Below are 144179 nucleotides of genomic sequence, written 5' to 3'. Positions count from 1 at the left end.
TGCTCCTTGCCCCAAACTGAAAGGAATTTTTCATATATTAGCTAATGTGAATGCTCCCTGAGTGAAGCAGAGGTATCAGTTTATTAACTCAAGTATTTAAACAGATTTGTGCCCAGCCAAGTACAACTGTCTAATGCTTTGTCCAGTTAAGGAACTGCCTATAGCAAGGCATTGCTGACAGACCATACATCTAACTATAATCCATTTCATCCAATGACAAAATTATCACAAATACAGAAAAGCACTTTCTTCTCTTTCCTCACCCAGATATTCTTTATAACTTTATATAAAGCACTATACCCAAATACTTGCCTCAAAATCCCAAAAGTGAAGTGAAATTCCCACAGCTACAAAACCGATTATTTATTTGTAAAAGACACTATAAACATCAGGGACCTCAGGCATGTATAGATTTCTTCTAAAACTAAGAATAATTTGAAGGGGTGCCTACACAGCCAAATGAACAAAATATGCAGGAATTAAGAGACAACTTCATCCTCTATAATGTATTATGTGAATAAGCACTGGCTAAACAAGAAGTAAAATGATAAGCCAAATTCAAAGGCTTACTTATCCTACAGTATTTGTGTTGCTTTATTTCTTTGTATTTTCTTTGTGAATTAATGTCTAGGTTGTTTGTATATTTACAATTGATTCATGTCAAGAATTTCAATGCTTCCTTCTGATATTCTTTCCAAGTAGGAAGAAAACCACTTGGGGGAACATTTTGCCACCTTAACTATCATTGAGTGCTATTTTAATCCACAAAATACTGCTAGAAGTGAGGCTTGGATACCTTGGCTATAGAGTGAGTGTCAGAAACCAATCATAAATAATGGAGAGAAACCCTTTACATTTTAATTAACAGGTTGAAAATTTTAACAATAAGACAAAGACCTAGGCATCTAAAATTAGACCTATGAAATGTAAACAGAGTTTTAAAATGAGTTGGAGTAACTGTATGCCTAATCCACTTTGGCCCCTTACATCCTAACCATGAAACTCCAACTAATACTAGAAAGTACTTATATTTGCAAAGGGAATAGTCCATTTGAACATTAATTTTTTAAATAAACACAACAGAAAATCAGAAACCCAAACAAATAGTTAAGCTTCTACTCATGAAATATGTTATTCATTTCTGGGTTAAAGACTGAGAGTGTAAGCATATTCTTCTGTTAGATTGAGGAAAAATAGCTGAAAAAACCCTTCAGTTGGAAGGGTTTTAAGAGGCTACACATTACAAATTGTACATTTTCTTTTTAGCCTATCATACTGCTAATCTGGACCTTTTGCCACACTTTGAATGGATTCAGTTGTATTACCTTTATTCTCAAAAAAGTCTAATCTGCTCTTTTTGAAACTGATTGATTATGTATTGTTTTTCAGCTGGAACTCATAGAAGTGGAACTTATTTTTATTTTCCTAGATAACTCAAAACCATTAGGGGGCTCTTTCTTCCTATGATATCACACAGCAAACTGTATTAAACAGATATACCTGGTTGCTACTCTCCTTACCGAAAAAAGCATGCTGCTTGAATGAATTTATTCTGGATGCAGACCATTTTAGTAATACAGGGCCACTACAAATCTTTTTTTCTTTGGTTATTTTGGGTTGGTATTTTTTAATGTATTACTGGGGTTTGGTTTGTTGTTTTTTTTTTTTGTTTGTTTGTTTTTGGGTGTTTTTAGAGGTGGGGAGGTGTTCAATGCAGATAATTATAAGAGGATATTTCTTCCACTGTCAGTTATACAGTTATGTTATGAAATCATCTTATGCCTCATAAAGGAGAGTCAAGAAACAATGTTCAGCAAGAACACATAATTTGAAGTAATCTCTGGGGTTGCTACATCAAATTAACAGTCTGATCAAATGGAATATGAAGCACCATTGATGCCCAAAAAGCTTAAGTTTACTTATTCCAGAACTGGAAAGAAAAAGTTATCCTGTTCAGTACTGTTTTATTGTATTAATAGGAACAGACATACTCTTTACTCACACAGATTTTTTTCAGAAGACAGAGTATGTCATCAGGATTTTTGGATGACTTTTCTTTGCACAAAGCAAGCCACAAGTTAGTTTCAATTCTGCAAAAATTTACTGATGTGAGTAGTTTCACTGAAGTTACCATGGATCAAACTGTAACATACTTTGTTCCGTCTGTAATGCCTTTACTAGTTCCTGTACATTCATTTCACCACCACCCCTGAAATTAGTGGTGAAGTTTATGTTGTTCCTTGTGGGAGTTAGAAATAACTACTGACTAGCCAAATACACATTGAGAAAAATTAGCAGAGTCATTGCTAAACATAGCAAGGTGGTTACAAGCACTGCAGCAACATGCTGAGGTGAGGCCAGGAGAAACATCAGTGTCAAAAGACATGCGAAATAGTTGCAGTGTTGAAAAATTTTCTTATTCCTGCAAACCCTGAAAGAGTAAATACCATGTTGGTGGATGACTTCACCCACCCTGATCAACTTGCTACTTCTTTAGATTGGAGAAAGTCCAACACTAGCTCCAGTCAAGAAAAAAAAGCAAGCAAACCCCTTGTAGTGCTCTACTTTCATGACACAGGAGAATATCAGGACAAGTTGGATTTTATTTTTGTTGTAAAGCTAAAAATTATTTGTTTTACTATAGACCTTAATACTCTCTCAATTAATGCACATATTTATAGCAAATACCTCATGACATGCAAGGAAGAGCTTTGTTCCGTCAAACAACACCTAGAAATTCTAACCAGGATCTGAAGACATTGTTTTTACTGCTTCATAGACAGAGAAACAGCCTTAATTTGAAGCTCATGCAATATGATAAAAATTATCAAACCCAGAAATAAATTATTATTTCTGAGATACATAACTGATGGTTCAGACTCATGACAGGTAATCTTCAGTAACTACATTGTCAGCACACAGCAAATGCCGCATCATACAAATTAGCTGACCATCAGTGGAAGAGGGCTTTTTCATTGATAAAAGATGGCTGGAGTTAACTATGATTCACTTATATTTCAAATAACTTACCATGAGCAGGTATAAATTATTAGTTATCTTGACTTTATTTAAGGTCCAAAACAGACTAAGTAAATGCATGAAGATGACATGAGGTCTGTGGAAGAAACACATAACAGATACCACTTCTTTGATGGAGCCAAGTGCCTTAGCTGTAAGACTCTTTTCTCCTCTATTAAAGAGTTTAATTTAATTGTATGCTCTGCTTCCTTGAAATCAATGGAATTTCATTAAAAAAAAAAACAAACCAAAAAACAAAAAACAAAACCCAAACTCATACAAGATTCTTGCCACAAAGTTTCTGCAGAGCTTCACATCAGAGGTAACTCTAATTTACTGGTTGGTTAATTTATCCCTTATATAAACTCACTATGCAAAGCACTTGGAAATACTTTTAAATGAAAATTGTTGTAGAAGTGTAAAGTATTATTATGGCAAACAGAAGTTGCTAAAACTCTAGATAATGAAAAATGCTACAGTCTGCTAGGCTCTATCAAGCATGAATAAATCATTTGTCTCTGATGAATGTTTAAAGATTGATAAAAAGCAATTCTTCAGACATGTACTGTAATAAGAAATACTTAAGATTTTTTCTTGTTTCCTGCTTTTCTATAATATATACAGGGAATCATTGATATGCCTAGATATAAGTAGAGAAGTTTATAACAGTGATGAATGCATGTATTGTCAAAACATTTTCAACATAAATAGTAACCGCACAGACTAAAATACACTATATAATGTAACATAAAGCAAGAGCTCTTGCTGTTAATTGTTTTACCTGAAAAAAATATAAATTAGAAAAAGAAGGTCTTCTGCAACTCCTGTTTATGTTGGATTTAGCCATTTATCTTGCATTGAAAGAGCATCCTGCAGCTTCCCCATATTTGCATACATTCCCTGGGTCAAACTTACATAAACATATATATGCATATGCATCCCTATATCTACTTATACTTAAGCTTATACTTTACTGTTTATATTCCACAAAGATGTATACACCCACTAGATTAGATATGGAATTTTAAAAAATATAACCATGTAGAATCCAACCATCTTTGTAATCTTGGGTGTTTGTGATTGACATATGCACTGCTATACATCAAGCACTCCCTTGATTTTCAAACAGCTTCTTGTTGTAGTGCATTATAGAATTTAACTAGCAAAATTACAGCAGTGCAATCAGCATGTACTTTATTACCTTATGCCAGTATAACAGGCACCAGTGGCCAGAATTATAGTTGTTATGAGGCTGATTATTACTAGCAAAGCTGGAGCAAAGCGTGAACGCTTTACGGTGTCCATTAAAAAAGGAAATTGTTTCTGGACTGCAGCCTCTCCAGGTAGATGTTTCATGCAGACATTACTTTGAAGATCAGAAAGAACTCTCTGGGTATATATTTGTTCCTTTTACGTTACGTATCCATGTATTGTTTGACTATTACAACATATCTAAGATCTTGAATAACTGCTTACAAGTTACCTGACCTGACTAACATGGAACCAGGAAGATGACATCAGTGAAATGGTGCAGAGATACAATTAGTATCTTGTTACAAGTTGTTTTCATACTATTGAGGAAAATAGTTCCAACTGAAGTTGCACCTTATTCTAAGATGGCACAATAAAGCTACACATCTCGTTTCCCTCACCCCCCAACATAAGGTACAACTTTCTCCCCACTCTAGCTCATTTTCTCTGTGTCTTGCCCAAATGCAGCAGACACAACATGTCTGGGACATACCAAACTCCTTAATAACTTAGAGAATTTGATCAAACTGTATCAGGCAGAGAGAAAAGAGTATGCAAAAATCTTATCTAATTGTATTACTTATCAATCTAAAATAAAACAACACCCCCCTCCAGAAGTTGTTAAAGTCTTAGGCTGGTGGTTATATAATTCTCTTAGGCATTTAAATTTCTACTAATTTATTTAATTCCTAAATATTAATGTAAGTGTATGCATTTTATATATATATTTGAAAACACACCATGAATATCTTCATGTGTTTTCTCAACTGAGTGTTCCTTTTTAAACTCTGGAGAAGTCCCACTGCAAGAACTTCTGTCACTTTGTGTCATTGATACACACTGGTATGCGTGAGACGTGAATGTTAGGAATTACAGTATGTCAGGATTAACTCACTGACAAGCTTTTATCATACAAAATAGTTTTAATACCTTCCATCGAGGAAAGGTATTCTTCATTATTTCATATAAGGCTTGGAATAATTGTATGCATATAGACAGTTACCAAGAAATTACATACTGTAATTCTCCATTCTGGTTTTCCTTCTTGTATTTCCTTTAACGTTGTCTTTGTTTAACATTCTCAAGAGGAACCACTGAGTACTTCATCCACAAAATTTTTTCAAACAGTAGTTTAAAGTTCAGTCTTACTGGTTATGCAAGTTTGAAGCATATCACTACAGTGTTTCCTGATTCTCTAACCATTCATCGTCTTTAATTACATAACATATTTGGAAAAGTTTTAGGTCAACACTAAAAAGCCAGAGAGAAATGCTGTACAATATGCAAAAGGATCACAAGTAACAAATATGTTTGCATCTGAAAGGAGAAAAGGAGTAAAAATCATACTGAAGAAGTAAAAGTGAGTTTGCCATTAATTACCAGGCACAGACAGCACCAGATATTTTAGCCTGCATGGTATTTAAAACTTTTATGAGTCAGTGATAGCTCATTTCTACTGTGTAACATGGCTGCACTTAGATATTAAGAAACCAGCCACTGATCATAATGTAGTGTTGTAAGACTCAAACTTCCGCTGAAAAGCAACTAGCCTTTCCTTGGAAAAATGCAAAACCAGCCAGAAGGGTTCTCTGCTGAAGACACCTATTAAAAAATAAGTTTCTTTGCAAGTCTTATGTACACAGGACCAGAAAGATGCAGTGTCCTGATATAACTTTGGTTTCCTTTTTCCGTTTTTTTGGTAGTTTCTCAAAGTCTGTATTTGAAGGGGGGAGGAAGGAGAGAGGATTGCAGCAAAGTAGGTAGGGCAGGAAAAAATGCTATGTTTTATTAAGAAATAAGAACATAAGGTCAGTCACTGTAGTCTGTAGCAATATGGAATTCCTTAATTTTGGGGTTAAGAATTGTGGAATGCTTTATGCTTTTGGTTTTTTTGTTTGCTTGTTTGTTTTGGGGTTTTTTTTGTATTTAAGGGGGACAGTGTTTTGTTTGGTGGTTTTTCCTTTGCTCGATAGCCATTAAGTGATAGACACTCTATACATCAATGGAATAAATATTTCATGTGGGCAGAAAATTCCATGACGTGTTTCTCTTCCTGAGTCTTTCGCTTTTTGTAAGAGATTACTTTAGTTGTAAATACATTTAATTTCAGTACCCTTCCATAAATCTTGAACTTGAATATTAAATTAAATCTAATTAGTTAACTTCATAACATGTTTTTATTGTAGAAAATGTGTTAACCATTCTAGATTTAGCAGACTTTCTGTACTTTCTCAATATGTGTCAACTAGGAAAATTCAACACTAACATAAGGTGCTGTTCTCCCAGTAAGGTTAATGTGTGTGTGGAAATACAGTATAAGAAACCTTACAGAATTTAAAAGAGGATAGTTCAGAAAAATACTGTTCAAAACAAGAACTAGTGGTTGAACTGGGAAACTTTATCATTCCTAGTTAAAGCCTAAAATTTTAATTACTTTATTTTTATAATTTTTTCAGTAAATGACTCGGGTTTTGTCAGTTACCAAAGTAAAAATGATGTAGAAGTGTAGCATAGTCTTAGTGTTACTCGGAGTCAGCTCTAACTTTAGGAACACTAGAGAGGATCTCCACCACAACTTTGTAAAACTCGCAAATCTTTTGTTGTCCTATTTTCTAAATACTGACATGATGTCATGCCGTGTTATGGAGGTTTAAAGACCAATAGTGTACAAAACAAGGAAGTATTTGACGGATCATTGTCTCTTGGTAGTATTGTCTTGATTGTAAATAATAATAGAATCATAGAATTACTAGGTTTGAAAAGACCTTTAAGATCATTAAACCCAACTGTACAAGTCCACTACCGAATCATCCCCCTAAGCACTTCATCTACTCATCTTTAAAATACCTCCAAGGATGGTAACCCAACCACCTCCCTGGGCAGCTTGTTCCAGTGCTTGATAACCCTTTCTGTGAAGATGGTTTTCCTTATGTCCAATCTGAACCTCCCTTGGGGCAACTTGATGCCGTTCCCTCTCATCCTATCACTTATCACTTGGTCTGAGACCAACACCCACCTCTCTACAGCCTCCTTTCCAGCAGTTGTAGACAGTGATAAGGTCTCCCACCATCCTCCCCTTCTCCAGGCTAAACAACCTCAGCTCCCTCTACCGTTCCTTCTAAGACTTGTTCTCCAGCCCTTTCACCAGCTTCGTTGCCCTTCTGTGGACACGCTCCAGGATCTCAGGTCTTTCTTGTCATGAGGGACTCAAAACTGAATACAATATTCAAGGTGCAGCCTCGCCAGTACTGAGTATAGGGGCAAAAAATCACTTCCCTGGACCTGATACAAGCCAAGGTGCCATTGTCCTTTTTGGCCACCTGAGCACACTGCTGGCTTAGGTTCAGTCGGCTGTCAACTAACACCCCCAGGTCCTTCTCTGCCAGGCAGCTTTCCAGCCACTCTTCCCCAAGCCTGTAGTGCTACACAGCATTTCTGTGTCCCAAGTGTCCCACAGCAGTTGTTTTATATTACATTCTTTTAAATCTCTACTCCATTATAGATGCATATTTATGCACAACTGAGTCTACTACAGAATTTTCTTTCAAGATCTCAATCAGTCAAAAAACCTTAGACTCACCACTGTTATTTCTGTTCCAGGTAAAATGTAGTATGCTGGAGATTTCAATTTTTTTTTCCCAAATTATTGTGGATAATCATAGTCACTGATTAAATGACTTGAGTAAGTCATGTTTCTAATGTACAGCCTAAGTTTTTTGAAATCAGACCCTAAATGTCATTTGCCTCCAATACTCTTAAAGCCAGGATGATTATTTCCTCTGAGCAAGCAAAACTGTTCTGGTGTAAAGCAGCATATACATTTTGGCTAATGTACCATATGCCAGAAGATACGTTGTCATTGTAATTTCCATGACTTTTAATTATACTTATTCCATCACATTTTAAAACAATGAAGCCCCCAGTAACTTCATTATGTGTTTTTTGTACTGTACTGAAGTATCTTTAGTTTCTTTTTTTTTATTATGAACATAGGTGCTGCTCCTTGTGCCTGTCACTACGCACTATTGTTCAGAATATTAGAAGCTAGAAATATTTTAATACAGATTGTGAATAATTTTTTGATGAATAAAAAAACATCTCTAGCTGAAGTGAGAATGCATTTCTTGTTTAGGAAATGGAAAGAAAGATGTAATGAAGGCCCTAATTTTTACTGCTGTTTGATCTTACAATTATTTCTCAAATATTAAGTAAGTTCTTTCTCATGAACCAGACACATAGGAATGTTCATCTTGACAAGGACTAAAGTGATACAAAAGCACTTTTCTAATCATGTTACTTTTCCTGATAAATTTATTTGTTAGTGTTTTGTATGAATGGATATTTCTGCCCTTTCTCTCTTCTTCCCTTGTCAGATAGATGATAGTTGTAGATGTATATGCTTTTGGAGAATAACTGTAAGCCTGATTCTTGTGGATGTAATTCCTAAAATTCAGAAGGTCCAGAAACAGTGTAAAAAATGTTCTACAATGGCTTAAAATGGTCAAGATGCAAAACAATCTTTAACGTACACACTCCATCAGGGATGGCAGATTTATATCATACAACTAAGTATACATGAATTCAACCAACAAAACTCTCAAAATGTAAATTTGATACTTTGTAACCATGTAGACATAGATGTGGTCCTCTTTCATTATGAAGTATTTGCTTCTCAAGCTAGTGACATAAATTAAAAATTACTGAGAGTAAAACTGGAAGATCCTTCTTTTGGCTTTCAATACCGGTGGTTTTGTCAATTACAGAGTGAATGATTCAAGGACAAAACTAGAGTTATCTAGAAAATATTCACTTTTGAGTACTGTGAGAAAAAAATATTTAATAGAATTCAAATCTCTTCTCTAGGTACTTTAATTTAAATTCTGCACTAAAAGCATTCATTTGAAACAAAAAGCAAATCTATTTCTACTCTTCTGATGTTAATGAAACAAAAATATTTAATGTGAAATTTGCCTCTACAACACTAAGTGCTCGTCCAATACTTTATTTCATCAAACTGCACGTAGGCTCAGTGACTCACACTGAATTACACTGGATGATTTATATTCAGTCATAAGTAGAGTAAATAACTTATTTTATGATGTAATATCTAGACTGAGAATTGTATTTGATATACTAGGGCGTAAACTCCATGGGAATTTCAGCCATTGGTATTTGTAACCATACAACCTGTGCTCATATAATCACAATCCAGAGGTTTCTGTTTCAAAGCTGAAAAGTCACAATGGACCAGGACTTTCAAAATTAAAATTTATCCACTAGAAAAACTGGATTGGAAACAAACTGTGCATCATGATAGAACAGTATGCTTGTTTAGCAGTAATATTTTACTGTGAAAGGCCCCCTTACCTGCGTTTAGCATGTGTTGATTGCATGGTTCACTGAAACGAAGGATGCTGAGCAGAGCCATAGGTCAATAATTTATAATTTATAACAATCAACCTTCTGGGAAAAATATGGGATGATCTAGTGTTTATTGTTTTCATCTAGCTGAGGAAAGCTGTTCTGCTTATTATAAATATTCACTAAACCACCAGAAAATCTGCCAGCCTCTGTAACTAATTTTTACATCTTACAAAGGAGAAAGTGTATTCAAAACTGATACATTACACTTGAATGCACCGTAACAACAAGAAGTATCAATTTTTAATCTACAGGACTCTGATAGATATGCTCATCAATAACATGATTGGTTTAGAGATAACAGAAGTTGATATCAGTGCAACTTGAAATCAGCGAATATGATGTCCCTTAAATGTGGCAAAAGTGATGTGCAAACTGATTATCACCATCTAGATTAAGCAAAGAGCAAAATACCAGCATGACATTTCACACATTTCCATCAGGCATACTGAACATATCTTGCAGATGAGGTAAGGGCTGGATACTTTTGTAAGGACCCTGACAAATCTTTTCTTGCTGGGCTGGTAACAACTGCATTTTAGACCCCACAAAAGCTTCCTTTGTGGGACAAGAAATGTCTTGCCTGGGTGGGGTCAGGTGGGGCAAGGCAGGGACACCCACAGAACCACCTGTGGGAGGCAGGGAGTGCACCTGTGCAGGAGTGGGGTGTTGGCAGATAGTCTTGTGTTGGTGGTGGAGTTGCAAAAGCAGTTGATGGAGTTGGTTAGGGAGAGAATGAAGAGGTGAGGAGCTATTCTGTGAGGAGCTGGATAGGTCCTGTAGGTTGTTGGTTTTTCTTTCTATGCTTTCTTCTTAGTCTGTTTAAATTAGCAGGTGTAGATGGGCCTTTTTAGAGTACTGTGTTGTTGCAGTCTACCTATACGTTTGTGTCGTCTTTCCTAGGTTCAGGGGCTAGGGGGAGCTTGGTTTTCTGTTGTGTTTGCTGTAGCAGGGCATTGGCAGTCCTGGGTGTGTCTTGTGAAAGGTCATTAAGGCTTGGAAGGGCCAAGAGTGAGGTCTTTGCACATAGAGGGTGTAAAATCCTGGTGAAAGTCACCTTGGACACTGTAGACAAAACCTGTTTGCTGCAAGGTGTTGGTTTTAGGTGAGATACAAGTTGTTAAGGCTGAATTTCTGTTAGAAAAGAACTGGTGTAGGAGAAAGGAAGGGGGATAAGGCAGAGGCAGGGGCAGATCCTTGAGGTGGTGAGGGGCAACGTGGAAACATGAGTACTAGAGAACCAGACATTGTAGTTGATGGTACTGTTTACAAAATAGGGCAATGTTGTCAATCCTTAGCTCTGGGGCTGCATTAAATTGTAGACACTCCTATGTGAAGGTAAGATAAGGAAGTAAAAAGTATCCAGCTCTGAACACTAGGGTTGTGTAGTTTTGTATTTACTTTCATTTTCCTCTTTTTACCTTAATCCTAAATCTTCTTGATTGATGCTCTGTTATGTTGCTGGTGATCAGGAGAAGGGTGAAAGTTTTTTAAACTTCAGGTGCTTAGTTCAGCATGCAAATTTTAATGAAACAAAATGAACAAAGCCTCAGAGACATGCAGCTGCTACATGTTTTAGGGACTCATGCTGGGAATTATTTCAGCTAGGCTGCTGGCAGATGGAGAGTCTCTGGCCTTTACCTTACTTAATCTTGCCATCTCATTGACAGTGGCCAGAGCAACCCTTGAATAAGCTGTCATTATTCTTTGCTGCCAGACCTGTTGCAGATGATTCCCATGGCACTTTGTTAACTATCTGTGACCTCTTTATTGCAGAAGTACTTATTTTTTCAAAATTGTTTTTTATTCACACTGTCAGTCTGTTGCAAAAAAAAGTAGAAAATTTATGGGCAGGTCATGAAATGACAATGACTTCATGGCATGGGGTCACTTTCAGAGATTAATTTTACCCCATTGTTTGAACACAATATGTCATACTGATCTCAAAATGGGTTATCTATGAAATGGAGGCAGGTATTTCCTGCAGTTCACAGTTTTTCCAGGAAAGATGTTTCTGAATTAATATACTCATAAGTGATGTCATTTGGACTGATATTGTGAAACTACGGTTTGCAAAAAAGTATAACCAGAATGAAAACAACCTTCTTTCTGCCCTCCCTCCCCAAGTGTGGTGCCAAAACTTCAAATTTCATTGATTAATTAACTTCAAAGTTTTATTAAAATGTTTACTTAATATTACTAAGTGATATGAGCTTAATTCTATAGCTTCTTCATATGCGATAACTGGAAAAAAAAGAAACTTTTTTTATATCTAAGCTTTCACTCGTTATAGCAAATCATGTACTCTTCTTTCTCAAATGTCAAAATAAAAAATAACAACAGGATATGGTTCTCTGGAATTTAGCATTATTTCATTTGGGAAACAAAGTTTTGCTGTTCTCTAAAAACATTATTTCCTTCTATCTGAACTAGCCCTCTGAAGGCTGTGATTACATTTTTGCCTTCATATCGGTCTTGCCATCTCATCTCATCCTGTTGTACCACAAAGCAACAATGCAAGAGATGCTAAGCCTAGCAGAGTTAATAAATGACCACTGAATGCTCTGCAGCAGAGTAGTAAAAAAAAAAGGTAATATATATATATACTGTGAAGGGCAGCTCTTAGTACTTTGTAGCAGAGCTCAAACATAACGTGTCCCTGTCTTAGACAAAATTCCCAGATGATTGCAGGAACCTTATGCTACAGATGGTAACGAAAAGTGTTTAAGACACACTGCTTGTCAGATTTGGGGAGAGCATTCCTTCTTAATGACAAATCTAGTAACAAGTCTAATCATAAATGTTTATCTAAAATTTATGCATACACCTAAGTAACTGTTGAATTTTTCTATTGCAGCAGCATGTGCTTTCATTCTCCTCATCTAGTCTCTAGCTACTGTGATCTTGAAAGCATTGGGAAAAGTGCAGGAGTGAAGAACATTGAGCTCAAATTATTGATGGACTGTGTGATGGGAACCTCTGTCCCACCTATTCGGTTTTCCAGACTATGCCATGTTTTTAGAATAATTTTAAAGTAAAAGAAAGCCTGTTCCATTGTAAACCCTTTGGAGAGAACAGAGTAGATGATCAAGATATTTTCATACCTGTTACTTGAGCCTTGTCTTGCAAACCTAAACTTTTTTTCTGGAATGTCCAGATTTTGTCATGTGTGGTTGGTTACTGGAAGGTAGTTAGAAACCAATGATAGAATTTTTTTCCTTGCAGGCTGTGTGATGTTTTTATGTCTGAGATGACACTATAAGTTTTTGTTTTGTTTTTGTTTTTTTTTAAAACAGTGACCAAAAAAAACACCACAGAACCACTTTGTTAAGCTCATTTGCCTGTTGCTCAATGAATCTATTCACAGCATAAACATTTCCATGCTGAGTATGTAAAGGTATATTCTTAAATACTATCAAATTTCCTCTTTCCATGAAACTCCCTTGGAATTTCTGAAAACAGATATCATTAGCATCTCCTCCTGCCTTCGTTTAATCTGCTTTTGCAGTAATTAGACTGTAAAACTAGATTTCAGTAATGTAGCAGGAATTCTGAAATTTTCTGAATTTTTCTGAAAAATTCTGAATTTTTCATTTGTTTTTATTTTCCTCGTTATGGAACTTTCTTTCCTCCATCCTCCACCTGTGACTGAAATAACACCAAACTGGAGCAATAAATGTTAGTGTTGAGGAAGAGAAGTTAAATCTTTTTTAGAAGATCAGAGGGGAAAAAAAGAAATTGTGGGAACTAGAGTAATGATGAGGGATTTGAGGAATCTGTAAGAAGTCAACTGCTTTTATTTTAAGTTGTTAAAGACATATTAGACATTAATGCAATAGGCTTGCAAGATTCATCTCTTCAGACCTCGTAGAAGCACTGCGAAAAACTGAATATGTTTAATTAATTAATAACATCATAATTAATGCATCACTGTGGTGTAAATCTTTACTGATTTTCATGGTGGCTTAAATTCCATAGAAAATATATATCCAAAAAGTATTTTGTCCTTTCTCTGTTTATAGTTTTCCTTTAGAAAATTCTAACAGAGAAGAAGACTGGAAGGTATTCAGACAATTCATGAACAACTGTTTCACAGGAGAAAAAGAAGTGTCGTCCAGTGCTAAAAGGCTTCTAAAGCATTTTTACATCAGAAGCAGTGATGAATATCTGCTGCCAGAATTCAGAGTATTCTGCTGTTATAAAAAAGCAAAATCTTTAGGTCCTCCTTTGCACAACTAAACACTGGAGTTTTTTCTTCCTAGCTAGTTGTCCGTAGAAGTACTAATGCTTAACTTAATCTTTCAAACTTAATCTTTGAAGAATATTTTGAATCCTCCTTTGGCTGTTGTCTCAGGACAATGCTTAGTAAGAAAAAGTAATAGTCCTACCAAGTTGATCTACAAAGCAAGTATGCTGTAACTTCAGGAACACTAAGGCAGAAGCCACTGTCAAGGCAAGTAAAATTTTGGAGCAAAATGCTTGTGAGCTTTTGAGACGAAAAAAAGTTGACTAACTGGGATTTCAGCAGCTCATTCTTCACTTATAAATAGCAAAGTTACTGATTCCTAGGCCTGACATCAATTTGATCAGTTTATCTGGAACATAGGCACACTTGTGGAGTGAAGACACGCTTCTAGGCAAATGCATTATTCAAAAGTATTTTCCTACCTTATGAAATGCATCTGGCTTGTTATTTAGTTGTTTAGGTCTGTGCACTGGTTGAAAAAAAACCCAAACAAACAACAAATAATTTTTTTTCCCTAGTGTTTACAGCAAGATTATCATGAATTAATTATTATTTATTAATTCATGGTAATCTTGGTACACTTAAAAAAAAATCTCCCCTCCTCCTTTTTTATGTTTCACTGCACACTGCATAAACAAAAACCTTTTGAAGGCTAAAATGAAAAGAAAATATATTTTTAAAACGATGACAATGTTACATTGTTAAATTATATATTTTTTTTAATTTAATAATACAATGACAAAACTTCTTACCATTCAGAATTTAGTAAATTCTTTTTAGTAAATTCATGTTCTTGACCTTAAATTGCTGGAATGAAGGTGATGGCAGGGACAAGAATTTCAAGTTTTGAGGTTTTTGTTGCCATGAGAAGATAACATGCAGGTTATTCTTTTTGTCATTCACAAAACAGGAAAGCAAAGCTGACAATTTAGTGTCTCTGTACTGACAGTTCACCCCTGTCAAGGAGAATGTGTTCATTTCTAGTTTTATTCTTCCTTCTCCTGTGCTACATACCATAAGAATATCTAGGAAGTTAAAGTATATGTTTGTCAACTAGGTCATCTTTTAGTTATGACCTGGATATTCATCACCAGTCTTGCTTTAGAAGTACTGAACAATGATAAATTTGAGTGCCAGCTGGTCTAATCTGGCTGTGAACCAGCAACCTTGAGTTGAGAAATGCTTTTATCTTGTGAATCATCCAGGTTCACTAGACATTCAGTCTTTAAGTGGGGAAGGAAGGCTTATTTTAAAACTTTAACTTTTCTTTCCAGATCACTAGCAAGACATGATGGTGTTTTGAACTTAATTTATACAGTAAACAAAAAATGAAGCCTGTTTTTGTCAGCACTTCCATATTGGAAAAAACAAACGAAACCAAAACAAGAAGTTGTGCAGTGATTAATGATTGTGATTAACTCTCTGCAGGTTGTGGCTTCATGCCCCAGTGATTCTTCTGCCATTATTCTGGATAAGATGCCGCATTAAACATATATGCCTTCATCTATACGGTCTGATAAAAACCTAAAGGTTAACCTTTAGCTTTGTATTTTTCACTAATGCAGTTTTAATGCTGAATGTGTAACTTAAGGTTTATTCTGTTGAATAAAGATGCTAACATGTAAAAGCTGAATTAGCTTTATTTAAAAATATTAATTCAATATGAAAGGGGGAATAAAGTGATAATAAAAAAGAAATAACTATACAATTACATGCATCTACTTAAAATTATATGCAGATTACTTTTTGAGATGCTGCCTTCTCACTTCTAAGTAATTTAAATGTAAGCCTTGTTTAGCAACTGTTACACAAAGAAGTGCTAAAATGGAGTGATGCAATACCAATTGAAACCTGTGAGCTGTTAATGTTATATATTGGCATTTGTTATCAAGTGCAAAGAATTTTCACAATGATATTGGACAAATTATGAAGATCACCTTATTATTGTATCCAAAATACAATGACTTCTAATTCCAGACTGTATAAATTACATATTTAGTGTATATTAGATAAAAAACAGAGCATGTGCTTGCTACCCTGTTACTAACTGGATGTTGCTGAGACGATTCGGACTTCTTCCTATTATAGTGTGAGGAAAAATCTGATCAAGTCCTCACTGTAACCAAGAAAATTAGGGCTTGTTTACATGTTAGGGTGTTCAAGGGCAGGTTTGTGAGGCTTTGAGCAACCTTATCTAGTGGGAGATATCCCTGCCTATAGCAAGAGGGCTGGAATTAGGCTGTCTTTAATGTCCCTTACACCTCAAAGCATACTATGTTTCTGTGATTACATTATTGAAAAATTTATATTGACAATATATGTGGTATGTAAATTGTCAATCTTTATGTTATCCATCAGGGAGAGGAAAAGGAGGCAAGTGAATTAATTCATCTTAACTAGGATGACTTAGTTATCTGGTTAGTTAGTTTATAGTAGGAGGGGAAAGATGATTTTCTTTTATCAAGGCTCCGGAGACTTGTGTTTTGTTGTTGTTGTATTTCAATAGCAGAAGAGCTTAGGTAGACTACACAGCTGGAGAAGGATTATAAAATATTAGTTTACATTCTTTCTCCTAGGTTTCCTCACAAGCAAATCTATGACCATTTCAATGAGCATCTTAACTTGCCTGATGCAGGTAAAATTCTTGTTATGGAATACTTGAAATTGTGTGACACATATTTTAGTACTTCATGTATGTTTTGGTGAATGATGAAGGAAAATGTTTAGCAGTTTTTTCTATTTATTTTTAAACAAATTTTTATGAACAAAACAAAGTATTGAAGAAAAGCTTCTATTAGAAATATACATTTACTTCAAAATTGGAGGAAGATTTTCTGTACAAAAGTAACTGTAAGTGTACATTCTGTACACTTAATTTGAACCTAAAATTGCAACCTCACATACTGTAGTAATAATTCTGCTCACTTTTGTCAAATAAGTAAATTTCTAGAAATACGTAAAATAAAATGTAGACAATAACATTGTGTGTGGTGCCCAAATGCTAAGATTCTGTAAAGCAAGTGCCGAGTCCTGCATCTGGAGATGAACAACCCCACACATCAGTATTTTCTGGGGGACACCCTTTACTGTGATTTTAATTGGTGTTTTCCCTGTCTTTATTGTGAACTGTGAGCTTTTTAGTCTTATTTTGTCCCCCTCTCCTCTTGAGGGAGAGGAATCAGAGAGTGATTGGATGGGGTTCCAGTGGTCTGTCAAAGTTAACACACCATAGACATAAAGAGAAGTAAAAGCTTTTAGCTTCATTAAAGTTTATTACAGCTGTAATTCTTAAAAAATGACTAGTGTATTAACAAGAAAAACAGAGAACTGCAGTTCACACAACAAATAACTTAGAATGTAATGAGAAAATCATTATGATTTTTTTATATATTAATAATGTTTTAGGACTAAATAAGATGAATACTAGAATCTGTGGAATCCCGTATATATTACAAATTCCCTAGATGTCCCCTTCACAGGAATGTCATAAATGTATTCTTCTATTAAAAGCTACTTTGTTTAAAGAAAATAATTTTTTATATTATTTTATGGCTATTATGATGAACAAATTGGTTGCAAATTTACTAGAAGAAATCATAGAATGGTTGAATTGTTTGGATGGGAAGAGGCCTTTAAAGATCATATAATCCAACCTCCATGCCAAGGGCGCGTAATCTTTCACTAGATCATACCGCTCAGTGTCCCATCCAACATGACCTTGAATGCTGCTTTTATCCTGTGCCTACACGCCTTGGTAAAACGCCTCTCTGTCTTGAAAGCCAAACCCCTCTATGCATATTGAAAGGTTGCAATAAGGTCTCCCTGAAGAATTCTCTTCTCCAGGTTGAACGTTTCCAGCTCTCCCAGCCTTTCTTCATAGGAGAGGTGTTCCAGCCCACAAAAAAAACCTTAGTCTATTTGGTACAGAGTTGTTCTGCAGTTCACTCTCTGTTTTTTTTAATTTGTTTTCCAAAACACAAAAACATTTTATATACTAATTTAAGTTACTGTCAACATCAAACTATGGGCAACATTATAGCAATTATTACATTAATTTATTTTATCAGTATCTTCTTTTTCTTGTAGCTTTTATTACAAAACCTAGAGAATTTTTAACCCTAAAGAAAACAACTGTTTAGAACCCTAGACAAATTTTGAGAAAGAAACCAGTTATAGTTTCATAACAAAAGGGTTGTCTATTCTAGCTGTTGCTACACAAATGTGTTTACAGCAAAGGAAACCCTTCCTGGAAAAGTAAATATTGTTTGCTGAATGTTTGCTAAATGCATAGCAAAAAAAGATGGTTTATGATGTGCTGTTAATCAGATTATCAGAATTTCCCAGGATATGCCAAACTATCCTTATTTCCAACATACTGTAGCTGTCTCTTGGTGTTCTTAGGTTTTTTTGGGGGTAGAGTCATATCTTTTAAACTGAAGATGACAACGCTTTTGAAATTATATTGCTCTCCATATCGTATAAATCAATGTTTTTAATATTGGAACAAAGGAGACAAATGTATTTTCTAACTGTAGAAATATTATGATAATTGTCTTTTTAATGCACTCGCAGTTTTAAAAGACATTTTTTAAAGAACATTGTAACAGTGAATCCATTTTCAATCTTCTTGTAGAATTCTGTTATTGAAAAATGTAGCTTTGTAGCTTTTGTCAGTCAGCATTACTGTATGTAAAACACTCCAAATGAACTTAGATGATTTTTTATAAGAAGGTGAAACTTTTTTGTATTGTTTTGGCTTAACTTATTGATTCATTTCTCTGCAGTATAGCAGATTTTTTTTTCCTAACTCACTCCACCTGATCTCAACTATTTGCTGTTAGTAAATACTACCATGACTTGCTACGATTTTGCAAGTACTTTTTGAACATTTTTGGCTCCCCTAATTTCTGCTTGGCAGTTAAAAAAACATTCAGTGCATAGTCTTACATGGCAGAATACTATTTAGGTTTTGTTATACAGTTCTTATATTCAAATTAAAATTGCTCATTGCTAATACTCATGTTGTCAGAAAAAGTTTCAAGAGTACTGGTAAACTTCTAAATACATAATTTCTATTTCTAAAATTCTGAAAGTTAGCATTCAGGCTCAAGTTTAATTGTTTAAAGAAGCAGTCGAATTTCAGAATTCATTGTCTACCAGAGACTCTCAATAAAAACTAGACCACCTGGTTTCCTATTAGAGGAGCTTGTAAATATATATCATCCAAGTGAATTTGGTTAAGCAGCTCCACTTACAGGAAAAATAACCTAATTTGCTATACAAGATTGACCTTTTAAAAAATAATTTGTTAACATAAATTTGACACATTTTTACAATGCTAAGTGATTATACAATCAACACAACCTGCCATGTGCTGTAATTAATGTGTGTTTCACACTGTTGTGAAGATGAGAATAAACTATGAACTGTGTTGAACTCTGGTTGCTTCTGTTTAATACACTGGTAGGTCATAATATAGCTTGCAGTACCCCTGGAGTTCATGTGAACTATCTGTTAGTAGAATGCAATTTGCTCAATATTAGATTCTTACTTCATTTTAGCAGTTTCATGTTACTGTTGTATTTAAATTAAGTAAAAAAAAAAATAAAATCTGTGGAATGCATTCCTTACAGTTCCCCCAAAAATACCTTGTGTAAAGGAACTTTAATTATAGGACGATCTGGATAACAATCCCTTTTTTGGGTGGAATTTTTGTTTTCTTTCTTTCTTTTATTTTTTTTAAGTAGTCTTGAACCACTAACTTCATGTTAGGAAGTTCTTTTACTCGATAGAACTTATCACATAATCGTAACCTAGAGAAGGTGTTAGAATGGACTTGATAAGGTCAATGAAATCTGCTCTGTATGTCTTACATACATTAAGATTGTGAGGAAAGAAGTCTCCAAGTGAGAGTTTTAGGATGCTTATTGCTTCTGGTCAGATACCCTGTGGATGGTCATTAGTGATCCTGTAGAGGGGACAAACACAGAAGCTCATATTGTCGAGATAAAGGTGTGAGATCTCAGTGGGAAGCTTGTGTATGAATCTTAAGAAAGAACATTATCTCTGGAAGACAAGTTTTCAAAATTAATGTAGAGTGTGCTTCTGTATTTTAGCAGTTGTAGGATTTAAGATTTCCTCCTCTGTTGCTATTAAGCAGAATTTTATATCTTTGATTCTGTTGAGTATTATGACTAACACAGGTATATGTCACTATTTCATCCTCCTGTCCTTTTGCAAGACAAAAATTATGTAAACAGTGTATTTACTAGCCTTGAGGAATTCTTCTAAAATCTTGGACTTTCCAGGTCCAAGATCTTTCCTGTTGCTTTGATGAAGACAAACTTAATCTTGAAAAACAGACTGCAGGAATATTATTGACAAATAAGATAGTACCAAACAGTACTAAGTAGTAAGCATACATAAAATTTGAATTGCTTTAGAGAAATAGGGTGGATTTTTTTTCTGTGAAACATGGATATGTTTCTTATTAAAAAAATGTATTAAAATTTTTCTAAGGGAGCTTGTTGCATGGATCTGGAATTGCATGGTGTAGAAAGAAAATTTTTTGCCGTTAGTTGCTTTCTCATAGTATTTTGAAATGTTCTTTCAAACATATATGTATCTGGCAGTTAGAGGAAACAAAATAAAATTCCCCTGAATTCTCTTTATATCATGACAGGTAATAAAGGAATACTTGTGCAATAACTGTGTGCTGGTTTGCTCTGAAAGTGTCTATAGTATGATCGAACTTAGCTTTTACAACTGATGATACAAGATTTCCATTTGCTGCTGGAATTTGCTGAGCTTCTTAGCTCTAAGGCAGGCTTTGCTAGAAATAATTGAGGGAACAATCCATTCATATCTGGGGCTAATTTTAAATTGCAATAGGTATGGCATATCCTGATGGACTTTAAGTTTGAATTTCATCCAGGGGTTGGTAGTACCAGAACACCTCAAAGACCAATAAAATATTTCAGCATTATACAATGATATTATTGCTATTGTAAAGTACGAAACAGAGCTATCAAGAATAGATTTTGGTTTTCTTTCTTTTTTTTTTTATTTTATAATTCATTGATCTGCCTTTAGCAGAAAGGACATGCTTGCCATTCTGTAATTGTAGAACTTTCTCCTCTTTACATGATGTCTGCATTTAAAAGAAAAGTTCCAAAGTGACTGGGCACTGATGTGAATCTTCGAACTATGGGTAAATTTCAGAAACCTTCCTTCTTTAACAGTTCCCAGAGTACACAATTAGGTATGGTTGGGTTTTGGTTTTTTGGGTTTTTTTTCTGAATTGCTACAAGGAAAACCATAAACATCTATTAGAAAGTATAGCCTATTTTGAAACATTCTTTCCTTCTGGTGGCTGCTGAATCAAGAAGAAAAATTTGAATAGAACACAGCTGATTCAAAACCTGAATATCAGAACTAAGTGATTTTGTTGTCAAATAATTAAACAGCAGTTCTAAGTAAATGGAGGGAGGAAGTGAATTGTGTGCCCAGATCCTCTGCTGAAATGGTAGGACAATATTAGTGGTTAATTCTAAACATAGACTTGAAATTATTGACTTAACAGGGAGCTCTTTGTGGCTTTTTACTAGCAATTATTTTAAAAAAGCATAGGTACTTCAACTTTCTGAACCACATGGTAGTTAGATTAATACCTTCTTTGCATCAGATTACGGCCACTGGTATGTAGAGGCAACCAGATGAGCGTTAATTTAGTTTTCTATGAACCATGCAAAGCAAGTAGAGAAAATATAATAATTTATTATTATAATAGCTACGAGTTATAACCACTTGCATGATTTATGCTTCAATTAAACTATGCAGGTTGTAGAAAGTCTTCTTCCTGTATTAATCATGCAAACTGACTCATTATTTATGATTAAAAAAGCAGATGAGCAAGGGTTTCTATTGATGATTGGGATGAGGTTTCATATTCACAACACCCCACAGATTAGACATGGCAGGGAAGATGAAGTATTTAATATAAAATAAAAATTTGATATTGTAGAATTTTCAGGTTTGCATTACAATAATCTCAACGTGCTCTCATTTTGTAAAATGAAGTTAAATGCTGATATATATCTTTTTATAAATTGATGAGATGCGTCCCAGAGTCCTGATGGAATTGGCCGATGTGGTTGCCAAGCCATTCTCCATGATATTTGAAAAGTTATGGCAATCAGGAGAAGTCCCAGGTCACAGTAAGAAGGGTAGTGCTATGTTCATTTTTAAAAAAGCGTAGGAAAGACGACCCTCAGAACTACCAATCTATCAGCCTCACCTCTGTGCCTGGGAAGACCATGGAACAGATCTTCCCAGAAGTTATGCTAAAGCACATGCAGGATATGGAGGTGATTAATGGCAGCCAGCACAGCTTCACTATGGGTAAATCCTGTATGACCAACTTACTAGCTTCCTATGATGGGGTAATCGCAGCAATGCATACGGGTGAACCAGTGAATATGATCTATCTAGATATCTGTAAAGCCTTTGACACGGTCCCCCACAATATCCTCATCTCTAAATTCTAGAGATATGAATTTGATTTGTGGGCAGTATGGTGGATAAGAAACTGGTTGGGGGGTCGTATTCAGAGAGTAGTGGTCAAAGGCTCAATGTCCAGATTAAGATCCATGACTAGTGGTGTCCCTCAGGGGTCTGTACTGGGACCAGTGCTGTTTAACATCTTCATCAATGATATTGACAATGAGATTAAGTGCAGCATCACCAAGTTTGCAGATGACACCAAGCTAAGTGGTGTAGTTGTCACACCAGAAGGACGGGATGTCTTCCAGAGGGACCTAGACAGGCTGGAGAAGTGAGCCCGTGAGAATCTCATGAGGTTCAACAAGGCCAAGTGCAAGGTCCTACACCTAGGTCAGGGCAATCCCTGTTTTCAATACATGATAGGGGATGACGTGATTGAGAGCTGCCCTGCAGAGAAGGACTTGGGGGTGTTGGTTGATGAGAAGCTTGACATGAGCCGACAATGTGCATTCGCAGCCCAGAAGGCCAACTGTATCTTGGGCTGCATCAAAAGAAGCGTGGCCAGCAGGTCAAGGGAAGTGATTCTGCCCCTCTGTTCCTCTCTTGTGAGACCTCATCTGGAGTGCTGTGTCCAGTTCTGGAATCCTCAACATAAGAAGGACATGAAACTGTTGGAATGGGTCCAGAGGAGGGCTACAAAGATGATCAGAGGGCTGGAGCACCTTCCACACAAGGACAGGCTGAGAGAGTTGGGCTTGTTCAGCCTGGAGAAGAGAAGGCTCAGAGATCTTATAGCAACCTTCCAGTACCTGAATGGAGCCTACAAGAATGCTGGAGAGGGACTATTCATAAAGGTTTGTGGTGATAGGATGAGTGGTTATGGGTGTAAACTGGAGAAGGGCAGATTTGGGCTTGATATAAGGAAGAATTTCTTCACCATGAGAGTGGTAAGACACTGGAACAGGTTGCCAAAGAGGCTGTGGATGTGCCATTCCTGGAGGTGTTCAAGGCCAGTTTGGATGGGGTCTTGGGCAGCCTGACCTAGTGAGATGTCCCTGTCCATGGCAGGGAGATTGGAACTGGATGATCTTTAAGGTCCCTTCCAACCCTAACTGTTCTATGATTCTATGATTATAAGCTAAAGTGTAAGAATGAAGGTCACAAATGAGGTCGCATATTTTAACTTACTCTTCCTCATACTTTTTCACATTTCTTTCCCCATCTCCTACATCCATTTAGCAAGGTCTTTTTTCTGTCTATGGGGTGTCTTAAGGCTCGTCTTGCAATTTCTATGATGGAAAGAATAAGCCATTGAATTAATTAAAAAATAATGAATTATATATGGTATTTTTATCGATCTGCAATAGTGTATTATTGAATAAATGTGACACATACTCAGAGTCGTGATACTGTGAAATGTCTAATCAATTGGTCCAAGTCTTTGTTATACTGATGCAGTTCAGTACATCAACTCTATACTTAAAGTTCTGAAGATTTTTTGTTATTATTATTGGTTAAAATATAGGTAATTTTTTCCCCCTATTACAAGTCCTTTAAAAGAAGTAACTAAGGAAGGAAAAAGTCTTTGAGGAAAAAAAACACTTGTCTTTTCTTTGGCTTTCCAACCCCTAAATAACAATTAGTACAAATAACATTTAATACAAATAACAATTAGTACAAATAACAATAAGTACAAATAAAAATAAGTGACAAATATTTTAGGAGCTGATGAGAAAGCAAAATTTAAGTTTAACTTTATTATACTACAAGATACCTTTCAAGAGGAGTCATAAAAAAGAATAGTGTCCAATACTAGCTTACTTCTACAGGTGATTATGTATTTACACTATAGAATTTTGTTTTGTAAATCTGAGTGTATTTATTCTTTACCTTACACAAAAAGTGTAGTGAAGAAATATCAAAACTCAGAGACCACCTATATTGCTGCAAAAGGCAATAGATATGCATGGCAGCAGATTTTTCTGTTTTCTATCTGAGAAGACAAACACTGAACTCAGAAATGACAGTTGACTCTTACACAAGGATATTTTGAAAACAAATCAGGAACCAAAGGAAATGGTATTTTGTGCTTGAACGTGTAGTTGTGGGGTACAATGTCCTATACTCGGAAGACTATTTGACACTAGCGAAGGTTACACATATATATTTCAGTGATTTTTTCAAACCTGTTGTGAGATGTAGGTGTGAAAGTTATAAAGTCTCAAGGATTGTATATTAGTGTTGGTGAACATCAGCTGACTTAGTCAATGTGAATAGAATGATGAACTCACACTAACATGTGTTTTTAAGAAAGTTTCTTAGGTATGTTTCTGAGTAAGAAGCTATTCTTAACATTAGTACTTTTCATGTGCCAAGAGGATCTGAGATTTGTAATTTTTCCCACTACACTTGAGTCTTACGCTCTCCCCCATCAAGACATTCCTTGAACTGATTTCTTAAGGTGATTTATCTTCAGTGTTGCTCTACCGAACCTTTGCTATTGAAATTGTTTATGCAAAAGATGACTTTTTGTCTCTTCTTTGGCCTCATAGTTCTAGCAGTTCTTGGCTGGTGGTGTGTTGAACATGAAAAATAATGTTCTTTAGGGGCAAGTGAAAAAGAGAGTGAATTCTAATCTCTCTACTGAAACCTCTGTATAACTTTACTGTATTAAAAATTTCCATTCAGCAATTCAGACAAGCATGAAGATATCTGGCTTATTTAAGAGATGTAATTTGCAAGTTATATCATAAATACAAAGGTATATGCAGGGTGTGATTTCTGATCTTCTCTTTGGAAGTTGGATTTCAAACCATTATTAGTTTAAATACTCTGAGCAGAACATTTTCAGCCTTTCTATGACTTGTTCAATTTCATTAAGGTATTGGGTAGGTGTCTCTTCTTTTGGCATTGTTTTATGCCAATATGTTTAATATGCCCTTTTTCTCATTCATAGCATTTTTAAGATGACAGATTGTGCAACTCTCTCTTTTGTGGTTTTAGTTGGATTGTTTATGAGAGGAAACTAGTGTATCATCAGTGTTACACGCTTGCCTGATAGACAATTGTGATTATTGCATAGCCAGATCACATGCAGCATAAATGCAGTGGGTTTTGGTGAAGTTAGGAGGTAAATAATGTTAAAGAATGCTTCTTCCCCGTGGGAGAATTGTGATACATTATTTATCTTTACCAACCATTACTACATTTGAAATATTCCAATGGAAAATTTTGTGCTCATTCTGTTACTTGGGGAGGGGGTTGTGAGGTTTTTTTCTGTTTTTGATATATTTAATACTACGCTGATTTTTGAATTAGCATTTTAACTTATTCCTTTCGACATATTCCCTTTTGGACTTCTATCTATCATGTCCAGGTGATCTGTCTTTTTTAATTTACTTTTACAAGTATCCCCGAGTCCTTTAACTGCCAAAGACTGCAACATAACTGCAATACCATTTTGAAATTAAGTCAAGAAAAAACGGAAGTCATGTGCTCCTAGTTAGTCCTCTTAAGACTTAGAGTGGTCTTGTGTGTATTTGTGCTTCTTTGTCAGTGTGAGCTTCGCCACACAGCACAGCCGTGTTATTGTATTGGCATAATAGGTAAATGACTATAAATTGAGAATGTGTTGAATTTTTCAGTTAAACACCTTGAGGGGCAACCCACTTCCTCCTCCATCTTTTGTTTTGATGTGAAAGGCACATGCATACATCTAATAATATAGAAACAGGTAGATCCAAACATAGAATCATAGAACCATAGAATAACTAGGTTGGAAAAGACCCACCGGATCATCGAGTCCAACCATACTATACCTGTGTATGTGTACAAGAATATAAAGTTAGGCATCTGTTTACTATGTATATGAATGTATGTGTGATATATTTACAGCCAGTATGAACATAGCAACTGCACGTATATTGTAAGTTGTCAGGGTATTTTAAGTGACTTCTTTAATACAGTGGAATTCATCTTTCTGTGGAAAGCTATTTTGGTATTTGTGGATTGCTGAAGGTCTTTTAGCCCACAGAACACCATGCTATATGGAATTTAAATGATGGATAAGCTTTGTGCAATCTGTGCTTCTATTATGCAGTTAGACATTTAGCATGTCAGGATAGTAAAAAGAAGAATAGTAAGTGATGTATAGGCTTCTGATAGTTGGAAAGCCTTAAAAAAATTAGTTTCAAAAGAGAAACTAAAAATTAGTTTCAATAGAGAAGAAAATTTGAGACTGATTTTTATCTCTTGACATTTATATCATGTCATAGGATGTTTCTGGCTAGGAATATGTCTCAGGAGGGCTCTGGTTCTTGAAGGATAGTGACTTCATGGCCTGTTTGGACAACCTGGTCCACTGCTTCACTGTCCTCAGACCAGAAATATTTTTCTTCCTTCTATGCAGTCTCTACCGCCTCTATTTCAGTTTACTGTTGTTGCATCCTGTACTTTCGAAGTGTGTCACCATGAAAAAACAGTTCTTTGTCATCTTAATGACCTTGTCAAAGGTACTGGCAGGCTGCTGTTTGATCCCCCTGAAGCCACCACTTCTCTAGGCTGAGAAAAGCTCCTTTCTCTCAGTCTTTATTCACAGGTCTAGTGCTGTGATCACTGACCACATTAGTGTCTGTCTACTAAATTTACTTTAGTTTGTAGATGTAGTGAAGAACACAAAACTGGAGTTGTGTGCTTAGGAGTGGAAGGAGACTATACCCTGCTTTCACCTCCTGGCCACGCTGCTGCTTTATGGTCAAGAAAAGCTCAGCTTCTGTTTGCCAGAAGTGCAACTTCCTAATGTTGGTATAGAAATATTGTTCGTGACTGTGATGAAATCCTTTGTAAAACTGAGATTAATGATATCAACAATCTCCTCTCTTCAACAAATTTAGTCACTAGATCATTGAGCACTATTATGATGTTCAGCCATGATACATCATTTACTTAGTATTTTCTGACTGTTCTCAGTCAGAGAATACATGAGGCATTTCTCCCAGCACCTTTGGATGCAGCTCATTGGATGCCACAAACTTGTATGGCACGTAATCCCTGACTTGGCCCTCTTGTGCTGCTGGCAATTCCTCTGTTCCTTGAACCCTTTCACTAAACACGGATTATTTGTTAGTGAAGACTGTGGAAAAGCTTACATAGGTCTGTCATCCCTATTTGTTGCCTTCTATAACTAAGTCAAGTAAATCTTGGAATCCACCCGAGAGTGCTGAGGGAACTGGCAGAGGAGCTTGCTAAGCCACTCTCTATAATTTATCAGCAGTCCTAGTCAACAAGGGAGGTCCAAGGCAACTGGAGGCTTGCCACTGTGATGCCCATCTACAAGAAGGGCTGGAAATGTAATTCAGGGAACTGCGGGTCTGACAGCCTAACTCTGCAAGTACTAATTTGTGTGTGGGAAATACCAGAATGGATATAGCAGCTAAAACACGGCTGCTACAACTGCTATATATTGTCTCCTAGAAACAAATAGTAATCTCTTCAGAAAACAGAAAAATATCACACAAAGTAATTACTATTTTTCACAAGATTGTGTGCATTCTGTAAAGTTTTGAAAAATATTTAGACCATGAAGTGCGATCTGTTTCTGAGATCACTCATAAATGGGAAGCTGAGAAAGAAAAAGCTCAGAAGTCACTCAGACAAATAGAGGCAAAAGTAGGGTTCTTGCAATCTTGGCTTTGAAAAGCAGAAAGTATCTATCTTTTTTGTTTTGTTTGGCTTTCCATTTGAAGTAGATAACAGAAAACTTATAAGGAAGAAGAACCTTTCTATGAAAAGAGGTCTTAATTACTGATTTAGTGTAGTGTTAATTCTTGTTCCTTCATGTGTGGCAATATATTTTATTCATTGAATTGAACTATTGACAGAAAAATGTGAATTGAAATACACTTAGAGGATAAAAGTACAAAATCACAGTCTAAATTAAAACAAACAAACCAAATTCCAGACCAAACAAACAGAAAACCTTCCTGAAACCAACCAACAAACATAGGCTCATTTTTATCTTTTCAAACTTTTATAATTTTGTTTGTTAGAATTCTTTCTGATTTGTTGCTGTTAACTTTATGAATGTATTTCATTAAACAGTCATCGTTTGACTAATGAAGTTAGTTAAATAAATTTGGAGTTAGTAATTCCTTTTTCTAGGCACTTATCTTCTAATTCTGAAGTCTATCATAATGATCAAAGAGCTAGAGGAAACAGCACACTGGTGGGTTTTGATGCCTTTTTTTTTTTGTACAGAGTGTATTTTCTATCATCCTGTGATCAAAGACTACACAGTGAATGCCACAGTTATATGATTGCCTCACGAGGGAAGAAATAAACAAAGAGTGCTTCTAAGTTCTGATTTTCACGACAGCTTTGGGCTATTGAAATGTGTGGTGTTTGGACAGAGTAGAATTCACTCAAGTACATCCTGAATTGTGAAGCAGTCTGTTTTGGAAAGAAGGGCTGTACAGGAAGATTCTGTGACTTCATTTAACAAGATAACTGCAGGAACTTGATAGTTCTATTAAGAACATGTCAAATAAATTATATGTCATTTACATATGTTCAACTGTTTCTCTCCTATCAAATCTTAAAGGAAATGGGTGAAAAGTGAAAATAATGAATTTAGAGGATGGTTTATGAGGCACTAGGAGAGCCTTTTGTCTACTGTGGTGATGAAGCTTTTGGCTTGTTATTGGTAAGAAAAAGATAGCATCTTTTTTCATTGTTAAGGACTATAACAGAATACATCCTCGAAATCAGAGAATCATAGAATAGTTAGGGTTGGAAGGGACCTTAAAGATCATCTAGTTTCAATGCCCCTGTCATGAGCAGGGACATCCCACTAGATCAGGTTACCCAAGACCCCATCCAACCTGGCCTTAAACACCTGCAGGGATGGGGCAGCCACAACTTCCCTTCACAACCTGTTCCAGTATCAACCCTATTGGTCAATTCCCTCAGGACTCTGGGATGCATTTCATCAGGTCTCAAAGACTTACAAATGTTCAAGTTCCTCAGGTAGTCACAAACCTGATCCTCCTCTACAATGGGAGGGGGTTTATCCTGCTGGTCACCATATTGCTCTCCCACGACCCAGCAGGGCTGAGGAAAGCTGTTATCAGTGAAGACTGAAGCAAAAGAGTTGTTGAGTACATCAGCCTTCTCCTCGTCTGTTGATACGAGGTCGCCATTCCCAACCATCATTGGGGGTAGGTTCTCTTTGACCTTCCTCTTCTGACCCTTCTTGTTAGTCTTTACCTCCCTTGCCAAGTTTAGCTCCAACTGCGCCTTGGCCTTCCTGACTTCCTCCCTGCACAACCGGGCAGCATCTCTATACACGTCCCAGGTTACCCTTTCCCACTTGCATTGCCTGTGTAGTTCCCTCTTCTTCTTTAATTTAACCAGCAGGTCTCGACAGAGCCATGCAGGTCTCTTCCCTTCCCTGCCTGGTTTTCTACAGACATACGAGGACTGAGTGATCTTGTGCTTTATAGAAAGTATCCCTAAATCTCTTGGTCTTTGATTTGCTTAAGCCGTAACTAGTTATGAGAAACATAGGGTGGAATTAATTGGTACAGTTTTGTGGGGTTTTTTTCCTTCTCTTGATGAGGTAACAGACATGATTATACCATCTACCACACTCTTTATTAATCCACTACATCCAGCTGGTGAAAAAGAGAAAGAAGGCAGTACATTTTGTAAGAAACCTGACTGGTTTGAAACTGAGCAAACGTGCTTGTAAAAAGTATTTTATTAGACCCTGCAAAATTATTTTATTACAAGGTGAAGGAGGTGGAAAGAAACTTAATCACTGAGATTAAATTGTTCATTTAGTCTTCAGTTCTATTATTAAAGTCAGCCAGAGCTCCTAGCTAAACCTAGAAAAGTAAATAAGGTCTATGTAACTACTATGTATTTTAGAATGCATAAATAGTAATGGGATAAAAATGTACCTATTGAGACATAAATTGTTGGAATTTTTTACTAATCTGAAAGCTCTCGTCCCTTTGGGGAACTTCAACCACCCTGATATCTACTGGAAAAATATAATGGCAAGCTGTAGGCAATACAGGAGACTCTCAGAGTGCATCAAAGAAAATTTCTTAACCCTGGTAATGGATACCTTTACCAGAAGGGATGCAATACTGGACCTGATGATCACCAGTGCAAATGAGCTCATCAGTGATGTCAAGATCAGAGACAGCCTGGGCTGCAGTGATCATGCATTGGTGGACCTCAGAATCCTGAGGGATATGGGACAGATGAGGAGTATAGTCCATACCCTACATTTTAGGAAAGCAAACTTGCAGCTATTCAAGAAGTTAGTCAGTAGAACCCCTTGGGATATGGTCCTGAGGGGCAGGGATAAGAACAGAGCTGGCAAATATTTAAGGATGCTTTCCATAAAGTGCAAGAGTGCTCTGTCCCCGTATGTAGGAAATCAGGCAGGGAAAGGAGGAGGCCAGCGTGGCTGAGTTGAGACCTGCTGGTCAAACTGAAGAGCAAGAGGGGACTGCAGAGGCAGTGCAAGCACAGATAGGGAACCTGGGAAGAGTATACGGACACTGCCTGGTTGTGTGGGGATGGGGTCAAGAAGGCCAAGGCCCAGCTGGAGCTGAACTTGGCAAGCGATGTGATGACTAACAAGAAAGACTTCTACTGCTACATCAATCAGAAGAGGAAGGTTAAAGAGAGCGTACCCCAACTGATGGATGAAAATGGCAACCTCGTATCAACTTGAGAGGAGAAGGCTGAGGTACTCAACAATTTTTTGCCTCAGTCTTCACTGATGACCACTCTCTTCAGCCCTCCTTTGTCATGGAACATCAAAATGGGGACCAAGGAGGTAAAGTTCCTCCCACTGTCAGGAAGGATCATGTTTGTGACCACCTGAGAAACCTGAAAATATGTAAGTCTATTGGACTGATGAGATGCATCCTAGTGTCCTGAGGGAATTAGCTGATGTGGTGGCTGTAAAGTCAGACGATGTTCATCTCTTTGCCTTATATATTTTGTCTGAGGACTGCCCATTTGTGTGCTTTGTGGAGTCAGCTTGTCTCTGGTGCTGTGTTCAGCAGAAGGGCAGTGCAGGAGTGGTGGCTGCTGTCCTTGCTTGGCTGAGCTCGGGACCCAGGGCTGGCTGTGGTGGTGGAAGGTGATGCAGAACGGTGGGAGAATAATTGATCCTCATTAAACTGTGTATCATTGTCTTTCTCAGAACTACGAGAGAAGCTGTCTTTTCACAGGAAGGCACAGATTAAACTTGCCAGTGTAGTGCAACATTTCTGTAAACTCTGCATAATGATTACTAAATGATGCTTCTTTTTCTCTTGCTTCAAATTATAAATCACTCAGGCAGAGAAAATACTGTGATTATGCTGCTCTTTCATGTACTAGTATTGTTGGATGGCATGCTGTTTAATCATTAGCTCCCTTATGCTTTCATGATACGATAGGCTGTTGTGTGGTGTTTCTTGGGCTGGGTGCACTCAGGGATGCACACTTCAGAGGATAATCCGTTGTGAAAGCATAAACAAAACCCATGAGTGGCTGTGACTGGTTGATTCAAGAAAATGCATTTGAAAGGGGAATATTGGGGAGATCTGTTTTAATACTTTGGGATTATGTTTATAAAGACTATTTCAGCTATTCCTTCAAGTGTAAATTCTGTTTTGCTTTGAGTCAGTTCTTCATTCCCAGGTAGGAGCTGAGTAACAGAAGGGGTGAAAGTCACTCCAAATGAGAGCTTCCTGAAAGACTCTTCTTCCTTTTTAAGACCTGCTTGATGTTAAATTTCAAAGCAGTTTGAATTTTAGTGAGCTGAGCAATAGTTTATGTCCCACTGGCCCAATTGCCAATGAAAGAGAAAAAAATCAAATTCAGAAGATGAAGTTAACATTCTCAACCAGACATATTAAAGGTAAAATGAATGTATAGTAACAGATTGCCCAGGGAAGTTGTGGATGCCCCAGCCCTGGAAAGCCAGGTTTCCTTTGCTTGTTTCCATCTACCTATTTAATATTATTTAACAAAATACTTAACTAAATGCCCTAATTAGCACATCCCAGGCATCTGGCTGCATTTCTGTTACAACCTTTTTGAGCTGCATGTTCACATTCTGTGTGCAGTTTTACCTTTGTTTTATGGTTCTTTAAGAAGATTTTTCCACACCCCCTCATTTGGCTTTTCATTAGGACATAGATACTTTCAGGCAGAATCTCAGAAAAATGACCAGTCCAAATTCACCTTAATGTGATTCTGCAACTATATGTGAGCTCAGCCTGTTTGGATAATTAAGATTCCATATACAGTAAATGCATCATTGTTTATGCATCATGTATCTATTCTTCTGTGACTTGACAGTGGCGGAAAATCTGCAAATGCTGCCTTTAAGTTTACCCTTCTAAGCTTCCCTGAAGCAAACAAACAAACAAAAATCAAATGGAATGGACAGGCTGGATGAAATACACAGAGATCTTCTTCTGAAAGTGTTTGGGTTTTGTTTGAATCCTTCCATTCCTTGGAAATAGGGAGTTGTATCAACTGCAGATTGCATTATCCTTTCCTTACCCATATAAATACATACATGGCTGGAAAAGAGAGAGATTGCTATGCCACTGGGTTAGATTAGTTGCTGTATCAAGTCATTCTGATGTTCTTATTTCACTGTCTGGTGTTGGAGAACTGTTATCCTCACTCTTGAATATTGCACCAGTTGATTCATCACAATTTTACAAACTTGCTTTCCATGTCCCTTTGGTTGGTTTTCCAACAGAGGAGTACTTATTTCAGTGGTAAATGTCATCTTAACAATATATGTATGCACCTTGGGAACACATTCCCATTAACACTGTATAATTTTTAGACTACAGCTTTTGAAGGCCAGAGAATTTAAAAGTGGAATAAAGTATTTTTATGTTAGTATGCATGCATGCCTCCAGAATGAATTAAAATCTGTCTGTCTGTGGACCAAGTTGCTTAAGATAAACCTAATAATAGAACTAATTAAAGCCAGACTTTTCATTTTTCTGGGCTACTCTGTAATTTGAGAGGGAATTACAGTATTTAGATTAAAAAAACCCATTGTGATATAGTGGTCATCTTGAATTACTTTATCTGACTATAAAGTACGTGTTATAATTTGAATATTTTTGTAGCAAATACTCCTTTAAATTACATTTCTCTCACTCTCTAAGCCAATGATACTGACTTAGTGGGGAGTATTTCCAAATATTAATATTTATAAGGAAAAAAAATCACATTTATGTTGATAATATTTTAAGCATAATTTAAATGAAACCAAATCTTTTTTTTTTTTTAAAAATACTTGGGTGTATATTGTTGCCATGGCCTTGGCAATGTTTCTATTTTTAGTATGCAGATTTACTTGCCACTGAAACTCCACTTCAAGCATATGTCAAAGCAGGTTTTGTATTAAATTTATGGTTTTATTTAATTCCAGCTCTTAAGTAATCAATGTGTTATATAATTTTGGTGTAAAGTTCACGGTTATGATATCTTCACATAATAACATCAAAAACATAGCTCAAAAAGTACAGGAAAAAGTATTTTCTAATTGTAACCAAACCTCAAATTAGTCATTCAGTCCTTGGAATTTGAAGTCATATTTAGCAAAAGCACAAGGTGCTGGCATGCATTCAAACTCTTTTTATGTTGATTTGTTTGTTCATAACAGAGTAAAGGGTTTCTGAATGAATGAAGTAAAACTAATTTCCTTGCTAATGCTGCCTTTCAAGGTTTGTCGATATCAAAATAAAATGACTGTACTAAAACTAAGGCTGTCATACCAGAGCCTGAGCCAGTCACCTTTTGTTCTTAACACTGGTGGGGAAGGCATTAAAGTGGTTTGGGACACCTTACTCTATGAAGACAGAGAAGTGTCTAGTATTTTGTCCTCTCTAAATTGTGCTTAAAAGATTGCTTTCTTGATACTTTTACTAGTAGTATATACAAGCTGCAGAGTCTAGCAACTGTGACTTCACCTTTCTTGCCCTAATATTTCCTGATTCTTTCTGCTCTGGGCATGCCAGAAACTTAGATATATTGGGGAAGACGTTAATTTGGCTACTAAATTGGCAAGAAATACAGAACTCAGCATGGAGAAGGCAGTATGCATAACTCCTTGCAACAGGGAGGTTGTTATTCAGATCAGGACTTTAATACTGCTTTGAGGCTGGAGGTAGGACAGGTAGCTTACTCTCTGGATGATGATCAGTTTAGCGCTAGAGTCACAGGATTCATTCAGTGATGTCTTGGAGTAAGTGTAAAGTACTTCTATAGGGAGTAGGAACTAGAAAGTGTTTCTCTGGCTTCTTGTTGGCATCTTCTAAGTCAGATTTGGATCCATCCAGGTCATGTTCCTACCACATCCTCTGGCTTTTGATCAAAATTGTTGCATGTCCAGTGATGGATCTCATGTGGTAGATTTTTTATGACTCCATCAGGGATTTCAGTTTCCTATCATGCTCCTGATACTAACTGCTGGTATTGGGCAGCAGGCTCTGGAAGCCATGCATGTCTGGTGCTACAACAAACTTATGCCAACATGTATGTTCTGCCCTCCTCCCTCCGACATATTTCTGCATTCTGCTGCTTCAGATGCATGTGATCTTGTGGTGAATTGAGTAACTGAACCTATCCAAAAGAAAACATTTTTATTCCAAAAGCAAGATAAATTATACTTTCACTAGGAGCTGTCTATGCATCGACTAAAGTGTAAAGAGCAAATCTGGAAAAGAAACGTCAGACTAACAGTGGAAGGATGTGAACAGTGAGGAATAGGAAAAATACTGTTTCATAAAGAAAATATGGATAGTGCACTATGCATTTTCTTGTGTAAGTACACATTATTTTGCAGGCAGTAGCCTTTTATTCATAGAGAACAGCCTTCTCCTGGGGTAATTACTTTCATAAGGACAAGGCTTGTATATAATATGAATTCTGTAAATAAGACGAAACTGCAGCACGCAGCAGTGAATGTTCTCATTTATTATTCCTATAAAGAATAGGATTCTTTCATCAATAATTCAGTTTTACAAATCATTATTATGCTGTAAATTATTTAATTGCATAAATTATTCTTTGCATGTAATGTGTAGGTTTGAAGGTATAATAGGATTTTATACTTTTCACTAGATGACTAGATGAAGCCATTCTGCTCTTGTTATTCATTCATTTGGAAATACTGCAGTTCTTAATTTTTTATTTTGTTTTATATAACTGTATCAAGCTTTGACCTAAGAGTTATTTTGCCATGTGGGACTTAGATCAGTGAATAGCAGAACTCCTGGAAGAAACAATTTTCTGTATATTGGAGAGGAAAAATTATAGGTCATTAAATATGCATGTCTTTAAATATATTAGTAAAGACTAGAATTCTGTTGTTCTGGTAACAGTGTTTGATCACCACCATCCACAACATTCCTTTTCCCTCCAACCCAGACCCTTTAAAAACAAAACACTACCCAACAACAAAAGAAATCCAACCTTTGGTCTAAGTTTATTCCCATGCTGAGAAATAACAATTGATATTATTAACCCAGTTTGAGGAAGGCAGTATACAAATATAGTTAGCATTTTCAGAAGAATCAAGGAGATTGTACTTTCCTTTTTTTTCAGAAACTTTTCTGCTGTTATCTCATGGATAATTTGTTAACATTAATATCTTTCCGATTATAACCTACACGCTCACATATTGCCAGCTAATTTGAGGCTTAACTGTAAGATTGTCTTTGGCTTCTAATGGATCTGTGAGTTGTTTTCTGTGACTCAGCTGGCTAATACCATATTGCAGAATGTCATTTTGTATTAACGTAATCTTTGTATTTGTTTCATTATTAGGTTTTTATAAGAGCAGTATAAATGCACATATTGAAAGGGGAAAACAATGTCATGCACAATTGTTCTCTTCAAGAATACTGTCTTTGCCTTTACTGTTAGTAGTTGTACTGTAGTCTGGTGGGCCACAGTGTTCTTCTTGTTGAGCAGCAGTAGATATAACATTTTGCATATACTTAGTTCTCTCTTTTCAAAATTATTACGAAGAATTTCCAAATGATGTGAAAGTAATATTGATGGTAATCTAGCAATCTTCTGAGGCAAATCATGACCTTGTGAGTTATGAATACCAAATTTCTTCAATTAATTAATTTGTCATATTCATTTTCTACATGGTTTTATTTCATTCCTCTGTATCCCCTTTGTCATAGTAAGTGTAATGACAATGTTAAATTGTACAAAAGAAAGTTGTAACAAAATTTGACTTGTAGGAAAACTGATTACAAATGTCCTTACACAGTTCAGTTTCCAGGCTGTATCTCATTGCAATCCTTTTCACTGTAGCAAGTGTTAATAGATAAGACAGAAATATAGTTCATATACTGGAAGAGTTCACTGTTTTGTATTGTTGTACATAGGAAGAAAAGCAACAAAACCATATTTATGTCATATTTTATCATTTAAATTAAGTCTAAGTGATTTTCCTGCATTATTTTTCAGGAGTATAAATCCTTTGAAATCCAAGCCCCTGTCCTGAATAGTTACAAACTAAGCAATTAGTTTATTGTATGAGCTGGGGCGCAGCCCCAAGATTACAATGCCATTGGTGAGATTCGGATCTTGGTTTTATATTGTCTGGCAATGAGACCACAAACTGGTAGGTATAGTCCAGAACAAAAACAATGCCCCTTTCCAAAGGTTTGGGTTTTGTAAGAAATAAAAGACTTCAAAGAAGAGTTGGGCAGCAAACTTGAACTTGTCTTTAGTTTGTAGCTGTTTGTCTCTGAATGATTTGCCTTATCCCAGCCCTTTTTCCCTACTGGTCACATTCCTGTTTTTCCATGGGCAGGAAAATTAAAGACCTTCAATAAGGATCAAATGCTACTCTTTTATAGAATTATTTTAGAAGCCTTCAACCTCCTGCTAGTGAAAAAGAACCTTTTTTATGTGTTGTGTCTAAGTACTCCTCAGTAAAGGTCTGTGCTCATCTCATTAAAATTTCCTACCAAATAAAATGAATGTTGTGGTTAATGTGCTTGGATTTGGCATTCATTGTTGTCTCTAATTAGAGTAATATTTCCTTTATTATTATTGAGGCTCTCTGTATTCAAGAAAGGTGTTTTCTTACATGGTTTCACTCCACCATATAAAGTCTTAGGAAGTTAATGGAACCAAATTGGCATTCATTTCAAAACAATTGTGTTCAACATTGAGAATACCAGCAGCATTAAAAGGTAAGCTGTTTTTGAAGCTGATTGGATATCCAGGAAAGACCAAGAGATGGTTTTGTTTGTTTAGAGTGATTCATGTGTTTGATTTTCTTTTGACCAATTGAAAGCTTTTACAAAATTTCTCAATTGGAGCTATGACCTATCCCTTTTCCCAGCCAAATGAGAACTGCACTTTTTTAAACAGGCCCCATACTGTCAGCTATCCAACATGCCCCATTGGTCTGTCAGAACTGAAAAATTACTTCAGATCAGTTTTTTTTAAAATATGATGACCCAAGAGGAAAGTTGTCCATTAACCCTGTAGCCTTTCCAGCAGTCTGATGCTGAATTACTAAGGATCATCTATGTAGGAGGTAACTGTTATGATTTGTCTACATCATGAAGCCACCACAGCGTAGATCCAACTAATATATAATCCATTGTCAGTTAGTGATATTGCATATGACAGTAAACTGTATGTCTTAATCTCTCAGAACTGTGAGAGAATTGTACAACACCTGTTTCTTTCAGTTTGCATTGAATTTGAACCCCTGTGTTTTCTTGCCTTCCCTATTTTTTTAATAGACGGAGTAGTCCAATACTGATAACTTTGAATATTTTTGGACTGTTTTAAAAATGAAGATTCAAGAGTGAAATGCTAAATGGAAAAAAAAAGTGACCATATAATTTATAATTGATGTGCACTGCAAATTTCCACATAATAAAAATATTTTTCCACTTTTTTGAGGTGCTTCCTAGGTCACTATAATAAAAGAGAGAAGTATGATTCCTTGCATAGATACATGTGTGCATTAAGAATGTATATATTTTTAATGAGCATAAAGGATAAAAGCCTGAGTTCATGATAAAAGGATAGTATGCAGTTCTGAGAATGCAAATATGGTAAGACATTCTCTGTAAAATTTGATAGAATGAAAATAAAAATTTTATATGAGAAGACACAAAAGGTCAGGGGCAACACTGTACAGTTAAATAAATTCAGAGAACACTTATTTTAGCCCCCACAACATTAAAACATCATTATGTTCTCTAACGGGTTTGAAAGCCATTAAGAGCCACTGATTCAGCACAAGGATGAAGCTTGGTTTGGTTTTGTTGCAAGGTTTCACTAATGCTGTCAAGTATAATTTCTCTGGATAGAGAGTGAGTTTTAGATGTATCAAGTCATCATTGTCTGATCTTTTTTTTTCTGAATATTTTGAAGTGAAAAGTCTGCCTAACCAGAAACAAATGGATTATATAAATCTATTCTAAAGCTTGAAGATTTAGGTGAAGGGTAGAAGGTCTGTAAAGAATTTGCTGTTAGGAATGAAATCAGCAAACAAACAAAGCAGACCTATGATACTGGTAGTGCTTGAATGTCATAAGAAGAGTAATATTTTAGAAGGAAGATAAAAACTCATACACTCAGATTTAGCAAAATATTTTCTTATATATTTAAGCATGTTTGTCTGCAAACATTTATATGAAAAGTGAGTAATAAATGTTATTAGTAGTCCAATCTGTACAGTTGCAACCTCCAAAATAAGTAATTTTGTGCATACTTTAATGTTTACTATTTTCTAATTTATCTTGAAGCTTAATATTTTCAATAATGCTTGCTGTTTCTTCAGGGAGTGGTAAATAAAAAGAGAAAAAAGCCTCCAAAGGCTACCCCACAAATAAAAACCCAGAACAGAAACATTGAATTTAAATACTGCCAGTATCTTGCAACTTATACCATTAAATAGAGATTGATTCTAGTTATATACACAAATACACAGTAATTGCATTTATGCACTTAGCCATTATTTAGGTAAAAAGGCAAAAGATGGATAACTGAGAAATCTTTCTTGCTCTGATTGACAAGAAGCACGGGACAGTTTGAGAACTCAAAAGCTTTTATTATAATGTATGCAAGTCTGTATATTTATGGAAAACATGTAATTTCTTTCAAATGTTTGAACATCTGGCCATATGAAAATTTCTGTGGACTTGATAGATGAGGACCTATTTCAATGCTTACCTGTTGTATTTTTTGCTGCCTAGATTGTCAACATTGTCTTTTTACATATTTGAGAAGCAAGTGCTGAGGTATTATAATGTACCTTTGGGATAAAGTTTCCAGAAGTTTGTAATATTGCAAACAGGAGAATAGATGCTTAATTTTAAACAACGTACATCATATAAAAAATGATGATTAAAATTCAAGGGTGTTCGTGATTTCCCATTACATACATTTCGTGTCGGAATGAAATGATTTTATGATCAGAGATGAATCTGGAAAACCAGCTGGGTCCCTGTATCAGTTAGTCTGCCATATATACAGACCTGGAATCTCTTAAATGTTTAGAACCATCCTCCCAGATATTGTTGCTATTTTTCAAAATGTTTTTAGTCATTACATGCCCCAGGCTAGTTTTGGACAAAATTAATACTGTTGAAAAATTGGAAGTCAGATCTCCTCTCTCTCTTTACTGAGCAAAGACACAAAAAGATGACTGCGGTAATAATTATACTAAAAATATTAAATATTCAAGTTTGTCCCTTTGCATTTATGGCATAAAATATTCTGAACAATAACCATATATGAATGAATGAATAGCATATTAGTTTACAGTGCAACACACCTTTTAGAGTTGAGAATTGTTGAATTGTGCCACTCTTCTGTTTCCTTCCTTAGTGTTAGTAATCACAATTTCTTTCATAATGAAAAGAACTTCTTGCTATTTCTGCATCTCTGGATTCTCACTCTTACTTTTAATTCAGCCATTTACTATGCAGCATAGGATGCTGCATGGAAGCAAAAATGCAATGTTGTTTGTTGTTGAAAGCATCATCCAAAACTAGCCTCATCAGCAGTCTGCTGTTTGTAGTTAAAAGGCCTTCTTTTTTTATTTTATTTTGTTTTTTAGCTTATTGACTTGGAAGTTCTGCAAAAACATCCGTGTTGATATAACGTCAAGACACAGACTTAATATTAAGTTGCATTAGTATGTGTAAATAGGTAGTTTTTCCTACAACCTACGTTCAAACTGCATGAAATTATCTTTCCTATGATTTAATTAAGAAATATTACATTGTTTCATATTTACTTGAAAGTCATTTGGAATGCCTCAAATATTTATGAACTTCACGGATTATTTTTGCTATGAATAATGCTTTTGCTGTATTGTCATCCAAACTAACCTACTTGATTATTTTGTGGGATAATTCAGCCATTTTATATATATGATAGAAACATGTGCCATTATTTAATAATTGTGTATAACTCTGAATATAGGTCCATATTAAAATATAATTTGTTTATTTTATTTATAGAAGGTGAATTGTCCACATCAAATAGTGCTATACACCACAATGATTTTTAGAAAAAAATGCACAACATTTAAATGTGTAGTTAATAAATCTTTTAAAATGTATAAATCAGATTATAGTTAATTATTGTTTTAGAAGAAAGAAGAACAGAGGGATGGATATTTGGTCTAACTTATATTTGAGTGACATACAGATTCACACTAGCCACAACTTGAAAAAAGATTTTTGATTTATGATAGGAGATGATTTACAAGGTCATAAGACATAAGACAATAAAGTAATACTAACTACCTCCATATTATATAATATACTACTGATCCCATGTACTAATTTTCACTACAATCTTTTTAAATTTCTAGCTTTTGCCTACTAATGCTTGTTAATGTACATCACATGTACATCATCTTTAAGTTAAATTTGAAAATTGAGCGCTTAATTCTGTTCTGCTGAATAAATTAAACTAGTTCCTCAGGTGTGAGGTGAGCATGTTGTTGAGAATTTATGGTACTTTATGGCACATGTTGCCAGCTTTGAAGAGATCTACTTAGATGAGAGAAGAAAACTTTTGTCTGGGAAACAAAATATATTAAACTATTGCTTATTTCTTTGTGAGAGCAAAACTTGGGTTAAATTTGTGTGCTGCTCCCATGAAGCTGTAGTGGATTAATAGAGGCTGGCCAGCTCTGTGTAGGACTCTGGATAATGAGTCCTACTCATTATCCATTATTTTATCCACTCATTATCCATTATATTATCCACTCATTATAACTGATAACTTATCTCTTTCCTGACATTATCATCACAGCTTATATCTCATATCTAGATTTCAATTTGTATCTGTTTCTTCTAGGAGTCACAGACCTTTAAGGAAATAGTTTGGAGGCTTCTTTAGATTTCTTCTGTTGTCCTGGACAGTAGGGGAAGTGTGAGTGAGGAAGGCAGAAAAAGGGGAGTTACAGCTAACAAGTTTTACATGAAGTTGGAGAGTGTGCACAGGTTCCAGAGGCAGAAAGGATCTGTGAAGCTGATCAGATGTGGGCAATTTTATGCCCTGAGTTTTAATGGTTCATGGAAGGTCTTACTGAATGGTTGGGTGAATTTAAATTGAGAAATTGAGATACTGGTAAGGTCTTAAATTTTACTTTAGATCAACTCTCTCCGTGATTATACCTGTCAAGATGTGTTGCAGCTCTGAGAGTCATCAGTCAGTGTAAGTAAAAAGATTCTCATTCCATTTTGTATCACATTTTTCATAATTACCCATGATTGTAGCAGGACTGTTGCTGTGCTACACCTGTGCTGTTATTTCTTAACTTTTTTAACTGTTATATCTTAACTGATATTTCTTAACTTTTGAAATCACTATGCTGCTTCTCAGTCTTTGTTACTGATTTGACTGTAGAAGGTGACTGGGAAAATACTCTTTCTTTGGTATAAGAACACAATTACTGTGGGGACACAGTTTCAGGTTCTAGCATGCTTGTTAATGCGAAACAGTGATGTAGTAGACTAAGGGTGTTATAATTCATCAAAAAGGGATGATGGAGAATGCTAGAAGGCTAAGCCCTGTTTCAGTTTTATTTCAGTTATGTGTGACTAGAAATGACCCTTGTTTTTTATGTATTCAGTATTAAGTCTCCCAGTGGAGAATGGACTATTTTTCAATACAGTTTTCGGTCTCCTACCTGAAACAAGTGAGGTTTTTCTACACTGAAAACCAGCTTTTTCTTAGCACTTGCCTGATAAATGGCCAGAGTTCATAGTTGGGAGTGTATCAGAGAGAGGATAGTTAAGACAACTGGAGCTGTTAGCCTGGGAGACCATTCTGTCTCCCTTGCTGTGTGCTACAGAATTTTTGTACTTAACCTTTTGCTGATTGCACTGATTGCGTGCAAGTTTTCAGAGCCTTGGCATCTCTGATGGGAAAACAGAGTTTCAATGACATATCAAATTGTGTTTGATTGAGCGGGAGCAGTTCTTTTAAACTGCAGGAATTAAAAGCAAATCCAATATTTAGTTTTGTGAAGGAGCACTGTATCTTACTGGCCACCTCCTCAGGAGATGGGAGAAGTATTTTTGGTTTTGGGTTTTTTTTCACTAATGCATTTAGATTTTACTAGAAATGGCATAGGTAAGATCAAACTTTTCTTATAACTTGCTTTGAATTATTGGTGGTTTAATGATGGTTGTCTTTGGGTTATGTCAGAATTTTCAGCTAATGCTGTGCAAATGACCAGTAACAATACCAGGAATGCTTTTGTTTAGTGAGTAGTGCTCAGAATTCTCTATTTCTCCCATAAAGCCAGTGACTCCACATTTATGAAGAATGTACTTTATGAGGAAATGTGGGGAAGGATGGGAAACTGTACTGTGAGATCTGCATGGACCTTAGCAAATTTCTGCAGTGGCTGGAGTTACAGGATGGAAATATAAAGTGTAGACAAGGAGCATTTGACAGATCCAGTGCTGGTAATGCTTCCTAGCTGTACCCCAAACTGTGTACTGTAAGAAGACTTCATCTTAGCCAATTTACTGAAATTGTCAGTAAAGCTTTTCTGATTTAGATTGATGCAAAGCTCCACAGTGGAAAAAGTGTGACAGAATCCTGATCAGTCAGATTCTGTGTACTTCAATAGCTGTCTAATCATTTGACTTCAGGTTTTTCAAAGTACTGGGAATTTATTTTCTGTAAGCACTGCCTTGTCTTAACATGTTTGTCCCTAACCATTACCATGGAGGGATAAAAAAATTACCTAAGATATTTCCTCAGGAATGTAAGTAAAATGAAGACTACTTTCGTTGAGCACCAAAGATGGGAGTGGAGGAAATACCTTTACATTTATGTAATAACCTGTTGGTTAGGATACACGACTAGGAAGTTGAGGGTATTGGTTCCTTTCATATTTTACACTCAATCTAGTTTACTGCCTATGTATCAATACCTGCCTCTTAGCTGAATGTATTTGCCATTTGGTGGTAAATTATAGTTATAAGACACACAAACCTACTCTTTTGGTTATGTGCACTCAGGGAAAGTGGGGAAATTAGGATTGAGGGGAAGAGAAAAAACAAAACAGCAAACAAAAATCACAACTCTGATGGGGTAACTGGTGGTGGAAAGGGTTCCTCACTGAAGGAAATATCATGTTCAACTTCAAGTTCTTCCATCAGACATGGGGGGAGAGCATGCACCTGGATATCAATTGTTTGAAGGATGGATTTGAATCTGTAATTTTTACTAAGTAAGCTTATAAGCCTCTGCATAACAGCTTCTGAATAAATTGTAAAACATTTTTTCAGAAAAGCCAAAATTATTTCAAATGGATGATTTAAGACTGTACTTGGTGCGAATAAGATTCCGAAGATGAAACTGTTTTAAGACTCACATGTTTTCTTCATGCTTTGTTAGAAATGTGAAGGCAGTAACCTCATTTATTTATTTATTTTTAATTTTTTTTTTGTTTGTTAGACAGCTGTTTCAAGAAATTTAGCTCTGTTCATTTACCAAGAAAGGTAAATTTAAATGTTTATTCCTTCAGATTTTTTTATTATGCTGCATCATTGGCATAAAAGATCAGACCATTGAATTTTTCACTGAGGTAGTTTCAGTAGTTAGTATTATTAAGCAGTTAATATTAAATTTTGTCCTAGGCGCTGAGGCATGTCATAAAACATATAATTTATAATGTTGTTTAACATGGGACATCACAGGAAGTCAAGAGAGGAAGCAAACACATGAAGTATTCCTGGAGACTGTAAAACATATCAAGTATGTAAAAATTAGTAATGCTTGAACTTCTGAGGCTCAATTGCCTTTTTTTTGGGAGGTTAGAGTCCCACTGGGAGTAGAGGAGTAGCATGGGGACCAGTTAGTAAATATGTATCTAGTATCTCTGTTGAAATGTTAAATCTTACAGAGTGTTGAAAAAAAAATATTAAGGAGGACTTAAAACAGCTGCAGTGCTTTTGTTATCCAAGCTTGTATTCATGTTATTTGCTGCAGTTTACTTATTTGAGTAATTAAAGCCCTGTTAGAGCTGTAGTCAGTTCTTCACACATACACATTTTAGAGTGAAAGACCAAGGGAGATTTTTAACTCTTACAAGCAGAAGTGGATATCTGTATTTATGTAAGAATAGAAATAACAATGGATATTATGTTAGAAATGCTTGTACGGAAGGGCATGTTTGTTTCATTCCAAATCATGATTTCAATTAGATGTGACCTGAGCTTTCTATAACAAATCATGTAATATCTTATATAGCTGAGAAATGGATACCAAGGTGTATACTGACCATAGCTCTTCTCTCTTTCTCCACGCTATGGTTATAGTAATGGTTATAGTATTCGTGCTGCTCAATCTTTCAGCTACTTTTCTTCACTAGAGCAGTCAGAAGCACAGCAGTTCATGACCATAGAATATGTGAGAGGTTTGTTGTAGTATCAATATGTAGGCTTCATGGCTCTCATATAGCAAGTGTACATTCTTTTTGTGTAATATGAGTTTCAATAACTTATCATCAATTATTCTGTGCTTGTTTTTCTTTTCCCAAGTATGCAAGAATTACATCATACAGATGTTCTGTACCATTGAAAAACATAAAATCTTATATATTAAACAACTGAGTTTAGCTTTTCTCTCCTCTTTGAAAAGTAAAGGAATGATACGTATTTATTTCCACCTGGAAAATATTCTGCCTTATTTTTGTGGCCTTATGTTGTGACTATGTAGTAGAGGAATTCTTCAGTAACGCTGTGATTTCATCTGAGATAGATTTAATTTTCTTCCTATTAGCTTGTATAAGTGCTATGTTTTGGATTCAGTATGAAAATAATGTTGTTAACACACCAGTGGGTTTAGTTGTTGCTAAGTAGTGTTTACATTAAGTCAAGGACTTTTCAGCTTCCCATGCTCTGCCAGTGGGGAAGTGCACAAGAAGCTGAGAATAGCCAGGAAAGCCGATCCAAGATGATTAAAGGCATATTCCATACCATATAACATCACGCTCAGTATATAAGTGGGGAGTTGGCTGGGAGGAAGGGCAGTCACTACTCTGGGCCAGGCTGGGCATTTTCCAGTGGGAGATGAGCAATGATATTGTGCATCAGTTTTGTATATTCTATAATCATCATCATCACTATTATTTTCTCTCCCTTTTGCTGCCCTATTAAAACATTTTTATCCCAGAACAAGTTTTCCTTTTTTTCATTCTCCTCCCCATCTCACTGAGTGTGGGGGATAAGTGAGCAAGAGGCTGCGTAGTACTTAGTTGCCAGATGAGGTTAAATCACTACAGGTAATAAAAGTACACCGCTGTGCAGTGGAAATGATGCTTCAGTGCTGCAGCAGAATTTAAAATCGGAGCACAGTGGAATGGGAGCAATCCTGCAGTTTCCGTGGCAACCAGGGAGTGCCGAGCTGTTTGCATTGTGGAAGGCAGTAGGTAGCAGGCACTTCAATACATGCCAGTATTTATTAAGACTGTTAGGACAGCATTTTCTGTCTACTGCACTGCAATTTGTGCCTGATTTAAAGTTCCAGTTTTTTGCAGTGCTAGCTGCTTTTAACTCCCATTCCCTCTAGTGGAAACAGAGATAATTGGCAATGGTTAACTATGTGCCCTGACACCAGCAGCTCAAAGTGTATCCATTGTTCTGCTGAGGCTGATTTTCTGCTTTGCTTGTGTTTTGGCTTTTATTTGTTCACTTATTGGGAGTTGGGGGCGTTGCTGTTATGGCATTTTGATTTTTTTGTTGGTTTTTTGGGTTTTTTTAAAAAATAAGAATGTTTCGTACATAATTTTGGACACTTCAGAAGGAGCCACAGTTAAAATCTTGCTCAGCTAAGAGACTCGGGACTTGTTCTCTGTAGGAGTTTCAGTTTAATGAGCACCAGAAACAATGTAAGACTTTCTTACATGATCAAAAGTTTGGCAGGTTTGTGTTTAGTTATTAGCAGAGCATGGAGTTTCCTTCCATGTAGAGCATCATTGGCTTCTGTGGTAAGGAATTTTTACTTCATAATCAATTGAGTTTTCAAAATTCCAGTGTTCTATATGCTTAACAATGTAAAATTCTAAATAAAGATATACTGGCTTAAGACAGGGATCCCTAGAGAGATACTAGCTTCATCATGTTTTCTGTTCATATACGATAGGAATAGGAATTTGTACCCATTGACTTAATGGAAGAGACTATCATGACTGAAATAATTAGCAGCTATCTGGTCTGGAAGATTACTGGAGCTATGCCACTAAATCTTACAGGACTAACTACTTTTTCTGTGCTGTGATGCTTCAGTAGATTTGTGTATGTTCTTTTTAGAGCAGGGTTGGATGGTGCCCTTCCTGCTAGCTTGGAATGTGGGCAGAGGAAACAAAAAAATCCTCTTGAAACTGAGAAGAGAGCTCTCTTGCCCTCTATGAATGGTCTAAAAGGGATGCTGGACTCAGGATTTTTTCTTGGTGGTTGTCTTATTCAGTGGTCATTCAGCCTTTCACTTGCTACTACAGGACAAGTCTAGAGCCTCTTTTGGTTCTTTGCACCATTCCTCAGTCTCTAAAATTCTGTTCCTCAGCTTATATTATATATACTTTTAAATCTGTATACATAAAAAATGTTAACAAGGTTACTTTTTGTTGTTCTTTTCTTATCTTCATTACAATATTTTTCTTTAATTTTACTAAGTGGATTATAATCATAACTATCCAGTTTGGTAATATGAGACATCAGTATTTTGAGGTTTCAAGAGATAACAGCAACACATAAAAAGACTAATCTTTGCTTTGGGGTCAGTGAGTTTTGACTCTGGCACCTAGTGTCAGTCATTTTAAAATAACTCTAGAGTAACCTTACTTTTCATTAAACACTATATTATATTCCGAGTGACTGTATTAATATCTGTTCATCCTTTTAAATTCTTGCCATATGAACAGGCATTGCAGAGTGCTAAAGTGCTGAGTATGAAAAGTCAGCAAATGAAGCAAGAGGGTGGCAGTAGGCCAGGCTATTTTCAGAAGGTTGATTTATTCAGGAGATGTGCTAGTAAAAAAAAATCACATTTAGAGTGGATTCCTTATGGAACTAATAATTCCCATAATAGTAATTTCTCTATTTCTTTGTGCTTTGAACAAGTCCTTCACATTTCATAACTATATACATATTATCTTTTCCCTTCTCTCTTTCATTTTATTTTATTATCAATACATAATAAGTCACTGGGATTATCTGCTTAGTTACATGTTTCTGTCATTGTTTTTCTGCTAGAGTAGCCTGTATTTTTAATGATCTTTGAACATCATGAACTAAATTAAATACATTTTCTTGCATTGCTTTAAAGTAGGAAGAAAAACTCCATAGCCTTAAACCAGATTTCTTTACCCAAGTGTCTTGATTCTGCATGTACACAGTAATGTGAAAACTTTCTACTTTATCTAGTTTTCAAAATTCCTGCAAGCTGGATAGGCAGATTTTAAATGTAGAGCATTTACAAATTAAAATACAGAATGTAATTATGCACATATCACTATATCCTCCTTTTCTATAAAGCATCTCACTGTCAGTTCTTATGCTGAATTAACAATAATAAAGCATTAAAATCTAAAATACAGTTTATTCTAATCTCTTTCTCTAGAAAAAAGAATTTGCTTTCTTCTCTATAACAGTTTCAGTATGAATTCATCAAGTAAAAAAGAGCCTATATGTGATCATAAGACACCCTCTAGAACAAACTTATCTTTATGATACGATTCAGCACGAGATTCTCAATAGCTGGCATATAGCAGGCATTTTCAGGAAAGAAAATAAGCATGGAGACCTTAAATTTGACCTTAATAAATAAATAAAGACCTTAAATAAATAAATTTGTTGTCTTGGATTTCCTTAAACTGTTCTTTAATATTAAAGTAGAAGAAATTTGGTTGTTCGGAGTTAGGATTACTTGGCTTTGACTGCCATTCTTATGTTATTCTTAGCTGTATTTTGAAAAGCACTTGTCAGTAAACCAAAGAGGAAGCAGAAATTATCTGATTGAGACAAAATGCAAAAGAATCATTTTGGCCTTTTCCTAGAACTCTGTTAGTACTGTAATATACAGGAATTGTTATCCTTGAGGGTATTGGTTGTGTTAGGTTCAGTACATCAGAGTGAAGAATATAAGTTGTTGGTGGGGAGGAGCCACATCTCCTTTCTGTTAGCACTACACATCCTGCAAAGCTGAGGATGAATCCTCAAACCCATTACCTGTCAGAGAGATGCCTACTACAGCTTCTCCCTTCCTTTTTTTTTTTTTATTTGAAGGACTTGCTATATTCTTAACTATGGTCCTCTCACAAATAGCTGCTGTCTCTGCTTTTAATGTGGACAACCCTGGAGATTTTCCTGTCTACCTTCGTATGTCATATAACTTCATATATATGTGTCTAGTGTTTGTATAAAGCAAAATCAGAATTGACAATTTTTCTTCCTGAAAAATTTTGAATATTTTAGCGATTCACATGGTTGTCAGAGGAAATTACATAAGAATCAAGGCTTACAGTTTTATTACATTTTGCTGTAAGTAAAACACATTGCTTGTGTTTCTAGTAAATCATAATTACAGTGGAATAGAATTTGGCTTTGCTAGAAGAGTGTTTTTAATTAGGTTTTTTTTTTTTTCTAGTTGAATGTTTAGAGTCCCTGACTAGCTTTTCTACTACAGAGTAAGGTAGGTCGTCGTAAAGTACAGACAGCTGCTGATTCATCACGTTTCCACTTATCCTATTACTTTTCTGCAGTTAGGTGTTCCCATGGAACTTAAGAGGTTACTGCTTATGCATTCAGGAGAAGAATTAAGGATAAATTATATTTTTGAAAATGTGTAAAGAGAGAACTTATCTTTCTGAATCCTGTCATCGTTTGCATTCAGCACCATTCAGCTTTATCTTACATTTATTTACTGAGTGACCTTCTCACATCGTAAGAATGTGAGACTTGTCCCTTTTTTCACTTTATTTGTGTGTATGTGTGTAGTCATCTACGCAACAATTTTGGATCTTCTACATGATATAAAATTAGTTCTATTTACCATATAATCTTTTAGATACCAAGCTGCCATTTTATGAATACATAAATGTTTTGCAAGCAGCAATTTACCATGAATCCTACCAGTGGATGTGGAGAGCCCAGAGATCTATTAGTAGTTTCCAGAGACAACATTATGATGAGTAGCGCTGGTAATCATTTGGGGCAATAGCCTTCTCATCAGATTCTTCACTTGAAGATTCTTCAGTGCACCTTCCCTTTTCTAGGTAAATTGAAAGGAAGTTCAGAAACTCAAACAGGGTGCGTGTACTTGTGTGTCTGCTGTGTGAATTCTTCTGAGGCAGGGATTACTCACTTATCATAATACGTCTATATATCAGTGTGGTGGCAAACATAAGCAAAACCTGAACACAGCTTTATTATTTATTTCCTGCAAGAACGGCAGATGTTCATTTATAGTAACCTGGTTGCTATCGAGTATCCTAATGCGAAGCTCACTTCAGATGTATTTGCATCATTGTTTGGATTTGAGACATTTCTTAAAAATGTTTGAGTATAGAGACTGGCAAATATTTTAAGAACCACAACAAATTTTAAGATCTAAAAGCATAAGTATTTAATTTATAATATAAATTTTAAGGACAAAATGCAAATGCATATGTAATAAATACAGAAATCAAGCACTATGATCCAGCATATTTTATCTAACCTGAAGATATTATCAATTTATTAGTGTGTAAATGCTACTCCAGTAAATACAGTGCTATATGTACTTGTGAGATTATTAATATGTATTTTATATTTTATCAGAGTACCAACATTTGCCTGTCTTGATAGACTGCAAATTTTTATTGATTCTGTGATAAAGCAACTACAAGTTTTGAATAACAATGACAATCATGTACTGAGCTGTTTACTCTGTGTGTTATGAGTCGTAGACTAATAATCCAGTTTACTTTCCAGTAATTACCTGTGGACTTTTAAATTATTCCCCAGCTTTTGATGTTCATTAGTCATTGAAAATGAAAATGGCAAGGAAACCAATAGTGCATAATTTGGAATACTTTTTGTGTTTATGGATTTCTTAGCATGACTAGAAAATAAAAGTTGTACTGCTCTTTCAGATCAATATAGGCACATATTAAGTACTACAATAATTGCTTTCTCATGGACAATGATTTAATGCTGTTGGAAGTGATGCTGAGACTACTGATTTCTTACATCTTCATTAGTGAGCAATGAAAACAGTAAGTTAAAAAAATCTTAAACAGTTTTTCTTTATTAAGTTCCTCTTGGCACAGTTAATTATCGGTTTAATTGTTACCTACCAGTATTTAATAATGTTGATTTAGATTTTAATTGTCCCTGAACTTCAGTTACAGCTGTGACACTGGCAGTTAAAAATATCAGGTAACAGAAGTACATAATATAGCTTTTACCAAAATTCTTTCCCTTTTAAAATGAAATTTCATAAGTAAATGTAGGTTCACTTTGCCTGAGTAAACTTATTATGATGTCCTTGGCTAGACATATCAATCTGCAGAAACATATTAAAACATAAATCCTTGACCTGTTTCATCCCTAAAAATAAACAAACAAACCCCTTAATAGTCCATAAAGTATTTTTAAAAATGCTCAGCCATCTAAGAATAATTAGATCAATCTTACTTAATTTTAAAATTAACAGTGCTTTAAACATAATTTAATTAATGCAAGACCTAAGTAAACTTAATGGAAAAATATTATTTAATTGTGGGATAATTTTTCTAATAGGACAGGTATTTTATTTTATTTTTTTCCTCGTATGTACTCTTTTAAAATATATGTACATTCCTGCAAATGAACTGACATAAAAAGGTGAGTCTGCTAGAGGAGAGTATATTGTTAGGATGTTTCTATTGCATATAGTGAGGGAAATAAAGCTGAAAGTCTGTAGATAAAATGGGTTCTAGAGTTGTCCCTCAGAATAAAATCTGTGATATTTTAGTTTTATCACAGGCTTAATATTACATATTCGTTTAAGACAGCAAACAAAATGAGAATATCCTAAGAGGACAAAAGCCATAGCTCTTGCAAAAACATTAATTTGCTTGGCTGTGGAAAAGAGTAAGGGGAAGGATCATCCAGGAAAGAGAAAAGTATAGTCATTTCCTATGGTATTGACAAGTGGAGTGCAGTTTGTTTCAGAATGAATTATTTCAGTAAATTTTATATAATTCCAAATTTTAACTTAAAATGTACTTGTAATTATGATGCAAGAGATCTGTATGTCAAAGCGGATGGTGTAGTAAAGGAACAGACAAAAACATTAGGGTGGAGACCAGTTTTGAGATGCAAAATGAGTGCATCATTTGACAGAGATAGGTTATAAGACATGGAAAAGATCATAACATGGAAGAACATAATGCACACACTCACTCAGTTGTTCATTTAGCTTGGGAAAGAAAGAAATAGACAAAAGTTCATTCTAAATGTGCATAATTCCTCATGGATTTCTGCGGTGTTGACATTATTGAGCTGAAAGTTTAGGGAAGGAATATGTGAAGACATTTAATGTCCACATATATACCATACACCTTGGCCACTTTGGTTTAATTTCAGCTGATTTCAGAAATTAAGCTGTTTCAGATCTGTCTGTCAAAGTCCTGGGAAACAAGCAAACAAGCTGTATTATGATACAGTAGCAAATACAGAAAGCAAAGGGGATGAAAGGCACTCTCTCATTCTGCTTTAACTGCTGTGCTGATAGAAAATAAGGTTGGAGTATATTGCTTAACATGTGAGATAGAAGGTGTAGCTTGCAGAGGTACCTAGTGAACAGAAATCAGTTGTAGTGAACTGGGGAGGCCACAACATGTGGGAATTCCCCAGGTGATTACCATTGGTGTGGTGATGCTTTCATGGGATCACCCAACTTTCCCGTGGGAGTATAAAACTGAGGAAAAAGTAAGGCATGCTAACATAGTTCTTTTGTATTGGGATATTCATTGTGTGTATAAAGCTCATAAGGCTCACTTGAACTTGATTCTTGAAACTTCGATCTGTAGGAAAAGGAATACAATGGTCTGGATTGCAGTCTTGGACCCTGTGTTGTGTACATTTCAGACATAAATCCCAGAGGAACCCTGTTATTTGTTATATATTGTGATTATATAATAGAAAATTGAATCCAAAATAACATTTGGACCACTATGAAGAAAACTATGAAACTCAATTGAATGAACATCCAATTATAAGATTCACTCAGAGAATTTAGCCATCTCTTTTGAACTTGATTTCTTTCACCTCTGTGATCAATTAATGCATTTAAAATGCAAACCTAGATAAATAAAAGACCTGTAGTACTGCTAAAATAAGAGTTTAGCTGTTTGAGGAAGACTTTCTTGCACTCTCTCAGGTAGTTCCTATTTCTTTTTAAGATGTAGGCCATTTTTAAGATAAAAATGTGGATGAGGTTCTTGAATTTTTTCATCATACTTGTAATTGGATTCCAATTTTTATGACTAAGTCTTCAAGTTGTGTAAGAATTCATTCGTTTTCTATTACCAACATTTAATGCTTTACATATTCCCCATTTAAGGATTTTGTTTCCAGATAAGTCAGTATACCTCCCTGCTTTTTAAAACATGCCTGCTTCTACTGGAACAGTTGTCCTCTGCGTTGTTAAATAACAACGTTCTAAATAAGTGTTCTATGGGAAGCTTTTAAGCAAAACCTCTGTAATTTGGCTTGCTTAATGTCAGACATGATTCCACACTACAACAGAAGTGCTCTAAATGTCAAAACAAATCAATTTTGCAAATGTCAGACTGACATTAATGAAAGCTCAGCTCTTTCACTAAGGATGGTGTCCTAATTCATAATAAATACTAGAGCATCTTACAATACGACCATTTATAGCAGAAGAGACATGTGCAGTTGCCAATTTTGTTCTGGATTTGGTTTCACAATTAAGCTGTACGCTTTAGAAGCCACTGTCTTATAATGATATAACCTTCAAATCACAGAACAGTCTACGTGGAAAAGGACCTTAGAAGGTCAGTTAGTCTATTCCATGTAGGGCCTGCTTCAAAGTTTGGGCAGATTGCTCAGGGTTTGTTCAGTCAAACTTTTGCTGTCACCAGTGGTGATATTCCACGGTCTTCCTAGGCAAGCTTTTTCATTGTCAAATAAAAGACAATCAACACCCCTGAAAACAGTTTGGCTCGCTCTTGTTTATAGCTCATGTTTAGAGAACAGAAGAGAGCAGTCAGGCACTTAGATAGCCTTCTTTTCCTGAGGCCAAGCAGAGGTCGCTCAGCCTCTCCTTTTGTTTCATGTGCTCCAGCTGTATCACCACCTTACTTGTCCTCTATATGATTCCCTCCAGTTTTGTGATATCTCTCCTATACTGAAGAACCCCAAACCAGGAGATAAAAAATGTGATATTCCACATATACTGTCATGTGTTTCAGGTGAAAGAGAAAAATCATTGCCCTTGAGAGCTGATTGTGCTTCTGTCAATGCAGCCCAGCAAGCAGGTAGTCTTCATTGATGCAAGACTACATTAGGGACCTATACTGACTTAACGGTCCACTGGAACTCCAAATAATTTTCTACTTGGTTGCTACTGTTGTTGATATTGCCGCATGCTTTGTTTGTCTGTTTTCTCATTTTGCTTTTCCCTAATTTTTTTATCCTAGGTGTAGAACTTCGCCTTTATTTTTTCTGTTTTGTATGTGAGCTTTTTCTCTGCCCTTTTCTCCAGCTTGTTCCTCTGAACTCTGCAATATATAGACCATTTCTCTACATTTGATGTCAGTTCCAAACTTGCTAAGAGTCCATTCTATCTCATTGTCCAGGCTTTAATAACGATGTTATGGAATTTTTGGATTTAGTATCAGCCTCTGAGGAATGCCACTAATAACTGGCAGTCAGTTGAACTTCTGGCCACTGGTCATTATTCTTTGAGCTCAGAACCATAGCTGGTTTTCCATCACGTCTTCTATATGGTCCATTTTTCCCTAGAAAGGATACTAAGATTCTACAGGAGACAGTGTCAAAGACCTTCCTAGACTTAAGGTATACAAAATCCAGTATTCTCCCCTTACCCACAAAGTTTTCAAAAAGAAAACAGTTAGGATAATGAAGAGTGATTAGCCTTGGTAAATTTGTGTGTCTGTTCCTAAAGACCTTCATGTTCAATTGCTTAAAAAGGACTTCCCACAAATGGCCTTGCTTCATAACTTTCACAGATACTGAGGTGAGCCTGACTGGCCTGTGGTTTCCTGGATTCACCTTACACCTCACACCTTCACCCACCTTTTTTTCCTGATGATAGGCTGACTGATATGTGTACTTTTCAAGTGATGAGAGATCCTTCTGACTGTTATAATCCTTTAATGCTGGTAGAGAGTGACCTCCACATTAACTTATCATTGTCCCCAGGTGCGCATGCATCCTATGCGGTCTCATGGACTTGTATATGTAGGTTCTTAAACTCTTCTCCCCATACCACCGAAGTACTTCTCCCCATGCAGTTCAGCCTCTTGGTGTGGAAGCCTGGGGGTCCTGAGGAAAGCCTTGATGCAAAACTGACAGAGGATAAGTTAGAACTGAGTACCTCAGCCTTTTCCTTCAGTAGCAGAGCCAAATTTTTAGGATCCTTCTCTTATCTATGTTAATATAACATGTACATAATACGTACAATTGAGTACTTTATATTACATGGAAAACTGGATATTTAGAAATTAATAACTTGGCTACTTTAAGCAAATAAGTGCCTTGGTGAATTAGGAAAGAGAACTAGTGCAATGCGACTCAGTAAACCAAGTGCATCTAAATACCACAGCTATTGTTATGAATATCTTGATTCTTCCTTTAAAAAAAAAAAAAAATTTGAAGTAGCTTGAGGTAGTGAAGAAATTTCAGACCACCAAACCCACCGAATTTCTGCAACATGGAAGATAATAAATCATAATTGTTGCTGTTTAATTACTTAGAATGAGTGTACAAGAATTGCTGTGCATGCTGTGCATGCTATATGATTACACAGGGAATAGCCATGTTACCTATAAATTAAGATTATACTCCTCACAGGCACCTTAGGCAATTGTGCTTAGGCACTGTCTATGCACATTTTCTTTTGGCCCATTGTCTGATACAGAATGAAAGGTAATTACTTACAGAAAGTGCTCTCTGGGTACAGATTATTTTGCACCATTTGGACACCTCAATAGGATTGTTACAAAATGTATTTCCTTCATCTAAAAATTTACTAATTTCTTATCAAAACAATAACAACAAATAAAACATCCTGACAGGTTTAGGTATGCTGTTAGATTATTACACTTCTTTCCTATATTGTGAATTGATCCCTAATCTTATAATTACTACATAAAAAATGAAAGTTTTCAAAGAAGTTTGTAGAAGGCCATGTGATGTTTTTCTAGAAATCAAGAACACAACTTTAAGTGCTGTGTCCCCAGATCATGTGACTACATCTGGATTCTGAGAGTGCAGAGTACTTTCCAGTTGCTGAGTTTAACCTTGTCCTAGCATGTCTTGACAGTCTTTTCCAAGATAAGTATGTCATGAAGACAGAAGAAATTACAAGTTTTACCAGTGAAAGAAAATTAATCTTAGCTTTTATGGTTAGACTTGCTTTGCCACTTTTCTTCAGAAAGCACTCCCTGATCTTCCTGTAACCCATTTTTATCTAGTAGGACTATCTTCACGTTAGGTTATTCATTGTCCTAGGTTTTTATTAAGCAGATAGACTCTTCACTTTGTAGTGACTTCATAGTTTTCTTAACATTCTTTACCTTTTTAAAAAATGTGTTGAAAAGCTACTCAGTCTTAAAACATGTTCCTGTTCTGTCCACTTAATTTTTCTCTGTATGTTTGGATATCTGTAAATTTAGAAAACGCCTATGATTATGCAGCCTGTTGGGCTGCATGCTGAGCTGGTAAGGTATGACTAGAGAGGAATTATCCAGTACTGAATCAGGATGTGCATGTTTAATCAAAAGAAATGTCAGAATACAATGTAATGTCTTTTTTTTTTTTTTTTCAACTGGGATAAATAGGGATTATTTGTGTCAAACAAATTGTTTAATTCAGGATTGAAACCCGTGGATCGGTTATTCAGTTATATTCCATGTATTTAAACAGTGTTCTGCAAAGTCAACAAAGAGTAGAGTTACGATTATTTTTTGTTTATTCTAGAATCTGAAACGTTCACTTTTACAAGTCTTATTTCATTTTTAATTGAGTATACACCGAGATTTCTTTAAACCACTTCACTTGATGTAGGGCTCAAAGCAGAGAGAAAAGTAGAACTTATTTAAAACATTAACTTTTGAAAAAAAATTTGCCTATAATCATCCTCCTTGAAAATTATTTAGCCTGTTGTGAACACTTCAGCAACTGCTGTCTGTCTCACAGGAGTGTCTGGTGGGAGTCTCTAGTTCTGACCAAGTAACACATTCCCTCAGGTGGAGTTGCAAAAGGCAGTAATTTTTGCTAGATGGGGAGTATTCAGTATGTTTACTTAATGATAATGTAATGTCTAAAAGGACTTCATCTCACTAATCTGTTTGAATATGCGTCTCTCCACCCAATTCTGTCTTCTTCAGTTTTTAGTGAACACTCGTTAAAATGTCTGTGAAAGAGAAGAAAAAAACATTTCACGGTATTTTATATTCTTATAAGCACCTAGTCTCAAACAGGAGAACTCTTCTGAAAAACAGCAATCGTTTCTGGAGGACTAATTTCTCATAGTGTTTATCAGCATGAATGGCTGTCACAACTCAGTAAAAGTCCTGCTTTGCAAAGCAGGGCATATTTCTACACAAACATTGTCCAGCTGGTAAAGAATCCCAGGCTATTACATTTTAACATTTTTTTATCTTCTTGATATACTTCAAAGTTTATATATCTTTAAGCTTCAGAGGACACACAGTATTGCAGCCTTAGCTCACCACTGCAAGTCTTTAAATCCTTGGGGTTATGTTTTGAGATTCTCATTCTTACATGTGCCACTGTAATGACTTTTTAACTGTAATTTTAACTGAATTAATTTGTTCCTAACATTATATTCTACCTTTCCTAAATGAAAATTATATTCATAACCACTGAATACTTGTAATATTACTCCTTATCCTCCTGCAAAAGTACATTCATTTCCCAATTTATCATGTATCATGTTATTAAATGACCACATAAAATATCTCTCCTTGACCTAGTGTTAATTCTGTCTTTTTCTTTTCTTTTTTTTTTTTTTGCTCCCATATCTGTAACAAGAGTTTGGGAGTAGTTTAAAAATACACTGAAGTTATTTATAATGGTTTCACCCAGGAAGAAAATTGACCCAAAGTGAAATTTGGCAGAGTAATTTAAAAAACTGTGGGATATACCTCTTGTTCATTCCATTTTGATTAAATGGTAATCATTGGCACCTGCACTATTTTTTTAATTAATTTTTTACAATTTGTTTCTTTGAATTTTTTTTCCCTCAAAAAATGCCAAGTTAACTTTATACCTTCAATTTTACAGAAAAAATATCAAAAAATATAGATTGTCCTTGAACTTTATTGGTGACAGCTTAAAAAAATGAGTGTGACACTAAGGTGGTAGCCTTTTCTGGTTTAAAAATAAATATATCCATACAGTGCTGGCTGTAGGATATGGCAGAGGTCATATGTGCTCTTCACAGAAATTTCTCTCTGTGTAAAATAAAGAGAGTTCTTCCAGTTGACTAATTGCTCATTCAACAGCTGTACAATTTCAAGGTTTCTGCAGCCTTTTAATATTTTTAGGATCTACAAAATCGGTTTTATTAGAATCCATGTTTAGATGTGTTTGAAATAAGGTAGCTGTGCTTTTAAATATATAATTGATTTACTGATATTAACAAGTATATTTTAAAGTATATACCTGTATTTTACTTTAATCAGTAACTGATAAATAACTTCTTTGCTTTTATTTAATTGATGGTATAAAGAGGAAACAAAAGCAGAAATTACTGGAATACATCCTGTGGGATGGGTTATAGGACCAGAGAAAGAGTAGGTCTTTATGGGTTTTGTTTCCTTTAAATTTTACTTTGAATGCAATATATTCACAGTTCTATAAATGACACATATACTTAAAAATGTTTGCAGTGGTTTTAAGAAACAGAGACTGCAGATGGCTTGATTTGTGAGTTTTAAGATGTTCAAAACCACTAAGGTTTCTAGAAGACAACTGTCAGAGAATGAGCTACAATACAGAGAAAGTAATCTACTTTCTGTAATACCAGGTAATGATAAGGATGCCAGAAAGCACTGAACGCATGATGTATGATGACAATGACACGGGAGTACACAAGATACTTTAATATTCTAATAGCGAAATATTTTCACTCACAGTTTTGTATGATGTAAATACTACAGATTTACTCTAAACCATCTCAGATTTCTATACGTTGTTCTCACTGTATAGATTAGTCAGCTGAAATATTTCTACCTTCACATTTGTTGAATATCATTATTTATCATCAATCAAATATGGAATAAGAAGACAGAAGAAAGTAGTTATGATGGGGGGAAAAAGAGAGAATTAGAAAGACTTTCTCCTTCCCTTCCCCCAAGATTTATCCTACATGGGATATTCCATTTATATGCTTTGCATCAAAGTGTGTGAAACAGCAGGCTGTGATTTGTCTGCAAATTAAACAATATTCTCTTGCAGATATGGAAGGGATACCAGAACTGAGTCTTCATTACAGAGCATGGTCTGGTACTTACTCTACTCATTTGAGCATAACATGCCACAACTTGAGAGTGCACTGTTTCTGCTCTTCCATGTGCCACACACCTTTTCCTTTGCGTCTTCTTTGTTGAGCCCAGTCATCTGCTACTTCACTGAAACTTCACCTTGACGTTTGCCAAAATACTCTGTTTCAGGTCACTGTACAGCTATTCATTTTTTCCTCATGTAAATATACTCTACCTTGCTGCCTGCAGCACCTGCATTACTGCTGTGTCTGAACTATGAATCTGCTTTTGCTGTTACAGGATCTGCTTCCCAGTATGTTTGTGCAAAGGTGCTGTGCTTTTAAGGAGGCAGCCTTCTTAGTCTGCTGCAGTAGTTGTGTGCAGGACATTGTGTTCAGGATTGCAGTTACTTTGAAATTTTAACTTCAGTAATGGCACTTCAATCTCTTATCATTTACACCGTTATCACTTGGATTCCTTTGGCACTGCCTCATAGTTGTTTTCTTGTCTATCCATTCTACAACACCTATCAGCAAAAATACAGCAGAGCAGGCAGTCTTAAGGTGACTGGAATGGTCAGTCTAACCTCATTTCAGTCCCAGTTTCTATTACAAAAAACGTAGGAAAAAGAAGATGAGCAAGAGGAATGGTTTTATGGGTGGCAGCATATTTGGCAGTGTGTGTATGTATATGTATGCATGTAATTGCAGACACTTTCCATTTGTTTATCCTGGAAAAGACCTCTTGGAAAGATAAAGATCAGAACTAAATTGCTTTATTTCCACATGAATAATTCTGATGGCAACAGGCAACACTTTTTTGTTGCATGTTCTCAAAACAATGTTGGATTACAAAGAGACTCCAAGGGACTGACACCTGTGCCATAAAGCAATGTGCAAATGAAACTCCTGTGACACTGAAGGTAAATAAAGAAGAGTTACTTGCAAGATGTGGTGGGAATTCCTCCAACTTAGAAATGTGACAAGTCTAGGACATATTTTACAATTTCTGTTATTTTATGTTTCATTGGATATACTTTAAAATTTTCAGAAGTTAATAATTTGAGATGATCAAAGATTTAGCTTATAAATTGCTAGCTGTGTGTGGACACTTTGTACCTTCTATTCTGAGCATCAAGGCTTTGTCTGAAACTTTTCTTTACTGCCTGGTTAGCTTTCTTTTTTAATGCTGCAAATTGCTGAGCAAAGTTATTTTTCTTCTGCTGTGTCCTCTCTTCTCTGCTTCCCTCACAGACAGCATCTCTGATGAACTACAGAAGGGTATAATGCAGTCAAGTTTGTGTCAAGGAACAGGACAGCTATCACAGTCTTGGATAGATAGTGGCCATGGTTTTTTTTGAGCAGTGTGGTGCCTGTGTGGTTTTGGCACTGAAATGTTAATGGAAAGGATGTGTTTCCCTTCAAGGAATAATGGAGAAGCAAGGAATAGAGGCCAGGCTATCAGCTCACTAGGAAGTCAGACCAGCCTACAGGACTGCATCCCAAACTGTTGTAGATAAAGGTGTTCTAAACCTTATTGAGAGAGCCCACATACTATCTTTAGTCCATATTGCTGCATTTTACTTGGTAATGAATTAAAATTGTTTGTTACATACTGACAGAATTTCATAATGATCTCTTGTATGATTCATGAAAGTACGTCTTCAATATCAAACCAGATATTAAAGCAATAAGGTTGAATTCGTGGTGGTGGTGTTTTATCCTTTCTGTTTGCCTACCTCCCAGGTAGGTAATGTTTTGCAAGGCTGATCTTTTACCAGTCTTTAGTAGCCCCTAAAGCACAGGGGGCTACAAATGCTGTCATCATAATCTTCATGGTAGTAGCTCTGGACAGATTAACATAATTTTTAACAGTAATTTGATCTTTGAAGGTAGTCATTTACTGCTTTTGTTAAATAGGAAAAAAATCTCCAATTTCTAAACCCACAAGTATCTGGAAATAATCTGATCCCAGCCTTCTGAACAAGATGCCTCTCTAGAGATAGGCAACATGTGAAAAAGAAAAAAGAAAAGGGGGGGTTGATTTGTGTTATGAAATTTTTAAAAAGTAGGTAATCACTCAGGGGAAAATGAAAAAAACCTAAACCCAAACATTTCACACTGAATATCTCTGTTAAAACATTTTAAGCGCTTACTGACTTTACTCTGCAGAGGAGAGAAGGTTAATATATGAAAACATGTTTCTCTTTGGTATCTTTTTGATGAATTGCAGTTGTACAAAGAATACCTCATAAAATGTAGCTTCTGGAGTTATATTAGGGAGAAATACAGCAATATGTTGAATTATCAATAACTGCAACCAAAAAAGCAGCGCATGATTTACAATTAGTCTCTATTTTATTTTATTTTATTTTATTTTATTTTATTTTATTTTATTTTATTGAAGAGTGAATAAATGGAGAGTCAAATGAGTTTATCTCTAAGGTGTGTGCAGAAATTTGGGAGGAAATGTGAGGCAGAGGAGCTAGTGTCATGCTAGAGCACAAGGAACAGAATTACAGAGATTGTTTTGCTTGTTTTGTTGTGATATGTCCTGTTGAGAATGTTCATTAAGATGGGCAGGCACTGTTACCGTGAAGGGCTTGTCTAGAACAGGCCAGCTAGGGAAATCTCACATGTAGTGTGGATGATGACTCAGCCCTCTTGAGAGAGGGGTAAGCATGGTGAAAGAAATGCCATGAAACTACGAATTATGTTGTTATAATTGTACGCTATAAATCAGAATAGAGGAATAGAAGTCCTGAGGTGATCTGAAGATCATTTCTTTCTGCTGGACTCTGTGCAAGAACAGCTGCAATCACTTCATATCAATTACCTGATAAACATGTGCTGAAAAACTAACGATTTACTTTCATTTCTCTATTGAATTAAATTTTAGTATGCGTATACTTGATATAATACAACAAAATTATTTGAAGTCCTGTTCCCAAAGTATAGAAGTATTACCAAATAATTCTCTTTATCTAGGAGAATATGTACTATCAGGTACCTCATACTCTTGCAAAAATGATTTTCTTGGCATGTCCTCAAAAGCTGCTTAATCCAGGACATTTTAAAAATACAACATAATCTCCTGCAGCTTCAAGACATGTCACTGCAGAAATGTAATAACTTGTTTTATCTCAAAAGTCTTTGTTTTATTGACAACTTCAGTGTGTGGCCAGGTTTCATCCTAGAGTGTCTCCACTGGGTATACTTAAAAGAAATTATACTGCTTTGTTTCTTTACAACTAACTTTCCTTCCCTTACCCTTTATTTTCAAGTCCTCTACGTTTCATTATAGATCAGCAGTTTAAACAGGAAAAGGAAGTTTGCTGAAAAGTTCTATATCTCATTTCACAACTGTAAGCAGAAGAGAAAGGGCATGTACTTAAACAACTATTATGTATTCTAATCCTGATTTTCCGGAATAATTGAAGAGCTGCTGAAATGTGTTGTGGGTTTTTTTTCTTTTTTTAATCTGGATTATTTCAGACGATGAATTTTATATTTCATGACAGCAAGCCCCTTTTTCTTTTTCCAGGTGACAAAAGGAAATTCAGTTTGATTCCTTTAGTAGTTAGAAATTCCAGCCATTGCATTCTTTATTGTGCTAGCTACATAATAAGTGGACTTTGGTGTCACTTGTTCCGTATCTCAGTACAAATACAGGGGAGAAGCAATTGTATTTGTAATGGTGAGAAGTCACAGTTCTTTTATTATTCTCTACACTTTCCATAACAAAAGGTAGGCAATGATGCTAAAACAGAAGAATGCCTGCGTAGATGTATACATTTGTGTTATGCGATTGGTTTTTTGTATCAGAATGCTGAAGGCTGAGTGATAATGAGATGGATGAAATTGAGCTTATGTCTTTTAATAATTTGTGGTTGATTGCTTTTCAGTAATCACTGCAGTGATTTAACCATTTATGAACACACATTCCTCAACCTAAACCAAACAAACTCTTAACAAATTTGTAAAGGGAAAAAAACCAACAACTTTGTTTTAGCCTGGTTTTGGGTTTGTTTTTTTTTTTTAAATAAAAACCTAATAACTTCATTTTTATCTAATTTTTATCCAAATGTTACTATTAATTGTGAAGATTAATTCTGTGATTTGTAAAACTAATTTCTTTTAGTGTATATTGGTTCCATTTCACCTCTGTCCTGTGCTGCAGCAAATCCCAGTTCACCCATGTGTCTTGTGATATTCTCATGGGAAAAAGACATAATACTGAGAATTATCTGGAGATAAGCATGTAGTCTATGACACGTTGATGGCTAGCTGTAGCTCGAGTTGTTAGCCACATACTACTAAGAGCATGAAACTGTTGTGTTTTACCTGGCTTTCCTCAGTAAGGACATTACTTTCTATCTCTCTTCAATATGTGGCTACTAGGTATGTTTTCATAAGGAATGTGGGATTTAAATTCATTGATCACCTTTAAAAATGATTGATAATCACTTGAACAATCGAAACTTACTGGTAACTTAACAATATAACATGATCCTATATATTTAATTTATTTGAGAATCTATGGTAAGAGTAGGAGGATACTGTGTCTTTTGTCAACATTGTGCACAAAAATTGGCAATCAGATCTGAGTTTTTTATCTTTAGTCACACTTGCCTTGGCATTGACAATAATATGTCATGTCAGGAAAGTTTTACTTCAGCAAGAGACTGCAGCTTTCATTTGCAGGCATCTGCATGAAGCAATAGTAGTATATTATACTCACATAATTAAAAGTTAATTGGTTCTTACAGATTTGTACTTTACTGATGCTTGTCATGACTTTTTTTTTTTGTCAGAGAAACTTGATAATACATCTTTAATCTTACAAAGGTATTTATAGTGCAAGTCTGACTTGAAGCTGACTAACACAACCCATTAGAACTAACATAACTGTAAGGGTTTTGTCTAACTATGTAGTCGATGACTCTTCAGCCTAAGAAGAAAAGATAAGGGATGGGATAATAAATTAGGAGGCAATAAATTAGTTACCTAGATATGCAAACTCTAAAGAAAATGAGATAACAGACAAAATAACAAAGAACCTTTCTCTCTTGTCATCTATTAATGGGCCACTGAAGGAAGTGCTTAGAGCTTTGGAGGAGTTCAACTAGAAGTTTGTAATTGAGAAGAAGAGGAAATAAGATTATTATTGAGCCTCATGAGAAAGAGCAAATTTCTAATGGGATTTTTGAGGGAAGTTATGAGATTGTGTAAAACCTCAAAGGATGATCTGATTGTGTGAATGAGTACAGCTTATTACGGGCTGATTAGGAGAAGGGCCAAAGCCAGAGAATCATAGAATCATAGAATAACCAGGTTGGAAGAGACCCACCAGATCATCGAGTCCAACCATTCCTATCAAACACTAAACCATGCCCCTTAGCACCTCATCCACCCATGCCTTAAACACCTCCAGGGATAGATAGGGACTGAGGTAGATTGGTGAGGTAGATTGAATGATAGGGACTGAGGTAGATTGGTGAGAAGCAAGCATGGGACAACAGAGAGGAGGGGGGATAAAAAGTGCCAGCTACTTATAAGCAACTGGTCGGTATGCTTGAAGGGCCCAGCCCTGTGCTGATTGCCATATTCTTTCCTATCTTCTTACTAATTTGTTCCTACCTACTTTCTGTGTGACCTTGTTCTCTGTTGTGTCTGGCGAAGATGTGAGTCACTAGCAGACCTCAAGCTAGGCTAGCTGCCATGTTAGGAGAAAGGGAAGGCAGTATCTTCAAAGACCAAATACCTGAACTGGTGACTGTGTTAGGCATGTAGGATCTAGGCAGGGGTATCTGATGAACTTAGCCCATGCTAACATTTAGTGGATCCATGAATATCAGTGTGCTTTTGAGAGAAAAGCGTGTCCTTCTAAGCAAGCTTTTATACAAGTATTCACATTAATCTTGCATTCAAATGTATTTCGAAGAATTAACTTATATCTGGGTATTTATATTCTTGAGTAGAAATAATTTCCTTGAGGATTATGTGCTTGCAGATACCTCATTTGCAAATGTTTGCTGGGTTTTGTATGTAGTTGAAGAAAACCAATGATAAAATTTTGTCAGTTTAATCAAATATCGGAGAAATTACACTTATTTATGTTTTCTATTTCCAAGTAAAAAACATGAATACTTTTATTACTTTTTGATGTTCAAACTTTGCATTTATCTGTGTGTGATAATTCTTAGTGAACTTTTAATCATTTCCACATATATAGCAACTTTTGTTCTGTCTTACAGGCCTAGATTTAACTCTCTACTCTTTTTTTGCAAGAAAATTACTTTAGAAGTTTCCCTGCAAGTATCTGTGTATATATATTAGGCAGTGTAATGCCTAGTAAATCCTTGGAAACGCTAATGTTGAAAATACACAATGGAGGCTTGTTGACAACACTTTCTTAGTAGTAGATATTCATTTTTAGTTTTTGGTTTGGTATTGTATTTTGTTCCTAACTTCACATTCTGTATGTGAATGGTAGTATTTGAGACTAATGAACAGCATTGCATCAGAGGTCATTGGTGTTAGTCACTAAAATCAATTCTGAGCAGCTATGCCTACATGGTGAAAGCCTGAAGGCAAACAGGTCCCTTCCCAGGGACTGACTGCAGCAGACTGATGTCACACCAGCTTGCAGAGAAAGAAGCAGAAGTGGTCCCAATCCCTGGGAGAGGCACTTAGATTGAGCTTTCTGCCTGAGAAATGGTAATGAGAAGAGTTAGATGAGATGAAAACAGATAATATGTTCCTGGGGGGGAAGGCGGGAAGGGAGTTTGTGTGATATAAGGAGTAATGGGAGTTTTGCTGACAAGATGATCATTTATTTCAAAGTTGTTTGTTTTGTTTCTATTTCTATTGTTATTAAAGAGACCAAAACTGCCATCATATCTGGCTTCACCATCTCATTCTGAGTGATCAATAATTTGGCAGTAACATCTGACTTCTTCCTTTCGTTTTTATGCCTTGTTATATCATTGGAATGAATAGTTTCACACTATTACACTTGGAGATTTTTGCAAGAAGAGGATGGAAAGGAATAAAAAGGATTGTTGACTCTTTCCCCTCCCTCATACTGCCATGTGATACCTTTTACACATGGTCATATGATGCCATAATTGATAGACACACTATTTGTGCACATTCCTCTGTGTCTTGTTATGCACTAAGGTAGCCTTTATGAATAAATATGGTCCCTGGTTGCACTGCACCAGGAACACTGGTTCATTATGATCCGAGTGAGAAAGAGACTCAGACTCTGTAAAGTATTGCTTAAAATATCATTTATTGGAGATACTATACAAAGAGAGGAGGGTAGCGATAGTCTTATGTCCCTTCAGATACTACCCCAATTTATGCAACATGGACCAGACTTCCCATCAATGTGTAGTATGTCATATCTGTGGATCTTGTTCAGGCTCTTAAGGGATTTTTTTTTGAGAAAAAAAGCAACGTTTTTAATGATTTCTATAGTCAAATGTAAAAAGATGTTCACATGAGAACTTCTTGCTGCAGTTTTATGTTAAGGACATGCAAGTGATATAATTGCTGGTATCAATTGGGAGCTGTCTATGAGCTTCTCTGTTACCATCAAAGGCTTATCTTGCAGCCAACAACACGTAGCACTGGCCTAAGCTGTTTCTGCAGCACAGAACAAACCTGGGCTTACTGAAGTTAAGCATTAAGTGGATCACCAGTTCCTTGGTGTGGAACAGTCTAACAAACCAGAGTCAATATACAGACAGATTCTTGGGTTGTCCCTGGCTTTCCCCTCTATCTTAGAAGCAAACAAAATGAGATCTTTCATCACCACTGACTAAAGCAATATAATTAAAGCAGATTAATTATAAGATACTCATGATAAAAGAAAGCAATGTTAGGCCAAACTATTTTAGATGCTTTTTAGGAATGTAAATTAGTAATGAACTAGTCATGAGATGGTGGCTGCTGATTTCATATCACGACTTCAAAAGATACTGATGCTTCTTGATATGTGAGTGTTAGTGCTTACAGTTCATCGTTGCCATATAGTTGGTGCTCCAGCACTAAGGGGTAATTTCTGAATCAACATAATTCTTAGTAATGTGTGGTCAGTGTGATAGTAATCTGCTTTTTTTTTTTCTCATTATTTAACTTCTCTGCAGACCCAGCTGCACTGTACGTTGTGAGCAGGAAGGTCACAGCTTGTTAATTACTGCAGTTAGCAGACTTCTACTGACTTAGTTCAAGAATTCTAACATAAATATATGGATTCACCAGGATTCCAAAGCTAAACTTTAATTGTATTGTATTACATACAATTCATATTGTACTGATCCAGTCCCGCTAACTTATAAGCAGCACTAACATACGAACAATATGTAAAGGAGATTCTCAACATTGCACATTCTTTTGGATGGGAGAAAAAAGTTGACTTGTTGAATATACTTACTCAAAGCTTTGGGGTAATTAAATGTGTATGAATAAAAAGAAATGTTCAAGCTGAGATATAACCATCATAAGCAAAATATCAATAGAATTCTATTATCATTGAATAAACAGTTATTTTTTAAGGTAGTTTTTTTCTTTTCTCTGATTGTTGGGGTTTTTTTTTCTTTTCTCTGATAGGTGTTTTTTTTTCTTTTAAGTTTTTTACTTGCATATTTGGAAGAGGAGGAAATGAGAATAGATTATAATTTTTCCCGAAGAAGGTTTTAAAATTAGTTACATCCTTGTCTTAAGTAAAAGCTTAATTTCTAGAAGTATTTGAACTTTTTATGCAAGTATTTAAAGGCAACAGATAGAAAGCACGTCATGAATTGAGGTTGTAGAGAGGAGGGTGCTGGCCTCTTCTCCGGAGTGACAGGGGACAGGATGAGAGGGAATAACCTCAACCTGCACCAGGGGAGGTTCAGACTACACATCAGAAAGAAACTTTTCACAGAAAGGGTCACTAGGCACTGGAACAGGCTGCCCAGGGCGGTGGTTGAGTCACCATCCCCGGAGGTATTTAAAAGACGGGTAGACTTATGTGCTCAGGGACATGGTTTAGTGGCAGATAGGAATGGTTGGGCTTTATGATCCAAGAGGTCTTTTCCAACCCGGTGATTCTATGATTCTATGAATTTGTGTCAAATGTTACAATATAGTATGTTTCTGACCTGTGATTATTTAAGCATCATTAACGCTTACAGTTAGCAAGCAATCTTTATTTCTCACTAGTTAAAAGGGTGGAAATTTTGAAAAGGAAGCATATCTCTCTATAATGAATGCAGTAACATAAGACGAAAACCCCACATACAATGTTGCTGGCATTGAACCCAAATGAGACTTTTAGCTTGAACACAGTAAGTCTGTAAAAATTTTTGTGGTAACAGAAAAGAAAACCTTCTTAGGAAAGAAATCTTTAAGATCCAGTGCTGGCGGACTGTAGTAAATGCAAGCTTGTTATCATTACAATGCAGTGGAGGAAAATGCTAGGGACCGGCATTCTGCCAACATCCAGTCTGACAGAACATATAAAACCTAGGAACACTTGAGATTTTGGGTAAAAATAAAGATGATTTCCCCTTGGCAATTTATATATACACTGCCTCAGGTAATGCCACAATATTTTTAGCTGGTCATATTTTATATACAAGAGTGGAAACAAAATTTAAAAGCTAAAGACAAACATTGTTATTTTTGTCCCCTTCTATTCCTGTGTATATCAGGTGTGAATTTAGTACCTGACATAATATCCAAGCTGGTCTGAAAAGAGGATTGTATTTCTTCTGTCTCAGTAAAAGGCTGGTACATTGTTTTACTCTGAGCTGCACCTAGGGAGAATTCTCTTGTCCTCTCTGTCTTTTTTCAGCTGATTTCCTTTTACTATGAAGAAGTTAAGATTGCATTTCATCTTGAAGAGTAATTGTGTCCATTCTCATCAACTACGGAAATAAATTGCATAGTCTTTTGCCAGATTTTATAGTCTGTGTTAATACTGAGTGGGGCACTCTCAGGGAATCAAGTATATCTTGTTTGGGATGGTAAAGATGTGTGTACAACAAGCATGCAAACACATTCTCTACTCCTCATCTAGGATTTGAAAGGTTTATGAAAAGTCAAAAAGTATTTGGAGATGCATGTCAGACCTACACTCATGAGAGTGCAGTGTGCTTGGGAAGGGTTATGCAGTCATGGTTTTACTTCCCCTGCTGAATTTAGAAGGCATTTTGTGCTGGTTGCTTCTAGTTGTGGGATGATGGACTTCCAAAAAATCTAGGAGCGGTAATAATGAGATTTTTAGTTTTTAGGAGAAATTGTGCAAATCTTCCCATTGTGGACTACTTTAATTATTATTTTTCATTTGTAAAATACAAAAATTAAAACGCATAGCAGGATCTGGAATGCAAAGTATGGCAAAGAATCATTTATCTATGTACATACTTCTGGAAGAAATTGCTGATAAAATTTATTATGGCTGTGTGAGATATGGATATGGCTGTTCTTATGAACCTGACAGATTTTTGTCTCCAGGGCATAATTTTCCTCATAAATTTAAGCAGTAGTAGTTGTTGTTGCTACATGAACCTAGTGTTTCTTCTAATAAAGCAGGAGTACGCCTACTGAGAAATTTCTGCAAGGAATCAGTGCATAGAAACTGTTGAAAGAAGCAATTTCTTCTTATTATTGGCTGGATACACGTGTGATACTCTAGGTATGACATGACTAATTCCAGTGCAGATTTGCTCCCTTCTGCCCATTCACTTTCCCTATTTTCTTCTTCTCCTTTCCTCTCCTCACCTTCTTTTGATTGCTTGGGTGCTTTCTGTAATAAATGAGAGGAATGCTACTGTTTTGTTAGGTGATTATTATATGCTGGAAGATCACAGCAAATGCTGTGAATGATCTTTTCCAGCACTCTGACAGTACAGTTGTTTAGGCATTCAAGAAGAGTGGGAGGGCTGGGCAGCTGGGAAACAAAGTCAGGTCACTTTTGCATGAGAATGATGTACATTCTGGTGTATTCTTACATGTTACGTTTAAAGCTAGTTAACAAAGATTACAATAATCTTTAGCTTCAATGAACTGAACTTAGGCTCATGCATGTCAAGGAACTATTATTGTTCCTAGTATTAATAACCTACATGAGTCAGTAAAAGGAATCTGGACACAATTTTATTGAGGAGAGTAGGCAGCAGTGGAAATGGCTCTTTAAAAATCTCCAAGATGTTTGTTTGCATGTGCACCTAGAAACTTCTTTGCCATGCTAATAGAAAAGCAGAAAATTCTGTTTTGAATTCTACATGTTAAAAGTCAGCGTTAGACTTAAGACATAGACAACAGTAGTCTGCTGAGGGAGCAGCTGGGCAAAGTAAAACCAGAAGCACTGTTGCTTCCATTTTAATGAGGTAGTTGGTCATACATAATGTCAAAGTATCTTGATTTAAAACCTCTGGGCAAGCCTTCAGGTGAAACTTGAGAGCTGTTTTAAAGACATTCAGTGGCTGAGGCTTCATAGCTTAATGGAAAAAAAAAAGTCTCAGTATACGTCAGTCTATTTTTCTTCACCATTTCATTTGCTTTACAATATGTCTAAATAAATTAACTGTTAGTCTGCAATCACTCAATGTTGTTGTACCTAGTAGCTTTTCCTAGTCTGTCAGTAAAAACACTGATTGCTCTTATATGGATTGGACTTTTTATACATAAGCCGTGTAAATAGCAAAAAATAAACTTTGCATAAAAAGAGGAAAAATTTGACACTTTCTCCTAAGTTTCATTTACTTATTTAATAACAAGAAATGGTAGAAAGGAGAAAATTGCTATGGATCTGAGCCAAATACCACTGAGGTCATTAAGATTCTTTCTATTGACCTCAGCTGACTTTCACTGTAAGGTAACTGGGCTAATAAATATTTAAATATTTAACTTACTTGCAAGAGTAATCTTAACCAGTTGTTTACTAAACTTCTAATGGAAGCTGTGATTTGTTTTGAGTGGAAAACAAGTGCTGGTCCTGTTTTTAAAGAACAGAGAGTGTTAGCTAACTCTGTTTCTCCCAATCTGTATGAGTCTTTTTTTCTTTTGTGCTGCTCTTCCCAGAAGTGTTAGAAAAAAATGCATCGTTGTCGTGCTCTAGTATGAAGTTGAGAGTGTGTGTTATTAAATTCAGAAGCTGTAATATGAGGACGAGGGAGAAAAACCCTGAACACTTCTGTGAAAGTTATCACCCCAGCCTTTTTGCTGTTTCCCAGTAACTGTGGAGTATTTCAGACTAAAGATAACTTTGTTGACCTCAGAAACCACAGGATGAATCTGTTAAATATTTTTGGCCAGCATTGACATTTACTGACACACAATTACGTCATGTTATCTACTTTCTGGGAAATGAAGCCAAGACTAAAGTTATACCTGCTTCTGAGGAGGTGAAGAACCTTTTTTTTTAAAAAAAATGCAGTATCTGGAATCACAAAAAAAAGGTGTCATAAGGGCTCTTTGACACATGAAACTTTGAAAGGAGCTTTGATTCAACCTATTGGGATTCTTGCTACGAAGATATGTGTCATCTAGGTGATATAGAAGCATTTATATGAAAAAAGAAACATCAGAGGTGTCACTACTTTATAAGCCTGTGGGGTAGTACATTTTAGGCTGGCTTAATGTAAGCATCTGAAAAGTATATACCATTATGGGGTCTTGCTGAAATACTACTACTACAGTCAGCATGGAAGAATTTCACAATACCTCTGATCACTGATTCTCAGCTCAAGTATTCTCTCACATCCAGGTGTCCTGCTGGAAGCACCTCTAGTAATGTGAGTTTGGGTATTAGAATTGCTGGGTCATGAGCTGGATGCTGTCTTCTCTTTCTCAGCAGAGCTTGTGATGGAGCTTTCATTTTGATTCTATAATAGCTCTTGATTTCATTGGACTGATTCTTGCACAATACAAATAAGATGCTACTGAACAGTGCTTGGTTTCAATATGGCTTTTCTTTAATTGAAGTCAATATGAAGTTGTCACTAGATATAAATGGAAGAAATTTATATCCATTTTGTTTTTAACTCGCCTGAGCACGTGTTTCATTGTTGAGGGCTAGGCTGCTTTGTACTGGGTATATCTAACTGTGCCATTCTATCAGTACCTCTGGATTATTTTAAAGTTGGTTTCTCAGGGTGACGTTGAATTGCTGTCAAACGTAATTTGTCAGAGTGACACCTTTGGCACAATGGGTAGTTCTAGTCAAAATACTTTTATATCAGCTGAAGAGAGTGCAATTACCTGCAAGTCATTTTGCATAAAAGATAAAAGAAAGGTGTCTCTGACATGCTTGATGGAGGTTAGCAAACCTTTCAGAATTAATCAAATGTTGTGAATATTTTCAACCTTGATGTAATTTCTTTTGCTTCTAATCAGAGTGGAAACAGATGGTTAAATGCAGGTAACACAATTAAATTGGCTGATGGTAAAATATACATGCCATGTCCACATCTAAAGGCTCATACTGTCTATGCTTTATATACATGTGTCTAACCTGCATGCTAACTGGAATGAAGGGAATGAAAATCTGAATGTCCTCAGCGGGCTGTCACTGAGTTAAGGCCTTCACAACTTGGATAGAAGAGTGAAATCTGATTAATAGTGCCTACAATTCACTGATACTTCAGGCTAGTCTTTAAATACTTATCCATTTATAGATGCATATATTTAACAACATACAGAGGAAGGATGACCTACTGATTAGCCTGTTATCTGATCTTTGAAAGTCAGTTTTATGTTCTGTCTCCGTGCAGAGACAGTATAAACCCCATTTTCAAACTGCAAAATATTGCTTCTAGTATTGCCAAATTTTACATCACTTTTACAGGGATATATTTATTATTGTGAGAAAAGATCATGTAAATGACTAAAAATTAATAACATCAGATCATCCTGATTAAAGGGCAGAAATAAATTAGACAGCAAACATATTTGGTCCCAATTAGACTCTAGCTTATCCCTTAATAGAGTGAAGGGGTATATATAACTTCAGTTTATTTTGTGGAACATGCTGTTCCTATGCATATTTTTTTAGTGTGAGGCTATAGCTGGAATATGTAGCAAAGATATTAGTTTTATCTTCTCCTTACTTTCTTTTCTCCCTAGCCCCTACCATTCACTTCTTCCCATCAGTGCATTCCCATGGTTTAAACTGATCTGATGGGGTTTAATTATCTTTTTACCCATTTGCATGATCAAGTGAAGTTTGAAATAGTCCAGTTGTAGTTTGCATGTGGAAATCAGTGTCAGGTCATTATCAAATAAAAAGGCAATTCAAATATATTATAAATATAAAGAAAACAGTAGCACTAAAGCCAAGAGTAAAAATAATGTGATTATCAATTTTGTGTTCCAGGGACTAACCTAGACTATTTCCCAAGCAACAGCCAATGAATAATCCGTGTTCAAATAGGTATGTGTTAATTCTTGTAGACAGTAGTTCAGTCCCTAAGTGGAGTAAAACACAATATCTTTGATTCTGTTCAACTATTTGGCTATAATAGCAGCAGCCAGTGGGAGCAACAGTGTTCCAAACCTGAGCATTGGTAGCAGGAGCTATATGTGCTCTGAACCGCGTGCACACAGTCAGTGTGGTTGAAATTAACTGTGAGATGGAATGCACATATGTAGTCCATTATGGAACTTATATCAAGGTATATAAATACATATATAGTTTAAAAAATGTATTTTTCCCTGTTTCTATATTTTACTTTCCTTAATAGTGTTAGAAAGTTGGAATTGGGGGAGAAAAGATTACAACCGATAATCCTATAAACATCTTTTACTTACAAAGCTGTCATCATCCATGGAGTCAAGCTGTAATTAACAGCATATTTACTACACAGCAGTAACTTACACTGTACATACATTTGCTCATGGGGCAATATTTGGGAGATGAACTCCAACTGCACACTATGAAGCCAAGGGTTCAACTCAGATATGTTGGACTTAGAAGCCACCAGTGGCTTCTGGAGTAGGCATTTTTAAAGTCCTTAAGTCAGTCCTTTATTTCATCAAATGTATATATAAACTCGTAACTTTTACATGCATACAGAAACCACCTCCATTTTCAACTCAGCCTGAGCTACACAACCTGTCAAATGAGTATGCTGTGGCCCTTTAGGGATTAAACAGCTTCTCAGTGTCCTCAAATTATCATTACATGCAGAATCAATAGGTCTGCTACCCTGCAGAATATATCAGTCCTCGGGAAACTTTCATGCACTAGTTTCTCAGAATGTATTTTTCCTTGAAAGGCTTTTCTGTCCAAATATATAGGAACTTGTTCATAGAGAGTTCACACCAATGATGCCTTTTGGCATCACCACTCTGTCCATCTTTATCAAAGTTCCTTTTATAGTATTATAAATTTACATCATTTTTGCCACTTCATTTTCTCTATAATCATTACATTTACTTGTAAGTATAAGATGCTTATGCTACACATGGTGGTAATTAATAAAACAATACATACAAATGCAATTAAATATAGTGCAAACTGCAATAAGAGATGCAGAGTTAAGTTTTCCTTTGGGTTCCACTCCTTAAAAGCACATCCCTGGTGTCTCCCCATGAAATGCAGATAATGGTAAGATATTTCCATGTCTTCATGTAATTGTTCTGTTAATCAATATTTTATCTTTATTCTATTAAAGTGTGTAAGATTATATGTACAATAGATCTCCAGTTTATTTTATACATGCACATCTCACCCTGGTGTTCGATATCATTATATCATCACCTGTAATTTAGTACAGGTAAATTACTGGTCATTACTGGCAAAGGTAATATATGATAACGATTATCAAAACACTTTTATGCAGCTCTCATTGTTCTACATTGATGACTTGTTCTGACTGATAAGTCTCAACAAAGCAAAAATATTTACAGAGTAAGATCTACTTTAAATGTTTTAAATATTCACAGACTGTTCTGTTCTGAAATACAAGAATCAATATATTTACAAATGAAGAATCACACCAACTTTAGAAAAAGACACATTTTCACACAGAATGACATTTTACAAGAATTACATTGCTAGACTCAATGACTTTATCTGCTTTGTACATTACAGAATGACCTAGAAATAACATTTTACTGCAGAGGGTACAGACCTGTGCAGTACCAAAACAGATTCACATCCAAAGGCCAGCAGTGGCTAATCTTTTTGGTCCCTGGTGCCAAAATTATCTAAGGAACAGTGTAATTTATTGATGTTTGTGCCAGTCCAAATCTATATCACTGCCAAAGCTGATACTGCTATGAAGGGATCACCATCACTGCTGTAGTCATTTATGAGATATTTAATTCAGAAGCTTAATTATTGTAAATTCATTACAGTAATATACCAATTGCTATAATATTTGCTTTCAGCAGATGCCTGTGCCTCACCTTTGGCTCTATAATGATCTTAATGTATTTAGTATCTAAACAAATTTTAAAAGAAATCATATGGAAATGTCTTCAAATTGTTTACACGTGTTCGCTGAGAATAAGATTTATTTTTTCCACTGTGAGTGCATGATCTTCTCATTTCCTCTACTGCAGCAGAGAAAGCTCTACTGCAGTACACTGAACAGTGTAAGCCAAATTTAATTCTGAATATAAAGAAAAGTTTAGCTGGTGATACCCTAAGCCAATGCTTTTGATATTTCATGAGCAATGAATGCCCTGATGTAGAATATCCATTTTATATTATATGAGTTTGGTCAGTAGATAACAGGAAAGTTAATGTGCATGGACTATCACACTGTCATCTGTCAGTTATAACAAAGAAGAGAAAGTTCTCTTCTCAAAACCAGTGTGTCTAATTTGTTTTCTTGACAAAGAAGAAGACAATACACGAGAATCTACAAATCATAGAATGGTTTGGGTTGGAAGGGACCTTAAAGATCATCTAGTTCCAATCCCCTTGCCATGAGTAGGGACACCTCCCACTAGACCAGGCTGCCCAAGACCCCATCCAGCCCAGCCTCGAATGCTTCCAGGGATGGGGTATCCACAACTTTCCTGGGAAACATGTTCTAGTGTCTCACCACCCTCATCATGAAGAATTTCTTCCTACTGTATAAACTAAATCTTCCCCCCTTCCAATTTAAAGCCATTCCCCCTCATCCTAACAGTACATGCCCTTACAAACAGTCCTTCCCAGCTTTCTCGTAGGCATCCTTCAGGTACTGGAAGGGTGTTATAAGGTCTCCCCACAGCCTTCTCTTCTGCAGGCTGAACAAGCCCAACCCTCTCAGCACGTCCTCACAGCAGGGCTGCTCCAGCCCTCTGATTATCTTCGTAGCCTCCTCTGGACCCATTCCAGCAGTTTCATATCCTTCTTATGTTGAGGATTCCAGAACTGGACACAATACTCCAGTTGGAATCTCACAAGAGCACAGGAGAGAGGCAGAATCACCTCCTTTGACCTGCTGGCTGTGTTTCTTTTGATGTAGCCCAGGATATGGTTGGCTTTCTGTGCTGTGAGTGTGCGTTGCTGGCTCATGTCGAGCTTCTCATCAATGAGCACCCCCAAGTCATTCTCCACAAGGCTGATCTCAATCACGTCATCCCCCATACTTTATTGAAACCACAAATTACCTTATTTTATGCTAAGTCATCCAGAAGACTTGTTAAGCATTTTGGAGAAGTGAGACCCAGTGATCTAAGAAAGAAGAGTAGAGACAGATCTTCATTTATACAGTAAAAATCCATTGTATTTCAAATCTGTCTTCCATAAAAGAAAGGCTCACTTATGTAACACCTGTAGGAACTCTAATTAATTGACTTTTTTTTTTTTTTTTTACATTGTGTTTTGGATAAGGAATATCTTAGAAAGCTACCTGTTGCAATGATGGAAAGCAACAGAGCTGAGCAGAATGACTGCTTCCTCCATGTATGACTAAGAAATGTGTAAGAAAATCTGTGTAATTTGTTAATTCAACCAAGGACGTAAAGAGGAAGAAATAATATACCAAATATCAGTTGTCACTTAAATATAGCTGATCTGTATATGGGATTTCTCATGATTCCTGTCCACAAGTATTCACATAGTTTTGCCTTATTAGATTAGAAGCTTTCAAGGTGCATTATAAAAAACTATACCTTCCTAAGACACCTGTCACTTCTTTTCTCAAAAAATTTTTATATAGACTAACATTTCCTTGACCTGACTTATATGCCATTAACATTTTTTTAAACACAGTGAGTGCACAAAAATGATTCAGACTTTTAGCAATTATTAGTTTCTAATATTTAAATTGAAGTAGATATGAGGATTGTGATTCTCAGAATTACAGTTATTCCTTCAGAGAACAGACTTCCCATGTCAACTTCTATGCAAACAACCCCCCTTGAATTAAAAAGTCAGTGTTCAAAAATTTAGTTTTAGTTAAAGAATTACTTGCAGAGAGAAGGCACTAACAAAAATCATGTTTGTAGCCAATTTGCTAGCAGATTAAAGGAAATATTTGTTCCATAATATGCAATGAATTAATTTTAGGTTTCCTGTGTTAACATGAGCTTAATTCTGCTTCTTTACTCAATATGAGTAATAACTAGGTCTACTTTAAGAACCAAATGAGTTTCAACTCAGTGGAAGTCTGTTACTTTTCTTGTTTGTCGTGTTCACTGAATTGAAACTAAAGAAAGCTGAAGTAATTTTTTCCATTTCCAATTTAGGAGTTTTATTGAAAGAAAACAGAATGAAGAATTGTATTTGTACACTGCTTGTGAAACTGGGAAGGAAGACATTTTGTTATTTTTATTTAAATTTAGGATTTAGAATCTTAGTAAACTGTGGAAAACTAATCTATTCTTTCTCACTGATGGACTTCAACATCCTACCTTGCCACCCCCAGCAATCTAGATGCTTTAGCTCATTGTTCTCTTTGCCTTGGTCCCTGAGGACCATGAGAAGGGGTAGGAATCACATCTGCACCAGTCTGTAGCTAATCTAACATTCAACTGTATCTCTCTGTGTACATAGGACTGCACGCAATCCAAGCTACAAAATGGTAGGGTATTTCCTGTAGCATGTATTTAAGTTTTCATATCTGTACATGCATAAAAGATATTTATACTTTTTTCTTATATATCTGTTGTAATATAAAGCAAGAATAGATTCCATCTGAAATTGTTTCATCTGATGACCCTAAAATGACATTTAGTAGTCTGGTAAGAGCAGGGTAGTCTGAGGTGTAAATTCGATTCTTTCCAAGAAGGTGAAGAAGTCTCCCTGATTTGTTAGTAATGAAGAGTAACTTTGTTAGTAACAAATCACTATTTGGCAAGCAGACAGTGACCATACTGCTAGTAGTGATATCTTGTATCTGCCACTTGTTTCCTTTTCATTTTGTGAGGTTTATTTTGTTTTCTTTTTTAAACCTGCCTCTATCACAAAAAAATCCCATCAAAACAAAAAAATAAAATAAATAAATCAAAAAAAAAACCCAACAAAAAACCCAACTGCCCACCCACCACCCCCCAAAAAAACCCTAAAAACCAACATTTGTGGCTGGAAAGTGGAAAGATGATTTTTCTCCATCTTCATCATACCTCTCAGAACAACCTCAAAATAAACTGTGTTTAAGATAAATCCACTAGATTTTGTAATTTATCTTGAAATCTTCCTGTATTAAGAAACAGAATCTTTGCATTTCTGGAAACATGTAAATATCGGAAATACACAATTACTCAGTGTAAAAATACAGTAATGAAAATACACTGCACAGTCTAGTAATTTATACTGAGGTCAAATTCATTCATTCCAAGTCATTGCAGACTTGAGAGACTGTTAATTCTGGAAAAGCAGATGAAGTGTGCTAACCTTTTTTTCTGGGACACCTGTGTGGCTGCTTGACATGATCCATGTCTTTGTGTGCTGCAACAGTATTATGTTCCCAGAGATGTAAAAAGAGAATGGGTAGTAAGAATAGTTGTGAAAGAAAGTGTCTGAGTAGACTACAATACTAATTTTGCAAAGCGCCAGGATGTTAGTTCCAGACATTTTGGGTTACTGTCATCTTCAGTGTCAAAAGAAAGGTAGGAATTGCTGATACATGATAGAAGGACAGAACGGCTGCCAGGCTGCATTTGCACTTGTCTATTATAGTTTGTGATTTAGTGAGAAAGTAATTATTACACCTACAGCACACACTGTATTTAGTACATCCACAGGCTGGGTCAGAACATATCACATTCCATATGAGACAGTTTACTAGATGTTAGAAAGCATGAGTGCTAGAAAGGCAGTGAGTAATATTTATGCAAAGGTATTAATGGAATTCACTTTGACTTGTTTCATCTGCAATAGTTGATTAATAATTGTATTGAAGTTAGCTATGTTAAACAATAAAGACTTAAGAGGCACTATGCATAATTTTTACACTGTTAGAAAGATGTAAGGGAAAACCAGACACATGATTAGATCAACAACAACTTTTTCCATATATCTATCTGTTGCAAATTATTTATTCTTATAGGCATAAAAAACAGGTGTTTTCTGTGCCTTTTCAATACGTACTTTTGTTATCTTCAGTCTATTATTCATAATGCTTCCTCCTTCTTTCCTCATTTAGTGGAGTGTGTGCATACAAACTTGCGCATATTTTTAAAAACAAGTTGATGGTTGTTTCCTGTAGGATCATACTGGGGGCAAGGGGGGTGTCAAACTCCAACTTTTGAACATCTACAGCTACCCAGACTGGAAAAATTATGCATTAATTTCACCCGTCCAGTCTCTAGACAGGAAACAGATGCCTTCATACATAATTCTTCTCTCCATTCTCATCTTTCTCTCTTAATATCAATGTGAATGTCGAAGCCATGTAATCCAACTTATGGGTTGCATAATTTGGACAGTCTAGAACCCACAGAGAACAGGGACGGGATGAGTGTCTGTTAAATAGGAATGTACATGAAGAGTGGCTTTATGCTGTGTTATGCAGATAAAAATAAGAAAAGGAAATTAATGTGAATTACAATAGGGAGTTATCAAAGAATCATAGAATCACCGGGTTAGAAAACACCTCTTGGATCATTGTGTCCAACCATTCCTATATGCCACTAAAACATGTCCCTGAGCTTCATGTCTACCCATCTTTTAAATACCTCCAGGGATGGTGACTCAGCCACCTCCCTGGGCAGCCTGTTCCAGTGCCCAGTGACCCTTTCTGAGAAAAATTTCTTCCTGGTATCTAGTCTGAACCTCCCCTGGTACAGCTTGAGGCCATTCCCTCTTGTCCTGTCCCCTGTCACTTGGAAGAAGAGGCCAGCACCCTCCTCTCTACAACCTCCTTTCAGGTAGTTGTAGAGAGCAATAACGCCTCCCCTCAGCCTTCTCTTCTCCAGGCCAAACGACCCCAGTTCCCTCAGCCACTCCTCGTAAGACTTGTTCTCCAGCCCCTTCACCAGCTTTGTTGCTCTTCTCTGGACTCGCTCCAGAGCCTCAACATCCTTCTTGTGGTGAGGGGCCCAGAACTGAACACAGTATTCGAGGAGCGGTCTCACCAGTGCTGAGTACAGAGGGAGAATAACCTCCCTGGACCACTGGTCACGCCGTTACTGGTCACGCTGATACAGGCCAAGATGCCATTGGCCTTCTTGGCCACCTGGGCACACTGCTGGCTCATGTACAGTTGGCTGTCAACAAACACCCCCAGGCCCTTCTCCTCCAGGCAGCTTTCCAGACAGACTTCTTCAAGTCTGTATCACTGCACAGGGTTGTTGTGCCCCAAGTTCAGGACCCGGCATTTGGCCTTGTTAATTCTCATGCCATTGTTCTCAGCCCATTTTTCCAGCCTGTTCAGATCCCTTTGCAGAGCCTCCCTACCCTCTAGCAGATCAACACTTCCACCCAGCTTACTGTCATCTGTAAACTTGCTAAGGGTGCACTCAATGCCTTCATCCGGGTCATTGATAAAGACATTGAACAGGGCTGGACCCAGCACTGAGCCCCAAGAGCACCATTTGCGACTGGCCTCCAGCTGGATTTAACGCCATTTCCCACCACTCTCTGGGCCTGGCCACCCAACCAGTTTTCCACCCAGGAGAGTGTGCGCCTGTCCAGGCCAGAGGCTGACAGTTTCCTAAGCATAATGTTGTGAGAAACTGTGTAAAAAACTTTACTGAAGTCTAAGAAGATACATCCACAGCCTTTCCCTCATCCAGCAGGCAAGTCACTTTGTTATAGAAGGCGATCGGGTTAGTTTGGCAAGACCTGCCTTTCATGAGCCTGTGTTGACTGGGTCTGATCACCCAGTTCTCTTACATGTGCTTCATGATCACCTGTTCCATGAATTATAATTGTAGTATGTTTAATATTTCTGGTTGGATAGTTCTGGTTCTTAATTTGAAACTAAAAAATCAGTGTCTGCTGTATTCGAATATTGAAGCATTTTAGGAAAATATTATATAATATCTGTGAAGTCAGTAACTACTGTGAATGGATACAGGGTTAGATTTTCAATCACAATAATCTTTATTTCACACCTTCAGTGCACATTTATCCTAAACTTGCTACTTTGCTCTGCTTCCTGGTTAAATCAGTAAAAACTTGAATTTACTTCAGTGAGAGCTGGATACAGCCCATAGCTAATTACTAACAGAACACGATATACTGTAATTTGACCTTAATATATTAATATAGATATGAAGATATGCACATAAACCTATAAGTGCTAGTTTTACTTTAAATGTGCTGTGGTACCTCAGGGGCATTGTAAAAACTTGCTGAAGAATCAAGAATTATTTTATTTTATTCAAGAGCTAATCTTTAATTAATATTTAACGAGAATTTTAACCTTGTTATTCTATGTTATGGAACAGCTCTTAAGAGCACTTGCAGTACAGCAGGAAACCAGGGATTTTTTTTTATTTTTCAGTCTTTTGAAGAGCTAGGGAACAACTCAATACCTGGATAACAGCTATCTCTGGTAACTGATACGTCCTCATTAAAAATAAAACTTTTTTTAAAATTCATATTCATGAAGCATGAATAAAAATTCATTTTCCTCTTAAAATGGAAGACACACGGATTTGATGTACCACACCTTGAAGCAGAATCTTTGAAATGCACTGCTACTAGTAAAACATACATTTATTTTATATTCACACACCAAAGGAACAGTGGATTTAGATGACTAAATAGAAAATTAAGTTTGGCATTGACCAGCTTTAAAACTGATTTTCCCTTGCATGCAAATTGGGTCCTCGTATTTGTGTCACAATGACTTCTTTCATCTCTGCAGCTATTAGGGAGTCCTAACCATATCTACTCAGTTATAGTGGTAGTATGGCAACAGTTTTCTTCAGTCTGGAAAAGCACATGCAGTGATTAGATTTTATGCTTACACAGATAAAAATTAAATTAAGTGTTTTTTTATCAGATAGCTGTGTGTCTGTTCACTGCATATACTACTTTCTACATGACACCATGAAAGAAGAAGAGGAAATACTAACCTGTGATCTAGTTATTAAACAAGCACTGAGGTACTTCATACAAAGACCGTGGTTGGAGAAGATACATTTGCATGTCCTGATTCCTGATCAAGACAACCTGAACATATACTTAGGTTGTCCTTGATGTTAAAGTATTAAAAGGGAAAAAGAAATGCTTCACTGTATGACTAGAGTAAAATTATTCAAATTAAGATTCACATTTTCTGTATTCAACCTACATTCATTTGCATTTAAAGGTTAAAGCTCATACCTGATTTTTATGGTTTTGATACTGAGTTAAAATTGCCAATTTAATAATCTTTATGGAAGCAGATGCTTTACATGCGTGATAGTATGATAATTTAATAAAAAATAGGTATGTTAATCTAGTCCTGATGATGTCTTCTGTGTAAAATCTTAACAGAAAGATGGTGTATTATTGCATCAGGTTTCATGCTTTGATTCCCTCTTCTCACACAGTGTTGCTTTCTAAACATTCCTTGTTTCTGGAGCCATGAGATGAAATTCTGCAGTTCTGATATGTTTTAAATTAGGCTGGAGAAGAAACATTGGGCTTTTAGGTATGTACAGATGCTCATGGCAAAAGCATCTTCGGTGGTTTTAGTATGAAATATCCAACTTAAATTCATGACTGCCTCAGCCTGATGAGCCATCTTGCATGCAGTACAGCTGTAAAGCAGAAGCTATATATGCACCCCAGCACTTTATGGCTAATCTGGAGTCTTTCTTCGCCAGCTACTGGAGGCAGATTAAAGTGCGCAACAGCCATGTGACGTGTCATGCCAGTACCGAGTTGCTGAGAAATTTCATGAGAGAAGATGTATATTGGGATAACACAATTTTTAATTATTCTGTGAAGATATACCAAAACTCACCTGACTTTTCCCTGAAGTCAACCCATCCCAAATTAATGGCTAAATTCCCCTCGCTTAGATTTGTGAGACAGATGCATGTGTTCTTGTACTTTAGAGAAATATGAGACAATATTTACTCAAGTATTTGAAAAGTAAATGCATGTTTTTCTCTTGCTAAGGGTGGCTAGAAGTTCCCAAACCAATCTTTGGATCAGTATTTGTATTTTGCTTCTTGAATACTCTTGAATACTAGAATTGGAGTGCAGCCTAATTCTGAGTATTTCAAATGAGATTTGTAATTCTTTTTCCCTATTTCCTTTGTATTTTCAGTCCTGTCACTCCAAGTTGCACTTGATTTTAAATTTTGCATATGAAAAAAAATAATATTCAGTATTGGCAGTCCTAAGTACTACCTTAAGTGACACTGTCTTACTTTGTCAAATTGGATCTATATGTCATGTTTTCTCTGTAACTACAGTAGATTACTGATTGGATGAGCACCTCGCTTAGTCACGTTTCCTTTGCACACGTGTCAGCGTCTCTGGGTTTTTTTGTTTTGTTTCTTTTTCTTTTTGCTTTTTGTCTGCAATTCAAGAATGGATTTCTGTCCAAGTAGCTCAACACATATTTAAAACCTTCATAACTGACACAGCAATGTGTTCTGTTTGCACAAACATTGTCTGTATAATGATAACATACTTTGTGTGAATTTTACACAAATTACAATAGTCCAGTAAGTTCTGTTTGCTTTACCACATATCTGTTGTAGGTTTCTGCTTTGGATACATATCTGAATTTCAACTCAGTAACTTCTTGTTTGTCAGAATGATCTGTTAAATATCTTAAAAACCAGTCTCTGTCTGAGTTGTGTGTTAACATATTCAGAAATTCCCTGAGTGTGCAGTATTTCTGACACCTCTGAGTCTATCTTCTTTCTAAAAATCAAGTAGAAAAATGCATTACAGTCCTCCAGTTCACTCACTGTTTAGCAATAAGTAAAATAAGTAAAAATTCAAAGCCATTTTCCATGAGAAATAACATTCTTAAATGAATGTCATTACTGTCTTGTCAGCTTGCTTTGCTTTAGGCATCAATCTTCAGGGTGCTTCAGAGTGTCCTGGAGAAAGAGAGAACCAAATGTCTTCTTCTTTTCACTGATGAGCTATAGCAAAATTTGCTCAAGATGGGTGAAGAGAATATGAATATCTGGTCTAAGAAAATCTGAACTGTGGGATAGGCACAGTAAGCAGACGTTGAAAATTTGGGGTTCAGTTTCCATTTAAGAATACATGACTGAAAGAATGTCTCATGTTTCGGCGCAGCTGAGTAACAGAGGAGTTTGGAATGAAACTGCCTAACTGAAGTGATCAATAATGGCAATTAACAACAAGCAGTTTATGACAATTTAAAATGTTGCTTCATATTCTGGAAGTGAAATTAAATTGATCTTCTTCTGCATTTTACTTCACCTTTCATAGTTTTAACTTTCTTCTAAATGGTTCATAGCAAGGGATAATTTTCTCTGAGCTAACTTGTACTCCCAATAATTTTATTGCCTTACTTATTTTAGTGCTTCAACTGCTTTTATAGACTGTGCCTCCTCTTCTACTCTCTTTGGTCCTCCTTATTTATCCAGATATCCATGATGCTTTTGTCCCCACTTATAATCTCATGGTTGAAATTTTTCACATTCACTATGCCTGCAATTAAATGTGACCTTTCTGAACCTTGTGTCTTGTTTCAAATCTCTACAACAATTATTATGCCACATGCTGCAGAATAAAAGATAATAAACAGAAAAGGATGATGACTGGGGCTAATTGATGCCATCAAGAAGAAACATAGTTAAAGACAACACCACAGATGTCCTGCGATATTTCAAACTTGACACTTCTGTCTATGAACTTTTTAGCTGGTCTCCATGCCAAGAACAGGTAAGGAAATAGTCTTTCACACAGACACAAGACATGTCAGGCAGGTCTCTGACTCAAAGGCAGACCAGGAAAGGAGGCTGCAGGAAAAATAATGGAGGCTTTTTCACATAGTTAATTAGTGCCATAGTTGTAATAGGGGTTTTTTTGTGTTATAAACCCAGATACTCTTAAGGCTTTTATATAACAATCTCATAGTACACTTCTGGCAGTAATGAGGAGTCTGGATGCAGAGAAGCTGCTGGTTTTCATTGTAGCAGTTAAGAATTGTAACTGACAGTATTGCCTTTTGGTTCTGCAGACTCAGTGAATGGAGTCTCAGACATGTCCCTGAGATTTGTTACATTTAGAGTAGCTGTATTAGAATACCTGTCCACTGGATATACCTACAATTTGCTGCAGAAATAGTTACTATCTTCACTGTGAATTTCATGCCAGGTCAATTGTAGCTAACAAAGTCACAGATTAATAAGATGAATTACTGATATCTCATGGACTCAGGTTTTGTTGTTAAGGAATATTTTCAGACTTGGGAGCACTGGGTTCACTGTGAAATGTAGTCTCTTTTCAGAGATCTGCCCACCACATCATCTATAATTGCAGGAGTACTTCCAGTTTACTTTGTTCTGTTTACTGAAGACATCTTTTGTCATTGTGTAAGATGATCCAAAATTAGCTAGCTATGTGTGTGTGTGTAAGAAAGAAGGAAAGAAACGAAGAAAAAGATATGTTTGGGGGTTTTCTAACATTACTATACTTTTCTTGGAGCAGTTCTGTAAAAATATACAAGAATGGAGGCAGGAAAAGTGCAGTGTTTAGCAAGACAGCATGAATTTTGTTTTACCTTAATTTGTTAGATTTTAAAGTATTTTTTTAAAATACGTTTTGGCAGGACATTTGAATTTCTGTCAAAACCTATGTACAAAGGTGTTAACTATACACTGAATAATCTAGCAGACCATAATGGTAATATGGATGTGGTAATATGTTGTGGGACATGGATATAACCCACTGATAGGTAAATTTTCTGGATTTCCTGACTATGTTTATTGTATTTACCAATACTTGACTGCTTCTTACATTTTCTGGAAAAAGAAATATTTTTTGGAAATGAGACACTGAATATGAAAAAATAGCAAAGGTATCCAACAATTTTAGCTTAGTTGTGTCACTTATGAGTAATATAAAACAAGTGAAAAGGAGAATACCTGTTTGAAAAGATATTGGATTGTGCAAGTTTATATCTTTTTTGCTTTTCTGTTTTGTGAAGGCATATTTACACAAAACCTTGTATGAATATTAGGTTTAACAAGAAAATAGGTTTATTTGATTTGGTAGTTTTCTCTGTTCTTTCATGAAATTTGTCGATTTGTTGTTTTACTAATGAGCCATCAGCTGTGTATAAGGTCAAGAAGTTTGCAGAGATTTGTGATGTTGGCAAAAATGGAAAGGTCTTTAGTAAGTCTTTAAAATGCTCTACTTGATGTTGTTGATTGATATTCTTCAAAACTCTGTGGGTGATAGTATATCATCATTTATTATGTTAGAAAGCTTTTATAAGAATTAGGAATTCAGTGCTAAAATTTATAGCTTTTTGTGGGAATTTAATATCAATGTAGTGTAGTCTCTGATAGACTTTTCAAATTATATTTTTAGCAGATATCTATAGTTATTTTTTCTCTAGATTTTTCTTCTTTGTTTCACTAAATTAATTAATTTTCTTTATTTTTAATTCCATGTTCAAAATATAACTGATTTTTTAATTATATCTATTTGTTATTACCACTAATTGTCTCTTTCATCCATGGCCAAGGCTCACTATTCTCCCTTCTGTACTAATGTTTCACCTAAACTTTATTTTTTTATTTTATTATATGTTTTTAAAGTCAAGTCAGGTTTTATAGTATTATATCAAGAAAGTGACCTTACAATTAAATTCTTCACACGTTCCAATTTTCCTAGGGGAAAATTGGGATAATCTTGCTTATTATCTATCTTTGAAATTTTCCTTTTTCCATTCGAGACTAAACTCATTCTGACACCATTATTTCACTCCCTCTTTAATCCAGTAATGACACCATGAGATGTGCCTGTTCTCATGGCGATTTATTCCTTTTTGCTCTCTCTCTTGAGCTAATCTAAGCTTTCACATGACTGCTCAGTGAACTTGATTGGGATTGACTGGTGGGACAAAAAGACAAACTTTTTTTGTTTTCCTAGTTGATCAGGAAGATTAAAGAAGAGGTTGACATACTAATTTTAAACCAAGTTTTTCCTGAAAGCTGCCTAGTCTAGTTTATGGTGTTTATCATACGAACTTACATCAGCTTAAATTAAGGAGCACTATAAAGGTAGAAAAGTTCAGACTGAGACTGGAGGAGAGAAGGGCAGCTGTGCTGATTAACATCAGTTTAAACTAGTTAGATGCTTATGATATAATGTAGTGCAATAAATTAATTTCAGGAGATTACTTATCTTTAAGTGGCACCTTTCATAGCAAAGGATCCCCAAACTATTGCATAAAGGTGTTATTTTATCTGCTCCCTGTAATAAAATGCTGTAAAGCAGAGGAAAAATACCACCATGAAGTTTGTTAAACCAAGCAGTACTATATATTAATGGATAACACTTCAATAGTTGATTATGATTTTCATGTCAAATTAAAAGTTTAATCTTTCTGTTCCAAAGAGATTTTAATCCCAATGTTAATGTTGGTAATCAGTAGCTTACTGTAAGCTGAAATGATGGCTACTTGAAAACGACGCGTAAAATGTGTACTTACATAATAAATTACACAATATAAACAGACCTTTTATTGTCCAGTTTACAAACATCATCTATTTTAGGCTTTATTTGATGTCGCATTAGTATGACAGGTAAAGAGACCCCAGCCAGTAAATACTGAGTTTTATCTCAGAAGAGTTTTATAAAAACTCAGTATATATCGTCAGCTGAGCTGTATGAAGCATCCCAGACAAGAAAGAATGAGAAAGGTAATTTTGAGGAAGGACAAAAGTCAACAGAGAGGTGGATGATGGATGAGAGTTTCACAGAGAAAGTAATTAGCCATTATAAAAATAGGAGCTTTGGCTGTTACAGTATTTCTTTCATTGAAGAATGAGAATTATTTTGTAAATGGCTTCTTTATGCTAATTTCTGAAAAAAAGAATTAATAGATGCACTAGAGGAACCCACATTGTTTATTTAACTCAGTGAAAGTGAAATTGTTAACATTGGGAAGCAATGGCTTACCTATGAAAATCATTGCATTCAGGAAGTTTTCTGATGTGACTTCAGTTTTGCTGGCTTTCCGTCTCAGACCCAAACCTTCTACCAGCAGCACTTGTTGGGAGTGCCATATGCGGAAGGCAGCGTTCTCAGGTAAATAAACACTTTGTAGGAAATAAACTGCAGCTGTGTAAGTGGTTGTCATATAAAATGTAGGAAACAAAGCCAGCATGTGCTTTAAAACGTGTCCCTTATGTGTGTACAGGTCAATAAATTACTTTAGCTTTACTTTTCCTTTCCTGTTTTGGAGTTTGGAACACTTATGTAATAAGTGGTGTAAACTTGATACTGAGGCACAGGCATTCAAGAAATCCTGTATTTCAGAGTTCACGCTGATGCAGAGAGGAGAATAAACAGAGCCATTTCTAAAGGTCCGTTAGCAGGTCGCAAGGTTTCTTGATCAGCAGCTTACAGCACCAGCACTCACTAGGCTTCTCTATGGCTTCACAGTGGGAAGGCTCGCGAGGCTGTCCACCCTGATGGCCATAACAGAAAGCAAAAGCCAAGACAATCTGAAAGGAGCACTGAGCGGTGACATAGACTTTGGTGCCAGCTAGCACTCTCTCTACGCTTTAAAATAAAATCTGCCATGAAAATCAGAGCAGGCAAACACTTCTGGAGACCTTCTGTGCACTGATGAAACTGCTGCCTCAGCATTTGTGAAGCAGCTGCAGATCTATAAAAGAACAGATCAGTCAGCAGATGTGCATGTTTACAGTGTGAGTATGATCTTCCAGAGGGCTCTTCAGTTGTTAAGGAGGACCAGTTAGCATTTTGCCTTGTGAAGAAGCTGTAACATGTTTTCTAAAGTATTGTATAATAAAATGTATTAAAATGGATGCCATATTAAATTTATTTTGCCTAATTTTAAGTGGAGCTGAATGATGACAGTCCCCACTGAAGTCAGATTGAGTTTCCGACATCAGGACAGTATCAATACTATGGAAGAACCTGCTTGCCTCATTTTCTAATGATTTTGACCTCTACGTTTTAATGTTTTTACTTATAATACACTGTGCTGATGGATTTGTGGCTTGCTACACAAGGGGACAGATTTCTATGCATGTAGCAGTGAATCCTTAAGTAAGATAAAAAGTAGTTGCAGAAATCTTACCAATTATAGAAAAAAATAGAAATTATAAAGGAAATTGCAGTTTTATTTAAAACTTAGAAAATCCAGTTAGAAATATACTTGACCTGAAACTCCTGAAGGTAACTGTCATAGCCAGGATAGAGGAATGAGGAAAAGCAAGATCTTATATTACTCTTGGTGCAGTTTAAATTCAATTCTATATATTAAATGACCATTTGATAAAGTTTACTTAGCTATATGTTTGTGATTTTACCTAAGGAATTTCTTTCTTCAAAGCATAAAATTTTATCATAGACTTTTATGAAGATAACACTAGCTAACAAAAGAAGTTGTTGGTTTTGTTTCCATTTAAAACAGAGTCCTCAAAGGCAGAAAGAGACTCCAGGGATAAACTCCCTTTCTTTCCCCCTTTTTACATTTGTTAACAACTAGCAGATTTCTTTATTTTTCAAAAAAACAGGTAACCAGATCTTTCTTTCAGAACTGCAGGGAAGAAGTGTGCTGGAAAGTAATAGTGAGGTTTCTTCTCTTTACATCCTATGTAACTTTACAGTAGGATCACTCAAGTTACTTTCTGCATTGATGAGTTGCTAATTAATGTAATTAGGTTACTGAGTATGGACATTTAATCATACTACTTTTGATTTACCTAATCAGGTTTACATATTGCATTTTGAATAATATAAGGATTGGCATTTAAAGAGTAAACATTTCTCCATTTTCTTCTTCAAGAATTGCATGTGTGTGTGTAATATAGACGATAGGATTGTAGTCTTTTAGCCATATTCACTACCAAAACCAGTATTTTAAATACTGTTTTGTCTATAGAGGGCTAAATTACTTAAGTTTACAGGACTTTTTTTGCAGTTATTAATATCTTATGGATTCCTAATAAGGGTTTTCATACTTTCTTACTAAAACATTTTAATTGCATAATAGTAACAATATGGAAAAGTGTTGAGGGGTTTTGTGGGGGTTTTTTTGTTTTGTTTTGGTTTTTGCGTCTCTTATGGATTTGGGATTTTTTGTCAGCATGTGTGTGATATGAAAAATAATATATTGTGTACTGTATGATGTCATCCCTGCAGCCATAATATTCTGTTTTGCTATGATCTTAGCACCAAAATCAGCGTTAAGAATCTCATTGAATTGAAAGTGGACCTTACTGAGGAACTCAGTTATCAGCCCATACTGCCAGAGCAAAGTTTTTTCATTATTTCATTTGAGCTATCACACATATTAGCATCTCTTCATGTTGGTTTTATTTTCCACATACCATTCTAATGGCTTACTTTATTGCATGTTTTAATGAGTTAATGACAATTCTTTTTGATGCTAACAAGAACTTGAAAACATCTATAATGTTTAAAGTAAATGGTTGCAGTTAACACTGTAGGGAACTGAAATTGAAACCATCCTTTTATGACATGGAACAAACTTGAGATATTCTTGAAAAAATGTTCTTAGCTCTAAGAACAGATGTATCTTGGTAAATTTATTTCAAATGTCTTTATTTTTTCGGAACTATTGGTAATTGCTTGGTCAGCAAACACTAGAGTGTATGTTAAAATGTGGAGGGCAACCAGCTGCTATTCCTTCAAATCACAGTTAGAGAACTATTTTCCTTTCAAGAAAATACTGTACCTTTTCCAACAGGAAGAAATCTGTAAGCTTTAACAGTTTTTAGCAATTTAAGTTACTTTATTTTCTAAACTATATAGGTGAATTATATAAGAAATTTATTCATGGGACACACACTACTTGCCCATTCTGATTAATCACTTTATTTCTTACAGCCTTTTGACTTTAGCACTAATGTGAGCATTATGTGAGCAAAGAGCATTCAGTCATACTCTCATTATTTCAGTTTCCTCCTTGAAAAATGAATGCAGTGGCTATGACATCCCTAGAAAATACAATCTTTGAATTAATGAGTAAAAACTCTTTAGGTGCTTGTGTATTTTGAACACAATGAAGTGACAGCACTGTTTCTTTCAGCTCTCCATTTCAGCAACTGTTACTTACTTGTTTCCAGTGAACTGGAATAATGTGTTATTTTTAGGAAGTGTCACCCTAAATGTCCTCCAACCTGAGTTAGTCTGATTTTATGATTATATTCTTATGGAAGATAACAGTCTGTGGATTATGGAAGAAAGTTTATCATGATCACTGATCTACACAAATAATAGACTATAAATAATAAATGGACATTTTTTTCACTTTTCCACTCATATTGGAAATTATTTTTGACAGAGGATAAAGATGGCAGGTGGCAAAATTTAAAAGTTAATTATAACACTGCCAGAAAACAGGTGAGTTTAATAACTAAAATAAATATGTCCATAGAATTTACCAAAATACGATCTGGACTTAACCAGTGGCATAGGGTTTTCACAGAGTTTTTAATAATTGACGTATTTCTGAGACAGTTGTTCCAGTGCATGGGAATGGCCAAGGGATAACATGGGCCAGAGACTATTACCAGCTGTCAGGCTGAACAGCATCTCTCTGACTTTGTTGGAAGGGGGAGAGTTGAGCTTTACAGATGTGAATAAGGCTGTTTCATGGGTCTTCATCTGTCTTGTGTATTAAGATAAAGCCTAAGTGCCTCTCAAAAACTATGGCATTATTTTGGTAACTGTGTGCTGCTAACATCTTTACATCAGCTGTGAATGAAAAGAGCTTGCACGTGTATGGGAAAAATCTAGGAGATTTGTAGGTCGGGAGTGTCATTGTACTAGGAAAGAACTGCTTGAACTTGATTTTGTTGACTGTAAAAGACTGGTCTGTTGGTTGCGGGTTGCTGGTCCATTCAGATTCAGTTAGCTTCCTTGGTTGTGCTGGCAAAAGCTAAGGCCGGTCTTAACTCAGCTATGAGCTTCCTAAGAAGGCTTCATTAGTGGAAGAAAAAGTTACGGTTCATTTTCCTCATTCTGTGAGCAAACAGCATGGCACAGTTTGCGTCTGTACAACTACAGCCTTTCCCCTCTGAGTGGACAGGGTTGCAATTTATCCATCTGCTTACTGGAAACAGCTGCTGCTGAGCACTCTCAAATGAACTGTGCACAGAAAATGTCAAAGAGGGTCCTAGTTAGACAAAGAAAAATACTTTTGAAGAACAGTGGTTTTGCTTTTGGATAACACCAACTCTCATCATGTTTTCAGCTCTCCCTTCCCTTCTGTTTAAACTCAGTTTCCCAAGATTACTTTCTTTTGACATCAAGAGTTTTTCATAGGGAAAAATGTTCTAAAATTCATGGTAAAAGGCAAAAGCAATAAAATTACTGCATTGTTCAGAAACTGTGAGGTACAGATTTTTATTAACAGATAGATTTTGTATTATATTTTTAATGACTATGTCCAAGAACTGTAAAAAACCAAAGATGTTAAGTTTTTAAGAAGACACTCTTGTATTTGCTCAGCAAATATCTTGCTGGTGAGAAATAGTGATACTGCTTTCACATACAAGTTTGAATTTGAAACGTGTTAAAGCAGTTAGGTATATAGGCAAATATTCATTACATTCAACATTTGTCTCATTTGTCCTTGAGCATGCGCTGCAGGTGTTTATTGCTGTTCCTTTCTAATTGAGATGAATATTGATTTTAGATATACAATTAAGTACAATTTTCTGCAGCATGCAGCTAAATAATCTGGTAATGAAAATTAATCATGAGTTTCCTTTGCTGTTATTCATAACTGGCAATTTCACCAGAAATATTTCACTACCATATTGAAATAAAAGCATCAAGAGTAAGCAAATGGTTGTCCCAAGTAACCTTATTTCACAACATCAAAAGATATTTAATAAAATCGCAATGTCATGCATGGATACCATCCCTTTTGTAGTCTTTTTTCATGTTAGTTTTTTATTTTAAGGGCCTGTGAAATGAAATGAAGAGTACTGTTGACAGATCTCCCTAAGAATGTGTGCCTGTCACGTTACGTATCTAGGTACCTGTGTAGTCTGTATAACATTGTGTATAACATTGTCATACTTCTGGAGACATTTCATTGCTGGACAAAGAACAGCATAGATTTTGGTATACAGATACCACAAAATACAAGTAAACTCTTGGGGATATGTGGCAAATATGGAGATAGGATTTAGAGAGGCAGTGTAAGCCAGTTGTTGGGGTTTTTGTTCGTTCTCATGCAAGAATACCAAGCTGAAGATAAAACAATGAAAGGAACAAGCAAGTCTGCAGTAGACAGCAGTCTAGTATCTTTCTCAAGGTTGTGTAGTTCTTCAGGTATGATATTCCAGCCCACTGACAGTAACTCCTAATTATGTCATTTATACTTTTCATTAAAACAGCACTGCATTTTTAGGCAAGGTTAATGAAATACAAAAATCCCAATAGAAGTCCTTCAGATGCTTTAGTAGGAATTTTTCTTTAATCTTCATTTTCACCACTAGTCCATTATTCTCTTCTTTTACTAGTTCCCTACTAATTTTAAATTCTTGCACTAATTCACATATTCTTCCATTTAAGTAAGAATTTCTCATGCCATATTGTATGATGTGAACCACCAAAGTCTAGATAGGTGGTTCCATTTAAAAAATCTATTACCTTATCAAAGAACTATCAAGATAAAATAACTCAGCGTATACTTTATGTGTTAACATACTATTTATTTCAGAAATCTGGAATGGAAATGGGAGTGCCTGATAAATTCAGTATTCTTTTCATCTTGAAAATGGTAATTCCTGCTAATTCTTGTTACCTGTTTTGCTGTTTTGTCAGCTTCATTAACTGCATTCACAGATTCACAGAATCACTAGGTTGGAAAAGACCCACAGGATCATTGACCATTCCTATCAATCACTAAACCATGCCCCTCAGCACCTCATCCACCTGTCTCTTAAATACCTCAAGGATGGTGACTCAACCACCTCCCTGGGCAGCCTGTTCCAGTGCCCAATGATCCTTTCTGTGAAATTATTTTTTCTGATGTGAAACCTGAACCTCCCCTGGCGAAGCTTGAAGCCATTTCCTCTTGTCCTGTCCCCTGTCACTTGGGAGAAAAAAACAGCTCTCTCCTCTCCACAACCTCATTTCAGGTAGATGTAGAGAGCAATAAGGTCTCCCCTCAGCCTCCTCTTCTCTAGTATATTTTGTGATTACACCATCCCAGTGTTACAAGATATGAATATACTACTGGTTGTACAGTTTTATTGTGCTTCCTCTTCAGTTTAAGGCATTCTTTTATTAGTTTTTTCCCTGCTTAATACACTTATAATTTATATGAGTCCTAGACCTTCCTTTTTTAAATTTCTTAAATTTGTTTTTAAATTATTATTACACATTCTTAGCAAAGCACCTCCTCTTCTTCTAGATTTACTGTGTAGTTTAACCAATTATTACTTTTTGAGCAGGATTTCCTTTTTCTGGAGCTGCTTTGCTGCTTTTTGGGTTTTTTTTTACAACAAATCTTTCCTCTCTTCTTCTCAATTCTCAGATCATCATTTGAGAAACACTCTCATGATAAGATTGACATAAACATGTATGTAGGCTCAATCATGTTCAATTCCATTCCAAAATAATTTTCATCAGTTATCCACTGAAGGAGAATTTATGTATTGTAGATGGGGGCAGCTTCTGCTCCAACTTTTGCCATTTTCTCCATTTTTAGGCTTTTTTTCTCTCCCTCAGTAAACTGTTCTTATAAGTCTTCTAAAAACAAAAAAAAAATCAATCCAAATATTCTAGCAAGCTTCCTGAGCACTCCTGCTTTGTTCTCTTCTGATTGTCAAGCTGTCTAACACTCTCCACCACATCGTTTCGGCACTATTTAAGATGTCAAGTCGACAGTATTGCCCACATAAAAGAATAATCTTGATGGAGAGTTAAAACATAATGAATGTAGAAATCCATTATAGACAGTGTTTGCTTTAGTAGAACTTTGACACTGAAAGTTTGAAAGATGGCAGTACATTCCTTGTACAGTGTTAATGCTCTGAAGTTACTGAGAATTCCTTCATGGGCCCTGAAGATACAGTAGCTTGTGTTCTGGCCAATTTAATTCTAAACTATAAAAGAAAGACCTCTAACTGAGATCTGAGTTCTAATGTTGATTTAATAGATGACTTACTTTTGAGAAGGTAGAAATGAAAATCCTAATAAAGCATTAGTAGATATAGCTGTCAATAACTTTTGATTTTGTCCTTGCTGACTTTTTCACAGTTTCATATGTGATACAGGATTGAGACCAGAAACATTTGAAATATTTTGTGATATTACTGGTAAGGTAATTCCTCTGCTTTCTAATTAAATATTGTCTATATTTGATCCTTAAACTTCTGAATCATCTGCTGCTGAAACTAAATTTATCCCATAGCTAATGCTGAGCGTGCCAGCAGTGTCTCCAATGGTAGGCACCCACATGTTTCAGAATAGGCTTGTGCTTCTCTCTTTCAGTGTATATGGAGGCATTTGCTTAAAATCAGTCACATGAACACATGGTATCATATGTAAAGAATACTGACTTCCATTTGTAATTGGTAACTCCTAGACTTTGTCCAATACATACTAGATAAAAATTCTCCACATCGAACTTACTATGATTTTTTCCATCCAGTTTCATGGAATCAATAATTCAGCAGTAATATTTCATGAAACAAAAAACAGGAACAAATTTGCATTTTTATTGTTATCCCTAATAAGGAAATAATGACAAAGAGGATAGACTCTATTGTCTGGTCTATGTGCACATTTTATTTGTATTAATATCAAGGAGAAGGCTTTGTCTTTCAAGACTTGAAAAGCTTTGAGGGATGGAGGCTGCACAGCCTCTATGGAGAGGTTATGGCCTCTAACTAGCAAAGACAACACTCCATTACAGGTCTGTGGTGGCTAGAGATGAAACTCGCCAAAAGTAAATCAAGTTTACAGACAGAAATGTCTAATTGGAATTTGGAATTTGCTCTGTTTAAAGGAAGATGGTGGCTGACCACTAATGTCTCTCGGTCTTTTCAACCAAAACTCTGTAATTTCTCATGTACTGGCAGCTTTTCTCCATCATGATACTTGTCAGAATTTATTATCTGTGCTGGGCTTATTTTTAACACCATTGAGCTTAACACTTGCAAGCCCTGAAAAAACTAGATTGTTACAGATCACAATCAGTCCAATATCAGGTAATTATGCATCTCATCGAGAACAGAAGTTGGATCTTTGGTTTCCAAGAGATAGTGTATAGGAGTAAGAAAAAATCCTGGGCAATTTTGCAACTTCAATAAAACACACCAACAGAAATACAGAATAAAAAATAATACAAAAGTTTAATGTTTGGTGTTCCACTGAATGTGAAACCTTTAGCTTAGGGAAAACAAGCTCTGAAACCAGAAGTAGAAAATGTGACAGAATGTATTCACAATGACAATAGCAACCGAGGATCAGCATGGCAGTAATAATAACCATAATGACTTTAACAAATCTCAGTGTATAAATAGAACCTTGATATCATGATCATGCTTATATGATCATAACATCAGAATCATGCTTACAAAGAACAGCACTGCTGTCATTCATACTGACAGTATAATGATTCATGATGGTTTCTCCAAGAGCAGACAGAGAACAATTATCCCAGTGGGATATTGAAAGCAAATCTGTCCTCTTGCTATGTTACTGCAGGAGAATGGTTAAGTGCAAGATCAGTGGAACTGACCCATAAAAAGTCAACAAAGATGAAGCCAGAGAATTTAGCAATGAGGAAGTTTTCTGATTCTGAAGAATCATGTGAAAACAGAACAGAATAGATAGGACTGTGAGCATTATAATATTTGTAAAGGGTAAGCTCAACAAAGCTGTTTCTGCTATATGAAAGCGTTCCAGGCAAAACTCAGGTCACTGATCCTAACCAAGAATCAGAACCCTGGTTCTAGGACAGTTGTCACTTTATCTGTTATTTTCTACACAGTGCAACACCTCTAGTGCTGGGGTTTTTGTTACTGTTTTCAGTAAAGTCTGTTCCTGTTTATAGCTCCTCTGGGGTGACCAGAGAGCTGCGATACTTACCATTTAAATTACAAGGAAGCAAATGGAGAGCAGTAAAAATTACATAATACTGGACATATTTCTGCAACTCCTGCTAATACTTTGACCCAAACACTTGTTCAAAGACATTGTGGCATATCTGATGAATTTCCTGTCAAAAACAAGAAGGTTTCTTGACTTGGGAAAAGACATCTTATATGACAAAAAAACCCAAATTATCTGAGTGTGGAACAGAGGTCTAGGCTTGCTCGTGGTTTTCATGTTTCTTATCATGAATGATTCATGAGTAGTTTAAAGTGAAGAGAGCATTTAAAAAAGCTAACAAACCATCTTTGCAAATGAAGTTCAAATATAACTATATTTTACTGGTAGAATTTACGGTACGTTGAGTGGTGGTCTTTCTCAAATGCTTTCCTTTAACTCATTAGTCTTCCATATATGCCATACTCTTCTAGTGTGACAGAAAATAAAGCTGCTCGTGTAAAACTCTGAGATTAGTTAGGTGACAATACTTATTAAAAGTAAAAACTCAATGTACTACATATCTGAGAATGACTGGTGAGGAACTAACGCACATAGATGAAGTATTCTCAGAACCAGATCTGGTTCTAAATTTGTACAAGGTCAAGACTAGAACTTTTTGCTGGTTTTTGAGTATTTTTCTTGTGTACTTACTAGTTTCTTTCAGAATATATACTCCCTTGTTTTTCTATGGCACAAAATAATTATTGTTCTAAAATGAAAATGTATTGAAATCAGTTTATTTTCCTAAATTTAGCTAAAGACATAAAATCATTAGAAACTCCCAAGCTAGTTACAATCCTTGAAAATACCATTGCTGCACATTTAGTTATTCCAAGTAAAGTTTTGATTTTGAGCAGCTGTTTGCAAACAAAAATTCTTACGTTACTGAAGTACTGACTTGTCCGGATAAACGTGTTAATGTCTTCATATACTCTTGCAAAGGACAGTCCAATGCCTACATTGTTGTTTGTTTAATTGAGTATCATGCAAAGAAAAACATTATTATCTGAACATATTCAAAAGTTTGTTGTTCTGTTTCAGTGAAAGCTGCTGAACTGTCAGGCTTCTGATATCTTCAGTGGAGACTCCCGAGGCTGACAGAGTACATATTTCTGAGCTTTTTGTTAGTCATCAACTGGTAAGTAGCTTCTTATATTTTCATAGTTTTCATTCAAATCCAATGGCGTGCTTAAGTAGTCTGAGGTAGATAATAATTTTTAAATTTACTTTATTGTTTTCCATTTCGTTTCTATAAAAGCATGTTTCTGTAATGTCTGACACTTTAGCCAAAAAAAACCAAACAAAAGAGCATTTTCTTAGTAATTGTGCTCAGCATCTATCAGAGTGTGGTTTAATGACCTGTATTACTCCATTAGCCTTATAGAGTAAAGAATGAGGTGGTCAAGAATTGTATTTGGCAATCAATTAGTAGAGTTTGAAAATCCAGTTAAATGGTACTTGAACATACAGGTTCTGTTATTATCCGCCTGTTTGTTTTGGTTTCCTCACTAATTTAAAGACTTTGTTCTTAATACCAGTATGATCTTCAGTTTTTTTAATTCCTTTAGGAAAATTGTTACACACTCATTTAAAGAAGATGCTCCAGTTGTCTTGTTATATCTGCTGTCTGGCATAATAATTTCTTTTCATTCTTTTTCTTTCATATTGTTTCTAAACTCAAAGAAGAAAACTGATAGGAAAGCAAGCAGTTTAAGATTTGAACTAGGGAAATTATAGGGAAAAGCAAGCCCAACAAACTGCAAAATTAGGAGAAGATAGCTGCAACATTTGAATGTTACTTACTAGTTCTGCTCAGAAAACAAATGTAACTCTTCAAAAACGATGCTCAAGGAGATCAGCAAATTGATGCAAGATCTAGATCACTTTTCATCAAATCCCAGTGTTTTAGATTTTTTCCTCTAGAATATATAGATGTTATTTTACTTTTCAGTAAAAAAAAACAAAAAACCCAAAGCAACAACAAAAATAATAAGCTATTTAACAGTTACAAGTCTGAGTTGCAATTTTTTAAGATCTCAAAAGTATGTATTTACATCTATTTACAAAATATTCTTCCATTCTTAACAATCACAGTCCATGAAAACTGTCAATTCTTTTTTATTTATTTGCCACTTGAAGAAATAGAAATTACAATTTTAGCAGTGGAAGACTTTTCTCATGAATCAGTTCAATAATACAATCTATATCCATCATTTAGCAATATAAAAAATAAAGATATATTCTTCTGTAGGGAACAAGTGCCAAGATTATTTGTTTTAGAATTTGATAGCTGAACTTGATCATGTCATTCATTACTGTTTAGCTTAGAAAATAACAAAGTAAAATTTATAACCTCATTTTTAATGCTGTTTATTAATTTAAACCTAACAAAAATACATCTTAATTGATTGTATTGATGGGGAGGATGGTGAAATTAAAATGTTTAATTCAGTGACCTTTCATAGAAGAAGAGAATATCTAACTTTAATTTGGAAAGCAAAGCTAGGTTTAAACTCTGAAAAATAAAGCAGAAATTAAATACTAGAAATCAAAGAAAGAAAAATTAATTTTTTAATCATATGGGTTATCTAAACCAAGATGTAGCTGTAGCAATTAGTTAATTTGGGTTGTTTGGGATTTTATAATCCTCTAAGCCTTCAAATGCAGTCCAAATGTATACATATATTTTTAAGATGGCATGGAAAGGAATAGAATGGATTGGAATAGAATGGATCACTTGGAAGGGACTTACAGCAATCATCTAGTCCTGCTGCTTGACCAACTCAGGGCTGATCATAAATTAAATTATATTGTTAAGGGCATTGTGCAAGTGGCTTTTAAACACTTGCAGGTCTGAGGCATAGACCACCTCTCTAGGAAGCCTGTCTTAGTGTTTAACCACCCTGTTGATAAAGAATTGTTTCCTAATGCCCAGTATAAACTTCCCCTGATTCAGCTTTGAACCTTTTGCCTGTCCTGTCACTGGATACCAGGGAGGATATTTTTTCTAGTTTCACAATAAGTTAATGGCAACCTCATGGATTAGCTCACGGGAGCTGCCTTTGGTAGCAAGCCAGAAAGGGGGTCTCTCTGCTGCAGTTTGATTTGCCTCCCTCAGCTGTGATTTTATTATGGGGTTTTATGTGAAGTCATTTGGTAGGAATGGTTGGACTCGATGATCCGGTGGGTCTCTTCCAACTACTGTGCAGAAAGTAATTGGTTGTCATATAGAATCTCTTTTTCATCATGTGTCACAGCATGATCTAATGGATCAATTTATTGTGCAAAAGAAATGAAGAGCAGATTAAGTAATGGTGATTCTTTTTGGTTTTATTTAGCTCATGTAGCACTCATTAGTTGAGCTTTTTTGATTTCCAAATTTTGTACAAATGTTGGTCAACTGTTAAATGGTCAATGTCTAGTTATTCTGCAACCCCTCAAGTTGTTTTATATGTGTCCACTTCAATAATGGCTGTTGTCTATTGCAGAAAGATGGCCGCAACACTTGTTATCTTCAATATATTTCCATTATGAAGATTTTTTGATCCAGTATTGAGCTGTATATTTGACAGTCACCTGGGCAAGTGTTTGGTTGATACTACCAGCAGGTGTTGCTGCTTTACATCTCCTTCTGAACTCAACAAATATGCTTGAATTTGCTTTTATTCCATCTTAAATTTCACAGTATAGTCTAAAATAGAATAAACAGTGAAAAAAAAAAAATTAGCATGATAAGTAGCACGAATTTTCACTTTCAAATGATATACGACACAAATACGGTTAAATAAAAATGTTATCCAAAGTAAGCATCACAGTTTGCAGTGACAAAGCCAGCAATTATTGTTACGCCAACCTATTAATGACATCAGAAGAGTTATTATAATTGTAAGAAATGTTATACCAATTTTGTTTGAAAGACCTCCATTTATAAGGAAGAATGAAATCATTGAATCATAGAAATCATAGGATCCCTAGGTTGGGAAAGATCTTTGAGATCAAGTCCAACCGTAACTGTCCACTACTAAACCATATCCCTAAGCACTTCATCTACCCATCTTTTAAATACCTCCATGGATGGTGACTCAATTGCCTGGGCACCCAGTTTTAGTGCTTGATAACTCTTTCAGTGAAGGAAATTTTCCTAACATCCATTCTAAACCTTCCCTGGAGCAGTTTGAGGCCTTCCCTCTCATCCTATTGCCTATCACTTGGGTGAAGAGACCAACACCCTCCTCTCTACAACATCCTTTCAGGTAATTGTAGACAGTCACCCTTCAGCCTCCTGTTCTCCAGTTCCCTCAGCCGTTCCTCGTAAGACTTGTTCTCCAGCCCCTTCACCTTCACTGCCCATACAAACTGTGGCACCCTACTTTTCTGATGCACCCCACAATTGTTTGCCCACTCCCCTGCCTCGTCAGTCACCACATGGCAGCTGTCACTCTAAGAGTCAGTCACCTGCCCCTTGCTCTCTCATGGGTTTCCTGGGCTTCCCCTGCTCAGGCAACCGCCTTCTAGCTTCAATCTAGTGCCCAGCTGCAGAATTTACTATCCCTGCTGCTGATTCTTGCTGATTGAGCGAGATGGGTTTTCAATTAAGCTTGTCGCAGAAGTGTAATATAGAACTAGATTAGCAACTGTCACCTCGTTTTATGTGAAAACAAATGAAGTGGAGGTACATGTTTAGAAATTAATGCGTATCTTTAAGAATGTGGGAGCTTCACAGAAACACGATGTGCCAAGATTTAATTGACTGATTTGTGATTAAAGATTAGAAAAGTGTATGTATACACGTAACAATGACAAAAGACAACTCTTTCCTGTCCAGACTGCAAAACCAGGTAACTTAAAAGTAATGCAGACAGAGGAGATTTTCAGTTCTGTTTCTTTCTGATGATAGACTGTGAAGTCTACACACAATGCTGACTCGATTAGTCAATTTTATAAAATATCTTCAACAAATGAGCTGACAAAGAAAAGTTGCTAGTAAAAGCATATTTCAACTTGCAAGAAGTACGCCTGGCTAACTTCTTTTTTCAGTTTGTTAAAAAATAAGTAGTCTTTACAGTACATAGTTTCTCATCTACATTTGGATCCAGTGCTCTGGGTTGTGGACATCACTCCTTCTGTAGAACGTGGTAGATACCATCTCTTATCCTTGTGGTCTGTTTCACCGCTTTCCTAAATATCATATTGGGAAATAATAAAGTATTGTGGATTTTGCCCTGTAGTTATTTATAAAATAATATATTTATAAAAGGACTAAAAATGCTAATTTATATAATCTATAAGCATATAAATATATAAAATTACACAATGAAATTTTCTTTCACTATTTGTAAATAACAAAAAAAACCCAACCATGAAAACCTCATTAAATTTCCCAGTCGTAAGGTGCACTATTCAGCTGTTGCGAACTTTATATGTGACCACTAAGGTTGAGTTGTTTAGATGAAGGCTTGACTGGTTTATTTTATTTTATTTTTTCATTTATTTCATTCTTGGAGTTTTTTTTCCTGCATAAATCTAATGTGAAATGAGTGAATGGCAATCAAAAGGATAAATACAACATTGTGATTCTGTGATTGTACTCTTGCTGTTGGCATGTCATTCCACTTTATTTTAGCATGACATGTGTGTTTAGATTTAAACATCTCAATGCAGGATATGCAGTTCTAAATAGATGTATGAGGAGAGGGATTTGAGGCAGACATGCTGTCTATGAGAACAGGAGAATATTTTGGTTTCAGTAAGAAGATAAATGGTGTGGGTGATTAATAATCAGTAGGGCTGATGAAAATTTAATTTGACTAATTTAGGTAACAGTGTATCTCATGCTCTTTTACACTCCCAGTATAAACACTATTTTCATCTCTATACTGGCTCATATCAGCTAATTTCTGCACAACTACAGTTGCTGACAGTGGGAAAAAATTGTCTTTGCTCTTACAAGTACTCTTTGAAGACTACAGAGCGACATTGGCACAGACTGTTAGTAATAACTGAAATTACTTTTTGGAAAATAACTTATCTCATCCTAACACACCTTATATATTTGTCTGCTATAATTTTCTTTCTTGTGGCCCTTTCTGCAAATACAAAGAAAGCCATGGTGAATATGTATAAAGTGCAAGATTCATTAAAAGCTGTTTGAACATTGTGCAGAGGATGTGCTAAGAAAAACACACAGAATGAATATTGATTTGTAATATGTCTTGGGAGTGGGAGAGTGTTGTATTTCAGAAGAAGTTTCCCTTTGATTATTTAAAATATTCCTTCTGTTTTCACTGTAAAAAAATCCTGTATAGAACTGTGTATTCCTACAGGACTGTGAAGAATACTCTATACTTCTAAACAGTTGTTAGAAATGCAGTAGCAAGAATCTGTGTGCTTGTTAAAGGATAGTAACTATATTGTCTTTTTGCTAAGAGGGCAGCAAGTATTTTTCTTGATATTTTACTGTCAGGTTAAAAATTCAGTGCTACTGTTAGAATGCATACTCAAGAGAAGAAGAATATGAAGTTTTTTCTCTGCACTTTTTTCATGCATGGTGTTCTGGGGTTCTTTTTTTATGCGTATGTGTGTACAAATCACAGGTAAGTGTATCTGAAATCTCGTTAAAATAAGTCTGTCATCATTGTGTGCTCCAGGAGTCTACACATGGACTGTGCAAATGTCAACAATCAGAGAAATTACAACTTTTAGGAAATCAGAGCAGCGAAGTAGGTGAATAAGGTACAAGATATGTTACAGTGTTTTTCTTTAAGTTACTAAGGTTGTCTGTCCCTTTTCCTCTCACCTTCCAATAATAACCTGATAAACAAGTTTTTAAAAAAAATTCACATTAAGGTGAAATTCAGTTTATTACCCAAGAGTATAAGTCAGTATACATTACGCCCTTGCTCTTTCATGCTCTCCCTCACCCTGTAAATATGTTCTGGGCAGAATTTAATAGAATTTCAGTTGGACAGGGGCTGTGATTTCCCCTCCTGTTTCAAGGTGCAACTGCTGATCCAAGGGTGAGTCTCCTGGGACATCAGGAGGAGTCAGAAGAGAAGAATAGGATTGAGCCAGGTTCCTCACATTTTAACTGACTGCTCAAGTCATTGACCTACTATCAAAACACAGAATCATAGAATGGTTTCAGTTGGAAGGACCTTAAGGATCATCTAATTCTAACCTCCCTGCGATGTGAAGGGACACCTCCCACTAGATGAAGCTGCTCAAGGCCCCATCTAACCTGGCCTTGAACACTTCCAGGGAAGGGGCACCCACAGCTTTCTGGGGCAACCTCTTCTAGTGCTTCACCACCCTCATTGCAAAGAATTTCCTCCTAATGTCTAGTATAAATCTTCCCCCCTCCAATTTGAAGTCATTCCCCGTAGCCCTGTCACTACATGTCTGCAAAAATTCCCTCTCAGGCTTTCTTGTAGGTCCCCTTCAGGTACTGGAAGGTCACTATAAGATGTCCTCAGAGTCTTCTCTTTTCCAGGAATGAACAACCACAGCTCTGAGACTGCCCTCATAGCACAGGTGTTCCAGCCCTCTGATTGTCTCTGTAGCACCCCTCTGGACGCGTTCCAACAATTTCATATCCTTCTTATGCTGACAATGGCAGGCCTAGACATAACACTCCAGGTGAGGTCTCACAAGAGCAGAATAGAGAGGCAGAATTACCTCCCTTAATCTTTTACGTCTTTTGATGCAGCCCAGGATATCGTTGGCTTTCTGGCACATTGATGGCTGAAGTCATGCTTCTCATCAGTCAGCACCCCCAAGTCCTTCTCTGCAGGGATGCTTTCACTCACATCATCACAGTAACAAGTGGTGTTCCCCAGGGCTCACTGCTCGGGCCAGTCTAGTTTAGTGTCTTTATGAATGATCTGGATGAGGGGATTGAGTGAACCCTCAGTAAGCTTGCAGATGAAACCAAACTGGTCAGGAGTGTCAATCTGTTCAAGGATAGGAAGACTCTGCAGAAGGATCTCAACAGGCTGGATTGATCACAGAATCACAGAATCACAGAATCACAGAATAACCAGGTTGGAAGAGACCCACCGGATCACCGAGTCCAACCGTTCCTACCAAACACTAAACCATATCCCTCAGCACCTCGTCCACCCGTGCCTTAAACACCTCCAGGGAAGGTGACTCAACCACCTCCCTGGGCAGCCTGTTCCAGTGCCCAATGACCCTTTCTGTAAAGAATTTTTTCCTAACGTCTAGCCTAAACCTCCCCTGGCGGAGCTTGAGGCCATTCCCTCTTGTCCTGTCCCCTGTCACTTGGGAGAAGAGGCCAGCACCCTCCTCTCTACAACGTCCTTTCATGTAGTTGTAGAGAGCAATGAGGTCACCCCTCAGCCTCCTCTTCTCCAGGCTAAACAACCCCAGCTCTCTCAGCCGCTCCTCATAAGGCCTGTTCTCCTCACCTGATGGGTGAGGTCAGTTGTATGAGGCATAATGAGGCCAAATTGCAGGTCCTGCACTTTGGTCACAACAACCCCATACAATGCTACAGACTTGGGGAAGTGTGGCTGGAAAGCTGCCTGGCAGAAAAGGACCCGTGGGTATTGGTCAACAGCTGGCTGAACATGAGCCAGTAGTGTGCCCAGGTGACCAAGAAGGCCAACAGCATCCTGGCTTGTATCCAAAACGATGTGACACACCAGGGAAGTGATTGCCCCCCTATACTAAGCACTGGTGAGGTTGCACCTCGATTTCTGTGTTCAGTTTTGGGTGCCTCACTACAAGAAAGACATTGAGGTGCTGGACCTTGTCAAGAGAAGGGCAACACGGAAAGTGAAGGGTCTACAGCACAAGTCTTGTAAGGAGTGACTGAGGGAACTGGGATTGTTTAGCCTGGAGAAGAGAAGACTGTGGTGAGACATCACTCTCTACAGGAGGTTACAGTGTTGGTCTCTTTTCCCAAGTGACTAGCTAGGACAAGAGAAAATGACCTCAAGCTGCACCAGAGGTTTAGATTGGATATTAGGAAAAAAAATATTGGCTGAAAAAGTTGTGAAGCACTGGAGCAGGTGGAGTCGTCATCCCCAGAGGTGCTCAAAAAAACATGTAGACATCACACTTTGGGACATGGTTTAGTAAGCATGATGGTGTTGGGCTGATGGCTGCATTTGATGATCCTGGAGATCTTTTCCAACTTCTATGATTCTTTGTGAAGTTTTTATGATTAACTCACTATTCAAAGACAATTAAGTATCCTTTGATGGACTCTTGAATTGTATTTAGTTATGATTATTGCTGAAATTTTTTTGAGATATTTTGGTTTAGAATACTAACTGCAGTATGTTCTTAACCTTATCTAAATATTGTGAGAAGAAAACAATAAATGGTTAGTCACGTACATATAAGTATTAAAGATGTTATAATTTCATGAAGTAAATTGGCACTGTCCTACGTATTATACTGGCTGAAATATTGAAGAAATAATCTGCCTTTGCTCTGTGGACTGTAATTACGACATGTGTCTAGTGTAATTTTCTGGGTTTTTTTGTTGTCAGAAACTGAGTGTTTAGTTATGGGACAGAGAACAAATGGACAGAAGTAACAGGATATTTCATTATATTGATATGCTTTTCCGTTACATTTGTTTACCTTACACGTAATATTTTGAAACTCAATGAGATTTACAAAGAGAGATACTCAATCCAGGTTGCATATCAAGCCATTGTGTGTGAAGATTTCCTAATTGAGTCCTCTTGGACAACTCACTGGATACCTGCCTTTCTTCAGAATCTAGATTTTTTTTCTCTGCGGAGATTGCCTTTCGAAGGTAGCGTACAATTTTAAGGCTGTGACCTATTTTGAAAAAGTGAATTTTCATTAGCCCTCTATACTTAGTTTCTTCCAAATGCATATTAGAATTGCTTTTTTCACCTGTTCTTAGTAGCTTACTTTAAGAGATACTTTATGGTAATATGTTGACCCTGAGCAGTAGGACTTGAGATAGTAACAAATGTGAGTACGTGGCTCTTCGACACTATTTATCATATATTATTTTAAAAGGATTACCACACAAAATCAGTGGTCCTTTTAGTTTTCCTCTGCAAGCCATTTAAGGCAAGCCCACCCTACTTCCATGTCCTCGCTCTGTATGAAATGCTTCCACATGCTTCCATTTTTACTACTAGCCAAAATGCAAACATGAATTTTAAAGACTGGGATCTCTACTATCTTACTCTTGTTTTGACATTTATGCCACAGCAAGCGAGAGTCAAGCAGTACTAAATTAGAATGATAGCCTTTTGTTTCCCATTTGTATCAATGTAGTTCACTTCAGAAGGTGCCATGTGGTGTAAAGTCATTTGGTAAATACTGATGTGCTCCAGACCTAATGAGCTCCTGTTTTGACTCCCAGGAGCAAAAAGTGATTTATATAAGCTGTCACAGTATTAACATTAGTAATGGTTTATTCCTCAGCAGCCTGAGAATTAAGTAGCTTGGCTTTTGAACGTAAAATGCAGCAAAGTAGGATCTGTATTGAATGGCAGAGTGAATTTTTAGGTAATGAAAATGGTGAATCAGCAGATAATGGTTGCATAGCGGATTCCCCTAAAAATATTTTACTGATTTTATTCATGTTTTTCCTAGCCAGTGTCATGCCATTATAATTTAATTTTCCCTCAGTTATGTACACATTTATTATCAAGAGTTAGTTTAATTTATCTTTGCTTTCTTTCAAAGAAGAGAAGACTCCTTCTCCCCCCGCCCCAAGATAATCACAGTTAAACTAATTCAGTTCATTGTTTTTTGTTTTAAAGATGTCACAACAGAAGCCGTGGAACCAGTTCAGGACATTCATTAGAATCGTACTTTTACAGAATTAATCACACTGCATTGATGTAATAGAAATTTTATGTATAAGGAAGAAGGGTACATTCCTCACATTGCAAACTTTATTCTTTGCCATATGCTCAGTGAAAATATACCTTCTCTCTGTGAAATTTCAGTGGTGAATTCAGACCTATTAGTTTGTGGACATTGTAACCAAAAAGTTCCCAAACAGATTCTTGTTTATTTTGGTTTCCTCAAATTTAGTTTATTTGAGACCCTACATTTCTAATACGTTTGTGAATCTGTTTACTGATCTCAGGTTGACTACACATATGTGAAGGAATTCAGAATAGTAAATGTATTTATGGAAACATCGAGACTCAGGTATTTTCTCTGGAGAATATCCCTTGTCTCTAGAATAAACTTTGTTTTCTAATGCTATGTTCTGTCACAGAATTCTACTTGCAGAGAGTGCCTTATCATACTGATACTGTCTTATTTATATCTCTTCTCACAAAACGTGGTTATTGTTATTCCCTACCGTGCTCGCTAAAACAAAAATTACTGGTAGCAGGACTTTTCTTTCTCATTACATATTTTTCTTCTTTTCAGATACTACTTCCTGAAACATACTTTCCCAGTTTACTAACCAAAATATTTGTGTCAGTAGTTTATAAACAGCTAAAAAAGAGGGATATTGGTAGAAGGGGAAAGCCTTGGCTTATTGTTCTTATTGCTTGTCATGAACACTCAAACAAAAGTTTCCAGTCAACTCATGAATGGGAACAGTGCCCACACAGCAGATGGCTGAGTGTAAGCATACAGAAGACCATATCCATGTATTAAGTGTGTTTATGGAGGGCAGACTTCTCAGGGTAAAATTTCATGTATCTACAACTTTTGTGGCAATGATTAAGAGCATATGTTATTATTAATCATTTTCTAAAGATGCTGAGTCTTGAGAAATAGCAACATTTCTTTGTCTGCGCAAAAAAATCTTCTATGAGGATGAAATAAACTTTATTGGTTTATTGCATTTGAGATTAACAAATATTTTTAATATTTATTTTTAAAATTCTTACGCAGGAGTTTATAAATAAGATTGAAATTAAGATATGTATTTGTACCCGAATAGTCATAGAGTTAACAAATGAAAATGAGAAACATTGGTTTCCCCGATAATCCTTTTGTGTCTGTGTTGAAAGACTGTCTTATAATAAGATTGTATAATGCTTATTTGTATTTTTAGACTACTTTAGAGGAACTTGCCCACATAGATATATTTGCAGAATGTCACTATTAGTTTGCACTGTGAGAGTCTGTTCCTCTTTTACTTATTATGGGAGAGACCTTTATCACTCATTTATTTCACAATACTGTTGTGTCTGTTGATAAAATCAGCAAACAATTGCAGGGGTTCTAGGTACTTGATCTTGAACAACATTTTTTCTTATTGGCTACACATATTAAATCTACCTAGTAATCCTGGTCAGGTGAAATAATCAAAATTTGATCATGGAAACCTTACATAAAAGAAAAGTAATGGAAACTACAATGTTTGTATGAGTATAGAATTTTTATTGTTGTTATAAGTAGAACTAGTATCCTTATACCTTAAACCATATAAAAAGTGTAGATAGGATGATTAACTGAAATTTATTATTTTAATATTACTGAGGTCAAAACTATACTATTTCAATTATGACATTATTTAAATCATTATTAAATGACTTTTACTATTAATGTTAATGTAATAGAAATAATACTTTACAATGTGATTTTTACTATTCAGTTCTGCTGTGTTTTGGAACTTCTCAAAGTGAGCTGTTGCAATTTTTAAATATGTATTTAAATATATTTTTTCTTGTTATTAAAAAGATTAGACCATTAAACCTCTGATAGATTGAAGTCTGCAGAATAAAACTTCGAAATATGATGCTCTTTTATTCCTTTGGGCTGAGGAGGCAGTGTCCGCTACTTTCTTATATGTGAAATGTTATTGGCCTTCACTGTTCTTTATGCTGGTGAGAATGTCATCTTCTGGGGAAATGGAATACTGAGACACCAAAGAGTCTTGGTTTCCACCAGAAGATCATTTTTTTGTGCAAACAAATGTAATCTATGGGAGGTATATTTTTAAAACCCCATTCAAACCACAGACTGTTTTTCTTTTGGATTACAAAAGCCTATTTGACTGGGCATAACATTAGATTAAAACTACTATGTCTTTTTGTGTCCGTTACACATATTCAGCAGAGGCTGGTTGACATCAGAAGGCAAGTCCCTAGCCATGTCCTAGTAAAGATGTAAAAAAAAGTAAAATCTTGTACCTTAACAAGTTATTTAGAGAATGCATAATTTACTTTAATACAGGGCTTTCCACTGCCTTATTTGAACTTCAGCACTGAAAAACACGTTTATAATTTGAATTTTGTATAAGAATGTATGATATCTCAAGATGAACACAGAACACCCTAAAGGAAAATGGGGTTATTCCACTAAGAAGCTGATGAGGCAAACGACCCAGCTGAAGTGCCTCTATAGAAACTCACACAGACTGGGCAACGAACAGGAGGATCTGGAAGCTAATGTGCTGCTAGAAATCAATGATCTGGTTGCCATTGCTCAAACTTGGTGGGACGAATCGCATGACTGGAGTGTGGTTATTGATGGCTACAGGCTTTTAAGAAGGAACAGACTGGTAAGGAGGGGTGGAGGCATTGCCTTCTGGTATCAGAAAATGAATAGAGTGTGAATATCTGTCTTTGAAGAATAGCCACAAACAGATAAAATGTTTATGGGTCAGAATAAAAGACTGAAGCACAGAAGGAACATTATGGTGTGTGTATACTACAGTCCACCTGATCAATGAGAGCCCACCAAGGAAGCTTTCGTCTTCCAGTTACAGGAGGGTTAAAGCTCACAAGCTCCCGTCCTACCGGAGGACTTCAACCACCCTGGCATCTGCTGGAAACGTAACACCAGCAAGCTGTAGGCAATACAGGAGACTCCTAGAGTACATGGAAGAAAATTTCTTAACCCAGGTAATAGACATCCCTACTGAAGGGGATGCAACACTGGACTTGATGATCACCAATGCAAGGGAGCTTATCAGCGATGGCAAGAACGGAGGCAGCCTGGGCTGCAATGATCATGCATTTGTTGAGCTCAAAGTCCTGAGAGATATGGAACAGATGAGGAATATAGGAAAGTAAACTTCCAGCTCTTCAAGGAGTTAGTCAGTAGGAGCCCCCTGGGATATGGTCCTGAGGGGCAAGGGAGCAGAACAGAGCTGGCAAATATTTAAGAATGCTTTCCATAAAGTGCTAGAGCTCTCAGTCCCCAAATGCGGGAAATCAGGCAGGGAAGGAAAGAGGTCAGCGTGGTTGAGTTGAGACCTGCTGGTCAAACTGAAGAGCAAGAGGGAACTGCACAGGCAGTGCAAACAGGGACAGGGAACCTGGGAAGAGTATAGGGACACTACCTGCTTATGTAGGGATGGGGTCAGGAAGGCGAGGGCGCAGATGGAACTAACTAGACAAGTGAAGTGAAGACTAACAAGAAGGTTAGGCTTATATAGGCTTATATATATGGCTTATATAAGGCTTATATAGGTATGTCAATGAGAAAAAGAAAGCTAAAGAAAGTGTATCCCAACTGGTGAATGAAAATGGTCACCTCGTATCAGCAGATGAGAAGGCTGAGGTATTCAGCAGCATTTTTGCCTGTCTTCATTGATAATCACTCTTCTCAACCCTCCTGGGTCAATGGACAACAAGATGGTCACCATCTGGTGACTTTTTATGATGGGATAACCACAGCAGTGGATGTGGGAAAAGCAATGGATGTCATCTATCTGGACTTCTGTAAAGCCTTTGATACGGACCCCCACAACATCCTTCTCTCTGAATTGGAGAGATATGGATCTGATGAGTGGACTGTTCGGTGGATAAGAAATTGGTTGGATGGTTGCATTCTAAGAGTAGTGGTTAGTGGCTCGATGTCCAGATGGAGATCCGTGACAGGTGGTGTCCCTTGGAGGTCCGTATTGTGACCAATGCTGCTTAATATCTTCATCAATTATATGGACAGGGAGATCAAGTGCACCCTCAGCAAGTTTGCAGATGGCACAAGGCTGAGTGGTGTAGTTGCCATACTGGAAGGATGGGATGTCATCCAGAGGGACCTGGACAAGCTGGAAAAGTGGGCCTGTGTGAACCTCATGAGGTTCAACAAGGCCAAGCGCAAGGTCCTACTTCTGGGTTGTTGTAATCTGCAGTTTTGATACAGGATGGGTAATAACGTGATTGAGGGCAGCCCTGAGGAGAAGGACTTGGGGGTGCTAATCAATTAGATGCTCAACATGAGCTGGCAATGCGTGCTCACAGCCCAGAATGTCAACCATATCCTGGACTGCATCAAAAGAAGTGTGGCCAGCAGGCTGAGGGAGGTGATTCTGCCCCTCTACTCCACTCTTGTGAGAACTTGTCTAGCATGTTGAGTCCAGTTCTGGAATCCTCAACATAATAAGGATATGAAGCTGTTGGAATGAGTCCAGAGGAGGGCTACAAGGATGATCAGAGGGACAGAGCACCTCCCATATGAGGACAGGCTGAAAGAGTTGTGGTTGTTCAGCCTGGAGAAGAGAAGGCTCCAAGGAGACCTTATAGTAGCCTTTCAGTACCTGAAGGGGACTTACAAGAAAGATAGGGACAGACTTTTTACAAAGTCATGTAGTGATAGTACTGGGGGAAATGGCTTTAAATTGGAGGAGGGAAGATTTAGCCTAGACATTTGGAGGAAATTCTTCACAGTGAGGGTGGTGAGGCACTGGAAGAGGTTGCCCAGGAAAGCCGTGGGTGCCCCTTCCCTGGAAGTGTTCAAGGCCAGGTTGGATGGGGCTTGGAGCAGCTTAGCAGCTTCATCCCCCTTCATGACAGGCAGATTTTAACTAAATGATCTTTAAAGTCCCTTCCAACACAAACCAGTCTATGTTATAAGAGGTGTGAGAGACGTTGTTTCAGGTACAGAGCAATTGGATTTTAGGCAGGGTGTAGGACCAAGGACTTCATTCTTAAATTTAAAATTTCTTTTCTTCTCCTCTTCTCAGTAAATATACACTGTGAAGTGATTCCATTCTCTTCTCCCCTACAGAAAACACTGGTTCTGAACAAGTCTTATAAATGATTCTGTGTTCAGTTTATCCATAGCAAGCAACTTGTTCTGTGCTTTTACATTGTATGGTTTCAAAACAATAGCAGAGTTCCTTTTTTTGTTGTTTTTTTTTCCCATTTTGTTTTCTTTTGTTTGATGTTTTCTGTTTGTTTTACATTAATCATTAACATCTGATTACTTTATACAATGTGCAGTCTGGATTACAACAGAGTTGTTTATATTCAAGTAAAAATTTATCAGTTTAGCAAGCTATGTACATTTTTTCCTTGGTTTTAATAAATTAGATGTATCTGCTTGTTTACTTTGCAAATATTGATAACTTGGAGAACTACTGCTTTCCTTTGTAAACAAATGATTCACAAATCTTTGTCTAAACAGTGAATTAAAATATGTTTATTTAAGACAGCATTCAACAGCATTTTAATAAAGTGAACAATGTTTAGTACCACTATTATAGCCTGAAGTAATTTGAATAATTGAATACTACTTTGTCTAGAGAAAATCCTTTGTAGCAGCGCTTGCTTTTCCAAAAGAAAGCAGAGTGAAAATTCCAAATGGTACGCTGACATATATTTTGTAAAACCTGCTGATCCCATTGCATATGTGTGGATAAGGCATCAAGACATTCTCTAAGCATTATTTGTAGCTGCTGCAAAAAAGAAATGATAAGTGCACTCAAGTGTGCAGAATGTTAAGTGTATAAGATGGCAGCTTAAAATGAGATCTATGTACTCAGAGGAGAAATAGCCTTTAGGGTGTTCACAGCAGGACGAACCCCAGAGTGCAGATGAAAGCAGGTGCAGAAATGACAAAGTAATTCTTCTTTTCATTGAAACAGTTGAGAGTTTAGTTCAAGGGATTGCAGTTTCCATCTACTAATTTTTCAGTTTCCTTTCTTTGCTTTTTGCTGTTATTAGAAGGGATTATAATAAAATATTTAGTTCAGAGAAGATGCAAATTAGTCATCTCCCACAGTGATCTTGTAGTATGATGAAACCTTCACAAGAAAACAGCCAACAAAGGAAAAAATAAAGCAATGAGAATCCATTGGGGAAAACAAGACTTTAAACTAGACAGCAACCTAGAACATCTACCAAATAACACACTTACATTCAACATAGACCATGATGCTTTGATGAAAGGTTAGCAAAATGTATACAACATACAGAAAAGGAAGGTATTTATATACCATATGCAGTGACAAACAATGGCTAACACATTTGCCTGAAGAAAACTAGGCTGAGTGACACCAAGCTGAGTGGCGCGGTTAACAAACCTGAGGAACAGGATGCCATTCAGAGGGATCTTGATAAGCTTTAGAAATGGAGCCGTGTAAACTCCATGAGGTTCACCAAGGCCAAGTACAAGGTCCTGCACTAGGGTTAGGATAATCCCCCCCCGTATCAATACAGGCCGGGTGGAGGGGAAGAGACTGAGAGAAGCCCTGCCAAGAAGGGCTTGGGGGTACTGATGGAGGGAAAGCTAGCAACAGATGTGATCCAGCAGTGTATGTTTGCAGCCCCAACCATATCAAAAGAAATAAGGCCAGCAGGTCAAGGGAGGTTATTCTACCCCTCTGCTCTGGTGATGCCCCACCTGGAGTACTGCATCCAGCTCTTGGGTCCTCAGTACAAGGAAGACATGGACTTATTGGACCAGGTCCGGAGTATGGCCATGGAGATGATCAGAAGGATGGAACACACCTATGAAGAAAATCTGTAGTATATTCTAGCTACAGTTTTGCCTCATAAGACTTCTATTAGGGCTAGATTGAGGTAATAAATATAAGAAAACCTTTTAGTATATTTCTCTTCTAAATACTAGAATGTATTTAAAGAAAACTTCACCTCATTCAAGTGAATTGTTCTATGTGCACATGCAAATTTTATCATAGTAATTGAACTACCAGATATTCCTTTCAGAGACATTTCAAAACGTTCATATCCTGCGTCTTACACATTGAGTTTATTTTCAAAAATATATGTTTAATTAATGTTACATAAGCATTTCTTACTGAATTCACAATTAGTAGGAAACAATGCATCAACAAGAAAACTGATCCACATTCTTTGTAATTTAAAGAAATACTTAAGGCTAAAGCTTTCAGTTTTCATTTCTTCTGCTGCCTAATGACAACATCAGGGGAACTAAACTGATCTTGCTTCTGTATTTCCTTCCCACAACTGCCTGTATAAACCTGTGTGATACTGGCTTGTGGATGCTGCAAAAAAAAAAAGACTGACATTATTGGACAGTGAATGAATGGTTATTCTAATAGGGTATAATAACTGCATTTTCTAAGTGGCTCAGAAACTTAGCCTGTCTCCCCATGTGTTTGCTGAAATTGTAATTTTTAAGTTTTTTGACATCTCAGAAATTTACTACTTCACTCTGCAACACTGGAAAAATCCCATTTCTGTCTGTTTTCAGCCATACTAACAAATGCCAAAAACTTTGTTGAAAAAAAATTGCACTTACTAAGATTTCTGTCAGTGCTTCCCTCCATTTTGTGTTATAATAGCAGAGAATTATCATCCACACTGCAAAGATCAGGTAACTCAGCAGCCGGAGGAGGTTATAATTTACTGTAGGGCAAGGAACAAAACTACCTAACAGTTGCTAGACTTATATGTTACAAGTACAGCAAGAAGAAAGGAATGTGGTTTGGTTGTTTTTATTTTTGTATAATTTCTGTATAATGCAGAAATAAGATAGTGATAAGAATGCATTGTAACTAAACTCTGATGTTAAGCTTTGATTTCCCTGCTTACAGTATACATGCAGAGAACAAGGCCAGTGAGTAAAAAAATCCTCATCCAAACCTTTGCTTCCCAAGTGGCTGCTACGATAGCTTACAAGCTACTCTGCAGTGCTACAACATTTTGTTGGATGATTTTATTTGTCTGTTTATTATTATTAGTGTTATACATTCTTACTGCTGAAACATTGGTGGCCATGCATATGCAGATATTTTTAATTCATTAGCCCAGTAATTTCTGAGCTGCAGGTGTCAGGGCTTGGCCCTTGAGGAAGTAGCAACAAGTCTTCTCTCTCTGGAAGCAATTTTGATCATGCCTAGTTTGGTTGTAGCTTAAAGTTTAGACACTGAATTACAGGTTTTCTGTGATACAAACCGGCAGAAGTGTTATCACTGAAGATATAAGAAATAGTTACTGATTTTGCCTGACCTTAGAAGCCTTAAAAAAGCAAAGAGTAACAGCTAGCAAATTCAAAGAAGAAAGAAGAGGAATTTGCATCTGAGACTGTAAAAGAGGAAAGGCAAGAGAAAGAAAGAGGAAGGGACCTCTTACTGTTTTTAATGACAGAGAGTAGGAAAATATGTTACTGGTTATTGGTAAGAAAAAAATGAAAAATTAAATGTAAAGGGATGCAAAAGTTGCAGTATTCTTTAATATCATCCAAGAACCTATGTGGAAGAGAAGAACTGGAGGGCAAAGAAACAAAAGAATAATCACAACACTAAGAGACAGCAAGACAAAGCAACATATAGCATGTAGCAACATACCATATAGCAACAGTAAAACAGCAATAGGCTCCAGGCAAATTAAAGAAGTAGAATACAGGAAAAAATATTCATACCTACATAAGAAAAGGTACAAATTTATGTAACTGAAACTTTTATTCTTAAGATGCAGAATATATCCTTAAAATACCAAAGGAGAACCAGAAAACAGATGTAAGGGTTATATTCGGAAGTAGGACATAGGATACAAAGTTGGATCCTGCATTGAGATTGTTTCAGATAGTCAAAAAAGATAGCTCTACTTTACCACTATATGTATATAATCTGCATGTATGTGTTTGTGTGTGTGTGCGTGTGTGTGTGTGTGTGTGTATGCATGTGTATGCATGCATATGGAGAGTAGGCTGTGAGTCCAAATCTACTGTAAATGTTCATATTATCTATATATATCGGAAGGGGTGGAGTTAGTTGTACTCATTTATGTATTTGCCATGATTTTATTTCATTCAGTTATTTTGCTTTGTGTCCAGAGAAGAGCGACAAAGCTGGTGAAGGGGCTGGAGAACAAGTCTTACGAGGAGCAGCTGAGGGAACTGGGGTTGTTTCGCCTTGAGAAGAGGAAGCTGAGGGGAGACCTTATTTCTGAAGAGGGAGCTGGCCTCTTCTCCCAAGTGACAGGGGACAGGACAAGGATGAATGTCCTTAAGCTCCACCAGGGGAGGTTCAGGCTGGACATCAGAAAAAAAATTTTCACAGAAAGGGTCACTGGGCACTGGAAGAGGCTGACCAGGGAGGTGGTTGAGTCACCTTCCCTGGAGGTGTTTAAAAGATAGGTGGATAAGGTGCTGAGGGGCATGGTTTAGTGTTTGATAGGAATGGTTGGACTCAATGATCCTGTGGGTCTTTTACAACCTAGTGATTCTGTTACTCTGTGATCCTCTTTTATGTGTCCTTACTTATTTTGTAATATTAAGGCATATTTATATTTATATAAATATTTATATATTTAAGGAATTTTGGAATAATAAGGGAAAAAGCATATGTGGTTTAAGGTGAATTTTAATTAGTTTGTTGCAAACACTATGTGGTATAGTGCTAAAACAAATTAAGGTGAAGACTGGAAGACTAAGGAGGTCTTTCTAATCTAAGATGTTTCCTAAATCCTATCATAAGAGGCTAGTGCTTCCCACAGCCTGCTTTCCAACATTAAACTGATAGAAATGTAGGCATGATATTCTCAGTCTCTTCTCTTTAAGACTGTAAACCTACATACACATATGAAACCCCTGTTAGTTTATTGCTCTAAAATTTATCATCTAGGCCTTATAGTTAATCTTTTAAAAACAGACAATTACTCAAAGGAATGACATGTCTAATGTCAATAACTATGTAATACCTGTATGCTTGATGGAGATCTACTGAGTCAGAAGGTATCTCTGCTAATTTCAGTAGAATTTTAATAAATCCTTCGCATACTTGGCCCACTTGTAGGTGATACCATTTTGCAACTTGTTGATTTTAGACCTTAAGCTAGAAAGCTGCACTGAAAGCATTCCTTTTGTTTTGCATGCTAAAGAGAATTAGAAAGGGACCACAGTGATATTGAACATAGAGTGTTTCAATAAAAAAAAATCATATTAGCAGAGACAGATTTTTAGACTAGTAGGGTATTTGTATTTTCATCCTGCCCTTTCGAGCCCTATTACGAGTTCACCTAAAGAAATAATTCACCCATGCATATGTTTGACAGTTTTCATATATTATCTTATTTGGGTTTTGTGGGTTTTCTGCTGAATATGTTGATGCTACTCACCTTCTCTGAAGTAGCCATTGTAAATGTGCCATCTTAAAATGAGAGCTTTCTTTAATATAGTCTCCTCCAAGAAAAACATACCTAGACACTGCTATGCCTTCTCAGAATTTTGTACTGCCTGCTATGTCTAGTAAGGTCATAGTTGTTTTCTAGATCTGAAACCTTTCTAACTGCCTTACCAGAGGTACGCCTTGTTCTTGCCTTTTCTCAAGTTGCTTCTTTCTCTGTTTTTGAGGAATTCAGTGGGGACTGATAACTTTTTAATATAGATTTAAAAACAACCTATATAATTATATTCTTGGAACATAATTTTGTGAGTTTTTTGTTTTCTGTAGAATGGTTTTAACATTTTTCATGCAAAATACTTCTTTTTACTGGTGATCAGAATTATTTATAAGGGAATATATTGTATGAACAGGATGCTGTTAAGTGTTGACCACAAGAACAGTCAGGATGATTTTTGGCAATCTTTTGTTTCTCCTTTGGGGCTTCTCCTTAACTAGATGCAGTCTACCATAAACGCATTCTCATCAGAGTATGTTTATGCATAGCTATGTTAGAAGTAATAAGCACTTGGTTTTGTCTAGCATATGAGTCAGTAAATGCATAAACAGGTACAGATTTATGACTCTACACCTCAGAGTACCATGGTGCTTGATATACAGTGCAGTCAACTTTATCTGAATGTCACAGAGGGGAGTGAATATATCAGTAATACCAAGGTCATTTTTCATGTAATTAATAGGCTGGGATTTCTTTTGTACCAGAGTTTCAAATAACTTCAGTTCTCCTAATCAGGATTATTGGATATGGAATAGGTGCCCTTGAAATATGGAAATTATCCTGTGAAATACAGTTATACAGATATTAAGCACAGGCTGATGTCTTCTTACTAGAATGAATTTTCTAGTGGATAGCATTTCTCTTGGAGACATAATGACTCTTAAGCAAGTAACACATATTCCAAATTGTTCATTCACATTACTGGAGTTAGTGAAGCATTTTTTTGGTGGAGCCAATGGAAAACCTCTTGCTGCTATCTTGCTTGCTATATTTCAGTCTGCAAAGCTGCCAGCCATCACTGTTCACAAGGTAACTACATTTTATCTCACCTTTACTTTTCTCCATCCTATAACTTTGCTGAGCATGCTTGAACTATACTTAATTTTCTAAGAGTTCTTTGTTTTGTGTCAATAAAGTATGCCGCAACTCTAAAAGCTCCTGTAGAAGATCAAGATCTCTTTTTTCTTTTTAAATAGTAGGGATGAGCTTAAATAATATTCTAAGAACCTTCATCTGCTTATCTACTTTTCTGAAAATGTGAAAAGATCAAGATAAATTTTCTTCTCATTACACCTCACTCTTCTTCAGTTGCCTGTGTGGGGCTAAAAAAAATGGCATGCATTTTTTTTTTATTATTCTCTTTAAGCAAATGTGGAACTTAAATAGCATGTGTAGCTATAACAAATGAAAAAGTGAAGGGAAGATCCATCCTAGAATAATGTGTGCTACTTTCTGCACAGTTCTAGTAATTACAGAAGAAAAGCCTGACATCTGCTAAAACAATTGTAGTGCTTATGAATTTTACTCAATGCTACTGTTTGTGATCGGACTTTGGTTGTTCATGTGCCAGGTGAGCCATTACAAGCTGGTTTAGTTATGGACTCTTACAATTTAATGTGTGGATGTAATGGGGTAGTCTGAGATTGGTTTGGGAATTCTACCAGAAAGAAATATTACTGAAGGAAAGATCAGCTCTATTTCAAATAAATGTTAAGTAAACTTTGTATTGTGTATAGTTAATTAGATTTCAAGTTTGTAGAACACAGGAAAGGAAGCTCTTGTGAATACCATATGCATAGATTATCATCTGCTCTGGCAATCATGCTTGGATCTCCTGGGGAAAAATCCCCAATACTTGGTAATTTGTAAATTAACTAAACTTACAGCGTCTTTTTTTATTTTAGGAGCAAATAATTCAAATCAATTTAAGCAAACATAGTATCAAATCACTGCTTTTCTATTCACTGGAGGTTCTGTCTGAATACAAGGAAAAACTTCCTTACCATGAGGATGACCAAACACTGGCACAGGTTATCCAGAGAGGTGGTAGACTCTCCATCCTTGGAGATATTCAAAAGCTTGCTAGACATGGTGCTGAGCATGTGATCCAGCTTGAGCAGAGAATGAAACCAGATTGTTCAACCTAAAACATAATATTAATATTTGGAGTACTTTGAATTGTTTGTATTGTAATCATCTGTACACACTAAATTTCCTGGTTCAGCTTTTTCACTCTGTAGTAGAACTGCATTTCACTATCAAGATCTCTATTTAACTAAGTTACATGAGCAATTGGTACTTAGCTAGAAATAGAGGTAGAAGAAGTGAAAAAAAAGTATATGTGATGTCATAGTTTGAATTTTCTAAAAGCAAAATCTGGTTTTAGGGATTATTTTTACCATATCTTGTCTTGTTTTCATGCTGAATAGTAAAAACTTGTCTTAATGGAGACTGTACTTTTCAGCAGCTTGCTTGTTTGCAAACCTTACATCCTCAGCAGCTTTGTTTTCAGTAAATCTCCCATTCTTAAGCTGTAATGTCAGATGGGTTTTACTGGGGGATTTGTCATCACTGTTATTTCCACAGGTACAGGAATAGTATCCTGTAGCTATGAATAGGACTGTAACTCCTGGTTATAAGGGTGTGGTAGAATACTGGTAACAACATATCCCTATATGTGGAAGGCACGCTTTAACTTGCCTCAGTTTGTCTATGCATCATACTAAGCAGTAGAATAATTTGAAAGTAGTTTGGCTTTCAGTCAGTCATAACAGAGGAAATATATAGAAAGAAGCATGTACTTATGTAAATCAGTTAGCAATACGTATATAGATAGTTCCAGTTAGGTGCTGCAGCATCAGGATAAGCCCTCATCTGTAGAGGCATGAAAGGGACTGCAGAAATATGGATTGCCATGGTACATTACCAGGGAGACTGAAAACTAATGCTGCATCTGAAATAACAAAGTGCAGCAGAAGTAGCTTGAGAGCTTAGGCTCGTGCCATTCTAACTTTGATTGAAAAGATTCCTTGAGTTTTGAGCATTGTACTAATAAAAGCTAGAAGGTCAAATAATACTTAAGTCAACAGTGAGTAGTAGTAATGCATACCACAAATCATGATTTTGCAGACAGATTTGTATTTAACTAAGCTATAAATAATGAGGCACTTAACTTATGTAAGTCTAGGTTCTGCTATGGTTGATTACAGCAGTAGTGTCTAGCGCTTCTTGCCTTGTTATACTATCACCCAGCCAATCATCTGCAGCAAGAATATGTCACTAAAATTAAACTTACTTTGGGGCAGAAGCAATATCACACAGTTAGCAAAGCTGAATATTAGGACATGTAGTCATTAATCTGAACCACTTATGATCACGACAGTCATTGTTCCTAAGAACAGCTGTGATCATGAAGTTGTTGATTTGACAAAGGTGGAAGATTGAGTCATTGCACAGAATAGACAGCACCATTTTTACCCAGCAATCAAAGGCTGAGTATTTATCTATGTAACAGATCAAGTTAACTGGAATTTAAATTTCTGAAAATTTGGATTAGGAAAATTAAAATTTCTTACATGGGTGTCTTTCCATTTCATCTGCCTGCTCCCTTGACTCTTTTGCCTTGTCTCCCTAGTTTTGCTATAACACTTCATTTCAGCCACCTATAGTTACCTGACTATTGTTTACCATTATGATTCTTCAAAGTTGTTTTCATAAATATGTTGACCTTAAATTATATATTAAATGTTTCCATGTTTTCATGATTTTGATGGTATCCTAGTTTTATTATGTATATAATGAGTAGCTAAAGATAGTAGCTTTCATAAACGGGTATTTATATAGGAAAGGATAAGTAATTTAACTACCTGAAAATTTTCAGGATATGTCTGAATGTTGGAATAAAACTGGTTAATACCAGTTGTGTAAGCAAAAACAAAATGAATACCCTATACTACCAGTTCTAAAAGAAACAATGCAAATAAAATGGGAATCACATAAACAGTAGACTGTGATCAAATCAATTCCAGCAGACCATATAATCAAATTTTAAGGGCTGTATTGCACATGGAATTTTTGCTGATTGAATATCTCTGTCTAACTCCATGCATAATGCTCTTATTCCAAAGTAAGAGTAGCTGTAAGAGTACCTGTTTTCTTTTAATCTTAAGCTTATTTTGATGGCACAGAACATTTTACGTTTATGGCATCTGCATATAGAATGATCCAGTGAAAGCTAACAAACTGTATTGTAAATAGAGAAGAATTCAATGGGTTAGCTCTCTCTGGATTGTAGTCATCCAGCTAAGTAAAATCTGTAAATTGGGAGAAGTGTACTTATTAATAGTTGATCTGAATAAATTTCTCAGCATTTGAAGTCAGTCACAATTTTAGATAGAGCATATTTGGAATTTCAGTGATATAACAGAAATATTCAACTAAATATATTTTTGTTCTTTTTCCTTTTGGTATTGTATATTTTACTTTAGTTTGTACATACATGACAATTACAGTACATAATCTGAACTAAAACCAGTAGTACTATGTTTATATTCTTAAGATATAAAAGTGCAGAATATTCTCATGTGTGAATAGTTTAGTGTTGTAGTAATTAAAGCAAAGCAAATATATTCATACATATTCAAAAATAAAAGACTGAATCATCCAACAAGTAAATTTTTTATGAGTTGGAACCAAATGTCATTTTTGCCATGAGACATTGAAAACAGCATTTTCTATCTGTTGTCTACCCACTGTTCATTGCTCTATTTAACTGTCTGTCTTGGTTTTGTTCATCTCTTTTCCAAAGGCAAAAAAAATATTATTTTTTTTTGTCTCTTCAAATGAGCACTTTACTTTTATTAAGGGCACATAATTTTATAAATTATTATTTCTATTTTCTCTGCATATTAATTGCAAAAAAAGCAAGGCACGGAGTATGACAACCTCTTCCAAATTCACTGAAGTCAATATCCTTGGATCATGTTCCAAATTTTTGTTCATTTTTTTCAATTATACAAAGTAGTCCTTCACTTCATACTTTTAAAGGCTTTTGATTAAATGCCATTAAGATTTAATGTACACGTGCCTTGAGAAGGCACTAAATGAAATTCTGCACGTGTCAGTTAAAGCTTGTGTATGCAATAAACAATGTAAAATTATTTAATGAAAAGAATGCTTAATGTGGAATCAAGTTTACTAAATTTATATTACTTTCTTTTTTTAATAGTCCGGTAAATACATTCAAGGAAGGATTGTCCACCTGATATTTGTTTCATGGGTCTTTTCTTATTTTCCTTTTTTTTTATTCTGCTCTCACTGAGGAATCCTGTTTGGCATAACTATTTCAAAATCGTAAGATTTCTTCGGCGTGTCTTATGCTCTGTGATCCACAGTATGAATTTCTACTATCCTTTCCTACTTGCATGAAATTGATGCTCATATATTTAAGTTCCTGTGTTCATGTAGTTAAGTTTTGGTGATCCCATGTTTCAGCACTGGAAATAGTCTAAAAATGTAAGGTGTAAGTGGAAGAGTTTTTTCTTTAAATAGGGCAGATTATTGCAATGGAAGTATATTTTACTCAGATGTTGTTACTATAAATGGAAAATAATATTAATATATTTTCACTCTTTATTTTCTTCAGTAGATGCTTTCCACGTTTTTTCTTGATAGCTGGGCTGTTTTTGACAGCAAACAAGTAGTACTTGATTAAGTCAAAGAATTCTGAATAAAGGCTTCACTTAATTTAATTTTTTCATTTCTGATACTAATTGGTCTTTATTCCTACAAGATAAAATCATTTCCCTCAAAGATTCCTGTTGGAATGATTACTTAATTTGTAAGCTGCTTGGATCGTCTTCAGTATGATGCATCTTGAGTTTCAGTTGAATGATTTTTCTAGACAAAATGTCAAGGAACATATTTCAGGATTTGTGACTTTAAAATGTTTTGCCTAAAATACTCTTGACTAATTGTGTGCTCCCTAATGATCTCAGATTGTTTTAACAAATGTGGAAGTAGCACGCAGGGAAAAATAAAATTGAATGACACTCCAAGAGTAATGAGAAATTAAAAGCTTTAATTATTACTCCATTTAATGAACAGTGCGTGCAGTGCTAACTATAGTTTCGAAAGCCACACACTGCTAATTGTCTCTAGATGAGACAAAAGGCATGATTCACACAGTGTGGTGAACCATTAGTTTAAGAAGTGTCAATAAGATAGATAAAGATTGTTTGTAAGGTGGTGAATCCAAACCTTTTCTCCCTTGATTGGTCATCAGCTTGATATTCAGATTCTCCAACACGACACACAGGTGATGAATGACCTCCTTTTTCTGTGCATTCATGTTTGATTTATTGTTGTCCTGATTTCAGCTGGGACACAATCAGTTTTCTTCTCACAAAGTTACATTTCTAAGTAACTACACTTTTCAGTAGCTAAAGTATTTCAAACTCTGTGAGAATAAAAGTGATAAGACAGTCTGTTATAGTTTTGTTATCAGTGGAACTTCATTTCCATGGAAGCCAAGTACTTATGTAGTTTCTAAGTACCAGGTGTATAATTCTGAGAGAAATGTGTCTTGGATATCTGACCTAAAGTAACCAAAGAATGTATTCCATACCATAAACATCACACTGCCTATACAAACAGGGAAAATTTTTCAAATGGCCATTCCTCTCAATCACCGCTACCTCTTGAGGACCCACTTATCAAACTGCTTAGATTCCAGTTGCTGCTCTGAGAATTTCACAGAACTTTTATCTGACCTATCCAATGGTTGCTTTTTGTTTTGGGATTTTGGTGGGGTTTTTTTTTGGGGGGGGGGGGGTATATATTTTTTTTTCTGGAAAGAGAATAGCTGTGATTTATTAGGACTTCTAGGTTTTTTCTGGATCTGATCAGGATAAGAAATTCCTACTTCTTTATTTTTTTTAGATATATTTCTTTCCAGTAATTCTGAAAGGTTTTTTTCCTAAGGTAGATAGACTAAATCACGGATTCTTCTTAACTCAGAAGTCTGCTAATGGACAAAAAGTGCCTCACAATGACACAGAACCGAGCAGCCTGCAATCATGGATAAATGCATTTATTTATAAGCTTATTTTTGCAGTACTCAATGACTATCTACAACTGTGAGTATTGTAAACCTGACCTCAAGATTAGTACCATATATATGAACAGATGAAAAAAAGTTACACTGTGACAGAGAATTTGTGGTTGCCTGTGTGGTTTGGGTTTCAGTTTTTGATTTGTTTTTAAACATACTTTTAATAGTAGTGGATATGAATTTCCTGAGAGGTTAGTGATGTGATATTTACTTCCTTTTCTTCCTGTCTTGAAACACAGTAGTGATGACTTGTCTTAGATTATAAAGGTGGTAGATATGCTTTGTGTGGGTGTTGACAACTTTGTAATAGTTTAATTTCTTTTTTTTCTCTTGAATATGCAGAACTGTGAATAGTTTCCTGTCTTTCCCTTGTAAAATACATGCATTCCTATTCTTTATTCTTCGCAGGAGAAAAGAACTCTGTTACTTTCAAAAACTTGAAAATAATTTTTACTTGGAACTCCAACCATACACAAGCAACCAGTTTCTTAAAAATTTGTTGAATATTTCACTGAGTCTAGCATTGCAATATTACCTCTGCTAGCTGGTGTCTGTCTGCCAGTAAACCAGAGCATTGCATGCTTTTCCGAGACAATGTCCAGAGAAAGGATTTACCTGGGATTCAGGGGTTTCATATTTGAATTTTGGGATTGAATGGGGTCCTCTCTTATCCAATGTCTGTACCATCTGTGAAAAAGCTATGGATCATTTCATCCTGTCCTTCTGTAGTCTTTCAAGACTTTTCTATTTTTACTATGCCACTATTGCGTCTTAGCTAGCTCACTGTTCTAGATTCAAAGTCATACACAGCTGTTTTCTCTACTTGTGTTTTGCAGCTGCACTCTCCAGTAGGTCTAGACTGAGATCTAATTCAAAATTTTCTTTTCCTCTAAAAATAAAAATTGGTTCATTTTGTTGCAGTTTGTCTTTTTTATTCAAGACAAATTGAGTATTGATACAAGTAGACAACTTTTTGCCAACTCTTCAGTTTAGAGATAGAATAAGGTGGAATATTGATCTGGGTATTTTCACACAAAATATAGGCTTCTCAAAATATTATAATTTAAAATTAAATTGAATCTTAACTCAATTTATTATTTATTCTGAAATTGTTCTTTTTTCCTTCTTTTCTGTTCTTATTTTCAAGTATGACAGTTTATTTGGCTGAAAGTCTTCTCTTAAAACTCATAGTTACCATTTCTGGATTCCCTATGGAAGAATCACCTTCATTATAATTTCATCATTTCCAGGGCTCATTTCATTCAGGTGATGTGCTTTTTTTCCCATTGACTACTTTCCCAACAATACAGAACGAGTGGACTTTGAGGGGACCTCAGGAGATTACCTCAGACAACCCTCCCTGCTCAGACAGAGTCAGTTAGAGCAGGTTTCCCAGGACCATGACCAGCTGAGCTTTGCATGTATCCAAAGACTCCACAGACTCTGTGGAGAACCTGTCCCAGTGCTTGAAATCCTTCACAAAAAAAATATATTTTCTTGTGTTTAAATAGAATTTCCCTTGTTTCCATTTGTACTTGTTGCCTTTCTTCCTGTCACTGGGCATCAATGAGAATAGTGTGCCTGTGTATAGTGACATGGTGTTGATGAAAACACAGAGCTAATTTACTCAAAAGGAAATGTTTCTTGATTGAGTCTTACTGTCTTTCTCTTTCCTTACACCATTTCTTTGGAAGTGTTTTTTGTCTTTCTACAAGGGAAAGATTAATCGGTGAGATTTTAATTAGATACAAGAGAATTCTGGACACAAATCTATTCCAAATTCCACTGCAGTAGTAATATTTTGTAACTGTTTTAAAATCAAGCATTAGGGTGATTAAAATGATGACCCTGCTTCTTCAACCTCACCATCTACTTTAAAAGCTGTCCTTAAGGGGCAGTCTGCAAGACTAGCTTCTGTGATTCTTTTTAATATGATATATAGTTTTACCCTTCCTTTGACAATGAAAGAATTAACAAGGTTAATGATGTTGACATTTAAAGTATCATAATTGACATCTGATTTACTGTCCATTAACATGAATGAGTCCTGTTACTCTAAAATTATTCACTCATTTATTCTGCAAAGCTGGGTAAATTGCTGTGTGATTAAACTAAGCATGTTCAAGTTTTCAGAATTTCTTAATAATCCTAATTCATACAGATTTCATAGCCATCAGGCACAAACCCCAATATCTGACTATTCTAGATGGCTGCCCATATCTACTTCCCAAAAAATGTTTTTTCATCCATGCGATGATTTATACACTTCACAAAAGTCACTGGTACAGCATTCACCATTCTGGTTTCATAGGTGTAATTTTGTAATCTTTGTTTTGTTATCTTTCTGGACTCTACACCTAAGTCTTATTTTACCTAAACTTTCTAAGAATACTTACGTGATTGCAACAGTAATTTCCCCACTCTTATACCTTCCAGCAAGAAACTGAAAACCCTAGTGTGAGAGACAAAACCCAGAAATAATGCGAAGCCAATTGGCCTACTTAAGTCCGTGCAGTTAGGGAATTCTTACTTTAGTGAATATTTTGTGGAAATTCTGTCATGAGACCAGATGAGAGAGGGTATGTAACATGAATTAACAGTTATCATTTCTAGTCAGCCTGATGAGATTGGTTTGTCACCCATGTACCAGCTGACTAGCCAGCATAGAGTCTCTGTCTTGCCCCAACATGTGCATGCCTCCTCAAGGGAGTCATGGTCAGTGGAGATAGGGAAGTCTGAAAGGAGCTGGGAGACCAGGCTTGAGGGATGCAGGAGGAAATCTGGGAAGGGGAGGGGACTGCAGAGATGTGGAACACAATCTGCAGAAAATTAAATTTTAGTAATTAATGAAATAACCTCTGGTTTCTTCCTAAGTATTTCATGTTTCAATACTCAGCATTAATTAAAACCTCGGGTGTCTGATTTAGTTTGAAATAGTTGTGATAAAGTGTGACAAGTCTTACAAGGAGCAAAAGCTATGCCTTGAAGATAGATGGAGTTTGAGTATGTTAAAAAAGCCAAGTTAGTTAGCTTTATTTGTCCCTCTTGCATGAACAGTATCTGTCAAGGATGCATATTTTCTCTATTTTAAAATAAGTAAATTTACAACAGAGGGGCCTTGATTTTGATTCAGATTTTCAGACTAAACATATCTATCTAGAAGAAATATATTTGGCTATGAAAAGTAGCAAAGTGTTTCTCTGTGGCAAACAAGGTTTCTGTATGTAAATGGCTGTTTGTTTCAAATTAAAATTTATGCTCATCTCCAAAATGTACACCATGAAACTCAATGTTGTTTTACACAAATATGTGTAATAATATTTCTCATAATGTCCTCTGACTTGTCATTTATTACAATTCAAAAACTCTGTGTGAACATCCATTGTGACATTTTAGAGCTTCATTGAAAGAAGGGTGGAAAACAAAGAAAGGAACAGCAACAAAATGCTTTCATCTCATTCAATGCAATATTAACAAATGAGAAGGAAAGGTTGTTGTTATACATAGATGAGAGTTATTTTAAATATAAAGAATGAAAAAGTATTTATAAATTTGAGTTCACTTTTATTTAATCAAATTTATATGTTGCATTCCAGTTTCTCTGTACAAAAGACTTTACAAACTCTTCAACTTTAAGTCTTGGTCACGAAAAAAAAGGTAAGTGTTGTACTATTCTTATTTATGAAAAAGAATTTAAGAAGTTTAGTTCAGAAAGTGGTTATTCAGAAAAAGTTGTAATGAAAATCTTTAATAAAAATTTCTACATGCATCCACTGAGATGGAAGAAAAGCCACACAAGAACTGGTCAGTCATCACCTTCTGATACAGAAAATCTGAACGGAGCAATGTTGTGCCAATAGCTACCAGAAAATGGTAGGGATGAATAAGGAGCTTTAGAAAGTTATTTCTTAATGTTCCTTAACTTGTTGATTTTATCTCCAATTTCCCTTCTCCCAGGGAGAGCTTCCCATGCATTGTCTTGTGGGAAAAAGATGTGAAGAGCAGGTAATACGTTAGGAAGGAATTGGTATTGCATGCTTCTAGAAACCCTTCTCTAGCTTTGCTGGAGCAGGTGTGTGTGGTGTGTATGTCTGTACAAATGTTTCAGAATATAGGGGAGAGGGTCCTGCCAAGTACAACCATCTCAGTCACAGCTAAATGATGAACCCTTTGCCTGCCAGATAGGAGTGGTTGGTGGATATCTGACATCAAACAAGAAACACATTAACCATCGATCATGGCACCTGCATATGGATTGATGGGAAACACAGAATGGGACAGGCAGCATTAGGTTGATAAGGTGACTTTTTCTGAGGAACAACTTCTGAAAGTCTCTGCAGGTGAGAAAAGTGCTTATGATGTGTAAGCAAGTATGAAGAAAAAAAATTTTCCTGATCACACATGATGGGATAATATCTCTGAAGATATCAGAGCTTGTTCCTCAGTAACACTGGTATTAATTGCGTATTCTAAATATATATTAATATGATATCAATTATTTTGTTTGACAGTCAGAAGACTTCTCTACTCTAAACCATAATTTTAAGTAGAACATGTAAACAGGAAAAAACCACAAAACAATTCTTGCACTGGAATTGCTCTGACTGGAGCTGCAACACCATTTAGCCATGATGCTCAGGATGCCAAGATGCATGAGACCTCGCACTGTACAAATGGAGCTAATGTTTTGCTGTCGCATCTGCATGTTGCTCTTGCAATGTTCCCTGCTACTATATTTGATCAGTGAAAACACACCTATGGTTTTGACTTCTCTTTTTTTTCACTTCTGCTACCAGCTAGTTGTTATTTTACACTGTCCAGATCCTGTAAAAATGTTTATGCAGTATTATTTGGCTTCATGTTGTACAATTTAAATAACATGGCAACTTGTTTCCATCTGAAACAGGACAGAAACAAGCAGGTTGGCAACTACAGTCTTTCTATACTTATCTTTCAACATTAACTTTTGTCTGTGGGTGATTATGTACTCCACTTCTAGTTTACAACTAACTTCTCATATTTTAATTTAAAAAATCATAATAATACGATAGATATTTCATGTTATTAGTCCAGGAAATGAAAGTTGTACCTGTACTTATGATTACATCAGATTGATTAAAGTCTGACATTAGTTCAAAAAGATAGAACAACAGTGTGTAGATACATGCATGTAGGCACACAGATGGTAAACTATCTGCTTTTCTACAGGAAGAACAGTGCACAAATAAAAATTACTGACATCCATTTGACAGTTACTGGATATATCCAATGAAACAGAAGGAAATACACATCCCTCCATCTGTCATTATTTTAAACCTTGGATGAACAGTAAAATGCATAGAACTATTTGTTATGCTGCAGTATTTCACACAGAATAAATTACTGTAATATTCAGTGGATACTAGATATTTCATATATTAGAAAAAAATTATGACCACACAAAAGTCAGCACTAATGTTTGTGAGTAAGTGATGCTATTTTCTACATTGAACCATAATGAAGTGAATCATAGAATCATAGAATCATAGAATCATAGAATCATAGAATCATAGAATCATAGAATGGATTGCATTGAAAGGGACCTTGAAGATCATGTATTTCCAGCCCCCCCTGCCTACCACTAGATCAGGTTACCCAAGGCCCCATCCAGCCTGGCCTTGAACACTTCCAAGGATGGGGCATCTGCAACTTCCTTGGGAAACATATTCCAGTGCCTCACCGCCCTCATCATGAAGAATTTCTTCCTAATGTCCAATCTATATCTTTCCTCCTTCCAATTTGAAGTTATTCTCCCTCATCCTATCAGTACATGCCCTTGTAAAAAGTCCCTCCCCAGCTTTCTTGCTGTTCAGGTACTGGAAGGCCGCTATAGGGTCTCCCCAGAGTCTTCTCCAGGCTGAACAAGCCCAACTCTCTCAGCCTCTCCTCATAGCAAAGTTGCTCCATTCCTCTGATCATCTTTGTAGCCCTCCTCTGGACCCATTCCAACAGTTTCATATCCTTCTTATGTTGAGGCTTCCAAACCTAGACAAAATACTCCATGTGGGGTCTCACGAGAATAGAAGGTGTAATTAATCGAATAGGGCATGTGTAGTCCTTTCAAGGTATTCTCTTATCATGGAAATTTCATTGGTTATATAGATGGATGTGAGCCAAAATTATTTACTTCTTATATGTATTTCAAATCCCCAAATCTTCCATCTAAGTAGCAAAATCAAATTTCACATGCAAGATTCTAATTTCGTTTAAAAGGTTAAGAAAAGTAAAATTAATACTCTTACCAGTTCTTATACACTTTGATTTCAGAATATATATATATAGTTCCACCATTTAGGGTGCAAGTAACAGAAAAGAAATGAAAATATAAAATAAAACCACAAAAATAAGTATATAAACAGGAATGAATATACTTATTTCTGTCTTTTCTTGTATATTTAACATAGATCAGAGCCTTGATTTGTACCATAACACTTTTTCTTTCCATATGGTAGAACTTCTAAGTTCAGGCTACACTACCTTTCATACTAAGCACTTAAAATTTCAGTTCCTTAGAATCAGAGTCTGTTTGCTTTCCTCATATATAACATATATCATATACAAGAGGTCAGGTCAGAAATGAGGGGGGTTACCTGAAGTTTCCTTACCATATCAGCCATCCCTATGTGATCGTATGAATAGACTTACTCCTGTTTGGTTTTCAGTTATGGGGTGCACGGGCACCAGTCTTGTTTGGGAAAAGTCATGAGGGGACATTTTCCAGTCAATAGAAGAGAACAGGATAGAATAGCTCACCTGAATTTCGTTGGGTAGATTCTAACGTATAATTTAATATATTAATTAAATTAATAAATACTATGTCAATTTAGGCACATTTAAAAAGTCTATGAATGTGAAGGAGTGTGTGTTTCTTCACATAGTTTTTTTTAAGAAATCAATAAATCCAAAAATATCTTGTACATTTTCTATCAGGCTCATTGGACTTTTAAACATATATTATCATTGTCCTTGAGAGTGTTTATAATTTTTCCAATAAATGAGACAGGCAGGGAATCTCTGCCTCAGTGCCTGAAACATGTCCTTCCCCTCCTGATTCCCATAATTTTTAGTCTGCATTTGTTTCTGCCACATATTCTGAGTCCTCTCTGTGCTGCTGTTGTTAAACAGCAATTATTTTCCCTTCTTAAATACATTATCACAGAGAGGTGCTACTACCATCGCTGGTTGACTCAGCCTTGGTCAGTGGCAGATCTATTAGCTCTACTGGACATAGGTGAAGCTTCTAGAATCTTCTCACTGCAGCCACCCCAGAAGCAGGCTACCCAAATCTTGCTACACAAACCAAATACAGCCATGTAACTTCTGTGTAGAATTTCTTGGTTGTCTTGCAAATATGCAATCAATACAGAATAGTGGATAAATTTTGGCTTTTGGTTTCCAGAGGAGGGAAAATAATATTTGATTTTATTTTGTGCCATCTGCAGTGAACTGGGTAATGACTGCTACATAGATGGTCATTTTCTTATACAATTAATTTTAAGGCTTTTGCTTTGATTCTTCACAGCTGCATGTATGTTTATATTGTTTCTATCATCCCAAGGTGTTATATAAAACTACAAGCCCATTTTTGTTTGTGAAAACATTTGGATATTATTTCTGCTGTTAGTTGCAACGGAAATACACGTCTTATTTCTGTATTTCTGGTATTTCAGTTAACTTGCAAGTGGTAAATGTGAGTCACTCAACATGATAGTTGCAAAATTTGAGATCTTAGGATAATCTCACTTGTATTTAAAACAAGAGCTCTGAACTTCTAGCTGCCTGAAAGTACAGACTAATACTAGTTAAGAAAAAGAAACCAAAATATGGTTTGAGGAAAAGATGTATTTTCAATGGAAGTGATTCTGTCCCTCTATTCCTCTCTTGTGAGACCCCATCTGGAGTACTGTGTCACCTCATCTGAAGTACTGTGTCCAGTTCTGGAATCCTCAGCATAAGAATGATATGGAGCTGTTGGAATGAGTCCAGAGGAGGGCTATAAGGATGATCAGAGGGCTGGAGCACCTTCCACACAAGGACAGGCTGAGAGAGTTGTGGTTGCTCAGCCTGGAAAAGAGAAGGCTCCAAGGAGATCTTATAGCAAATTCCAGTACCTGAAAGGAGCCTACAAGAAAGCTGGACAGGGACTATTCATAAAGGCTTGTGGTGATAGTACAAGGGGGACAAGAGCAGTACAAGAGCAGATTTAGACTAGACATTAGGAAGAATTTCTTCACCATAAGAGTAGTGAAGCACTGAGGCAAGTTGCCCAGGGAAGCTGTCGCTGCCCCATCCCTGGAGGTGTTCAAGGCCAGGTTGGATGGGGCCTTGGGCAGCCTGATCTAGTGGGAGGTGTCCCTGCCCTTGACAGGGTGGGGTTGGAACTAGATGATCTTTAAGGTCCCTTCCAACCCTAACTATTCTATGATTCTATAAAAATTTCATAGTTAAAAATAAAGCATGTGATTTATCCTGTAATTTCTGAATGTTTGTAGTAATCAGCACTGAATGCTGAATTGAATTATGACTGCAATTAAACAAGCAATAGTAGCAGGTTATTTGGAAGAAACACGGTATTTTTGTTGTAAAATAATATCAGTTTCAAGAAATATGTGTAACTGCTGAGTAATTACAAATGGATTATGTAAGTCCTTCAAATATAACATCTAAAATCACTTTTAAACCTTTCTACAGCGTATGTTTCTCACTAGTTAGCTAGGATCAATGAAGAGTGTTGATCTAAAATTTTCTGTAATTCAGTTCTCTGATCTCTCTTTGACAATTTTTTTGAACAACACAACAGTTAATGTCAGTTAACTGTTTCAAAAGCTGTTGAAATTAAAATTGCACATGTTGTTATTTTCCAGATGACTGTAAGAATAATAACCATGAACAACCAGTAATGACATCCTAGATAAAATGGAACTTTGACTACCTTTTCACTGCCTACAAATGAATTAGCTTCAATTAGTTTCTAAGTTTAGTTTCACTGTAAGCCAATAAATACAGGCTGCTACTAGAAGGGGATGTTCCCTGCTCTCAGCTGTCCTGACCAGCACTACTGTCACTATACAGCTGAATGAGGGAATTGCCATTCCTGCATGTTGATCTTTTACTTTGGTAGTGGTTGGTAAATAGGTAGAGAGGAAACTAGTTCAACAGCATCCTGCACTTGGCTCAGGGTAATTGTTTTGTTCACAGGAACTGTGGTTTCCTAAAACAACCTGCAAATAGCCAGACAATGGTACGGGCCCTAATTCTTGTTACACAAGTTGATGGCTTTTGCTGTCTGTGCTTTCCATATTTTTTTCCTGAAATTTCTGAGACAAAATAACCAAAGGCACAGTTGATTTCTGTATATTTAATACAGTAAAAGAATTCATATGGTGGAGAGACTGTATGCTTGATATCTTCGTAACACTGCATGCTGGTCTTCACTAGTAGATAGACTTTTATGATGCAGTAACATTTTTAAGCTACCATATAATTTCAAATATGTTTTAGTTGTTGCTGTTCATGCCTTTTATACTTTCATATATTTTTGGTATTCAGAAGCTTTTGTTTGTTTCTGCTAATACAAGTCAGATACAGTCTCTTTCTCTCTAAGGATCTCACACCAAACTGGCATTTTTTTTTTAAACTAAAAGAAAACAAACAAAATAAAGATATTCATATAGGGAAGAGAAGAGAAAAAGACAGTTTTCTTTGTGAGCAGTTCTCACAGCCAATGAGGCAGGAGAGTCACTTCATTTTAACAGGAGTAGGAAAGAGTTAAATCTTCTTGCTGTTACTAATAAGACAGAGCTTCCTATTTTTTTGTTTCCCAGAAAAATAAAAACCTGAATCTGAAACTCCGCATTCATGTCCCTGTGGTATTCATTATATTGGCAGTCAAGAACTAGCAGTCCTCAGCAGGTATTCCAGTTTTCTTTTGTGTTGAAGGAAGTATTAGCAAATAACACTGTAATAAACCCCAGGTTTGCTGCTGTCAGTTTAATGAATATGAATTAGAGTGTGATTTTAGAAGCATTTGCATTAAGATCATTAATAAAGACCAATAATCTATCCATCTATTGGCTCAAGCGATGTTAGTGATGTTGGGTCTAAATCTGTGTTTCAGTCTTGGCTATTCAAATTCAGATCATCCAAAATGTAATCATTTTTCATACATACAAATTCAGGTATACCCTATATAGACTGCTAAGAAGTTGATGTTGTATGCTTAAAAAAAATTGTTAAGATATTTTGGACATTTGATGAAATTGATAATAATAGTGGGTTTGCATTTGCCTTTGACAAATGCATCATTTCTTAATTGCATTGCAACAAAATGCATCGTATTTTTTCTTTTCCTTCCCCCCTCCAGGAAGGTTCTTTAAAAAAAACCAAAACAAATTACTTCTTTTATTTAAAATACCATCATGATAAACCCCCATCATTTCCTTGAGGCAACCATAGTGCATTTGAGGATCTTCTGTTTTGTTTCTACCCCTTCATGACCTTTTCTTATGCTTTTAATGCATTTGTCTTCCATGCCCAAGGAAGCATTAAATTGCTGCCACTGCCAGTAAACAAATTATAACCCAGCTAATTATTTTAAACTGAATAGAATCACAGAATCATTGAGGTTGGAAGGGAATTCTGGAAATCACCTAGTCCATCTTCCTCCATTGAAGCTGATTCAGCTACAGCAGGTTCATGAGGACTGTTTCTCATCAGGTTTTGAATAACACTTGCGTATCAACCTGTGCCCATTGTATCTTTGCCTGTCAATGGGCACCACCAAGAAGAGACTGTTTCCATCTTTTTTACTCCTATTGCATTAGGCATTTCTGGATATTGTATACTTTTCTATCATACACACGCAGTTATATATTTACCTTTTTTTCAAGATGGGTTGATTTGTCATTTTTAGTTAGCATTTAAAAATGTTGTCTTCTATTTATTACAATCCAAGGATTAAGTTGACAAACTTACTACTGTTTGGATAGAGCACCTAGCTGCTGAACAACCTACTTGAAAGAACTGATGCAGGCCAGACAGATTAGAAGAATTAGAAGAAATTGTTAAACACACAGAATAATAGGGGGGTTATTTCCTGGATAAGCACTTTAATGGGAAATTATTTCTCATGTTACTTTGCTTCACAGCTCTGTTGATTCCCTTGATATAGAATGAAAAATACTGAAGAAATAAAAGATGACCATTTTTCCCATTTCTATGAACTATAAAATACTGTGACCTCAGTAGGTACTGTGAAATTCTAGAAAGTGGAATTCAGGAAGTAAGAAGCCTCTCTTCAAGAACACAGTAAGAGTTAAGAACAAAGGATTCTGAAGTTCAAACATCACTGTTTAAAGCATTAGAGTTATGTTGAATTCTGAGCAAGTTCCAGAACATGATAACTACACAGACAGATGTGGAAAGAAAAATTAAATTATGCCAGTTAGCATATTTTCTGATGTCAAAAAATGTAAAAAAAATATATACCTTCTCTTCTTCTACAAGTAAAAAATATTTATAAGACCATCACACATTTCATTCCTTTCCTGTAAGGCCATTTGTTAATGAAGATAATTTATAATTTTCAGTAGGGTCTTCTAATGTTAATTTTAAGGAACTACATAGCTAACTTGATAAATGCTCTATTTGCTTCATAACATGACAGCAAAAGGATGCATTTTCAAGTAATCTTAGTATCTTACCACTTAAATAGAGGCTCCAGTGAAATGGACAGCTGAGTAACATGATAAAACAAATCAAAGTAATTTTTAATCAATATTTTAGCATAGTAAAATGTGTTGATGAGAATATAAAAGGCATTATTTATATGAAATCAATTATACTGAAAGTAAAATTTTCTACAACTTTACGTACATGATCTGCCCATACCTAACTGAATGGCGCATAGCTGTTGGAGTTCATGAGGAGTATAAATATTGAAATGAGGAGCATGTGTGGAGTGGAGGTTTTTTATTGTGTTAGAAAATATATTTTTACAAAAAATTACCATTGTACTTAAACTTTGGTCAAGACAATAGGGAATATAACTTAGAGAGAGGCTGTAAGGTCAAGAGAATAGGGAATGTAGCTTTTAGTGAGGCTGTAAAACATTTGCTATTTCTTTGCCTAGCAACAGAAACAACATCTAGGTTACCTGGTTTTCATTTTCACAAAATATAAAATCCATCTGTTTTGGTTTTCAGGATGTGATGGAAATAATTATTTTCATAGTCACTGTGAAATCACTTTACAAAGTTCTCAGCTATCATTGCCACAGTATTTTATCAATACTTGCATGAACTGCAGATCATAATAATAATTGCTCTACTGCAGATCAGTCACTAGAGCAATGCAAAGTGGTTATCACTCTAATGTGCCTGGCATCAGGCACTTGGATATAAGAAATTATCTTTGGTTTGAATCTGGAGTCTTTTTATTCTTATTTATTCTGACATACCTTTGTTAGCTTGACAAGTAACAACTCTTAATTACAATAGGCAAGCTAAATGTTAAGTTTTGGTAATATTGCCCCCTCCCCCTATATGTCATGAACTCCTACAGATGAGTATATGTGTTCCTGTTTTAGCTATTTTTTATGGTTAGTTTTCTCCAAACATCCTAGCTTTACAGGACTAGTAACTGCAGTATTGTGATGTGTTTGGCTTCATGGACAATACTAGGCTCTGATGGATTCGTTTTAGACTTTAGAAATCCTTAAACTTTTTAGCAGGCCTTTTTTTGCTCATGCCTTTGAAAATACCCACATAGTGTTCTGAGATCTACTCTCAAACATTATTCTGAAAATATTAAAAAAACCTCTAAATCAAAATCCATTAAACGAAGATGCAAAAGCAGAGCTGAAGTGTGCAGTCATTCTAGTTATCATTTCATTGGTCTCCAATGAGTCACCAATGACTAATTATTTACTGCTTAAAATGCTGGTTTCTTCATATACTTAGTTTAGTTAAAAAACATTTCAAAAAATGACAAAATGAGTGCTATCTTCACTTACACAGTGTAAATAAATATCAAAATTTAGGGCTTGCTAAAGCACAAAATACAAACGGAAACAATCTGGCATTTTGTAAAATTAACCCCCATGAGAAAGTAGCCTGTGAAGTGCACAGCTGTGAGCTCATACATGATGCTGAAGTGTATACCCTCTACTTGCTGAAGTGTATACCCTCTACTTACTGAAGCATCCCCACCTACCTAGCACAATGACACGAGGCACACCTTTATGTGAAGTCTCATGACAGAAACAGGGCAGTGATACGGGATTTTAAGCAAGAGGAAAAGAGTGACCAGTTACTGAGCCCTGCCTCTACTTCTTTAATCATTCACATGCAAGACACAATTCTGGCAGAGTGGCAGACTGCATTTAGAGGCCTTAAATGTGACCAATGATCTAAAAAAACTGTACAGCAATGTGCTGACTATTCATGTGTTCCTTAATGATAATTAATTGGAGTAATCTCTGAATTTTATATGTAGAAAAATTCACATTACTGGTTATGCTGTTAACAAATATGGTTTCATTACTGATTCCTGTTCACTTCATACTCTTGGTAGTATGATACAGAGATATATACCCATATATAAAACCTCTCCTTAATTAAGCACTTATGAATTTTCTACAGTAAAAATAATGCTTTTGAACGTAAAATGGATGTTATTTCACTACTGTTTTCAAGCTTCTGCTATGAAAATAACAGCATGAAGAGGGCAGGGAGAAACAATGTATTAACTTTCACTTCAAGTTTGCTATTTTTTGCACTGCCATAATATTTTAATGCCTTACTTGGTATAATAATGTACGTTGAATGTGTGATGCTAATGGTAATTTCAATCACCTTGAGAGCTATGTATAATTATCTTACCAAAAAGAAAAAAGTAGCAGATTCTCTGACTTATTAAGAACTAAGTTTGCTTTATTTGCTAAATGAAGTATGCCAAGAATACTCTGCTAAAAGTATTTTTGCTTTAATCTTTAGTTGTTTCTTTGATAAGCCTTTTTTCTCATTTGTTCTTGTGCAGCTGATTTTTGCATTGACAATTTTTAACTAGTTTGTAGGAGCTGCAAAGAAAGGGAAAATTAACGTCTGGCAGATGTAGAGTGTGAGTATCCAGTTAAGTCTGGAAGAAAAATTGGTTCTAAAGAAATGATGAATGGGTATATTTGTGCTCAAATCAGCACCAATTAGTATATTCAATAACTGAAATTATTTAAATCAACATAAAGTAAATACTAGGATAAATGAGACAAACCACTGTTGACATCACTCTAGATCATCTGCAGAATGAGACAATTGGTTGTCCAGGTTTTTCTTCCATTTTCTAAAACGTTTTTTAAAGGATGTCTGAATAATAAAATCCACATAGTGAGAGCTTTAAATACAGAATGCATTTCTGATTATAAGGAGAAGTAGCTTTCTGTGTGGCAGAGATAATGCTCTAGTAACTAGAAGGGGGTGGGCTATGTGTTTTGCTTGGTTTTTTTTGTTGTTTTTAAACATGGCTTCAAACTTTTTTCTATGAATCAGGGAGGAGATAGAGTTGTCCAGTTTGTTGCTGCTGTAGTACTGAATATGACCACAAACGTTGCTGTGTTGAGAAGAAAGCAAGCTTCCTTTCCAAAACATGTGCACAGATACATGCATACACTTTCCTCCCTCAACAAAAAAGATGGAGGGCACAGAGGTTAGAACTTACTTCTCTCTTTCTTTTGTCTGTAAATTTTATTTTAATAGTGCTGCTATTATCAGTACTAACAGACACTCCGTTCTTTTGAAATCAGTTAGAGATGTGCTTCTGCATTTGCATGGTTCTCTTGGGCTATTCCCTTAAGACTGAGGGATTTATCAGATATGAAGTTTCCAAAACTCTAAAGTATGAAGGAAGCAAATATACTTTACAAATACACATTTCAAATATATAATACTCAATTTATAAATTAAAATTCTGTTAATATAATCTCTAATTAGGTCTAAATTACCAGTTTTAGATAGACTTTGTTTACAGAATCAACTTGATACTTATGTTATGAATGTTGTTTGAACTGCAGATTAAATTCACTTTAGAAAGTCTGAATGTGACCTCTGCTTATTCAGCAGTGACTTTTTTTCCACTTTATACTTCCATCATAAATGGCCACTAAATAGTGCCACAAGGACCCTGACTGAATTTCCTGTCTTTGTCTCTTTGAGGTATATGATCCAATTCTCTAAAAATTTTGTTCCCTGAGTCCCGATTGATTTATTCATATTTACATTCACATTTAGCCACTAGAGCTTATTATTATAGGGACTGCAGCAGCACCAATTACAGTGGCAGGTCAACCATTCCTACAAAACATCCCTTCTTCACAGCTGCAACACGCAACTTCTGGCTAATGCTTCATACCAGCTTGAAGCTGTTTTTAAAAGCAATGCTGTTTAAAGTTGTGTCCCAGCCTTCTTAATGTTTTTCACAATACAGCTTCTCACATTTGTGCTCTAAAAACTAAACTGTGTGCTTTCATTTCACTGGCCAAGTAGTTTAGACTATCCTGTTACTGTAATCAGTTTCCACTCTTTGCCAGTTATAATTGCTTACCAATGTGGTGGTTAGACCTTGGATGGCTGTCAGATGTGCTCCCAGCCATTCTCTGAGTCCCTCTCCTCAACAGGATGAGGAGAGAAAAGGAGATTGAAAAGTTTGTGGGTCGAGATAAAACCAGGAAACATTTGAGGAAAATTAATTTGATTTACTATCAATTAAAAAAGATGTGGATAGCAAGAAACAAAATTTGAATGCTAAACCAACACCTCTCCTCTCATCTCTCAAACACAACTTCATTTCTTCAGTCCTGACTCCTCCACCCTCTCTGAATGGCACAGAACAGAAAGTGGGGATTATATGGTCAGTATGTAGAGGTCTCTGTGCTGTTTTATCCCTCTCTCCTTCCTGCCCTGCTCCAGCATGGTTTTTCTCTTCAACATTTTATTGTTGCAATTCCACCACTTCATTTGGACACAGACTAGAATTTCATGCCAAAATACCGAAATCTGAAATACACACAAAAATGCTGTTTTCTCTCCTGTACATTTCCTGATAATGCCCCGCATTGTCTCCTTGATTCTTATTTGATGTTCCATCCAGTAATCTTCCAGGTGTATTCTCTCTCTCTCAAGTACTTCAAGTTATTCAGAAAGTACAGGATGAAAAATTTTTGGCCAAAGTTATGTTCTACGTGATTTATCAGGTCTATTGTACTTTATGTACAACAACACACTACATACGCTTTAGGTTTTTTTGGGGGGGGGTGATAATTTACAGCATTTAGAACTCTATCTTCTGCTTTAATTGCTATACATTTTAACAACATGAGCTGGCATTGTGCACTCACAGACTAGAATGTCAACCATGCCCCAGACTGCATCAAAATATGTGTGGCCAGCAGGTCAAGCGAGGTGATTCTGCCCCTCTACTCCACTCTTGTGAGACCTCATCTGGAGTACTGTGTCCAGTTCTGCAATGCTCAGCACAAGAAGGATATGGAGGTGTTGGAATGGGTCCAGAGGAGGGCTACAAGGATGACCCAAGGGATGGAGTACCTCCCATATGAGGACAGGCTGAGAGAGTTGTGGTTGTTCAGCCTGGAGAAGAGAAGGCTCCATGAAGATCCTACAGACACCTTCCAATACCTGAAGGGGGCCTACAAGAAAGCTAGGGAGGGGCTTTTTGCAAAGTCATGTAGTGATAGCACTAGGGGGAATGGCTTTAAATTGGACTGTTTACAAACGCTTGTAGTGATAGGATTAGAGGCAATGGGTAAAAACTGGAGAGGGGCAAATTTAAACTAGACATAAGGAAGAATTTCTTCCCTATGAGAGTGGTAAGGCACTGGAACAGGTTGCCCAGGGAAATTGTGGATGCCCTATCTGTGGAAATGTTCAAGGCCAGGTTGGATGGGGCATTGGGCAGCCTGATCTGGTGGGACATGACGCCCCATTGCAGGATGGAACTGGATGATCTTTAAAGTCCTTTCCAACCCAAACTATTTTATTATTCTATGATCTTCAATACAGTTTTCATGCTGCTACTGAGATAAAGATAAATACCAGCTTATTCCTACAAGGAGGAAAAAAGGTGACTAATAATTATGATCTCTAACGATTAGATCTCTAGTGATCAGATAAAAAATCAGCTGAAACTCACATCTGTGATCATTTTGATATAGAGAAGAAGACAGATAAGTGTGTAGACACGTTTCCCTTTTTTACCTTGCCCCATGAGCTTTGTCATCCTACTTTCTCACCC

The sequence above is a fragment of the Phaenicophaeus curvirostris genome, chromosome 3 (assembly GCF_032191515.1).
Source record: "Phaenicophaeus curvirostris isolate KB17595 chromosome 3, BPBGC_Pcur_1.0, whole genome shotgun sequence".
Taxonomy (NCBI): Eukaryota; Metazoa; Chordata; class Aves; order Cuculiformes; family Cuculidae; genus Phaenicophaeus; species Phaenicophaeus curvirostris.
This window is presented reverse-complemented; position numbering follows the sequence as displayed.